The sequence below is a fragment of the Choloepus didactylus genome, chromosome 7 (genome assembly GCF_015220235.1).
Source record: "Choloepus didactylus isolate mChoDid1 chromosome 7, mChoDid1.pri, whole genome shotgun sequence".
Lineage (NCBI taxonomy): Eukaryota > Metazoa > Chordata > Mammalia > Pilosa > Megalonychidae > Choloepus > Choloepus didactylus.
Window position 1 is genome coordinate 42,856,761 of NC_051313.1, and position 139,215 is coordinate 42,995,975.

A 139,215-nucleotide genomic window follows, 5' to 3' on the forward strand; every position below is an offset into this window, starting at 1 on the left:
TTGAATAGTATGGCATAGTTGCCCATTTTGATAAGCTATCTCTACTGGGCTAAAATTGGTTTATCACCAGGTGTTGCTTATCTGCAGATCTGTAGGATGCATTCCATTGTTCCATTTTCTTGAAAAGTGCCTGCAGAGCAATTGTTTTTGTCTTCTGGAAAATTCTTTCTCAGAAACAGGTACCTCCTGGCAATGCTCAGGGCAGGTGCCCATTTTATTTTACTTAACACATTTGAACCCCTTCCAAAATTTGGAAATTTCCCATCTCATGAGGTGGTACGTCTATCCCACCGTAGAAGATAAAACTGCTAAATGTACACACTTCCCAACCTTCCCTGCTCCTAGGATGTGGCTCAGGATCCAGCCTCCACCAACTGAACACCTATCCCAGACTTCAACTTCCTCTCTATACAAATGCCAAACAGCCTACAACACTCTCTATTTCCTATCATCTGCACCTTCTGATGTTTTCTAGCACAAACCAGGAAGTTGGGGAGAGACAAGGGGAGAAAGAAAAGAGGGAAAAGAGCCAGTGAAACTTGTTTTAAATGGAGGATCCTGACCAGGCTTTTGCTCAAGTTTCAGCAGAAAATCCAGTTTCTGAGATTATGATAGTTAACAAGCATTGACTTAGTACCTGTAGTAAGGAGATAGAACATATGGAATGTGAACAAGTTTTAAAAAATTATAAAATGATATATCAGCAAGTTCAGTGTGATAGTATAAATTGAATATCACTCATTCAGCAAATAATATGCACCTACCATAAGCCACTCACTATTTTAGTTACTTAGGATGCAACAATGAACAAAACAAGATTCTAAATTTTATGAAGTTTACTTTCTAGATGGGGGAGATAGTCAATGAACAAATAAACAAATATAGAATATGTCACCCAGTGACAAATGCTCTGAAGAAAAAGAAAGAAAGCAGTTAGAAAATGAAAGAGTGCTCCTTTTTAAATAAGAAGCTCCCCTCCTGATAATACAAAGAACGTACAGGAAAAGCATGTCTAAAGAAGTAACATTTGAGCAGAGGCCTGAATGAAGAGACTAAGGGGGCCACGGGGATAGCTGGGGGAAGAATATTCCAGGCAGAGGGACTCACTATGTGCAAAGGCCCTGAGCAGGACTCTACCTGCTGTATTGATAGAACAACAAGTAACTCAATGTGGCTGGGGTGAAATTAAGTGAGAGGGCAGTTGTAGGAATTGAGCAAGACAGGTAAGGGGTGGAAAATAGATGTGAGGCAGGACAGGCATGGAAAGGCAGGAGTAGAAGTGAAATACAGGAGCCAGAAAAGTGAGGTGAGGTATGCCAAAGAAGTCTGTTGGGGGACGTAGCTTTTGTATGAGATCTTGATGTTAATGAATAGAAAGTATATTCTGGGTAAAAAGGAAAGAAGAGTGAAAATGGAGACCCTTTGTTTCCTCCAGGACTGTACTTAAACCATGCTACTTCACACCATTTCCTTTTTCTTTCTTTCTTTTCAAAGCATCCAGAGGAGAAAACAATGTTTCCCACTTATGTATTCCCTAAACGAAAGCTAATTTCAAAGGGAACATTGTTAATACTTAGCCTGTAACCTGCAATCTGGATTTAAGAGTGTTTTCCTATCTTTGTTACTCCCATTCACAGCCAGACTCATGCTATTCTTCACATGTGCTCTGGGTGGACTCCTGATGTCATTTTTCTTCAAATTTTATTTACGCTTCAAGGTCTAACTCAATTTCCACCTCTTCCTTGGAGCCTTCTAACTCCCTCTGCCAAAAGAAATGACTCTTTCCTATGAGCTTGCAAAAAACTTTATCTGTAGGTCTCTTATAGCATTTATACCTTGGGTTTTAGTTACTTATTGGAATGTATGTACTCCCCATTAGACTGTGGAAGTTTCCTGAGGTCAGTGATGCTGTCTTCAATATCCTTGTATTGCCCGTACCAGTTAGTAGAGTATCTGGGCCCAACAATGTTGGATGTTGGATGACTGAGTTTCTTCTTTATAATAATCCTTTCATTAGGGGGCTAGGAAGCACATTTAGTTTGGAGTTAGGGGAATATATTTAAGTGGTTTATAGCTACCTCTGTGTATAGTTTAGTTATTGCTGCCAGAAATACTCCTTCCACCCACTGGACAAACTCATGCAGCATTGTAGCATGAAAGAGTGATACACCTTGATAAATAATGTGATATTTCCCAGGGGCCTGGCACCTGAAGTATGGAGGTAGTGGAGGAGAAACACGATTTGAAATGTATGGAGTCAGAAACTACTCTCTGGAAAATTTCTCCCTCATCAGATGTTGCAATTCTAAGTAGATGATTCTTGAAGATGATTGTATAAACTATACAGCTTACATGGTATGACTGTGTGATTGTGAAAACCTTGTGACTGACACTCCCTTTATCCAGTGTATGGATGGATGAGTAGAAAAATGGGGACAAAAACTAAATGAATAATAGGGAGGGGATGGGGGGATGGGATATTTTGGGTGTTCTTTTTCACTTTTATTTTTATTCTTATTTTTTTTTTTAGTAATGAAAACACTCAAAAATTGATTGTGGTGATGAATGCACAACTAACTATATGTTGGTACTGTGAACTATTCATTGTACACTTTGGATGATTGTATGGTATGTGAATATATCTCAATAAAATTGAATAAAAAATTGTAAGTAGAGGATTTAATTCTCATTGAGCCTTGTCAGAAAGGGAAACCTCTCTTATTAGGAATATACTCAATGTGCAGTGTATGCAATTATAAATGTACCATATTTTAAAAATTCTGGTGTAAATCATGCAAAATAGTATTGATCAGAATTTTTGTGTTTGTAGGACACAAACCTATAGCAGTTATAATACATAATAAACCTATAGCAGTTATAATACATAATAAACATTAACTTGTCTACCTAATTTTATAATCATAATTTTATATTCTTTTTTTTTTGGCCTAAAAAATGGGAATTTATTGATTCATGGTTCTAAGGCTAGAAGTTCAAAATCAAGTCAATATTTGCTCTCCAAAGACTATGGTACTTCATGGCTGGCTGCCAGCAATCCATGAACCTTGTTTTTCTGTCACATGGAAGTGCACATAACAGCGTTGTCTCCTTTCTTTTCCAGATTCCATTGATTTCCAGCTACTTCTTTCTTCTCATGGCTTTCTTTGCCTATAAACCATATTGGATTAAGGCCCACCCTGATTCACTTTGGGCACACCTTAACTAATAACATCTTCAAAGGTCTTATTTACAAATGGGATCATACCCACAGGACCAGGGGTTGGATCCTGAACATGCCTTTGGTGGGAGACATGATTCAATCCCCAACACTAGATGAAGGTGTATTCATTGAATGGTTTTGAGAAACCTGGGCATAGAGTTAGAATAAAAACTCAGTGTACAGGGAAAAAAGATAAATGAGTTTTTAAAAATTCAGAGGATCATTGACAATGTTAATATTCCATAGAAATTAAATATTGAGATGAGAAGTTGAACAGTACTCGATGAAATTTTGTCACTGACTGAGAATGGTGGCATGGGGAAGATTGAAGAAGGGCATATTAGGGTGAGTGTATGAGCAGTAGGGTCTATAGTTGACACTGAAGACATGGAGAGTTACATGCATCTAGGAATTTAAAAAACTGGAGATGAGCAAAAAGAGATATTAAATAAAATGATAACCATTTTCAAGATAAGTTGACTAGTGTTCATTTGTTGAATGGGTTCCTGGGAACATAAAGTTCTCTTTCCTGCACTTTGGATACTTATTTATTTCTTTGGTCTTGTTATCAATTTCTTAAATGCTGTAGACCATGAATTATCAATGACAGGAAGTATTAATGATTCTTTTTTTTTCCTTTTTAATTTTTATTGGGATTGTTCAGATACCGTACAATTATCCAAAGATCCAAAATGTACAATCAGTTGTCCCTCGTACCCTCATACAGCTGTGCATCCATCACCACACTTAATTTTTGTTGAATTTTTAGAACATTTTTATTATTCCAGACAAGAAATAAAGTGAAAGATGAAAAAAAAAAAAAATAAAAAAAAGAAAAAGAAAAAGAAAAGGAAACTCGAATCTTCCCATATCCCTAAACAACTCCCCTCAATTATTGACTTGTAGTGTTGGTATAGTACATTTGTTACTGTTTATGAAAGAACGTTGAAATACTACTGACTGTAGTATACAGTTTGCAATAGGTGTATATTTCTTCCCTATATGCCCCTCTATTATTAACTTCTAATTGTATTGTCATACATTTGTTCTGGTTCATGGAAGAGATTTCTAATATTTGTACAGTTACTCATGGACATGCCCACCATAGGATTCAGTTTTATGCATTCCTATCTCTTGACCTCCAACTTTCCTTCTGGTGACATATATGACCCTGAGCTTCCCCTTTCCACCTCATTCACGCACCATTCAGCACTGTTAGTTATTCTCACATCTTGGTACTGACACCTCTGTTCATTTCCAAACATTTAAGTTCATACTAGTTGAACATTCTGCTCATACTAAGCAACCACTCCCCATTCTTAAGCCTCTTGGTACCTTATATTTCATGTCTATGAGTTTGCATATTATAATTAGTTCCTATCAGTGAGACCCTGCAATATTTGTCCTTGTGTGTCTGGCTCATTTCACTCAGTATATTGCCCTTGAGGTTTTGTCATCAACCCATTTTTTTTTTTTTTAAGGATGGTTTTGTTCACATACCATATATTCCATCCTAAGTAAACAATCAATGGTTCTCTGTATGGTCACATATTTATGTGTTCACTACCTTCACCACTACCTATATAAGGGCATCTACATTTCTTCCACAAGGCAGGAGGGAGAGTCAAAGAAGGTAGAGAAGCAAAAGAAAGATGAAAAAAAAAAATGACAGCTAGGAAGCAGCAAAAGGAAAAATAACCTTAAATCAAAGAAGAGTAAAGAGTAAGACACCACCAATGTCAAGTGTCTAACATGCCTCCCCTATCCCCCCCTCTTATCTGCATTTACCTTGGTATATCACCTTTGTTACATTAAAGGAAGCATAATACAATGATTCTGTTAGTTACAGTCTCTAGTTTACGTTGATTACATTCCTCCCCCAATGCCTCCCCATTTTTAACACCTTGCAAGGTTGACATTTGCTTGTTCTCCCTCATAAAAGAACATAGTTGTACATTTTATCACAATTGTTGAACACTCTAGATTTCATCAAGTTACACAGTCCCAGTCTTTATCTTTCCTCCTTTCTTCTGGTGTCTCACATGCTCCCACCTTCCTCTCTCAACCGTATTCATAATTATCTTTGTTCAGTGTACTTACATTGCTGGGCTACCATCTCCCAAAATTGTGTTCCAAACCACACACTCCTGTCTCCTCCTATCACTCTGTAGTGCTCCCTTTAGTATTTCCTGTAGGGTGGGTGTCTTATTCACCAAGTCTCTCATTGTCTGTTTGTCAGAAAATATTTTGAGGTTTCCATCATATTTGAAGGACAGCTTTGCTGGATATAGGATTCTTGGTTGGTGGTTTTTCTCTTTTCAGTATCTTAAAATATATCACACCACTTCCTTCTTGCCTCCATGGTTTCTGCTGAGAGATCCGCACATAGTCTTATTAAGCTTCCTTTGTATGTAATGGATTGCTTTTCCCTTGCTGCTTTCAGGATTCTCTCTTTGTCTTTGACATTTGATAATCTGATTATTAAGTGTCTTGGCGCAGGCCTATTCAGATCTATTCTGTTTGGAGTATGCAGCGCTTCTTGGATCTGTAATTTTATGTCTTTCATAAGAGATGGGAAATTTTCATTGATTATTTCCTGTATTATTGCTTCTGCCCCTTTTCCCTTCTCTTCTCCTTCTGGGACACCAATGATATGTACATTCTTGTACTTTGTTTCATCCTTAAGTTCCCAGAAACATTGCTCATATTTTTTCATTCTTTTCTCCATCTGCTCCTTTGCATGTGGGCTTTCAGGAGCTTTGTTCTCCAGTTCCTGAGTGTTTTCTTCTGCCTCTTGAGATCTGCTGTTGTATGTTTCCATTGTGTCTTTCATCTCTTGTGTTGTGCTTTTCATTTCCATAGATTCTACTAGTTGTTTTTTTGAACTTTCAATTTCTGCCTTATGTATGCCCAGTGTTTTCTTTACAGCCTCTATCTCTTTTGGGAAATCTTCTCTAAACTTTTTGAATTGATTTAGCATTAGTTGTTTAAATTCCTGTTTCTCAGTTGAAGTGTATGTCTGTCCCTTTGACTGGGCCATAACTTCATTTTTCTTAGTGTAGGTTGTAGTTTTCTGTTGTCTAGGCATCTGACCTCCTAGACCACCCCAATCAGGTTTTCCCAGACGAGAACAGGTTTAGGTCACAGAAGGAGGAAATATTCAGTATCCAGTTTCCCTGATGGTTTTTCTTAGAGGGCTGACACACCTGTGCTTTTCTGCCTGGCAGGTGCACCTGTTAGCCTGTCACTGGCTGGTGTAAGGGGGTGTGGCCTGTGGCTCTTCTCCCCCAGGCTTTGAGGTCTGGTTCCGGTAAGGCAGGTAGTAGAGCTGGGCCCCTCCCATTCCTCTTGGGAAGCTTTGCCCCCTCCAGAGAGGTCAGCTGCATATCAATAAGTTCTTTGTTTCTCTGACTCTGCTGATCAAAGTGTTTTGATTTGAAAATGGCTGAGGCTTTCTTTACTGCAAAGTGCTGTGGGCTGAAAATGGCTGAGGTTTTCTCCACAGAGAGAGAAAGGGACAGAAAGCTCCCAGGTTCACCCATCAGCCAGAGATAGCACCTGATCCTCTGGGCTCCCTGTCCTGAGACAGATATGTCCCCTGACTCTCCCAAGGTCAGTTGTCACCAAAAGCTTCTGTGTACTTGTTGGGGATTCGCTGTCTGTATTGAGCAGTTAATATTAAAACCCCAGCTGGAGCTGGGCTGAGAGAGTGCTGCTCTCTAGAACAGCGAGGCTTCCGTAAGGGAGGGGCTCTCGGCTCTCAGCTCTCAGTGTGGGTCCGCAGTTTTTACTTACAGATTTTATGCTGCGATCTTGGGCATTCCTTCCAATTCAGGTTGGTAGCTGATGAGTGGTCAGTCATGTTTGTTTCCCCGCAGTTATTCCAGGTTATTTACTAGTTTTTTGGTCATTTATGAATTGTTCCGGGGGGGACTAACAGTCTTTCACTCCTCTCTATGCTGCCATCTTATATTTTATTCTTAATAATTCTTTAGCGGTCAATAAAGGTTTAAAAAGTGAACATGCTGAAGTAGCATTCGGCTGATCTCTAATAATCTTTGAAGAATGCCTTCTCTGAAGAAAGACTGCTGGCATCCAGGATTCCTCTGTGGCTAGCAAGGCACATGGCTGGTGTCTGCTGGTCCTTCTCTCCTGGACTTCATTGCATTCAGCTCCTGACTTCAGTGGCTCTCTCAGCCCCTCCAGGGACTTCCTCTAAGCTTCTCTTCTATATTCTTTTTCTTAGTGAGGGTTTCCTAATTTTATAAGCATCAGGATTCACAAATATTTGCTTTTAACACAATGACTTATAATTTTTTTTCCTGAGGTTTAAGTTTTAATCTCAATTGAGAATATATATTTTTTCTTCCTACTCAAATATATATGCCTTTGAAACTGCCCATAGTGAACTGTTCTGTTTATTTATGGCTGCTTTCATAAGTTATATTTTGATTTGTGTGGGAAATTTCATTAGTGTTATTTTACGGTTTAATGTGTAATTTCAATAATTACTTTTCATTGTTGGTAATTCATAAAATTAATTCATAAAGGAATGACCTGAGTTTGTTGATGCATTCTTGAAAACTGGCTTCAGTACAATAAATCATCACTTTGTAATCACAAAAGTAGGGATAGAACATGAACAATATTAACCAAACCTAACAAGCTCATGAAAAGAGAGGAACCAAGATACAAACCCAATAATAAAGGCAAACCCTCAACCCTTCTTCTTTTTTTTTTCCCACATGCCCAGCAACTATGAACTAGGAGCATAAACTATGTTACAACTACACGGTGGAATATTATATAGCTATATAAAAGAATGAGACGCTCTGAAACCTGCACTGTTCAAAAGGACTTTCTACAATAATGGAAATATTGTACTCTGTCCAATATGGTAGCCAGTAGCTACATGTGGCTGTTGAGCACTTGAAATGTGGTGTGTGCAGCTGAGAAAATATTTTTAATTTAATTTAATTTTAATTAACTTAAATTTAAATAGCCATATGTGACTAGTGGCTATCACTTTGGACAGCATTGCTCTATATATTGATACAAAATGATCTCCAGGATAGATTGTTAAGTGAAAAAAAAACAAGATGCAGGAAATGCAGACCAGTGTACATATATGTATATTACTTTTTGTGACAGAAAGGAAGAGAAGTAAAAATATGTATTTAAATTTTCTTGGATTTGCATAGGAACCCTGAAAGAATAAAGAAATTAATGAAAGTGGTTATCTCTGGAACAAGGGAAAACAGTAGTTGAGGAACGCATGAGAATGAGACTTTTCAGTGTGTACTTTCATATTATTTAGATTCGTTTTTAAATTCAATTTTATTGAGATATATTCACATACCATACATACCATGCAGTCATACAAAGTGTACAATCAATTGTTCACAGTACCATTATATAGTTGTGCATTCATCACCAAAATTAATTTTTGAACATTTTCATTACCACACACACAAAAATAATAAGAATAAAAATTAAAGTGAAAAAGAACAATTAAAGTAAAAATGAACACTGGGTGCTTTTTTTTTTTGCCCCCATTTATCTATTCATCCATCCATACACTGGACAAAGGGGATTGTGGTCCATATGGTTTTCCCAATCACACTGTCACCCCTTGTCTTCAAGACGTCTTCAAGATTCATGGGTTCTGGGTTGTAGTTTGATAGTTTCAGGTATTTACTGCTAGCTATTCCAATTCATTAGAACCTAAAAAGGGTTGTCTATATTGTGCGAAAGAGTGCCCACCAGAGTGACCTCTTGGCTCCTTTTTGAATCTCTCTGCCACTGAAGCTTATTTCATTTCCTTTCACATCCCCCTTTTGGTCAAGAAGATGTTCTCCATCTGTTCTAGTTTGTTAATGCTGCGGAATGCAAAACACCGGAGATGGATTGGCTTTTATAAAAAGGGGGCTTATTTGGCTACACAGTTACAGTCTTAAGGCCATAAAGTGTCCAAGGTAACACATCAGTAATCAGGTACCTTCACTGGAGGATGGCCAATGGCATCCGGAAAGCCTCTGTTAGCTGGGAAGGCACGTGGCTGGCGTCTGCTCTAAAGTTCTGGTTTCAAAATGGCTTTCTCCCAGGACATTCCTCTCTAGGCTGCAGTTCCTCAAAAATGTCACTCTTAGTTGCACTTGGGATATTTGTCCTCTCTTAGCTTCTCTGGAGCAAGAGTCTGCTTTCAATGGCCGTCTTCAAACTGTCTCTCATTTGTTGCTCCTGTGCTTTCTTCAAAGTGTCCCTCTTGGCTGTAGCTTTTCTTCAAAATATCACTCACAGCTGCACTGAGTTCCTTCTCTTTGAGTCAGCTCATTTATATGGCTCCACTGATCAAGTCCCACCCTGAATGGGTGGGGCCATGCCTCCATGGGAATACCTCATCAGAGTCATCACCCACAGCTGGGTGGGGCACATTCCAAGCAAATCTAATCAGCACCAAAACGTCTGCCCCACAAGATTACATCAAAGATAATGGCGTTCGGGGGACACAATACATTCAAACTGGCACACCATCCCACGATGCCAGGTCTAGATTCCTCCCTAGGAGTCATATTCCACATTGACAGGGAGATTTACACCCCTGTCAAGCCTTCTTTTGAAGTTGTTTTCATGGATTCAGAGTTGAGCATGATCTAGTCCTACTCTCTTTCGGACCCACACCTCCCTTTACATCCTTTTTTTGTAGTTTTGTTGCGTCCTAAGGACCTTAGGGGTTTAAGGAATGAAAGAATTGCATGACTTAATACCTTCTACTGTGTCAAAGTTTCCACATGTCCTGTGATGATTTGAAAGGGTAACTTAAATAATGTGGAAGCTGTTTGTAAATCAAAAGTGTCGTGCTTTGTTGACAATACTGTTGTCATTAAGATGGGGCAACTTATGTCTATTAGGGATTAATAAAAAAGCATTGGTTAATTTGTATCAGGAAGAGATGTAGCCTCTTAATGGAAGAAAATCCTGTTTCTGAAACAAGGTCATATTAAAAATGATTTGCTAGGCTTTTGCAGTCGAAGGTTATGATCTATTATAGGCTGGAGGAAGGAGAAGACTGGAAATAATTACATATACCTACTTAATAATTCGGTCCATTTTAGTCTGCTTGCAGCTAATTCTTTTTTTTTTTTTTTTTTTTTGCTTACAATGTTTATTGAAGTTATACAAAAAGAATCCCCAAAAGTGAAAAAATACATTATATACAAAATCACTTTCCCTCAGAAGGAAGGCTCTGTCCCTCACTCAACAAGCAGTGCTTTCAACTGTAGCTCTGGCCTCCATTGTCCCCTCCACTGCTGCCCGGCTTTCAGCCTGATTCTCAGCCTCCTCCTCCATGTGTTCGGAAACTTCATTTCCACTGGGGACAGCATCCCCACTGCCTCCATTCACCTCCGGTTCTTGTTTGGCTTTCTTTGCATCATCTTTCCGGGGGCTCTCTTCCTCTGGTTTCCTCTTCTTTCTGACAAGATGAGAAATATCAGTCACACAGTTTGACGAGGAAGCACCATCTGTTGGCTTTCTACTGGCAATCATGGAGACTGAAGAGCTTCCTCCACTAGAAGTGAAACCCGAGGTAGAGCTTTCCACCAGAGTAGCTTTCAGAGCCAATTCAACTACATTGCCACTGCGCTGGGACTCCTTTGCATCTTCTATCTTCTCTTTAATTTAGGGTAGCAGTTCCTTCAGCTCCTCAATTTCTTTCTCATATTCAGTAGTTGATCCTTCAGCCTCCTTCATCTGCTCATTTTGTACAGCCATTCTCTTCTCAATGACTTCAATAGATTTGCTGAATTGTGTCACTGCCTCATCATACTGGGAGTTGTACCCATAGGCCAAGCCCAGCTGGTAGTGGGTCTCTGCAAGGAGACGGTCGTGGGCTTCTAGGTACTGCTCTTGCAGGTTTAAGCAAGCCTGGAACTCCTCCACAGCTTGGACGTAATTCTCTGATTCAACACTAACTTCTCCAAGTTTAAGATGTGCCTGTGCAGCATAAAGCTGAGCTTCTTTTTTCTTGCCTTTTAAAAATGATCTTCGCTAAATCCAGCATATCCCAGGCAAGCTCTAGGTTCCCAATTTCCTCCTCTTCATTTTCTTGAAGAGACTTATTTTCAACAACGGAATCATTTGGTATTTCTTCAGCCTTGTCATTTTCTTTATCCTCCTCTACTGAGCCTTCAGTTTCTTTACCCTCTTTCATCTGTTCTTCTTTCTCTTGTGTCTCTTCATTAGCAGCTATCTTAACTTTGTCTTCAGGTGGTTTCTCAGTAGCCTCCTTGACTACCTTGGTCTCAACCCCATCTCCAGCTGTCTCAGACTCTTCTATGAACAGCTGAGTCTCCTGGCTAGGAACCAGCTCTGCCCTGACCTTCTCCTCTACTCCAGAGCCATCTTTTGTTTCTGTCAGTCCTTCTGCAGAAGTTGTCTGTGGTTCAATAGGAGTCTGGTCTCCTGCAGTGGACAGTCCATTGACTGTGGCCTCCTGTCTGGGCTTCTCAGAGTCTCCTGATCCAGCCTCCACAGCCAATGCCTCTGCAGCCTCTGGTGTCACCTGTGGTGACTCTTCAGCAAGCGGCACTTCTTGCACTATCAGCTGCTCCTCAAGAAGAGCCTTCCCTGGTTCTTTATCAGAGGTAGCTACCTGCTCATTTGGTTCCTCCCCACCCACAGGCACCGGCTTGATCGTTGGGTCTATAGGTTCTGCTTCTACCTCCACTGCAGTGGCCTGCTCTTCTAGAGTCACAGCAGGCTGCTCTTCTGAAGCTTCTTTTGGTTCTTCCTCTATGCTCACAAATACCTCTCCCTGTTTCTCCTGACCTTTTTCTCTGCACTCTTCTTCTTGGATATCTATTCCAGATACTGCTTTTCCTTCCTCAGTATCTGGTACTTCCTGTTCTGGCTTCCCAGAATTGACTTCAGCTTCGTTCAGTCCTTCTGGTGCTGCTGCTCCTTTTGCCTCTTCAGCGGTTTCAATTAGCTGATCTGGTGGTGACTGAACTTTTTCCTGTTGCTCCTCTGTAAGCTCACTTATAACCATATCTTCTCTTCCACCCTTCTCCATTTCAAGCTCCTGTTCTTTATCAGTTTCAGGCTTTACAAGAGACTTGTCTTCTGTTTTTTGGGCTTCTTCTTTTTCTCCCATGGCGTCATAAACCTGTTCTCTCAACTCTTCCCTTGCTTCCTCATCTATATTATCATTATTTTCTGCCAGAGACTCGTCTTCTGTTTTTTCTCCTTCCTCCTCTTCCACATGCACACCTTCCAGGGCATTTCCCAACACACCATTCTCCATTCTTGCCAACTCCAGAAGCGATTTCCCATAGAAAAAGAAGGCTTCTCCACACTCATTAGCTGTTTCTCCATACTTCTTACCTAAAAGACTAGCTGCTTCCTGGAATGCATTGACAGCTGCTGGAATATCCCCCATCACGAGGTGTTTCTGTCCTAAACCCAATAGTTTCTTAGCTTCACTATCCACATCCAGACACATCAAGTATTGGCGAGGATGTAGAGCAACTGGAACTCTCATACACTCTCCACTTTATCTGCAGAGGTAGAAGGAGCAGGAGCATCTTCTTCAATTTTGTTGATGGGAACCAACTCCGCGGCGATGGCGGCAGTGGCTGTGGACTCTGTGGCCATCGTTACCCCGAGGCGGTGTGCCAACGGACGGAATAGAGCCTGTGATGAAACCACGGACTTGGGACGCAAGAGATTTACTCAGGAACAGAAAATGGCAGATTGGAGCAGCTAATTCTATTAAACAGAAAATTAAATAATGTTGATTATGGCTACACAAATGTACTTTGGTATGTATAAAAGTCAATAAAGTAGTGCAAGGATGACTTACAATGAAGGAAGGATTCACTGTAAAAAAAAAAGCAAATTATTAAGAGGAACCTATAAATAATCAGGCTTCCTACCCTTGAGAGGAAATATTTACCAGGCAATTAGAATAAAATTGATTAAAATATTCATTTATAGACACATACAGAAACAATATTAAATAGAAACATTACTAAACAATATAGAAACAATATTAAGGACAAGCATGTATTTGTAGCTCTGGTTCTATTGTGTCATTTACTATTATTAAAAATTTCTTTAAATCAATCACTTGAAAGAAACAAATATGTTAGTTTTAAAAAATCACTATGAATAAGAAATTGTGATAAATTAATGAAAAGTATAATTCAGATTTGCTTTGGAGAATATTTGGGTGGTCTGAATTTATCTTAGTTCAATAATGTTAAGTTGTGGGAGAAAAAATGCATTTATACCTTTGAAAAGAGTGGATACAATTTCAACTATTTAATTTGCATTTGTAAAAATAATTCATATTTTAGATTGGTCTAGGATTTGCAAATTAATGAAATTTGTTCAAATTGTTTTTTTTCATGGTTCAGCTCTGTTCAAGCCCTCTTATGCAGGGCCGCAAAGTTGTGAAAATTGCTCCTGAGAAAAACGTCGGGGGGGGGGTATTTCTCATCAATAATTTATATTGCCACAAGGTTATAAAACTGATGCATTATGTTTCTACAAATGCTGAGTAAACCATATAATTGGGGTAATAAAAAGTAAACAGGGCAGCATTACAAAACCTGTGAAAACTTAACAAATTCAACTGATAAACAAAAAGATCCTACCCACTTCAGCTGAGATGAGTTTATGACTAATTTGTTTCTGAAGCAAGGCAAATTGTTCATTCTGGGCATATCAGGATTGGGTGATCACAATGCTTTGTTGACTTCATGGTTCAATCTTCCCCTCTATGTTTTATTTTATTTTTTCCCTCCAATATAGCCTTTTAAAACAATCTGGAATAAAGTGTGGGTGTGTAGGTGGAAGGTGGGTGGATGCAGAGACAACGACTTTCTGAAATTTCCTTTCAAAATGGGTAAGTAATTTGAATGGGAAGAGAGAATACATGTGAACATTATTATGAAGGAAAGCATCATTGATTATAACTACTAATTTTGAAGACATGAAATAAAAGAGGACACGAGACCTGAATTTTCCTTCCAACAATTTAGTCCGAAGATGAGTTTTTAAAAGTGTAATTAATATTTAGTATTTGCCTATTACATAGTTTTTCCCTTTAAAAAGCATCTTCACAAGTATTCCCTTTGATCTTCACGACCACTCTGGGAGATGGGTCAGCGGGCCTTTTCAGCAGAACCACAGAGGGCGCTGGACACGCTGGGACAGGTCCCAGCCAGGGCCGCCAACTGACCGTGGGGTCGTTCCAAAGCTGGGGCCGGGGGGAGGGGGCACTAGTCCTCCGTGTCCTCAGGTTCTGCTGAACCAACCTCTGCAATCCCATAGCCAGGGAAGGGAGAGGCTCCCAACAGCGACTCCTTGCCCCAGCCGACTCCCCAAAGCGCAGATACTTGCCCACAGCCTGCAGAGAGAGTGACAGCTGCTCTCAGGGAAATATTAAGGCCCACGACGAGGTGGTGGTCAAAGTGCGTCAGCTTTGCGGCGTCAGAGTGATCTGGATTTGAAGCCCCAGATCTTCTCTTACAGTACGTGACCTTGGGCAAACTCGCTGAGTCTCAATTTCCTTATCTGTAGAGCGGTGTACTGACCATTAAATGATATAATGCCCTAAAGTCTTAGCTTATTGCCTGGGTGGTAGAAAGAGCTGGTAATCTGATGGCTATAAATAGTACCATCTCTGGGATGAGTGAGATCACGATCTCTACCAGCTTGAGGAATCTCCATCTGCAAAATGGGCGCAGCGTAGATCGCAGTCTTTCAGTAGGAAGCAATTACTTAGCAAACAACAACAAAAAAACTTCACTGTCCATCTCCTCTCCTCCGCCGCCCTTCCTGCATGACACTTGTTTCCACAAAGTGGGGGCCGCAGGCTCGAATCCGGAACCTAAGGAAACAATATTATCAAGAAGGAAACTTGAAAAGCGAGAGGGCAGGACACGGTGGAGTGGGAGAGAGGGGGAGGTGAGGAAACCTCAGTTCAGCTCCGAAAAGCTCCCACCCCTTCGCAGTCAGGTGAACCGTTTGCGTCCACAGCTCAGCCTGGAAGCCTTCCGGGATGCCCAATAGATTTGCGTGACCAGATGGAGGGCTCGGGGAAACGGAGCTGAGAAGGAAAGGGGAGGCACTCTGGAGTTAAAGGCGGAGCCTTAGGGGAGGGCCTACGGGACTTGGGGACTGGACTGTGGCATTGGGGGCGGGGCTGTGGGCGGGCTGTGGGCGGTGTCTCGCGGAGTTTCACGGCTGCGCGCGCGCCACGTCTCTCTTAGAGAGCGTTGGGGGTGAGGCGCGGGGAGGGAAAAACCGAGCGGGGCGGGAACCAGCTCCTCTCGCGAGATCTGGCAAAGGCAGCGGTGGTGGCGGCGGCGTGTCCGTGAGAGTAGCGTGGGGGTGGGGGGGAAAGGCGGTGGCGGCGGCGTCCGAGCTACGCCACACTGGGCCGGGGCGCTGGGAGCCGGAGTGCAGAGCGGGGTGGTGGCGGCGGCGGTGAGAAGAGGGAGGTGGAGGGGTGGGTGCCATGGCGGGGCAGCAGTTCCAGTACGATGACAGTGGGAACACCTTCTTCTACTTCCTCACCTCCTTCGTGGGGCTCATCGTAATCCCGGCCACATACTACCTCTGGCCCCGAGACCAGAATGCTGGTGAGTCCCGCTGGCGGCTGCCCGCGGACCGCGCAGGCCCCGCCGGCGGCTTCGGGCCCCGCCGATCCCTCCCGCCCCAGCCTAGCCCAGCCCGCTGCGTCCGGGGTGACGCCGCCCGCGCGGCCGGGCCTCGCGTCCAGGCGTCCGCCGCTGGCGGGGCCTGGGCTCGGCGGTGCTTCCCTCGGCGCCTCCCCGGTCTCCGTTCCGCCCCTCTTCATTGTCCTCCTCAGGAGTTTCGTTTCGCACCCTCTCTTCCATTGTTCTGGTCGATCCTTGCAGCTTCCTTCTCCCTCTTTGTCTTCTCTGCCTCTGGCTTTATCGGTTTTTTTTTTCTTTTTCTTTTTTCCTTTTTTCTTTTTTTTCTTTTTGGAGGGAGCGGGGTAAGATGGGGAGGATGGGAATTGGGAGGTGAGAGAAGAGTTGGCACAGGGGGAAGCTGAACGTGTAGGCATAACTGAGCCCCCAAGTCAAGGTCTCCCCCCCCACGCCCCTTTTCCCTGTTGCAGCTGTCGTTACAGATGTGTCGGGCACGCTCTGAGCTGAGTGGCATGTTTAGGACTCCCAATTGAGCTCACTAACCACCCCCTGCCCCTCCCCCCTGTTGTCTTTTCATTTGCTCACTCATACTGTGGGGGTTGAATGCAATGCCATTATTCCCCTTAGCAAAAAATAGGCTTTTATTTCCTTTCCTCTGGAGTTTCCTGTTTATGACGGAAAAAGTGCAAGTATGAAGGATTAAGGCTCTTTTAAATGATCTGCTGGTCCGTTTACTTTTAGTTCTAAATCTTTTCACCTGAAACACCATCGGATTAGGACACAGAACAATATAGGTTCTTTTCAAGGTATTTTATGTTTGAGTGATATTTGGATTCCATTTGTTGCACTCTTAAAGACACATGGCAGGTGATATAAATCTTAAAGCTGATGGAACTGCAAGGGTCTAATAGGTTATTTATGGGAGTATTAACAGTGACTTGAGAATTAACATTTAGGGAAAGCTTTCTATTCCACCAAGAGCTATGCTAATTGGTTAAACATATTCTCTTAGATTGGTGTGGTGGAGGTCCAGGTTATCCAGGTTATATATATACTGTACTTTGCAGAAATTAACAGTGAAGCATTTAATCAGCTCAGAATTTATGCTTTAAGACTAATTCGATACCCTGTAAAATCTTGAGTTACATAATGAATCTAAAATAAGTTGAATTTTGGATAAATAGTAACAAAGAATTCCATCTTTTGATACATTTGACAATAAGATTAAATATCCATTAGATGCAAGAATCTGCCCAAAGTTACCTTTCTTAATGGTTTTCTTATTCAGTGGATAGTTTATGAAAATTGGATTTTGGACTCTTGTGCCTTGTTTTCCTTAATCCATTTAAATTGTATAAGTGATGAAGTCTTGAAACTGTAATTATTTCTCTTATCTGCAAAACTTAGACCATTCTAGTAATTTTATTTTAGAATTGAAGAGTGCACTTTGCATTATGGTAGTTTAATTTTACTTGTCACACGTGCAATTGTTTTTGTAGGAGATGAGATATTGTGAGTGTGAGTAGGTTAGGTTAGAATATGGTTCAAGAAGCTGCCCTAATTTCAGAAATTAGTCGTCATTTTAATCTACACTGGATTTTCATGGTGAGTTTTGTATTGTTATAAAATTTGTCTGATAACTCATCTAAGAGGCAAATCATACTTGAGCCCTCTAGGGCCTATAGGTGGGCTTAGGAAAAGTGTTAGTTTAGGAGGAGGAAATTAATATTGATCATTTGTAAGTCATAGACTTTATGTTGCTTTATTTAATCCTTTTAAAAATGCAGTGAAGTAGGTACTATTATTATCCCCATTTTCCAAATGAAGAAACTTTCCCGTAGGTGAAACCTAGGTTGGCACATTGGTGTGCTTAGCTGCAGACCTCTGTTGTTTCCATACTGCTACAAGGAAAATTTGGTGAACTATGGGTGTTGATTTGCCCCTTCATTCCATCTAGCTTTCTGCTTCAGACTTCCTTAGTCAGTAAAAGTACTCATGTTGATTTAGTCTTGCCTGAAATTGCATTATGAAAATTAAGGGGAATACTTTAACGCTATTATAAATGTCACGAAAATTTTTGGATACCACTTGAACTTTTTTTGTTGGTCTGCTATAATACCTTGAGTTGTTTCTTTAGAATTCCCATGGTATTAGAAGAATGTTTTCATCATAGCGACTTTTTTCCACAGTCCGATTGCAGTATCGTGAATGTCAAAGGGAAATCTTGAATTACTTTTTCACCCAAAACTCTGAAAAATCAAAAGTTTTTCAGATCTTTGCAGCAAAATAATTTGTTCACTTGTACTGGCATGAGGCTACTTAGAATCTTCATTTGGCTCATTTAGAAAATAGTCATGTTTTGCTGGTGGAATATTAATATATTTGATTATTGGTGCTATTTAAAACCTTGCAGGGCATCTTAGGGTTTAAGCCCATTATCTTTCTAAAATCTGAAAAATTCTGAAACACATTTGTCCCCAAGGGTTTTTTGTTTTGTTTTGTTTTGTTTTGTTTTAAGCCATGAAGTTTTCAGGTTGTTTATTCCACAGCAACACAGTAATCAAATCATATAATTGATAAATAGGTTATATTATCCAGGCATTTAATTTCTGATTAGTACAAAGGAGCATCATGAAATGCTCTGGCAACCCACTGCTCTAATGACTTCCCGTACTCTTAAAAGAAACTTTGGCACCCTTTCCCATGGCCTTCAAGGCCCTGTGTGACCTAGCTGCTGCCATCCTGACCTTGCCAACCTCATCTCCTCCCATCTCTTTTACTCACTCTGCCCTAGCCACACCTTTTTTTTTTAAATTGAGATTGTTCACATACCATACAATTATCCAGAGATCCAAAGTGGTACAATCACTTGCCCATGGTACCGTCATACAGCTGTGCATCCATCACCACGGTTTTTTTTTTTTTTTTTTTTCTTCAATATTTAGAACATTTTCATTACTCCGGAAAAGAAATAAAGATACACAAAAAAAGGAAACTTAAATCCTCCCATACCCCTAACAACCCTGCCTCCATTATTGATTCATAGTTTTTGTATGGTACATTTGTTACTGTTGATGAAAGAATGTTAAAATACTACTAACTGTAGTATATAGTTTGCAATAGGTATATATTTTTTTTCCCTACATGCCTCTCTATTATTAACTTCTAGTTATAGTGTCATACATTTGTTCTAGTTCATGAGAGAGATTTATAATATTTGTACAGTTAATCACAGACATTGTCCACCACAAGATTCACTGTTTTATACATTCCCATCTTTTGACCTCCAACTTTCCTTCTGGTGACATACATGACTCTGAGCTTACCCTTTCCACTACCTTCACACACCTTTCAACACTGTTAGTTGTTCTCACAATGTGCTACCATCACCTCTGTCCATTTCCAAATGTTTAAGTTCACCCTTGTTGAACATTCTGCTCATAATAAGCAACTGCTCCCCATTCTTTAGCCTCGTTCTGTATCCTGGTAACTTATATTTCATGTCTATGAGTTTACATGTTATAATTAGTTCTTATCAGTGAGACCCTGCAGTATTTGTCCTTATGTGTCTGACTTATTTCACTCAATATAGTCCCCTCGAGGTTTCTTCATCAGCCCATTTTTTTTTTAAGATGGTTTTGTTCACCACCATACAGTCTGTCCTAAGTAAACAATCGATGGTTCCATTTATAGTCACATATTTATGTATTCACTGCCATCATCACTATGTATAAGGACATCTCCATTTCTTCCACAAAGGAGGAGGAAGAGTCAAAGAAGGTAGAAAGACAGGAGGAAAACAAAAAAGGAAGAGAGGAAAAAAAGAAAACAAAAAACAAAACATGACAGCTAGGAAGCAACAGAAGGAAAGAGAGCATTAAATTAAAGTAGAATAAAGAGTCAGACAACATCACCAGTGCCAAGAGTCCGATACCCTTCCCCTATGTCCCCCCGTATGCATTTAGCTTTAATATATTGCCTGTGTTATTTTCAAGGAAGCATAATACAATGTTTCTGTTAACTGTAGTCTCTAGTTTGCATTGATTGTATTTTCCCCCCAATCCCATCCCATTTTTAACACCTTGGAATGTTGACATTCATTTGTTCTACCTCATGTAAAAACATATTTGTACCTTTTATCACAATCGTTGAGCACCCTAGGTTTCACTGAGTTATCCAGTCCCAGTCTTTATCTTTCCTCTGTCTTTCTGGTGTCCCACATGCTCTTAACCTTCCTCTTTCAACCATACTCACAGTCATCTTTGTGTACTTACATTGCTATGCTACTATCTCCCAAAACTGTCTTCCAAACCTCTTACTCCTGTCTTCCTTTCTATCCGTAGTACTCCCTTTAGTGTTTCAAACTCTGTCATTGTCTATCTTGTTCACAAACTCTGTCATTGTCTGTTTGTCAGAGAATATTTTAAGCTCTCCCTCATCTTTGAAGGATAGTTTTGCTGGCTATAGGATTCTTGGTTGGTGGTTTTTCTCTTTCAGTATCTTAAATATATCACCCACTTCCTTCTTGCCTCCATGGTTTCTATTGAGAAATCTGCACATAAGTATTATCAAGCTTCCTTTGTATGTGATGGATCACTTTTCTCTTGCTGCTTTCAGGATTCTCTTTTTATCTTTGCTGTTTGATAATCTGATTATTAATTGTGCTGGTGTAGACCTATTCAGATCTGTTCTGTTTGGGGTACGCTGCGCTTCTTGGATCTGTAATTATATTTCTTTCATAAGAGATACAAAATTTTCATTGATTATTTCCTGTGTTATTGCTTCTGCCCCTTTCCCCTTCTCTTCTTCTGGGACACCAGTGAGACGTACATTCCTGCATTTCATTTTGTCCTTAAGTTCCCAGAAACATTGCTCATATTTTCCATTCTTTTCTCTATCTGTTCTTTTGTGTTTAGGCTTTCAGGTGCCTTGTTCTCCAGTTCCTGAGTGTTTTCCTCTGCCTTTTGAGATCTGCTGTTGTATGTCTCCATTGTGTCCTTCATCTTGTGTGTTGTGCCTTTCATTTCCATAGATTCTGTCAGTTGTTTTTTCGAATTTTTGATTTCTACCTTACGTATGCCCAGTGTTTTCATGATATACTTTCTCTATTGCCATATCTTCCCTAAACTTTCTGAATTGATCCAGCACTAGTTGTTTAAATTCCTGTATCTCAGTTGAAATGTAACTTTGTTCCTTTGGGCCATAACTTCACCCCTCCTAGGGTAGGTTGTAGTTTGCTGTTGTCTAGGCATCTGGCCTCCTTGGTTACCCCAATCAGGTTTTCCTAGACCAGAATGGGCTCGGGTCTTGGAAGGAGGCAATAGTTTCAGGTCTCCCTGAGGGTGTCTTAGAAGATTGATGCACCCTGTGAGGCCTGGAGTCACTGTGCTTTTCTGCACAGCAGATGGTGCCTGTCAGCCTGTAGCTCCAGACTTGTGTAAGGAGTTGTGACCCGTGGCTGTTTTCCCCCAGGCTCTGGGGCCTGGTTCTGAATGGAAGGCAGGTAGTAGAGCTTGGCACCATCTTTTTCCTCTTAGGGAAGATACACCTCCTGGGGAGAGGTCATTTGCATTTGAATTGTCTCTGACTCTGCTATCTCCACACTTGTCTGGGTCTGAGTGCTGGGAATTGAAAATGGCTGAAGCTTTCACCACTGAGCCGAAAAAGGATGGAAAGACCCCCTTCAGGGTCAGTCTGTGGTCCCCCTCAGTTTCACCCATAGGCTAGAGACAGCACCCGGTTCTCTGAGCTCCCCCTCCCTCACAGAGATGTCCTCCAACTCTCCAAGGTCAGTGGTCACCAAAAGCCTCTGCTTGTTGGGGATTTGTAGTTTTTATTGAGCAGCCCGTGTGTGCTAACTATAAACCCCAGTTGGAGCTCAGCTGAGCTACATTCGCTTGTTGAAGAATGCTGCTGTAGCACGGCAAGGCTTTACAGTTTGGGAGAGTGCTGCTCTCTAGCACCATGAGCTTTGCGGTTCGGGCCATGGGGGTAGGGGCTCCTGGCTCAGGTCCACAGTTTTTACTTACAGATTTATGCTGCGATCTCGGGCCATTCCTCCCAATTCAGGTTGGTGTATGATGAGTGGATGGTCATATGTGTCCCCCCACAGTTATTCCAGATAATTTTCTAGTTGTTCTGGCTGTTTTATTGGTTGTTCCAGGGGGACTAACTAACTTCCACTCCTCTCTATGCCACCATCTTCTGACCCTCCCCAAGGGTTTTGAATAAAGGATGTGGACTTTTGAATAGCACAACAGAATATTATGATATTTGGATCTGAAGCTTATTTAGTTTTCACTTAAAACTTGAAGAAGCCAAGTAGTCAAATACAAAAATGTAAGCAGATGAGTTTGAAATTCAGAGTTCCTCTGACGTTCTTGACTTTCCAGTCATATCCTCTGCAGGAAAGCATAAAAATATTTACTCTGCTGGCAGTTATACAGCCTTACAATTCAGTTTAAGTAATCCTTATTTAGGTTTTTTTTTTAATGACACATTTGCAGATATCAGTTTCAAGGTTGACAGTTGTTTCATTGCAGCTCTTTTGGAATTATTGGGCCCTTGAGTGCATCAGAAGGCATGGCCCCATTTCACAGATTGTAAAATCAAAGGTTAGAAAAATAGAAATAGCTTGGTTATTGGCACATTTGACATGTTAATTGAATTTACCCTGTTGTCCAAAATTTTATTAATGGACTCTTTACTGCCTTGATTTTTGTCTAATCTGTTAAAATTAATATCCCTTTTAGTAGTTGAAGGGTCCTATTTTTCTTACTTTCTTGGTTGTTTACAAATTGGTTGAATAAGATGACAGTACTTTTTCAGACAATTACAGGCAAAAGAATCAAGCTCTGTATGAAGTAATAAAATCCAAGGTTTACATTTTCTTAGAACAGTGCTTCTCAATCCTGGCTCCACGTTAGAATCTCTTGGGGAGATTTTTAAAATCCTAATGCCAGGGCCCCAGCCCCAGATACTCTGATTTAATTGGTCTGGGGTAGGTGCTGTGTATCGGTATTTTAAAAGGTCCCTAGATGATTATAAAGGGTAGCTAAAAGGGGGAGAAATTCTTTAGTAATGGTCATTTGCCAAGTTGTCAGTTTGAGAGGTAGTGTATTTATTTTGAAATATGATCTTTGGGGGGAAACAACCTAATGTTTTAGCCTTTTGTTTTAAAGAACTAAGAAATACTTCCTGTAAACACTGCTGTAAAGTTCTTGTAGTTGAAAGCCAAATATTGTCAAAACTGACCTTAAATAACATGGATTTACAACCAGTTTATTGTAGACATCTATTAATGTCTTCCGAAGGTTTTACCATTGTGCTGTGTTTGGAGCTTTATGTATTTTGGATATCCTTAACATTTCAATATCATTGCACATACTTAGCTTAGCACCCCCCAGCTTTGGCATTGCCCACATTGTACTGTGACCTTTCGTGTGCACTGCCCACTTTGTTCCTTCTTGATGACTGTGAATGTTTGTCTTGGCTGGTGCTTTTAAAACAACATGTATTCTTAATGTTTTTATGTGATGTAATAAATCTGATCATTATGCTTAGGTGCATAATTTTGATTGCTACTTTTATTTACAATAGAAGAGTCACATTATTTTAAACATTGTTTATCATTCGATTCTCAGGATATTTTAAAAGAGCAAATAATTATAGTAATTCAAAAGATCAAAACCATGTTTTTATTATAGTTTCCATAGGTTAAGGATTAGAGATCCTTTGAATTGCAATAAAATATATCATTAATTTTTCCAAGTTTTTTTGGTTGTTTTTTTGACATCCTTGACTTTACTTTGGGGCTCTTTGACCCGACTTTTTCAGAACTGCCTGGTTTTGAAACCTGGCTCTGCTGCTTACTAGTTGGGCGTGCGATCTGCAGGCAAGTTATTTAACTTATATGTATTTCAGTTTACTCATCTGTAATATAGATTGCATTAGATATTATATTAATACATTATATTATGTATTAGATTAATTCTATGAAACAGTAGTTCTGTGTTTCATAGAATTAAAATTAAATAAATGCATGCAAAGTGTTTAAAACAGTGTCTGGCACATAGTGAGACCTGTTAGCGCTTGCTGTTTTTGCAGGTGATGGAGGCTTTCTGAAACAGTTTTATTTTATACTTAACTGAAACTCAGATTTGTTTTTCCTTATTATTTGAAAGGATTAATGAAACTTTTTACGAAGTTACATTTATTTTTCTTTGCTCCTTCTCAAACAGTATAAAAATGATTCTACTCTTCTGACTTCGGAATGTGAGAAGGAGTCCATTTTAGGTGCTTAGTAGTGTGGTACGAAAAACCCTGAATTTGAAGTTAGGAGTTAAATTCCAGCCTAATTCCTCTTTAGTTACACCTGAACACTCTGCCTCATTTTCTAGGGGTAATAATAACCTGTCTTACCTACCCGAGAACTGTTTATGGAAAGCAAATAAAGAAATGCATATAAATATGCTTGCAAAACTAAACATACTGTAGAAATTCCTTCATTTAGCAAATATTTATAGAGCATCAACTTTGTGCTAGATGCTGCTCTTAAGTGATGAATTAGAGTTTTAAGTGCATGTAGCTTTTTTCTTATTACAAAAGTTGCATATACCCAATGCAGAAAAGCACATAAGAACAGAGCAAAAATTGCTTGTAATTTCTCCACCCAAAGGTGTGTGGCTTCCCTCTTACCCCGTTTTTTCCCCTTTGAGAATGATTTTAGACATAGTCTCTCTGCTTGTGGAGGAAGACCCTACCCCCTCCAGTCTGAGACTGGTAATGACAGTCCTCTGCATCCTTTCATCAGCTCAGCCACAGCTTATTGAATGTTTACTAGCCTCATGGTGGGTAGTGCTGAATGCACTCACAACAGAGCTTTGAGCTAGATTCATGTATTATTATTATTTTATTGATGACAAAACTGAGCTCTAGAGGAGGTGACCATTTTGCCAAAAGACATGTATAACTACTAGATAGAAGTTTGGGTGTTGGGCCCAAATCTGTCTGATGCCAAAACTTCTCTTTATAACCAATACGCTTTACTGCCTCCTGTAATTTAATAGAAATAACATATTACAATAAGTACAAAAATGCAAGTGGAATAATTCTGTCTCTGGATTTAGGGAAGTGTTGCATGCAGAGGAGGTAATTTGAGGTAAGTCTTAAAAGCCAAATGAGAGAAGGGCTTTCTAGATGATAGGGGAAAGCATATGCAAAAACATGGAGGTGGTCAGTAAATGGTAAGGATTTAGAAGTGATTGATGTGGAGCAGCGAGTTAGTCATTTTAAGAACTTTATACTTTATCCTCTAAGTCATTGGGTAAACACTGGAGGTTTTTGAGTAGGATAACGACAGGGTCAGATTTGCTTTTGTGGACTATTACGTGGAGAATAGTTTGGTGGCTCGGTGGGGAAAAGACTAGAAGATGAGGGAGCCCATTTCAGAGGCTGTTGCTGTAATCTATTGTAGGGTCAGGATGTAGAGGAAAGAGAATTCTAAGACAGCTTGGGTTAATTATGGGATATAAACACAGTGGAGAGAATAAGAGAGTTAATTAAACTCTTGATTTTTCACTCATTCTCATATTTTATTTCTCACCCTCTTGAAAGCTGTTTGTTGATTGGCCCAATTATAACCTATTAACCTTTATTAATTGTGAGATTGAGTGCAGGGGAAAGGAGGGGGATGAACATTTCTACTTAAAATGAAATATTGCCTTTATCAATTGATGTAATTTATCTAGATGATTTCTAATTACAGTAGGACTGGTTTTTTCAATCTCTTGTTCATGTGAATGCTTTTTTTTTCTTTAAAACATTTTTTATTGTGAAATATAACATATATACAGAAACGTGATAACTTTGAAAGTATGGTTTAACAGGTAGTTATAGAGCAAATTTCAAAGTATGTTATGGGTTACAGTTCCACAATTTCAGTTATTTCCTTCTAGCTGTTCTAATACACTAGAGACTAAAAGAATATGATGATTCAGTAGTCATAATCTTTTGTCAAATCCTATCTTGTCTGTTACTACTTTTCATTTGGTCACTGTCTCAATCTTCAGTGATATCTGGGCAGTGACCACTCTAACTTGTTCACATTGAAAAGGACTCTCAACATTATGGGGAAGGGGAAATGCAGCTGGTTGATGTTCTCGAAGAGGCTGTTGCCTCTGGGTTTTGGGACTTGTCTGGCGTAGGAACAATCTGGAAGTTTTAAGTTTCTGAAAAATAAACTTAGTGAAACTTTTATAAAGTCTCAGATAGGGACCTGGGTATTCTTTACAATTTTTGGGACTACTGTTGATTTGGACTTGGCATACTGTGGCCAAGTAAACGTCACAAGATTTGGAATATCTAGCTGAAGCTTGCATAAGAGTAACCTCCAGGATAGCCTGTCAACTCTATTTGAAATCTTTTGGCCACTGAAACCTTATTTTGTTACATTTCTTTTTTCCCTTTTGGTCAAGAAGGCATTCTCAATCCCACCATGCCAGGGCCAGGCTCATTCCTGGGAGTCATGTCCCATGTCACCTGGGAGACTCACTCCCCTGGGAGTCATGTCCCACGTAGAGGGGGAGGGTGATGAACTTATTTCAGAGTTGGGCTTGAGAGAGAAAGACCACATTCAAGCAACAAAAGAGGTTCTCTGAAGGTGACTCTTAGGCATAATATGTAGGTTTAGCCTCCCTTTTACAGCAGTAAGTTCCATAAGAGCAAGCCTCAAGACTGAGGGCTTGTCTTATTGAGTAAGGGGTTCCTAATTTCATATAGCATATATTCTGTCCAAAATATACAATCAGTGTCTTGTATTATTCTCACTTAGTTGTACAATCATCATCATTCTCAGTTTTAAACGATTATCATAACCCAGAACAGCCCATAGCTCTTATCTCCCCTCCAATTATTTATCCCTAGTATTAGTGTGGTACTAGTAAGGTATTCTTATTAAATATAGTCCATAGGGTGCAATAAGTAGTTTTTCCCATATACCACTCTTGTTAACTCTTTGTACAAAGTGTCATGCCTTAGAAGCAGATTGTGCAAGAACTTATTTTATAATGCTTATCTGTGAGATACATGACTTTAAACAACCCCTTTCAAACATGTTTGCCTTCAGTATGGCACTGATGCTTATAATCCCTTTAATGAACTATTGTCACCCCTATCCATTCCCATACCTTTAAGATCAACCTCTTTAACAAGTCTGTACATATTAGGCAATCATTCCCCCTTCTCTAGCTTCTTTCTATCTCTTAAGTCCCTGTATTCTACATTTTGAGACACTGATTTATCCAGGGGGTTCATATTAGTGATACCATGCAATATCTCTCCTTGTGTGTCTGACTTATTTCACTCAGCATTATGTCTTCAAGGTTCATCCATGTTGTCACATGCTTCAGGACATCATTCCTTCTTACTGCTGTATAGTAATTCATCGTACGTGTATACCACATTTTGTTTATTCACTCATCTGTTGAAGGACACTTGGATTGTTTCCAGCTTTTGGCAATTGTGAATAATGCTGCAGTGCTGGTTTGGATATATTATGTCCCCCAAGAAAAAGCCATGCTCTTTTAGTCCAATCTCGTGGGATATTGGGATTAGGTTGTTTCCATGGAGATGTGACCTACCCAACTATGAGTGACACCTTTGGTTAGGGTTTCCATGTTTCCATGGAGGTGGGGCCATGCCCATTCAGTCTGGATCTTGGTTAGTTTACCAGAGCCCTATAAAAGCTCAGACAGCATGAGCTTACTGCTTGCTGTAGCTAAGAGACACATTTTGAAGATGGCCATTGAAAGGTGACACTGATATTTTGGAGAACAGCATTTTGAAATGCAGCCTGGGAGCAAGCAGACGCCAGCCACATGCCTTCCCAGCTAACAGAGATTTTCTGAACACCATTGGCCTTCCTTTGGTGGAGGTATACTCATGTTGATACCTTAATTTGGACATTTTCATGGCCTTCAGACTGTAAATTTGTAACCAAATAAATCCCTTCTGTAAAAGCCAATCCATTTCTGGTACTTTGCTTAATGGCAGCATTAGCAAACTGGAACAGCTGCTATAAGTATCAGTGTGCAAATTTCTGTTTGTGTCACTGCTTTAAAATCTTCTGGTTATATACTGAATAGTGAAATTGCTGCGTCATAGGGTAATTTGAGGCCTAGTTTTCTAAGGAACCACCAAACTGTCTTCTACAGCGGCCGTAGCATTATAGAGTCCCACCAGCAGTGGACAAGAGTTCCAATTTATCCCCATCCTCTCCAGCTTTTGTAGTTTCCTGTTTGTTTAATGGCATCCATTCTTATGGTGTGAGATGTTATTTCATTGTGGTTTTGATTTACATTTCCTTAATAGCTAGTGAAGATGAACATTTTCTTTTCATGTGCTTTTTAGCCATTTGTATTTCCTCTTTGGAAAAATGTGTTTTGATATCTTTTGCCCATTTTATTATTGGGCTGTTTGTACTTTTATCATTGAGTTGTAGAATTTCTTTATATATACTGGATATCAGTCTCTTATCAGATATATGGTTTCCAAATATTTTCCCCCGTTGAGTTGGCTGCCTGTTCACCTTTGTTTGAGGTGCAGAAGCTTTTGATTTAGGAGTTCCTATTTATCTGTTTTTCTTTTTTTGCTTGTGCTTTGGGTGTAAGGTCTAAGAAGCTACCTCCTATCACTAGGTCTTGAAGATGTTTCCCTATATTATCTTCTAGGAGTTTTATGGTACTGTCTCTTATATTTAGGTCTTTGATCCACTTTGAGTTCATTTTTGTATAGGGTGTGAGGAGGAGGTCCTCTTTCATTCTTTTGGATGTGGATATCCAGTTCTCCTAGCCCCATTTATTGAAGAGACTTAATTTGTTCCAGTTCAGCAGATTTGGGGGCCTTATCAAAAATCAGTTGTCTGTAGATCTGGAGGTCTATTTCCTAACTCTCGATTCAATTCCATTGATCAATATGTCTATGTTTGTGCCAGTACCATGCTGTTTTGACCACTGTGGCTTTATAGTAGGCTTTAAACTCAGGAAGTGTAAGTTCTCCCACTTCATTCTTTTTTAGGATGTTTTTGGCAACTTGAGGCCCCATTCCCTTCCAAATACATTTGGTAACTAGTTTTTCCAAGTCTGCATAGTAGGTTGTTGGAATTTTGATTGCAATTGCATAGAATCTGTAGATCAATTTGGATAGAATTGACATCTGAATGATGTTTAGCCTTTTTTTTTTATCATTCCACTTACGTATTTAGAATAAGCAAATCACAGAGACAAAAAATAGATTAGAGGTTACTAGGTGCTGCGATAAGGGGGAAGGGTGTTATTTTTTCTTTAATCATGAAACAGGTCATAGAATATATTGTAGTTTTCAGATTTGCCATATTTGCTCTTTTTTTTTTTTTTACTATTTAGTACTTTATTTATTTTAATTCATTGTTATTGAGATATATTCACATACCATGCAGTCATATAAAACAAAGTATACGTTCAGTTGTTTACAGTACCATTATATAGTTGTGTGTTCATCACCAAAGTTAATTTTTTATCTTTTCGTTACCACACACACAAAAATAATAAGAGTAAAAATTAAAGTGAAAAAGTAAAGAACAACACTGGGTGCCTTTTTTTTTTTCTTCCCCCATTTTTCTACTCATCCATCCATAAACTAGACAAAGGGGAGTGGGGTCCTTATGGCTTTCCCAATAACATTGTCACCCCTCTAAAGCTACATTTTTATACAATCATCTTCAAGATTCAAGGATTCTGGGTTGTAGTTTGATAGTTTCAGGTATTTACTGCTAGCTATTCCAATTCATTAGAACCTAAAAAGGGTTGTCTATATTGTGCGTAAGAGTGCCCACCAGAGTGACCTCTTGGCTCCTTTTGGAATCTCTCTGCCATTGAAGCTTATTTCATTTCCTTTCACATCCCCCTTTTGGTCAAGAAGAAGTTCTCCGTCCCACGATGCCGGGTCTAGATTCCTCCCTGGGAGTCATATTCCACATTGCCAGGGAGATTCACTCCCCTGGGTGTCAGATCCCACGTAGGGGGGAGGGCAGTGATTTCACCTGCCAAGTTGGCTTAACTAGAGAGAGAGGGCCACATCTGAGCAACAAAGAGGCATTCGGGAGGAGGCTCTTAGGCACAATTACAGGGTGACATAGCCTCTCCTTTGCAGCAACAGTCTTCCCAAGGGCAAGTCCTATGGTAGAGGGCTCAGTCCTGTTTAGCCTTCTTATCCATGAACACGGAATATCTTTCCACCTATTTAGGTCCTCTTTGGTTTCTTTTATGAGAGTTTTGTAATTTTCTGTGTAGAGGTCTGTGCTGATTTGAATCTGTTATGTACCCCAGAAAAGCCATGTTCTTTTAATCCAGTCTTGTGGGGGCAGACCTCTTGTTGGGTGGGATCTTTTGGTTAGGTTGTTTCTGTGGAGATCTGGCCCACCCAATTGTGGGTGAGACTTTTGATTAGATTATTTCCATGGAGATGTGACCCTGCCCATTCAAGGTAGGTCTTAATCATCTTTACTGGTGTCCTCTATGAGAGAATAAAAGCAGAGACATTTTGAAGAGAGCTCAGAGATGCTTAGAGAGAAAATGCCCAGAGACATTTTGGAGACAGCTGTTGAAACCAGAACCAGGGGAGATGCTAAGAGATGAAATCCAGAGTTTGCCTTGGAGAAGCTAAGAGAGGACCCCAGATGTTTAGAGAGAAATGCCTTGGGAGAAGCAAGCAAGGGGCCACACAGGAGCTGAGAGAGAGAAGCTAAGACAGAGGCCCAGAGACATTTTGGCGAAAGCAACGGAAGCCTGAAGCTAACCGGGGGAAAGGCCCAGCAGACTCTGGCCATGTGCCTTCCCATGTAACGGAGGAACGCCAGATGCCATCGGTCTTTCTTCAGAGAAGGTGTTGATGGCTTAATTGGGATGTTTTCATGGCCTTAGAACTGTAGATTTGTGAACTAATAAACCCCCATTGTAAAAGCCAATCCATTTCTGGTACATTGCATTTCTGGCGGCTTTAACAAACCAAACAAGATCTTTTACATCCTTGGTTAACTTTCTCCTAGATACTTGACCCTTTTAGTTGCTGTTGTGAATGGAATTTTTTCCTTGATTGCCTCTTCAGTTAGGTCATTGCTAGTGTACAGAAATGTTACTGATTTTTGCGCAATCTTGTTTCCTGCCACTTTGCTGAATTTATTAGCTTAAGTAGCTTTGTCATCAATTTCCAAATTTGCCATCAATTTTCCAAATATAGAAGCGTATCATCAGCAAATAATGAAAGTGTTATTTCTTCCTTTCCAATTTGGCTTCCTTTTCTTTCTTTTTCTTGCCTAATTGCTCTGGCTAGAATTTCTAGCACAATACTGAATAATGTAGTGAGAGCTGGCATCCTTGTCTCATTCCCCGTCTTGGATGGGAGCCTTTCAGTCTCTCACCATTGAATACTGTGCTTGCTGTGGATTTTTCTTATGTGCCCTTTATCATTTTGAGGAAATTTCCTTTTAAAGTGTTTTTATCAAGAAAGGATGCTGAATTTTGTCGAATGCTTTTTCAGTGTCTGTTGAGATGATCATTTGATTATTCTCTTTCAACTTGTTAATGTGTTGTATTACATTGAATGATTTTCTTTTGTTTAACCATCCTTGCATGCCTGGAATGAACCCCATGTGGTCATGGTGTATAATTCTTTTAATGTGCCCTTGGATTCGATTTGCAAGTATTTTATTGAGAATTTTTGATTCTATATTAATTAGGGAGATTGGCCTGTAGTTTTCCTTTCTTGTAATATCTTTATCTGGCTTTGGTATTAGTGATAGCGTGATAAAATGAGTTAGGTAGTGTTCCTTTTTCTTCAGTTTTTTGAAAGAGTTTGAGCAGGAGTGGTTTAATAAATGTTTGGTAAAATTCCCCTGTGAAGCCATCTGGCCCTGGGCTTTTCTTTATAGGAAGAGTTTTGATGACTGAGTCAGTCTCTTTACTTGTGAATGGTCTGTTGAAGTCTTCTGTTTCTTCTCATGTCAGTCTAGGTTGTTCATATGTTTCCAGGAAATTGTCCATTTCCTTTAACTTCTCTAGTTTGTTGGTGTACAGTTGTTCATAGCATTCTCTTAAGATTTTAAAAATTTCTTCAGGATCCATAGTAATGACCCCCTTCTTATTTCTGATTTTGTTTATTTGGATCTTCTCTCTTTTTGACTTTGTCAATCTTGTTGATCTTCTCAGAGAACCAGCTTTTGGTTTTATTTATTTCTGTTTTTTTTGTTGTTGTTCTCCAGATCATTTATTTGTGCTTTAATCTTTATTTCTTTTCTTTTACTTGCTTTAGGGTTAGTTTGCTGGTCTTTCTCTAGCTTCTTCAGTTGTTCATTTAGGTCTTTGGTTTTAGCTCTTTCTTCCTTTTTAATAAATGCAGTTAGAGCTATAAATTTCCCTCTAAGCACTGCCTTTGCTGCATCCCATAGGTTTTGATGTTTTGTTTTGTTTTCATTTGTCTCCAGATATTTACCAGTTTGTCTTGCAATTTGTTTTTTGACCCACTGATTAAGAATATGTTGTTCAACTTCTATATATTTGTGAAAATTCTGGTTCTTTGGTGGTTATTGATTTCCAGCTGCATTCCATTATGGGAAGAGAAGGTGCTTTGAATAATTTTAATCTTTTTATATTTATTGAGACTTGTTTTCTGCCCCAGCATATGATCTATCCTGGAGAATGTTCACGAGTGCTAAAAAAGAATGTATATCCTGGTATTTGGGGATGTAATGATCTATACGTGTCTGTTAAATCTAATTCATTTGTCAAATTGTTTAGGTTCTCAGTTTCCTTATTGGTCCTCTGTCTAGTTCTTCTCTGTATAGAAGAGTGTGATGTATTGAGTTCTCCCACTGTTATTGTAGAAACATCTGTTGCTCCCTTTAGTTTTCCCAATGTTTGCCTCATATACTTTGGAGCACCTTGATTGGGTGCATAAAGATTTATGATTGTTATTTCTTCTTGATGAATTGTCCCTTTTATTAATATATGGGGTCCTTCTTTGTCTCTTATGACATTTTTGCATTTAAAGTCTGTTTTGTCTGATATTAATATAGTTACCCCTGTTTTCTTACAGCTTGTGTGGAGTATTTTTTCCATCCTTTCACTTTCAATTTCTTTGTGTTGCTGTATCTAACATGAGTCTCTTGTAAACAGCATATAGATGGATCATACTTTTTTAGTCCATTCTGCTAGTCTTATCTTTTAGTTGGGGAGTTTAATCCCTTCACATTCAAAGTTAGAACTATAAAGGCAGTTCACGAAGCAAGCATCTTATCAATTGTTTTTTGTCAGATCTATTTTTCCCCCCCTCTCTTTTTTTCTTTTATGTTACTCTTACTAATACTCTTCAGTTCTGTGCCCTTCTGCAGACCTCTCTTTCCGTTCCTTTATTCTTAGCTGGCAGAACTCACTTTAGTTTTTTTTCTTTCATTTTTTTAAAATTCAATTTTATTGAGATATATTCACATACCACAGTCATCCATGGTATGCAATCAGCTGTTCACAGTACCATCATATAGATGTGCATACATCACCCCAATGAATTTTTGAACATTTTCCTTACTCCAAAAATAATGAAAATGAGAATAAATAATGCAAGTAGAAAAGAATGCCCAGGTCATTCCATCCCCCCCTTCCCACCCTATTTTTCATTTAGTTTTTGTCCCCATTTTTCTACTCATCCATCCATACACTGCATAAAGGGAGTGTGAACCACAAGTTTTCACAATCACACCATCACACCATGTAAGCTATTTAGTTATACAATCGTCTTCAAGAATCACGTCTACTGGGTTGCAGTTCAACAGTTTCAGGTATTTCCTTCTAGCTATTCCAATACACTAAAACCTAAAAAGGGATATCTATATAGTGCATAAGAATGCCCTTCAGAGTGACCTCTCAACTCCATTTGAGATCTCTCAGACACTGAAACTTTATTTTGTTTAATTTCTCTTCCCCCTTTTGGTCAAGAAGATTTTCTCAGTCCCGTGATGCTGGGTTCAGGCTCATCCCCAGGCATCATGTCCCACATTGCCAGGGAGATTTACACCCCTAGGAGTCATGTCCCACATAGTGGGGGAGGGTAGTGAGTTTACCAGCCAAGTGGGCTTAGTGAGAGACAGGCCATATCCGAGCAACAAAAGAGGTTCTCTGGGCATGGCTCTTAGGCACCATTATAAGTAGACAGCCTCTCCTTTGTAGTAACAAGCTTCACATGGGCAAGCCCCAGGATCGAGGACTTGGCCTACTACAGTGGTAGTTCTCAGTGCTTGTGAGAATATCAGGTGTTCCCCAGGTGGGGAAGTTTAATGTTTCTACATTTTTCCCGAGGCCCTCAAAGGGGCTTTGCAAATACATTTTTATTCTCTGCCCAAATTACTCTGGGATGTATTAGGGTTTCATGCTAACCTGTACAAACCAACTAGCTATCACCCCCTAGTCAAGGTTCCATGTAATTATGGTCTTTGAATAAATTGGCCATGTAAGTTAAATTGTATAGTGTGCTACAGAAAGTATAGATTTTGCACCAAATAAACATCTCTTCCTTTGGCCTTGCACAGACGTTGAAGTTTTAAAACACCGTCAATATCGTCCTTTACCCTTTAGTCTGGTTTACCTTAGTTCTCATCCAGTCCATTTCGTTCATATCTCTACTTGAAGTCTGATCTCTTTTTCAGCTTTTTTAACATTTGCTGTATGGGATAATGCTGACATTCATAGCTGCTGAACTTGGGCTTTGAATCTCAGGTGTCACACGATACCTGAAATTACAGGGACCAACCAGGTTATACACAAACAGCTCAGCATCTCAGAATTTAGAGACAACCACTTCAACTCATGAATAGATGTGACTGCTGTAAGAGCTTACAATCTAGGAACCTTTACCTTAAGCCTTCCCTGGCCCAGCAGGTGGCACTTGTCAGCCCGCAGCTTTCCACTGGCGTAAAGAGATATGTTGTATTTAATTCTCAGTGGACCCTGTCCCGGCCAGGGACTAAGGGTGTACAAAGCCAAGCTTAAACTGTTTTTGTGGGTTTTTTTTTTTTTTTTCCCCTTCTCCCAGGCCCTGTGGTCTGAGTTCTCTGAGGGAGTGCCACCATTTGAGCTGGGCCCTGTCCTCCCCTTTTCTTAGGAAGATAAACCCTTTAAGGACTTGTCTCCTACACTGGAGTTTTTCCTTTGACTCTCTATCTTAACTCCACCCTTACCTGGGTGAGTTGTGACAATTGAAAATAACTGAGGCTTTCTCTAAAGAGCTACTTAGAATGAGAAGGGGGGGGAGGATAAAAGCAAGAAGTTCCCTTTTCAGAGCCAGTCCCCAGCCCTCCAGTTCACCAGACAAGAACCACAGTTGGTACCCGGTTCTTTGTGCCCCTTTTCTTGGGACACAGCCATTTTCCAGTATTCTGAGCTCAGTGGTCTCCAAAGCCTCTGTTTTTATTTATTTTTTATTTTTTTTTTTCCCATCAGTCCCACCTCCTCTCTGCTAGGACAAACCTCTGGGTTCCTTTCTTGCTTGCTCTGTTTTATCTGTGCTCATAGCATGTATTTAGTAATCTAACTTTGTTAATTAAAACCACAATTGGAGCTTGGTTGACCTACATTCCCTTGCTCCCAGCAGGGACTACTACTTTCTCCCACAGCGAAGGTTTGCAACTCAGCCTGCCATGCCAATGGAGGTATGGCACCAACTCTGCAGTTTGGGGAGCTTTACTTACAGTTCTATGCTGCCAATCTCAGCTGTTCCACCCATTCCTGACTGCTGTATCGATGTTGTCTGGTCATGGATGTCCCACTATCAGTTGTTACAAACTATTTTCTAGTTGTTCATGGTTATTTAATAGTTGCTCTAGGGGACTAATTAAATTCTGCAGCTCCCTATGCTGCCATGTTGCCCTGCCTCCATCTCAGTACCCTGCTTTTTTGACCACTGTAGCTTTGTAGTTTGTGTCAAAGTCAAGTAGTGTGAGACCTCCCACTTTGTTCCTCTTTCTCAAGATAATTTTGGCTATTTGGGGTACTTGGCCCTTCCAAGTAAATTTGGTTATTGGTTTTCTATTTCTACAGAGTAAGTTGTTGGGATTTTAATTGGTATTACATTGAACCTGTCTATCAGTTTAGGTAGAAATGACGTCTTAACTATATTTACTTTCCAATCAATAAACATGGTATATTCTTCCATTTTGTTAGGTCCTGTTTGATTTCTTTTAGCAGTTTCTTGTAGTTTTCTCTGTGTAGGTCTTTGGTGGTCTTCATTAAATTTATTCCTAAATACTTGATTCTTTTGGTTGCTATTGGAAATGAAATGTTTTTCTTGGTTTCCTCCTCCTGTTGCACGTTACTTGTGTAGGGGAACAGTACTGATGTTTGCATTTTGATCTTGTAGCCTGCCACTTTGCTGTAACCATTGATTAGCTCTAGTAGCTTTGCTGTAGGTTTTTCTGGATTTTTTACATATAGGATCATGTCATCTGCAAAGAGTGAAAGTTTTACTTCTTTCTCTCCAATTTGAATGCCTTTTATTTCTTTTTCTTGCTTTATTGCTCTAGCTAGAACTTCCAGCACAATATTCAATAACAGTGGTGACAGTGGGTATCCCTGTCTTGTTCCTGATCTTAGAGGGAAAGCGTTGTCTTTCCCCCATTGAGTGTTATGTTAGCTGTGGTTTTTCATATAATGCCTTTATCCCTAAAAAGGGATATCTACATAGCATATAAGAATGCCATCCAGAGTGACCTCTCGACTCCATTTGAAATCTCTCAGACATTGAAACTTCATTTCATTTTGCATCCCCCTTTTGGTCAAGAAGATGTTCTCAGTCCCACGATGTTGTGTCCAGATTCATCCCCAGGAGTCATATCCTGCATTGCCAGGGAGATTTACACTCCTGGGTGTCAGATCCCACATAGAGGGGAGGGCAGTGAGTTCACCTGCCGAGTTGACTTAGCTACAGAGAGAGGGCCACATCTGAACAACAAAGAGGCACTCAGGGGGAGACTCTTAGGCACAATTATAAGCAGGTTTAGCCTCTTCTTTGCAGTAACGAGCTTCGTAAGGGTAAGTCCTGTGAAAGAGGACTCAGCACATCAGACTGCTAGTCTTCAGTGTTTGTGAGAACATCAGCAGCAATCCAGATGAAGAAGCCCAACACCTCTGCATTTTCTCCCAGCTCCTTGGGGGGGCTCTGCATATATGTTTTTATTCTCTGTCCAGATTACTTTGGGATGCGTTTCTATTTTACATTAACCTGTGCAAACCTGCCAGGTCTCACTTCCTATTAAATGTTCCATGTAATTATGGTATTTGAACAAACTGTACGAGTTAATTTATTTAAGAAATATAGATCTTGCCCCAACTAAACATCTCTACCCTTGGTCTCACATGGAATTTGAAGTTTTAAAATGCAGTCAGTATTATCCTTTACCCTTTGGCCTGATTTTCCCTAGTCCTAACCACATCTGCTTCATTCATATCTCTAGTTGAAGTTTGGACTCTTTTTTAGCTTTTTTAACAGTTGCTATATGTGCTAATACTGACATTCATACCTGCCAAGTTCTAGCTCTGAAATTCAGGTGTCAGACAGATACCCAAAGTTCTAGGGATCAATTAGGTTATACACAAAGGGATCAGCATCTCGGAATCTGGAGATAGCCAATGCAATTCAGGAATAGATGTGACTTGCTGTAAGAGCTTACAATCTAGGGACCGTTACAGTAAGTGATTCCCTGATAAGCTGTGCTCTAAGGTTAAATTCTGAATTGACACATTGTAGTTAGTCCATATTGGTGAGGCATTATAGTGTTTGCCTTTGTTTCTGGTGTAGTTCACTCAAACGCTGTCTGCAGGTTCCATTCACCTTGTTGCAGGTCTCATAACTTCACTCCTTCTCTCAGTTGCTCAGTATTCCATTGTATGCACACGCACACACAGTTCACCATTCTGTTCCTCAGTCGATGTACCCTAGGCCACCTCCATCCATTGCAAATCGTTCGTAAATAGGTGGATTTTGACTAGACTTTAAAGATTGAGGAAGATTTCAGTGGATGGAATCGGGGGATGGTGCAAAGAAATAATAGAATGAAGGGGGAAAGCATGGGACCTGTTCAAAGTACATATCAAGTCAGTTGGAGCTAGGGCTTATAGAGTGACAAAAAGTATGAGAAAAGGCCAGAAAAGTAGATTTAAGTTATATGGAGAACATTGTTTATGCACAGCAGTACAGTTTGTATGTGATTTGATTGGCAGAATGTCATTTGTGGACATTTTATAGAATAATTTTGCAAATGAGATGTAGCAAGTTAATTTAATAGTGTCTTATAGGATGAGAAAGAATAGGAGAATAAAAAGCAGATAGCGAATAATGTGGGCCTGTACAGTGGGCATTGTGGGTAATAGCAATGGAAGGGGCATACTTGAGGTATTACTGAGGTAGAATCTGTTTTTATGGTGTAACTTATTGAACATAGTTTAGCAGTGAGGATTTCTTAATATCAGAATACCCCAAAGTTGGTTGTTTTTTTTTTGTTGTTGTTTTTTTTGTTTTTCATCTACACTCATTCCTGTGGTGATCCCATCCAGTTTTATGGTTTTAAATATCATCTTATTTGAGAAGACTCCAGAATTTATATTTCTGGCCTAGACTTCTTTTCTTGTGCTCCAGACTTGTGTCGATATACCTGCCCAAGTCACATTTCCACTCAGCTTTCTAATAGACCTCTTAATCTTAATATGCACAAAATTGATATGATTTATCTCCCCTTTGCCCATTCTTCTTGATCCATGGTCTTCTCCCTCTCAGTTAATCATTCTTTTCAACTATTCAGGCAAAAGTCTCAGAGTTATTCCGGACTCATCTCTTTGTTTCATTTTCCATTTCCAAACTGTTAGCTTGTTCTGTTGGCTCTACCTTTAAAATATATCCAGTCTGACCGTTTTTCATTACTCTAACATCACTGTCCTGGGTTATTGCCTATAATATCATTAGTCTCTTAACAAGCCTCCTTGTTTCTGCCTAACTCCTGAAAATAGTAGCTGAGTGATCCTTTTAGAACAGAAGTCAGCTCAGGACACTCAGAACCCTTCAAGGCCCTCCCTCGCAATCAGAATAAAAGTTAAAGTTTTGTCCTTTATGACTTCTTTGACTTCATTTCTTATTACTCTGCCCCTTGCCCTTTCCATTCCAGCCATACTAGCCTCCTTGCCTGTTCTTGGAGCATGTGTGTCACACTTATATCTTTGGGCCTTTACAGTGACTGCTCACTTTGCCTGGAATGCTTTTCCTCTAGATATCCACATTACTTCCTTCCTCATCTCCTTTACATCTTTGTCAAATGACATTTTCTCAATGATGCCTTCCTTGAGCATCCTATTTAAAATTGTGATGTTTCTTTCTACCCACCACACTATCTTCCTTTTCTCTGCTTTGTTTTACTCTATAACACTTACCATCTTCTATCTATGTAATTTACTTGTTCTGTTTATTGCTATTTTTGTTTTGTTTTCTCCTGTATCCTTAGTGTCCAGAAAAGTTCTGGTACACAATAGGTACTGTTCTAATTTGCTAATGCTACCGGAATGCAAAACACCAGAGATGGATTGGCTTTTATAAAAGGGGGTTTATTTGGTTACACAGTTGCAGTCTTAAGGCCATAAAGTGTCCAAGGTAACACATCAGTAATCGGGTACCTTCACTGGAGGATGGCCAGTGGTGTCCAGAAAACTTCCTTTAGCTGAGAAGACACGTGGCTGGCGTCTGCTCCAAAGTTCTGGTTTCAAAATGGCTTTCTCCCAGGACATTCCTCTCTAGGCTGCAGTTCCTCAAAAATGTCACTCTTAGTTACTCTTGGGGTGTTTGTCCTCTCTTAGCTTCTCTGGAGCAAGAGTCTGCTTTCAACATCCGTCTTCAAAATGTCTCTGTAAGCTGAAGCTCCTCTCTCAGTTCCAGTGCGTTCTTCAGTGTCCCTCCTTGGCTGTAACTCCTCTTCAAAATGTCACTCTCAGCTGCACTGAGTTCCTTCTGTTTGTCAGCTCATTTATATGGCTCCAGTGATTTAATTCAGACCCACCCTGAATGGCGGGCCAACACCTCCATGGAAATTGTCCAATCAGAGTTATCACCCACAGTTGGGTGGGGCACATCTCCATGGAAATACTCAGAGAATTACAATCTAACTAACACTGATAGGTCTGCCCACACAAGATTACATCAAAGATAATGGTGTTTGGAGGACATAATGCATTCAAACTGGCACGGGTACTCACCAAATATTTGTTAAATAATAAAATTCATCATTCTCTACAGATATTTAGTACCTCCTATATTCTAGGCAACTGGAAAGGGGAGGGGAAATCATTTATCTATAAGATACAGTCTCTCCCCTCAAAGAATTTTTTTCACAGAAGAATCAAAATTGGCTTTATACTGGCTGCTGAAGCATGGTGGTACCCTGAGATTCTGTTCCGAGGATGTAGTTCTAAATACTTCTAGGACAAAAGATGTCCATAGTACTGAAAAATTAGAAACAATTTATATGTCTAATTGTAATGTGGTGGATAAATTATGGTGTCTTTATTCACTTGTTTATTAGTAGTCGTTAAGTGATGTTTACAATGAAATTTCTAAGCATGGGAGATGTTTAAGAATTAAAAATTTAAAAGTTACAGTTAATGTGATTCTAATATAAACTTTGGCTTCTATGTGCTTGTCTCTCAATTTGTACACTTACACATTATACAGTCCTCTTAAATTGAGTTTTGTATGCTCTATTTGTTCTGCTCTCTGAGAAAGTGTCACTTGGCCAGCTGCTGCATCAGGGAGAGGTACCAGGCATCATCATTACTGTGGAAGGGCCCTTGAGGGCCTTGACTGAGGCAGCCCCATGGCCAACCCTTTACTGAGGAAAGTTTATTGTCCCAGGAAGTCAGTTGCTGGAGCTTCCATATTCAGAGATGTCCCTGTCCTGATTGTGTGCCCTCAACATTGCCAACTCCCATTCTCGTTTCCCATCTTCCCAGATCTAAAGAAAGAGGTCTAAAAAGAAAACATACTAAAATGCTGTTTATATCTGAGTGTTGGAACTGTGGATTTTTTCTTCCTTTTGCTTTTGTGTATATGCCAAACCTTCTATATGAATAATATAATAAGTGTTTTAAGTGGTCTTCTCTTCTTAGCTAGTACTGCTTTACTTTCTTTTTTTTTTTTTAATCTTCATTTTATTGAGATATATTCATATACCACGCAGTCATACAAAACAAATCGTACTTTCGATTGTTCACAGTACCATTACATAGTTGTACATTCATCACCCAAATCAATCCCTGACACCTTCATTAGCACACACACAAGAATAACAAGAATAATAATTAGAGTGAAAAAGAGCAATTGAAGTAAAAAAGAACACTGGGTACCTTTGTCTGTTTGTTTCCTTCCCCTATTTTTCTACTCATCCATCCATAAACTAGACAAAGTGGAGTGTGGTCCTTATGGCTTTCCCAATCCCATTGTCACCCCTCATAAGCTACATTTTTATACAACTGTCTTCGAGATTCATGGGTTCTGGGTTGTAGTTTGATAGTTTCAGGTATCCACCACCAGCTAGCCCAATTCTTTAGAACCTAAAAAGGGTTGTCTAAAGTGTGCGTAAGAGTGCCCACCAGAGTGACCTCTCGGCTCCTTTTGGAATCTCTCTGCCACTGAAGCTTATTTCATTTCCTTTCACATCCCCCTTTTGGTCAAGAAGATGTTCTCCGTCCCACGATGCCAGGTCTACATTCCTCCCCGGGAGTCATATTCCACGTTGCCAGGGAGATTCACTCCCCTGGGTGTCTGATCCCACGTAGGGGGGAGTAGGGGGGAGGGCAGTGATTTCACCTTTCAAGTTGGCTTAGCTAGAGAGACAGGGCCACATCTGAGCAACAAAGAGGCATTCGGGAGGAGGCTCTTAGGCACAACCATAGGGAGGCCTAGCCTCTCCTTTGCAGCAACCGTCTTCCCAAGGGTAAAACCTGTGGTAGAGGGCTCAACCCATCAAACCACCAGTCCCCTATGTCTGTGGTCATGTTAGCAACCATGGAGGTGGGGTAGGCGAATACCCTTGCATTCTCCACAGGCTCCTCAAGGGGGCACTACATCTTGGATTTTATTTTAGATGCAATAGGAAGCTGTTGAAGGGTTTTAAGCAGGTAAATGATTAGATATGATTTAGCACTCTCCTATTTCTTAATGAGATGAAAAAAGTTTTTGGCCAGTTTGAATATACATTCTTTTAGAGATGAAATCATGCCTATTTAAAAAGTTTGATTTATAACTTTAGTTGTCTATTTAAAATTCACATTATAAAATACGTTACTTAAAAATACAATTTATCCCTTTACATTCTAGGAAACAATTATTCTTAAATTCCTCATGTAGATATTCAACTTCAGTGTCTTTGTCATCAGCAGAGATGCTTTTTGAGTCATCTAAACAGTTTTTTCAAAATATGTAATTTACATTTACATTTGTTTGGGAAACAGTACTTTTAGGTTATGGAATATGATACTGTCACTGGAGATTTTGTTCCAAGCCACGAAGTATTTTGATCATCTTATAGGTAATTATTTTTGTCTTCATAATGTAACCACTTATTGTATTTTTAAAGTGATCTTTACAAAGCTTGCTTACAGCCAACTCTAATAACTGTGAGCCCGTACCCCCAGGGATAATTATTAAATATCTGTTAATTTCCTTTGCCTTCAAGATGACCTCTGGATTAAGGAAAATGTTCAGAAAATTGATTGTGGTGATGAATGCACAACTATACGATAGTACTGTGAACAATTGATTGTATACTTTGGATGACTTATGGTATGTGAATATATCTCAATAAAATTGAATAGAAAAAAAATGGAAACATGGGGAATATAAACAGATTCGCCCATCTGGGGAATTTCTGATATTCTCGCAAGCACTAGGGACTCCCAGTTATAAAGTCAAGCCCTCGATCTTGGGGCTTGCTCTTATGAAACTTATTCCTGCAAAGAAGCAGCTAAGCCTACTTATAATTATGCCTAAGAGTCACCCCCAGAGAACCTCTTTTGTTGCTCAGATATGGCTTTCTCTCTCTAGGCCAACTCTGCAAATAAACTCACTGCCCTCCCTACTACTACGTGGGACATGACTCCCAGGGGTGTACATCTCCCTGGCATTGTGGGACATGACACCAAGGAATGAACCTGGCCCTGGCATTGTGGGATTGAGAATGCCTTCTTGACCAAAAGGGGAAAAATAAATGAAACAAAATAAAGTTTCAGTGGCTAAGAGATTTCCAGTAGAACCGAGAAATCATTCTGGAGGTTCTTTGTATGCATTATATAGATATTCCTTTTTAGTTCCTAGTATATTAGAATAGCTAGAAAGTAATTCCTGAATCTGTTGAACTGTAATCCAGTAGACTTGATTCTTAATGATGATTATATAACTATATAGCTTTTATTGTGGACTGTTATTGTGAAAACCTTGTGACTGACACTCCTTTTGTCCAGTGTGTGGACAGATGAGTAATAAAATACATACAAAAAATAAATAAATAATAGGGGAGGATAAGGGGCATGGGATGTTTTGGTGTTCTTTTTTTATTTTTTTCATTTTGGAGTAATGAAAATGTTCTGAAATTGATTGTAGCAATGAGTGCACAGCTCCATCATGATACTTTGAGCCTCTGATTATATACTTTGGATGGATTATATCGTGTTTGGCTATATCACAATAAAATTGCATTAAAAAAAAAAAGCAAATTCAGTGATGTGGCTTACAGATGGTCACTGAGAAAAGTCAGATAGGAAAGGTTGGGTGAATAAACAGAGGTGAAAAGACAACAGGTACCTTTTTTCATTCCCCCCCAAAAAAGAGAATCATGTATATTTGAGTACTTATAGACCCCCGCCATATTGGGGGGGGGAGTTAGTGAATTTGATTATTTAAAAAGACAAAAAAAAAAAAATGCTTGAGGAACACAGCCTGAAACAATCCCAATCAATGCTAGTTTGAGATAGAGGTCATCTGAAAGCAAAGGAAATTAACAGGTATTTAATAATTATCCCTGGGTGTATAGGCTCACAATTATTAGAGTTGGCTGTAAACAAGCTTTGTAAAGACCACTTAAAAAATACAGGAAGTGGTTACATTATGAAGATAATACATATCTATAGGATGATCTGCAGATCTGTTTTTATTGTCTCTGCTGGGGAGGTGCTATGGCATATAGTGAGTAGAGACTGCCAAGAAGCCTATAAGGTACAGGATAGCCCTCCACAACAGGGTATTACCCCATCCAAAATGTCAGGTGCTAAAGTTGAGAAACCCAGCTCCTTAGTACTTGTTTCAGTTCTATAGAAGAGAAAGAAAATTGAGGTAGGTGATCATGTGGAATAGCTGTATGCTACTGGTTAGCCAAGTACCAGATTTGAGAAGACTGAATAGCTCTTGGGATTCAGTTTAGCCATTTGGTTTATATTAATTTGCAATTATATTGTTCAGGCATTCCTGATGATGGTGGTGGTGGCGAGGGGAGATACTGCTCTGATCTGATTCTTTGTTTCCTTAGTTCAAGAATATTTTCAGTTGCCTTCTGGGTTCTTTCTCCATTACCAGGGTATGCATAAGGGGTAGGCAGCAGATGAGCCCAAATTTCTATGATCCTTCCTATTTAGATAACCTGTGATTGTGTGCTTTTGGATGGTGATGGTGAGGAGTGTTTAGTTCAGTCAAGCCTCTGTCCCAAATCCAAATGGTTCTGAACTGGCCTTGAGGATGGCAGGCATATCATAGTTTAAGTAGCATAATAAAAGTTTTAGCTTCTCCTGAAGCTGTGATTTTTGGTGTTTTAGAACAGTGATTCCCAAGTATTCCCTTCTTAATTATCATTCTCATGCTTTTTCTATTTTTAAACATTGTGGGAACCAAGCTGCATTATTAAGGTAAAACTTGTTTTCCTATATATTTTTTAATTAATAGAAGATCACAAATTTCCAAACTGAGTAACAGTGAGTGAACTGGCATCACTATAGTAAGTCACTATATTTTTTCCAGATGCAGAAAGAGTTTGGGTAGCTAAAAAACTGGTGTGTGAGGTCTTTTAGACTTTTGAAAAAGTGACCATAACCTTCTGTTTTTTGTTACTATTTTCCTGGACACCTTAGGGACTTAGGAATAGTTTTAGGATTCACTAAATTTTGAAAAGAAGAGTGATACATCTTACTTTAATAGTTTATAATGAAACAATCTGGTACTTCTATATAACTTTATTAATTTTTATATTGCAAAATGTGTTCTAAAATTGATTTCTTAGCAACTTTTTATAATACTTCTCAAAATATCAAGATATGTATTGTATTTTATTTGAATTGATAAATGAAACACTTGATAGAAAGTTTGGTTTAACTGTGAAGACTGCTCTGCCAATTACATTAAACAAATATTTTCCATAAATTAAGCTATCTGCAACTTCAGGCTTTGACAAAATATATTTGAAGAAGAAGATAAAGTCATTTTATCAAAATTGTACCTTATTGGCAAAACTGTACTTTGTATTTTAAAAATAAGTTTTAGTATTTAGAATTTTTTAACTCTTTGAATGTATGGGGTAATTACAAGTTGCTTATAAATGAAAGCATAACATATTTTATTCTTTATGTTTAATAGTTTATGAATTTGTAGTATTTATATTGCCTTGTTAACTGTGTACAAAAAACATTGTAATGTCAGAAGTTTTCACATGTAAAGTTTATGGATGTTAAATTTCTTGAGAATGATAAACTTGATGTTCTCATTCTTTGGTGATATGTGCTAAAGCATTTAGGGGTAAAGGGTCTAGATGTCTGCAGTTTACCTGAAAAAAGTTCAGGAAAAAATGGGGAGAGAGTGATAGTGAGAAGGAAGTAGAGATTAAGCCAAGAGTGGCACAAAATGTTAACAACTGGTGAATTTAGGTGAAGGGTATTGTTCGTTATAGTATTCTTTTGACTTTTCTGAAGGCTTGAAAATTTAAAAATTAAAAGTTGGAAAACTTTACAGTCACAGGGTGTTCTGGTTTGCTAATGCTGACGTTTTGCAAAACAGAAATGGATTGGTTTTTTACAAAGTTACAGTCTTAAGGCTGTAAAGTGTCCAAGGTAAGGCGTCAACAAAAGAGTACCTTTACTGGAGAAAGGCCACTGGCATCCAGAAAACCTCTTAGCTGGGAAGGCATGTGGCTTGCGTCAGCTTCCAGATGATTGTCTTCAAAATGTTTCTCCAAGCTGCATTCAACATCAGGGGTCCACGACTCCAAGCATATCTGAGCTAAGCCAGCTGCTCTGAGGTCCTTCTGTTTGTGAGCTTTTATAGGGCTCTGGTGATTAAATCAAGACCCAGCCTGAATGGGTGGGGCCACACCTCCATGGAAACAATCAAAATGTTCCAACCTAATCAACGCTAATACGTGTACCCCCACAAGATTGCATCAAAGAACATGGCGTTTTGGGGGACATAACATATTCAAACCAGCACACAGGGAATAGAAAAATTAATTTCAAGAAGTATGTTTCAGTATTAGAAGAAATGACTTCGGATAAAAATTTATTACCTTAGGATAAAATTATGTGGGATAAATAGAATGAAGGCCTTGTTCATGAAATTTTGTAAATGGATGTGGATATGAAATGGCTTTGGTTTATTAGATTATCATTGGATAAATTTAAAAGCAATGAACTATTTTATTTTTTAAGCAGTTTTATTGAGATATATCACACACTCTACAGTCTATCCAAAGTATACAATCAGTGGCTCATGGCATCATCACATAGTTGTGTATTCATCATGACAATCAGTTTTAAAATGTTTTCATTACTCCAAAAAGAAAAAAATGTGTATATATAATAAAAGGAACAAAAAACGTCCCATAGCTGTATCTGCCCCCCCCCATTATTGATTCCTAGCATTGGTGTAGTACATTTGATACTATTGATGAAAGAATATTAAAATATTACTGTTAATTATAATCCATAGTTTGCCAGTAGGTTTTCCCATGTACCCCTCTATTATTAACTCCTTGTAATAGTGACGGACATTTGTTCTAATTCATGAAAGAACATTCCTATATTTGTACTGTTAATTAAAGTCATTGTCCACCACAGGTTTCACTGTGGTATGCAGTCCCATGTTTTATCCTGTAGCTGTCCTTCTAGTAGCATACATGACTGTAGACTTCCCTTTTCAACCACAATCACACTCATAATTCAGTACTGTTAGCTACACTTAACATAATGTGCTACCATCACTTCTCTTCATTTCCAAACATTTAAATTCAACCTAGTTAAAAATTCTGGACACATTAGGCATCCACTCCCCATTCTTTATATTCATTCTATCTCCTGGTAACCTGTATTCTATATTTTAACTCTATGAGTTTACATATTACAATTGGTTCATATTAGTGAGATCCTGTATAATATTTGTCCTTTTGTGTCTAACTTGTTTCACTCAGCATAATGTCCTTAAGGTTTATCCATGTTGTCGCATACTTGAGGACTTCATTCTTTCTTACTGCTGAATAACGTTCCATCTTATGTGTATACCACATTTTGTTTATCCGTTCATCAGTTGATAGACACTTGGGCTATGTCCATCTTTTTGAATAGTGCCACTATGTACATTGGTGTACAAATGTCTGTTCATATCCCTGCTTTCAGTTCTTCTGGGTATATACCTATTAATGGGATTGCTGGATCATATGGCAGTTCTAGTCTTAGCTTCCTGAGAAACCAAACTTTCTTCCACAGCAGCTGTACCATTTTATATTCCCACCAGCATGAATTAAATGTTCCTATTTCTTCATATCCTTTCCAACGCTTGTAGTTTCCTGTTTGTTAAATAGTGGCCATTCTAGTAGGTGTGAAATATTTCATTGTGGTTTTGATTTGCATTTCCCTGATAGCTACTGAAGTTGAGAATCTTTTCATGTTTCTTAGCCTTTGTATTTCCTCTATGCAAAAATGTCTTTCAAGTCTTTTGCCCACTTTTTAGATTGAGTTGTTTGTCTCTTTATTGTTGAATTGTGGTATTTTATTATATATTCTGGATATCAAACCCTTATGAGATATGTGGTTTCCACATATTTTCTCCCAAATACTTTCTCGCATTGAATAGGCTGCCTTTTCACCTTTTTGACAAAGTCCTTTGAGGCACAAAAGCATTTAAATTTGAGGAGATCCCATTTATTTTTTCTTTCATTGTGCTTTGGTTATAAAGACTAAGAAATCACTTTCTACCACTAGCTCTTGAAGATGCTTCCTTACGTTTTCTTCTAGGAATTTTATGGTACTGGCTCTTGTATTTAGGTCTTTGATCCATTACAAGTTAATTTTTGTATAGGGTGTGAGATAGGAGTCCTCTTTAATTATTTTGAATATGGATATCCAGTTCTTCCAGCACCATTTATTGAAGAGATGTCTATCCCAGTTAAATGTCTTGGGAGCCTTGTGAAAAGTCAATTAACCATGGATCTGAGTGTCTTATTTCTGACCTTTTGATTCAATTCCTTTGATCAATATGTCTGTCTTTATGCCAGTACCGTGATGTTTTGATCACTGTAGCTTTGTAATATGCTTTAAGGTCAGGAAGTGTGAGTTCCCCAACTTCAGTTTTCTTTTTGAAGACATATTAGGCTATTTGAGGCCCCTTACCCTTCCAAATAAATGTGATAATTGGCCTTTCCATTTCTACAAAGTGAGTTGTTAGAATTTTGATTGGTATTGCATTGAATCTGTAGATTGATTTGAGTAGAATTGACATCTTGATGACATTTAGCCTTTCCAATCCATGAACATAGAATGTACTTTCAGTTATTTAGGTCTTTGTTTTCTTTTAGCAGTGTTTTGTAGTTTGCTGAATATATGGGTCCTTTACATCCTTGGTTAAGTTTGTTCCGAGACATTTGATTCCTCTGGTTGCTATTGTAAATAGAATTTTTGTCTTGATTACCTCCTCGGTTAGCTCATTATTAGTGTAGAGAAACACCACTGATTTTTTTTTTTATTGAGATTGTTCACATATCATACAATTATCCAGTGATCCAAAGTATACAATCAGTTGCCCATGGTACCATCCATCACCACAATTAATTTTTTCCCAATTTTTAGATCATTTTCATTACTCCAGAAAAGAAATAAAGACAAAAAAAGGAAACTCAAAGCCTCCCATACCTCTAACCACCCCCCTCCATTATTGATTCATAGTTTTGGTATAGTACATTTGTTACTGTTGATGAAAGAATGTTACAGTACTACTAAGTATAGTATATAGTTTGCAATAGGTATATATTTTTTCCTATATGCCCTTCTATTACTAACTTGCGGTTATAGTGTCATACATACATAGTTCATGAGAGCGATTTCTAATATTTGTACAGTTAATTACAGACACTGTCCACCACAACATTACTGTTTTATACATTCCCATCTTTTAACTTCCAACTTTCCTTCTGGTGACCTACGTGACTCTTAGCTTACCCTTTCCACCACCTTCACACACCATTCAGCACTGTTAGTTATTCTCACAATGTGCTACCATCACATCCGTCCATTTCCAAACGTTTACGTTCACCCTAGTTGAACATTCTGCTCATAATAAGCAACTGCTTCCCATTCTTTAGCTTTGTTCTATATCCTGGTAACTTATATTTCAAGTCTATGAGTTTACATGTTATAAATTAGTTCATATCAGTGAGACCCTGCAATATTTGTCCTTATGTGTCTTGTCTTATTTCACTCAATATAGTACCCTCAGGTTTTCTTCATCAACCCATTTTTTTTAAGACTGTTTTGTTCACACCCCATACATTCCATCCAAAGTAAACAATTGTTGGTTCCCTGTATAGTCATATATTTATGTATTTTGCACCATCACCACTATTTATATAAGGACATCTCCATTTCTTCCACAAAAATGGATGAAAAGTCAAAGAAGGTAGAGGGACAAAAGAAAAAAGAAGAAAGAGAGAGAGAGAGAAAAACATGATGGCTAGAAAGCAGCAAAAGGAAAGATAGCATTCAACTAAAGTAGAATAAAGAGTCAGACAACATCACCAGTGCCAGAAGTCCCATACCCTTCCCCTATGTCCCTCCGCCCCACCCCCTTATGCATTTGGCTTTGGTATATTGCCTTTGTTATATTAAAGGACTGTACAATGTTTCTGTTAACTGTTGTCTCTAGTTTGCATTGATTGTATCTTCCCCCCAATCCCACCCTGTATTTAACACCTTGCCATGTTGACATTCATTTGTTCTACTTCATATAAAAACATTTGTACCTTTTATTACAGTCGTTGAGCACCCTAGGTTTCATTGAGTTATACAATCCTAGTCTTTATCTTTCGTCGTTCTTTCTGGTGTCCCACATGGTCTTAACCTTCCTCTTTCAGTCATGCTCACGGTCATCTTTGTTCTGTGTACTTACATTGCTGTGCTGCTATCTCCCCAAATTGTCTTCCATACCTCTCACTCTGTCTTTTCCTTTCTGTCTTCAGTGCTTCCTTTAGTGTTTTCTGTAGAGCAGGTATCTTGTTCACAAACTCTGTCATTGTCTGTTTGTCAGAGAATATTTTAAGCTCTCCCTCATATTTGAAGGACAGTTTTGCTGGATATAGGATTCTTGGTTGGTGGTTTTTCTCTTTCAGTATCTTAAAGATATCACCCACTTCCTTCTTGCCTCCATGGTTTCTGCTTAGAAATCTGCACATAGTCTTATCAAGCTTCTTCTGTATGTGGTGGATCACTATTCTCTTGCTGCTTTTAGGATTCTCTCTTTATCTTTGACATTTGATAATCTGATGTATCTTGGCGTAGGTCTATTCAGATCTGTTCTGTTTGGGGTATGCTGCATTTCTTGGATCTGTAATTTTATGTCTTTCGTAAGAGATGGGAAATTTTCATTGTTTATTTTCTATATTATTGCTTCTGTCCCTTTTCCCTTCTCTTCTCCTTCTGGGACACCAATGACATGTACATTCCTGCATTTCATTTTGTCCTTAAGTTCCCGGAGATGTTGCTCATATTTTTCCATTCTTTTGTCTATCTGTTCTTTTGTGTTTAGGCTTTTAGGTGCCTTGTTCTCCAGTTCCTGAGTGTTTTCTTCTGCCTCTTGAGATCTGCTGTTGTATGTTTCCATTGTGTCTTTCATCTCTTGCATTGTGCCTTTCATTTCCATAGATTCTGCCAGTTTTTTCAAACTTTCGATTTCTACCTTATGTCCACCCAGTGTTTTCATTATATGCTTCATTTCTTTTGTCATATCATCCCTAAATTTTTTGAATTGGTTTAGTATTAGTTGTTTAAATTCCTGTATTTCAGTTGAAGTGTAACTTTTTTCCTTTGGGCCATAACTTCATTTTTCTTAGTGTAGGTTGTAGTTTTCTGTTGTCTAGGCGTGGTTTCCTTGGTTACCCCAAACAGGTTTTCCCAGACCAGAAAGTCTCAGGTCTTGGAAGGAGGGAATCGTACCTGGTTTCCCTGAGGGTGTGTCTTAGAAGATTGGTACATCCTATGAGGCCTCAATTCACTGTGCTTTTCTGTTCAGCAGGTAGCACCTGTCAGCCTGTAGCTCCAGACCTGTGTAAGGAAGTGTGGCCCATGGCTGTTCCCCCCAAGCTCTGGGGTCTGGTTCTGAATTGAAGCCGGTAGTAGAGCTTGGCACCACCTTCTTCCTCTTAGAGAAGATACAGCCCCTAGGGAGATGTCATTTACATTTGAATAGTCTCTCTGCCTGAGCTATCTCCACCCTTGTCTGGGTCACAGTGCTGGGAACTGAAAATGGCTGAGGATTTCTCCACTGAGCCGAAAAAGGGACAGAAAGCCCTCTTCAGGGCCACCAAAAGTCTCTGTCTGCTTGTTGGGGATTTGTATCTTGTATTGAGCAGTCCACTCTTGTTAATTAAAACCCCAGTTGGAGTTCAGCTGAGCTATATTCACTTGCTGGGAGAGTGCTGCTGTCTAGCACTGCAAGGCTTTGCAGTTTGGGCTGTGAGGGATTGGGTTTCCTGACTTGGATCCACAGTTTTTACTTACAGCTTTTATGGTGCGATCTCGGGCATTCCTCCCACTTCAGGTTGTTGTATGATGAGTGGACAGTCACATTTGTGCCCCGGCAGTTAGTCCAGATTATTTACTAGTTGTTCCTGGTTGTTCATTGGTTGTTCCAGGGAGACAAACTAGCTTCCACTCCTCTCTATGCTGCCATCTTCTTCTCTGTCCAACACCACTGATTTTTGCATGTTGATCTTGTATCCCACCGCTTTGCTGAACTCGTGTATTAGCTTTAGTAGCTTTATTGTAGACTTTCTGGGACTTTCTAAATATAACATCATGTTGTCTGCAAATAGGGAAAATTTTGCTTCTTTCTTTCTGCTTTGGATGCCTTTTATTTTTATTTTACATTATTTTATTTTTGCCTGATTGCTCTAGCTAGAGCTTGACAGTGTGCATCCTTGTCTTGTTCCCAATCTTAGAGGGAAAGCTTTCAGTCTCTCATCATTGAATACAATGTCAGTTGTGGGCTTTTCATATATGCCCTTTATTATGGTGAGGGATGTTTCCTTCAATTTCTACCTTTCAAAGTGTTTTTTTCAAGAAAGGATGCTGGATTTTGTCAAATGCCTCTTCTGTGTCGGTTGAAATGATTATGTGGGTTTTTGTTTTGATTCTTTGATGTGGTATGTTACATTAATTGAGTTTCTTGTTTTGAAACACCTTTGCATACCTGGAATAAAACCCACTTGCTCTTGATGTATAATTATTTTAATGTGCTATTTAATTCGATTTGTCAGTATTTTGTTTAGGATTTTTGCATCTATATTAATGAGAGTATTGGTCTGTAATTTTCTTTTCTTGTAGTATCTTATCAGCCTTTGGTATTTTGGTGATGTTGACTCCATAGAATGAGTTAAGGGTGTTCCCTTTTCAATTTTTTGGAAGAGTTTGAGCAGGATTGCTGTTAATTCTTGGAATGATTGGTAGAATTCACCTGTGAAGCCATGTGGACCTGGGCTTTTCTTTATTGGGAGGTTTTTGATGACTGATTCAGTCTCTTTTCTTGTGATTGGTTTGTTGAGGTTTTGTATTTCTTCTGAAGTCAGTGTAGGATGTTCATGTGTTTCTAGGAAATTGTCCATTTTATCTAAGTTGTCTAGTTTGTTGGCATACAGTTGTTAATAGTGTCCTCTTATGTTCTTTTTTATTTCTTTGGGGTCTGTGGTAATGACCCTCTCTCATTTTTAATCTTTTTGCATCTTTTCTCTTTTTGTCTTTCTCAGTCTGGCTAAGGGTTTGACAATTTTATCGATCTTCTTGAACCATCGTATGGTTTTGTTGATTCTCTTTTTTTTTTTTGTTCTCAATTTCATTTATTTCCACTTTAATGTTTGTTATTTCTTTCCCTCTGCTTGCTTTGAGATTAGTTTGCTGTTTTTTCTCTACTTTCTCCAGATGTTCAGTTAGGTCTTTGATTTTTAGCTTTTTCTTCTTTTTAAAAGTAGATGCTTAGGACTATAAATTTCCCTCAGCACTGCCTTCACTGCATTCCATAAATTTTGATATGTTGTGTACTCATTTTCATTCATGAGATATTTACTGATTTTTTTGCAGTTTCTTCTTTGATCTACATGTTATTTAACCACCATAAATTTGTGAATTTTCCAGTTCTCTGGCTGTTACAGATTTCCAGCTTCATTCCATTATGTTTAGAGAAAGTGCTTTGTATAATTTCAGTCTTTTTAAATTTATTGAGACTTGTTTTCTGACCCAACATGTGATCTATCCTGGAGAATGATCTCCAGGATATAGAGATCATATAGAGATCTCCAGGATATAGAGATCAATAGAACATTGCTTTGGGGTGCAATGTTCTGTTTATGTCCGTTACATCTAATTCATTCATCATATTATTTTGGTTCTTTGTTTCCTTATTGATCCTCTGTTTAGATGCTGTATCTATTGATGAGACTGATGTGTTGATTTCTCCCACTATTGTTGTAGAGACATTTATTAATCCCTTCAGTTTTGCCAATGTTTTCTTCATGTACTTTGGGTCACCTTTGTTAAGTGCAATCATATGTTTGATTGTTATTGCTTGTTATTGCTTCTTGGTGAATTTCCCCTTTTAAAATATATATATATATATATATATATATATATATATATATATATATATATATAAATAATGTCCTTCTTTGTCTCTTATACCCCATTTCTCTTTTGCTTACTTGGATATCTTTTTCCAGTCTTTTCGCTTTCAACCTATTTGTGTCTTTTGGTCTAAAATGAGTCTCTTGTAAACAGCATAGAAATAGATCATATTTTTTTTTTTATGCATTCTGCCAATGTTCATCTTTAAATTGGGGAGTTTAATCTCTTAACATTCAGTGTTATTACTGTAAAAGCACTGCATTACTTCAATCATTTTATCCTTTGGCTTTTATCTGTTTTATTTATTTTTTTTCTTTGATGACCTCAGATCTTGCACTTAAGGTTTCTTTCAACTCTTGGGGTTCTTTGAATGTGGTAATAAGAGTTCACTCAGTTTCATTATAAATTTCTCATCCTGGCATGGACAGATAGATGCAACTATTTTTGAAATGGCACTCTGTAGCTTATGAAATGTTAGCTGCCCCACACCTGAAGTACCTCTGCAGACATACTAGCTTTGTGTTCAGCTGCTGACAGTGATCATGATACATTATGTTGTATTTTAAATCCCAGAATTGTTTTTTGACCTTGAAATTTCCCTTTTTTATAAACAGAGAATTTCTTAAAATAGTCTTTTATAAATTAACAATATTCCTAATATAATTTTAGTAGCCATGTCACTAGTAATTTTATCAACTATAAGCTTATAAGTGAACTTCTTTGTATTCTTGTGTTTTATAGGAAGACCAGAAGAACTTTCTTTGCTTGTGATAGCTACTTTTTTTTGTAATGCAATTTTATTGAGATATATTCTCATACTGTGTAATCCATCCAAAGAATATAATCAGTGGCTCACAGTATCATCATATAGTTGTGCGTTCATCACCAACCTACTTTGACTTAAAGTCATTCATACAGAGTTGGAATCTGTACCATGAGTATTTAATTGTTTTGAAAATCTAATTTCCACTATGTTGCTGTGTAAACCACACCCTATAGTACTTACTGATTAAGTATTCTCCTAGGTTAAGAATTAATTTTTAGGTTGGAAGAGTGGGGCATGTGAGGTGTATGCATACACTGTGCAAGAATAAGGGAACTGAAAACCGTGTATACTCTCTTTGCTAAAGATTATCATTCTTTTGACTAGATTAAGCAGTTTGGTTCCTAAAGAGACCTGAGCATTGTTCTTATAACCTTATCAAACATTTTCTTGGTCTTATACTTGAAAATGGGAGACTAATTTTAAGGATTTGTTTCATTGACTTGATAAGGTGTAGATAAAAATACCAGTGATGTTGTCAAAAGTATATATATGATTTAATGATAGCAGTGAGAAAATTAATATTACTGCCATCTCATTCTCAGATCCCACTCAAGTTTTGGCACTTGTCTCCAGGATGGCCTTTATAGCAAATGATCCAGTTCAGAATCACACATCACATTTAGTTGAGTTGTTTCTTTAATCTCCTTCAGCCTTGAAGAGTTCCTCAGTCTTCCTTTGACTTTAAAGACCACAGACCAGTTATTTTGTAGAATGATTATCAATTTGGGTTGTCTTACGTTTCCTCATTAGAATCAGCTCATGTATCTCCGGGTAGGAATTTCACAAAGCTGATTTTTTGTACTTTGCATTCTATCAAGTGGTATATGATTTCAGTTTTCTGTTGCTGATGATTTCACTGATCACTTGGTTAAGGTTAGTGTCTGCGTACATTCCTGTATTAGTTTTCCATTGCTTCTGTAACAAATTACCACAAATTTAGTGGCTTAAGACAACAGATTTATTCTTTTACAGGTCTGGAGACCAGAAGTACGAAATCAGTTTGACTAGCTACAGTCAAGGTGTTGGCAGAGTTGGTTCCTTCTGGTGGTTCTAGGGGAGAATCCATTTCCTTGCATTTTCCAGCTTCTGTAGACAGCCCACATTCCTTGACTTGTAGCCCCTTCCTCCATCTTTAAAGCACATCAACTCAGCATCTTTTCCTGTCATTACATTGCTTTCTCTGCCTTTGATTCTTCTACCTCCCTCTTAAAAGGACACTTTTGATTATATTGGGCTCAATCAGATAATCTCTTATTTCTGGATCCTTAATTTAGTCACATTTGCAAAGTCCCTTTGTCTATGTAAGGTAACATATTCACTGATTCTGGGTATTAGGATGTGGACATCTTTGGTGGGGCAATTAGCCTACCTCATTTCCCCACTGTAAAGTCATCCTTTTTTACTTTGTACTTAATATTTTGTGGGGAGGTACTTGGAAACTATGTAAATATCCTGATCATTATCAAACCATTAAATATAAATATAAAGTATTTCTATTTAATGGTTTCTTACATTATTCAATGGATTATAATTTTTCATTATCATTTATTATGATATTTGGATTGTCCTCAATTTGGCCAATGGAGCCACTTTTAATATCCTTCATTCTTTGAGCACTTTCTTGCTTTGTGGCACAACAAGAATTTTGAATTCATCTTGTACTTTTCCTAAGCGGTTGAACCAGTTATTTTTCCAAGGATCCCTGGTTCTTGCTAAACCGGAATGGTACTTCTGGGCACTAGGAAGCCAAAATCTGGGCTCTGGGTGTGCTCATTGCTCTTGGACCCACCTGGTAGACAGAGCTAGGGTGTGTGTGTGTGTGCATGTGTTTGTGTATGTGTATGTTTGTGTGTGTGTGCATACATTTAGATTTATATTTGTATACTAAAGGATGTTAGTTCATGTTGCTTCCTTCACTTCCAATCCGATATCACAGGGTTCATTCTTGTTTTCTGTTTTTTCATATTGGTACTGTATTAACAGGGTTCTCTAGGGAGGCAGAACCAATAGGAGATATCTGTAAATACGAGATTTTATAAAAGTGTCTCATGCAACTGTGGGGATGCATGAGTCCAAATTCCATAGGACAGGCTGCAAGTTGGCAACTCCAGTGAAGGTTTTCAGTGAATTCCCCAGGAGGTGCTGGCTGTGTGAAGTAGAGATGAAAATTCTCTCTTGTGACTGCTGAAGTCATCACTTCTCTTTTTAAAGCCTTCAGCTGATTGGATTAAATGTCTCTCATTGCTGAAGACACTCCCCTTAGTTGACTGTAGATGTAATCATTCATAGATGCAATCAACTTACTGATGATTTAAGTCCACAAAATGTCCTCACAGTAGCAGTTAGACCAGTTTTTGCTTGACCAAATAATTGCATGAACCTAACCATCACAGGTACTCCTTTCTCCGGCAGTGGAGAATTGACTCAAGTACTCTTAATATATTAACGTATTTTGGTCCTCTGTATATAACCAGTCTTCTTTTCTGCTACTTCTCCCTCCTGCACTCAATCCTTTACCATATGTGATACTGATACCTCCTGTAGGTAGCTCTCCCATGTGGATGCCTTCTTCAAAGCATTGTGGTTTCAGGGTTGTTGGACTTCTTTCATGGTGTTTTTGGAACACTCTTGTTATATGCAGAGTTCTTTATCTATCTGGTATTTCTTTTAAGGTCTGTAGTTTTGTAGAATCTTATTTTAAAACTTAATTTTTTTTTTTTTAACTTGGGAGAGTTATTCAAACCAGTGGTTGTGGTGAGTTTAAAAATGCTTGATATTTTGGCTTTAATTTAATTCCCTTTTTAATTGAATTGCATTTTTTTTCCTGGGGACTAAAGTAATACCTTTTGTCACAACTCTTAATTAAATAAACCTATCTTAATAAGTTCTTATGAATTTGGGTGACTTTTCCAATTTAATGTAAATAATTAGAATTTGTGATATTGAATTTTACTCATCACGTTGGTTTTGACTGAAAGTTGATTTTATGTTAAAACTCCAAGTCCTATTGATTTTATATTTTAAATAGATGAAATCTAAACTTTGATTAGGGGGTATTTTGGTAAGTAATTATTTTCATGTTTAAAGAGGATAATTTCTGCTCAGCTTCCTTAAGCCACATGTTGGGTATTTTACACATTTTGTCCTTCTAAAGCGAAAGAGAAAGGAGGAGAAAATTTTCTTAGAAATTACTGACTTCATGACTAAATATTTTGGCGTCAAGTCACTTTTTGTGTTTTTCAACTAGAAGTTACTTATTTAAGTCTCACATGAAAAATGTTGGTTTGGTATTTGAATGACGTTTTCCAGATAGATCATTTGTTCTAAATGGCTGAAAATTTAACCTATGTTGTGAATTTATTAAAGGTTATTTAAATTAGCAGTACTTTCATGTTCCAATAAAAGATTAGCATGGTAATAAAGACAAAGGTGGTATAAATTCTGGTTTTTCCTTCACTGTGAAAAATGGTTTCACTCACCTTATTTTTCTTTCTTGACAGAGCAAATTCGATTAAAGAATATCAGAAAAGTCTATGGAAGATGTATGTGGTATCGTTTACGGTTATTAAAACCCCAGCCAAATATTATTCCTACTGTAAAGTAAGTAATGGATTTTAATAAAAATTATATTTAGTTATTACTTTTTGCTAGGTAGTGTAAATAGGGGTGTAATGATAAATATAATATTGTATCTGAAGATAACTTGTAGCCTTAAAATTGTAAATTTGATTAGTAAATTTGAGAGCTCTCTGAACAAAGTAGTTTAGAAGTTCAAAGGTGAGAGTATACTTCTCACTTGGGGGAGAGGGTGAGAGAGAGAAATCAAATCTTGCACCTTGTGTCAGGATTTACATTTTACTGTAAAGACTATGGAGGAATCTTTAAAAGATTTCAAAAGCAGGGATGTGACATGGTCAAGCTTGCATTTCATGGTGTGAGAATTAAAGTTTATTGAGCACATACTCTGCCAGATGTTGTGGCAGGGCTTTCTGTGTAACCCCATTTAAGTCTATATTAACTTCAGAGTAGATGGTTTTGCTGCTTTTTCTCAGATAAAGAAACTGAGACTAATCAAGATGAGGTAACTTCACCAAGCTCATGTAGCTAGAAGGGTGGAGTGGGGGACCAAGTCATCCTCTATATTGGCAGGTTCATCTGCATAAATGGCCATTAGCATGAGTAATTAGGGCCAGCCTACTTGATTCTGTGAGGCTGTGGGGCATGCTGGTTAAGAGCCTAGGCTTTTGATTTTCATCCTAAATCGTCAGTTTAGAAGTAATAGGTGAAAGTATGACAGGAGGTGGAAGAATTGCCATTGCAGGGCTGTATTTTGAATTACCTCCATCTCTGTCTATCTAGTAGATAGGAGGGGAAGATCTAGTGGAGAAAATTTAGTAAGAGTAGAATCAGTTGTTTTGTAATCTTGGTTTACATGAAAATAGTTTTCAACATATCTTTGTAATTTCAGGGGGTTTAAATAGTCTCCCTTACTCTTTGTAAGGCTTTGACTTTGCTACTTCAGGCCCCTTTGTTCTAGGGGCAGGGAAATCTTAACTTTGTTGTTCAGTTTTCAATGACATGAAAGTAAGGGGGAAATTAGTCTTTACAGGAGTAGCTTTTATATTTACTGTTTGTTTTTTCTTTGCTATTGGCTCTCATTTAAGCTTTTATGAGATAGCAAGGTAGACATTTTTTGTCCTCCCATTTTCTTCTCTTTTCCAGTTTTGGCCAATACTTTGTTGAATGTCTGAACCTTATTTTCTAAGAAAATAAAACTCTGAAGTTCTCTTCAGCGATTAGCAGACTGATTTACTTAAATGAAAATATAGAATAAGGAATTCTTAGGTCAGGAAGAATTAAGTAGATACCAGTAACACTTTAGAAACCATCGAAACCTTCAAAAAATACTTTTTTGAAATATTCTTTGAAAATTAAGCAGTCATTGATAATGCTCTTATGACAGCATCTCTGAAACTAAGGCATATAATTTCTGAAAGTTGCTTCCAAAATCACATTTAAAGTATGCTTCAAGAAAAAGTGTGAGACCTCACAAGTAATTACTGAAGCTATGTGCAGGGAAAATGCCTATCTTTTTTGGGGAAACGAAATATATTTTTTGATAATTGGGCGTAGACACCCACACTGTTATATTTCCACCTTTGCTTTGGCTCTCAGGAAGCTAGAGCACGGTTTTATTAGTTGTGGTAACTTTCATCAGCTTGGGAGGTTGTGTCATAACCCTGTCCTTCTCCCTTCATTCCTTAGCTCAGAGAGCCAGAAACCACATGGAAAGAATCTAACATAGAATCTGGCATATCCTAGAAGTTTGTTCCCTGTTTTGGTTTGCTAATGCTGCCGTTATGCAAATACCAGAAATGGATTGGCTTTTATAAAGGGGGTTTATTTGATTACAAAATCACAGTCCTAAGGCCATAAAAGGGTTCAAGGGTTCCTCTCTTAGCTTCTCTGGAGCAAACTCTGGGTTAGCATCTCCAAAGTGTTAGCAAAAGCCTGCTTTCAACAGCTGTTTCCAAAATGTTGCCCTTGGGGCGTTTTGTCCTCTCTTAGCTTCTTCAGTTCCTGTGCATCTAAGCATCTGAGTTCCTCTCTTAGCTTCACCAGCAGACCTTTTCTCTCCAAAATGTCCCTCTCAGCTGCTCTGAGGTCTTTCTGTGTGTGAGCAGTCTCCAGTGATTAAATCAAGAATCCACCCTGAAGGGGTGGGGTCCATATCCCCATGGAAATAATTTACTCAAATGTTTCACCCACAGTTGATTGAGTCACATCTCCATGGAAACACTCAATCAAAAGATTTCAACCTAGTCAACACTAATACATCTGCCCCCACAAGACTGCATCAAAGAACACAGCGTTTTGGGGGACATAATACTTCCAAACCGGCACTTTCCCTTTCCTTTCGTTCTTTGTTTCCTTTTAAATTTTGCTTTAGTGGTTTAGTTTCATTTTATCTTTGTTTTGTGAGCTTTGTTAAATAAAGCCTTTTGGAACAGTTGGCAAAGCAAAATGTGGAGTTATTAATTTGTGGGAGAATAAGGTATATTTTCAAGTATTCTTTAGTATATTGAAGGCATTAGCAAACTTTGGGTTGAGTTAAAAATTTGCTATCTTTAATTATCTTCATTATTCATTCAACAAGTAGTGATTGCGTGCCTGGTATGTGTTAGGTGTTGTACTAGGTTCTGGATATACTGTGATTGAACAGATAGAGATGGTTCAACAACTTAAAGTCCTGGGAAAGACTGGCAAGTAAGTAGGTAATGATAATAGAATTTATTAAGGGTTGGGGGAAGGACAGGTGCCATGAAAGAGCAGAGGAAGGGTTCCTACCTGGCTCCAGGTAGAAAAGGCATCCCTGAGTTAGGCCCAAGTTGAGATATGAGATGTGGCTAAGAATTACTAAAGCAGCCAATAGCTAACATGAATTGATTGTTTACTACCTACCTGTGAGGCACTTTTTAGGTATTGTACGTACCTAAATTCATTTAATTCTCACAACTACCCTAAAAGTTGGAAGCTAGGCATAAAAGGGTAAGTAATTTGCCAAGGCTACTCAGTTAATAAGTGGTGAAGCTGGGAGTTCCACCCACATAGTTTTGTTCCAGAGTCTGTGTTCTTAACTATCTCTCCCTAGCTAGCCAGATAAAAGTTGGGGAGTGGTTCAGGTAGGGTTCCCTCTCCTCTTTGGGCATGTGTAGATGGTATAGAAAGCAGCTTGCAGTTATACGCTTGAAATGAATTTAAAGTTGTATTTTGGCCAAATGGAAAGAAATTTTCATCTGAGTGCCAAATTGTGTTTGAGCTCCTCTGGGATTAATCAAAACTGAGTAAGATCCTGTTCATGCTCTCAGGAAGCTTACAGTGAGTCAGAGGGAAATAGTTATGGGTTGTGCTTCTTTGTGGCTGTAACAATCTCCCTGGTGGTCATCTTGACAAGGGGTAAGGATGCTTCTTGGAGGATAAATCATTTGAGTCGTATCTTGAAGGTTGAATAGAGTTTGAACAGGCAGAGATGGGGCAGGAGAATTCTAGGTGGAGAGATCCATGAGAGAAAAAAAAAAAAAAAGCATGGTGGTGTGAAAAGGGAGAAGGGGAGTTGTTTTGCTTGAAAAATTGGAGCAATAAAGGTAAGCAGGTAGGTTGGAACTGGATCCCTAGAGGCTTATTCCAAATGAGCTAATTTAAGCTACATTAGATTGTTACCAAAAGAGCTCAGACACATGGAAAGTTTTCTTTGTCTTTGAAAATAGGTCACTCCAATTTTGTTTGATTAGGCCTACTATGATTCATTTTATGTCTCTAACAATTCCTGCTCAGTGTAACAAATTTTGGTTATACCAAGGATATAAAAAAGTAAAAATCATTCAGTTTCAGTACCTAAAGACAACTATTATTAAGATGATTACCTTCCAAACTTTTCTTTATAGTATACTTTTATATTTATAAAAGTAGAATTGTAATATACATATAGCTTTGAAAATGTTCTTTTTTCATTTAACGATACAAAGCAATCATCTACAGCAAATATTACTTTTAGTAAGTATGTATTATTTCACTGTATGGATGCACTGTTAAATTTATTTGTGGTCGTTTATTGATGGATATTTAAGATGTTTGTTTGAATTCGTTCATTCGTTTATTTGTGTTTTGCTATAATTTACAACTGTAACCTTCCTTTTACACTTTATACACTTTATTCTAGCTTATTTCCTTCTAAATTTCTTGAAGTGGGGTGGATTGAGAGATAAAAGGGTATGTACTTCTTTAGAGGTCTTGATACTTCATTGCCAGATACTCCTTCAGAGTGTAGAGTGTATGGGAGTTATTTTTTTTTCTTTAGCTCTCCAACACCTGTTAAAATTACTCTTTTAAATATTTTTACGGTAAAAACAGCATATTGGAGGGGGGGGGAATTAGTTTTTAAAAATTGTATGTTGATTTTATGCTTTTTTAACCTGATCACATCTTTTCTGTGCCTATATTGATTATAGAGTTCCATTGTGTGGCTGTGTCATGGGTTTATTTAATTAGTCCCCTGTAATTTGTTGTTTCCAAAGTTTTATAGGTGCAGCTATTTATTCATCTTTGCATAATTGACCAATTATTTTTCTAAGGGTTTCTACTAAAAGTGGAATTGCTAGGTCAAGAGCAATTCTTTTTTTACATAAAATGGTTTACTGAATACTTAGTATTTATATATTTTAGCTAATTTAATGGGTCCAATAGGTTAATAAGTTGATTTAACCTCTAAACTTAAAACCATGCAAATAGTTAACTGAGAGAATCTATTACATGAAAGGTGTTGTACTAGATTCTGGAGAATTCAGAAGTGAAAAAGATACTGTCCTTGCTGTAAGAGGCATTTATAACCCAGTGACTATAGAATATGAGTTTGTAAATGAGTAGCATAGTGATATGGAACTACTTTAGATTGTTTTATGCCTTGATCTTGCCATAATGTCTTTATACTCTTAAAGGAACATCATATACATGTCTTTATTTATACGTCATTTATCTTTTTCTTAAACAGGAAGATAGTTCTGCTTGCAGGATGGGCATTGTTTTTATTCCTTGCGTACAAAGTTTCCAAAACAGACCGAGAATATCAAGAATACAATCCTTATGAAGTATTAAATTTGGATCCTGTGAGTAGTATTTCTATTTAATACACGTTAATTTAGTGATCCCATGAAAATACTATAGGTCTACATCCAAAAAGAAATTGGATCATGCCTTAAGAAATCAGACTGTGCTCATTAACATTTTTTATTACAGTAAGATGTCTAATTCATTTTTCTTTGTTTGTGTGTGTGTGTGTGTGTGTGTCAAGATAGAGATGTTGATTGCTATCCTATTAGGGTATTAAAGATTAGTTTGTACTTGCTTAAATGTAAGAATATTTGGAAATGAGATAAGTTAGTGAGCAAATTTTTAAAAAAGCCACCTCCAAGACTGCTTTAATGCAAAGTTAAAAATACAATGGGGAGGGGAGGGCAGGGGGTTCATTTATATTAGTTGTATGGTAAAAAATCTTATGATCTTGTGTTGGTTTATACTTGGGCAGTGTGTTAAGTCTTTCTTGGGTCTTCTGAAGAACTGGTGTGGAGGTCGGTGGCATACAAGTTCAGGTTAACCCCAAATGTATACCCCTTAAGTGATCTCTTGATTTAGCTTGATTGATGGGTCCTAATAGAAAATTAGTCTTTTATGTATATGAGTAGAGTGTTATAAAAAATGAAAGGAAGATGAAACTATCAAACTACAACCCAGAACCCTTGAATCTTGAAGACGATTGTATAAAAATGTAGCTTATGAGGGGTGACAGTGTGATTGGGAAAGCCATAGGGACCACTCTCCCTTTGACCAGTATTGGATGAGTAGAAAAATGGGGGCAAAAAAAAAAGGCACCCACCCAGTGTTCTTTTTTACTTTGATTGTTCTTTTCCACTTTAAGTTTTATTCTTATTATTTTTGTGTGTGTGGTAATGAAAATGTTCAAAAATTAATTTTGGTGATGAACGCACAACTATATAATGGTACTGTGAACAACTGAATGTATGCTTTGTATGACTGCATGGTATGTGAATATTTCTCAATAAAATTGAATTAAAAAAAAAAAAAGAAAGGTAGAGATCATCTAGTCTTTTTTTAAGATAGTGAAAATGAGGCCTGGAAACTTTTTGACTTGTCTGGGGTCCCATAACTTCTAAGAAGTGGCTAAGCTGAATCAGTGTGCTTTCCATTTTTTTCTTTTTCCCAAACCCTCTAATCTTTTACTTCTAGTCTCTGTTCAGTAGGTGCTTGATCCAGAGAGTCATATAATACATAGTAAGGAGTGTGTTTGTTTTGTAGTTTCTGCTTTGTAGAAGAGAGGTTTGTATATCGTCTAATTTTTCTTATTGGGATGACCTTGGTCATCAAGAGAAATTTTCTAAAATTGAAACCTTGGAAATTAAATGCAATTAAAAGATAAAATCTTAGCAATTTAATTTCATAAAAATCAATATGAAAACTTTATTAATAGAGATTAAGTCTAGTTAGGAAACAATTATTAAGGTAAAATTATTCAGTGTTTACTTAATAATGACAAGCAGATGAAACCAGGTATTCCTCAGATTATTCCTTATAAAGGAAGTTGACCTTTGGTTGGAAGGCTTTATCAAGCAGACTTAATTTATTTTGATCATTCTTTAATATTTAAATTTCAGCATTTTGTTTTATGTAAATGTGCCATTATGTGGTTTCACTGTCAAATCCTCAGTAAGTGGTTCTTGGCACATAGTAGGTGGTCAATAAAATAAATATGTGGGATAAAATATATTTTTATTTAAAAACATAGGATGAAATTTATGGGACAAAATGTATGGGAAGAAAACTTCTCATTTCTTCTTTTTTAAAATAATAGTTCATATTTTAAGTTCAAAATAAAATGAATTATTTTGTTACAGCATTGTGCTTATTTTTACTAAGGCAAAGTTTTCCTTTTAGGGGGCAACTGTTGCAGAAATTAAGAAACAGTATCGTTTGCTGTCACTTAAGTACCATCCAGATAAAGGAGGTGATGAAGTTATGTTCATGAGGATAGCAAAAGCTTATGCAGCGTAAGTATTATAGGACTTATTACACATATTTAGGAGTGGTAAAGATAGTTTTCTATTTTAATAAAATAGTAAAATTGTTGTTACACATTTTCATCAAATGCTGATCTCATATGTTGAGCCTGTCATTTATGGAACTACCTGGGAGCCCTAAAGTGGCAGTTTAATAAAAACTTAATTTAAAGTAACTTAGAGTTGGCATTTACGGAAGTGCTTTTGATATGTGAACTCAGTTAAATTAAACAGTTACATGATATGTTAATTGAGTTATAGTCTCAATTGAGCCATATTCTAAGCATCCTGATTAGAAGAGAGTTAACCTTGTTTTCATTTCTAGGCTTTTTATTAAGGTATCTCTATTTCTCCTGTTTTAGCAGTATAGCCTGTCTCATTTAAACTATTTAAAGACAAGTTTAATTTTTGCTTTTCTCGCTTTTCAGAATTTCTTTATGCTAGGTTATTCCTAGTTACTTTGTTGTTAATTGCTGTACTTGTTGAAATATTGTGGATTTTTAAGTTCTCCATTTTTTTAATGCTTAGAAACTTTCTTCAACAATCTTTTCAGAACTCACAAACCTTTTTTTCCTTTGTTGGCTTAGAATGTAGACATACTTGTATTTTTATTGTCAAAATACAGATCTTAGTCACACACATATTATATGCATATACATATGTGTGCAATTATAAACTTTGGGGAACATTTTATGCACACTTTTTCAGAAATAGAATACAGTATATAAAATAGTAGATATTTCTTGGGTTTAGTATTAGAAGAGATAAAAATTAGCTGCATTCTCAGGACTCATGATATCCCCACACAGCGTGGATGCTGAAGTAAAGAGAAAAGTACATAAAGTTGTTTCTGATTACTTAATGATGTGTATTTTGTGTGCTAATTTAAAAAATACTAAGTAAATAATAGGATACTCGGATATAATAGCAAACTGTGAAAGTGGCATGTGAATGAGAAGTTTGGGAAATACTGTCTTGCTCATTTTTGTGCTTAATAAAGCATATTGACTGTATCCCTTCTACACTCCCCCCTCCTTTTTCTGGACTGCTGGTTATCTATATGAATGATAAATATACTTTATCATTCTGTAAAGTAATGCCCTCAGGAACTTCTGAAGAGTGTACTACATTTTCTGCACAACAAATGTCTTCCAGATTGCTGTCTTTCGGTTGGTGTCTTCCCTCTTTTGTCAGTGTGTCTGCTTCAAGGATTTATTCTCTTTATACAAGTATTACTGTGCTTTACTTGCTGTCTTCAGGTAATTTAAGAAGACCTGAAGATTTACAGATGAAGTCAGACAGCCAAGATTATTTAATTGGTAGCTTTAATTTTTGTGCCTTGGGTATAGGGTTTTTTCCCCCTCAGTCTTCAGGTATTATAACATTTTCTGATTCATGGTTTTGTTCTCAGATTGTAGGAAATAAGACTCTTGATGATGTATGGTCACTCACTGTTTTCAAAAATGCAGAAGAATAAGGCCTTTGGTTTTAATTCTGTTACATGATCAAGTTATAGAATATTTTGTATTTAAATGTCTTAAGTTAATTGATGGTCTATCAGTCAAACAAAGAAGTAAAATGATTATGGGACTTAGAACTTGAGATCTTGTATTCTGTACAAGTATAGTTAGAGTTGTATCTTTTACTAATTATAAGCTCTGAATAATTGAATTGACATTGCTATCATATATATAAATAGCAGCCTTAAGTATTACTCAGAGCAATTTTTTTAAATTAAATTCAGTTTTATTGAGATATATTCACATACCATGCAGTCATCCATGGTGTACAATCAACTGTTCACAGTACCATCTTATATATTCATCTCCCCAATCTATTTTTTTACATTTTCCTTACACCAGAAAGAATCAGAATAAGAATAAAAAAAAAAGTAAAAAAGAACACCCAAATCATCCCCCCCATCCCACCCTATTTTTCATTTAGTTTTTGTCCCCATTTTTCTACTAATCCATCCATACACTGGATCAAGGGAATGCGATCCACAAAGTTTTCACAATCACACTGTCACCCCCTTGTACGCTACATTGTTACACACTCGTCTTCAAGAGTCAAGGCTACTGGGTTGCAGTTTGATAGTTTCAGGTATTTACTTCTAGCTATTCTAATACATTAAAACCTAAAAACAATTGTCTATATAGTGAATAAGAAAGCCTATCAGAGTGACCTCTCGACTCCATTTGGAATCTCTCGGCCACCAAAGTTTCACTTTGTTTCATCTCACATCCCTCTTTTGGTCAAGAAGGTGTTCTCAATCCCTCGATGCTGGGTTCAGACTCATCCCTGGGAGTTATTTCCTGTGTTGCCAGGGAGATTTCTACCCCTGGGAGTCAGGTCCCACGTAGGGGGGAGGGCAGTGAGCTCACCTGCTGAGGTGGCTCAGCTAGAGAGAGAGGGACACATCTGAGCAACAAAGATGCACTCAGGGGGAGACTCTGAGACACAATTATAAGCAGGTTTAGCCTCTTCTTTTCAGTAATGAGCTTAATATGGGCAGGCCCCAAGATAGAGGGCTCGGCATACCAAGCTGTCAGTCCTCAGTGTTTGTGAGGACATCAGCAACAGTCCAGGTGAGGAAGTCCAATGCTTCCGCATTTTCCCCCGGCTCCTCAGGGGGGCCCTGCGTATATATTTTTATTCTCCACCCAAATTACTTTGGGATTTGTTGTCAAGCAATTTTTGAAATGCAGTTATAGGCTTTGATCTGCAAAGTGTTTATTAGGATCTTTGTTATTCAGGAAATTTTCTCTTCCCTTATTTGCCCATATAATAAACCAACTGGGGAATTCCTATTTCTTCATACCAGATTCTAACTTAAGGCAAACGAGGTTTAGTTATTTATGAGCAGTTGGACTAACTGTTCAATCTCTGGGTTATTCTTCTGGATACAGTCGGAATCTGGTTTTTAGGTGTGAAACTTAGCTTAAGCTACGTTATTCGAAGTGGGTAGCATAGGTGTTTTCGTCAACATAGTTTAATTTAAGAAGTGTGTTTTATTGTGTTCCTGTGCATGAGTATGTAACTTAACTCTATGCGGCCAATTCAGAATTACACACTTAAAATTTAATGAAAGCATTCTCTTGGATCAGGATTTGTAATCTGGAGTCCTTGAAATTGTATGCAGAGTTTATGTGTATATGTAAATGTTTATTTTTTCCAGGGCAGAGGGGCCATAGATTTCAGTATATTCTTAATAGGATCTATGACTACCATCTCCCTCCTCCCAAAGCTAAGAGGTGTAATCACGTTCAGGCAACTTCTCAGTAATTCCACTTTAAAAAAATTATGTTAGTATCATTGGTCTTGTTCAAGCTTGTTATGTATGTATTATACTAAAATCGCATAGTTCTTAAGTACTGAAGTCTCAGGAATGATATACTGAAGCAACAATAGGTAGCAAATAATCATTTGCTTTCTTATATTTTAGAAAAACTTGATTTTTTTGATTAGGCTGAGAATCCAACATGGTGTCTGTCACACAGCATTTTTACGAGTAGGCTTAATACAATTGTAACTAGGTATGTGCATGCACACTGCAAATCAAAACTGCTTCTTTGATATGAGCTGTGTTTTATTTTGCAAAGTCTGAAGGCATTGTGTAGAAAACAGCAGTTTGTTGTGCTGTCATCAATGGAAAGGCAGAAGGGCACAGATAATTATTTTTGGGGAAAAGGATCTGATTAGAAAACGGAATATTGAGAAAAACAATAGAAGTTTGGGTTGGGTAGACAATTGAACAGTGAGATCTAGTAAAAATTTTTTGAGAAACATCCCTCCCTTAGCAGAAAAGAAATCTTAGCATCACTTCTTAGTAACTTGCAACCTTGCTGGTAAAGCTTTTCATTGGCTCCTGTATTTCACTGTGGTCTTGGGTCAGGTAGTTTAAGTGGAGATATAGTTAGTAAGGACTAAAGATGTCAAGGCACTTGTTCTTATAAATGACCAAATACTTAAAAGTATTTTCAAATCACTAAAACTAATTTGGGTACTTTTTCCTGTTTAATCAAGTTGGTATTTCTGCCTTGCCTCTCTCAACTTGGAGCTTTGTTGAATAGAAAATGTGTTGCATCTTAAGTGCATAAGTTCTGGGAAATAGAAATAATGGCTAAAATTAGATTTGAAAATAAGCATAATCTTTTGCCAATTGGCCTGCAAGAATGTCTTTATTAGTGGTCATTTTTTGTGTGTGTTTTCGTTTCTCCTGAGCTACATTGTAAAGTTAAGAGGAAGGAATTGAATTTTTTTTATAATGCTTTTTAACATCTACACTGGTACCTGGAATAAAACCACTCTGACTCTGTGCCTTGAGCCGTTGCTCAGGTCAGCAGTTACATTTACATTTAAGTATTTAAAAATCACTACGCATTTCATATTGCCTGGATTAGGAAGCTGTCACTTTAGCATGTATTTTCCTAGTCCTCCTGGCAGTTGTCTTAAGAGAAAATTATGATCCAAGTCTGCTACAAATGACCCGTTCCACAGCAGTGGTGTTTTACTGGTGATACATTGATTTGTTTCTTTGCAATGTAGTGCCAGTGTTTTGGAGAGCGCTACTATTATATATTCGGTTTATATTTTGAAAAACATGTATTTTTAAAGTGTTATACTTGCCAATTGAAGAAAATCTGGAAAATACACAAGAGAATAAAGAAAAAAATAAAAATCCTAGAGACTCCCTACCCTTCCCCCTCCTACTCAGAAAATATAGTGGTCTTTAAAATTTCATCTTACAGCTTAAACTGTCTAAATTTGAGAACCCATTGGCCAATCAGGAATTTGTGTCAAGGCTCAATAGTCAACATTTTCTGTTAATGAAGATTCCTTGCTTTCCTCCCCCTTTTGTCTGATTTCAAAGAGGCTTTTCTTGGTCTCCTAAAATTAATATGTTTTAACACATGAGTTAGTTGGTTAGTTTGTATATATGAGTACATATTTTTCATATTTATCATTCTAATTTTGAAACTTTGTTCTTTTGATGCTAGTTTAACTGATGAAGAGTCTCGGAAAAATTGGGAAGAATTTGGAAATCCAGATGGTCCTCAAGGTGTGATAAATGATGATTAAAAAAAATACTGGTGGTGTGGTATACGTTATGAAAATGTTAATTAGATTGAAAGGAATATTTTGATTTTCTTAGTTTATGAATTGGAAAGTTACAACCATGAGGAGGTAAACAGATACATAAATTGAGTTCCCTTTAAATTTTACTTTTTTTGTAGAGATTGGTTTGAAAGTTAGAACTAAGATTGAGATTGATTCATAGAGAAGAGTAATCATTATTCATCCTTTTCAGTAGATAATAATTTGGTGAGAAAATCTGTTTTTCTTCAATGACTTAAAATTTTTTCTCATATATTCAGTGTTACATAAATTCAGGACACATAAAAGAATTTCAGGTTTTCTAGGAAAGAAGGAATTAGTATACTTAAATAGCTAAGGTTTTTTTCCCTTCTTAAAAAGTTTGAGATATTAACCATATCCCTTAACTTTTGTGCAATTGGCGTCATAATAAGGTAATCTTTCTTGAATCTTTCTTGAGGGGGTGCGAGTATCAAAAGTTTTGGATATAGATAGGTAAAACTGAAAGTGGAAACTCCTCAAAAACTATGATATTCTTTCTGTTTCAGCCACAAGCTTTGGAATTGCCTTGCCAGCTTGGATAGTTGACCAGAAAAATTCAATTTTGGTGAGTGCATTTAAATAAGACACGTTGCAATGTGTTTGACACAGTATTTTTTTTTTTTTTAATATACTTTGTGTCTTGGTAATGTAAGGATAGCTATTATCACAAAAATACTGGTATGTTGTTTTAATTTAATTATGTATTGTGAAAACTGTTTTTGTGAAAACAGATGGGAATTGGTTCCTATTATTAGGCTGCTGGTTTCAGGCAATGTTTTCTAAAAGTAGCTTTAAAATCTTAAAGTGATGGTGGTTTCTTCTATTTTGGAAGTAGTTTCAGATTGGGTCCTAACCTTGGTTTGGGAAATTACTGTTTTTTATTGTATCTGCATTTTTCCTAAGGAGTATCAAAATTCAAATTATCCTACCATACACCTTTATCTAGACTAAATTAATATACTGTATGCTAGATTAAATAGTATATATTCCATATGGTACTTCAGGATGCAGAAGGATATCAGAGTTCTGTTGGCTGCTTTAAAACATCAGGAATTATCTTCACCTATTTTTCAGGAATAGATGATTTCCTTATTTCAGTTTGGCTTGAAAGTGACAACCTAGGAACTATCGTTGAAGCATATAAAAAAAAAGATCCACATGCTTTGACTATAATTTGTTTTGGAAAATGGCTATTAAATGTTATTTTTTATAGGAGATTAAAATTGGTTATTTTCAGAGGTAGATAGTTGCTGCATATTTATCATCTTAAGGGTTACTCTGTAGGAATAAGAGAGAAGTTGGAAGTTAGTTAGCTACCAGATTTGGGGTCAAGTTGTAGGAGAAAAGTCTGAGGTCAGTTGAAAAAAAGTACTAGCAAACAGAACATTATGAAGTGGCCCCTTGATCTTTAAGAGAGGAACCAGTTTAGCCAGCAGTTTCTTATGTCATTTATTTCTAAGGCACTAACTCCTTGCAGGGTATGGATATATAAGTACCTGACTGGAAGGGAAATATAATTTATAAAACTGTGTTTTTCTGGTGTTATCTACAGAGTGTCAGTATTAGCAAATAAAAAGTAATTTATTATAGTGAAAAAGAGCTTGACTCTAAAGCTAGAATGCCTGGTTTCAAATCCTGGCCCCGCTGCTTATTAGCTGTATGACTAGCACAAGCTATGTAACCTACATGTGTTATAGGTTTCCTGTCTTCAAAAGTAGAATAATGATAGTTCCTTCCTCAGAGTTTGAGATTAAAGATTAAATGAGATAATACACGAACAGGGCTTTTAACAGTGCCTCCTGCATTGTAAGCCTCAAAATAAGTGTTCAAAGTAAGTGTTATAATTTACCTGATGAAAGCCATAATTTTTTTCTCTTTTCAATTATAGGTTTTACTTGTATATGGGTTGGCATTTATGGTTATCCTTCCAGTTGTCGTGGTAGGTTCTAGCTCTTATTAACGTTTTTGGGAGAGAGAATTGTTGACTGTTTTAGAGTCTCCCTTTAAAATTATAGTTTGTACTAGAATTTAATCTATTGATCCTCAGATTTAAGATCTTAAATTCAGCTATACTTTAAAGGTCTTCTAAAAGTGACATGACTTGTATGTCAAAGTATATCTTCTTAATCCAAAAGCTATACACTATTGAGATAATACAGATGATATATTAAAGTCTAAAATGAAAGTCTTTTAACACCTCCCTCAGTTCCATTTCTCTCAGAGATAATCACTGCTAAATTTGGTGTTTTCTCTTTTAAATCTTTTTTGTATTTATGTATATCCCTAATTTTTAAAAACTTTAATATGATCAAGCTATACATATTGTTCTGTGGCTTATTTTGCTTAATATGCTAAGGACACAATATACAGAGCAACCTCATTTTTTTACAACAGCTGTCTGGTACCATGATATGGAGATATCATCGAGTTTATCTCTTGATTTTTACCATTTGTTCTATTTTTGAATTGTGGTGTCTCTTCTGATGCCATAATTCCTCTGAGTTGCATAGTGAGGCTAATAATTAACCTGTCTTGCCTTCTTCATTGAGTTGTTGTTTGAGGACCTAATCATGTGAAATAATGTGAATGAAAGCATTCTGTCAACTGTAAAATTTGCTCTTATACTTCTTCATCAAATATTTGTTGATATTTGTCAGGAACCAGTTTATTGCTTATAACAATTAATTGTTTTATTTCTAGATTGTCTTCTAATTATTTCTAGCTGAAACTTAAATGTGTTAATGATTTTTGTGTAATGATTTAGGTGGGTGTTTAGGCTTCAGTCAGTAAAAATATTTGCTAAAAAATTGTTCAAAATATGTAACAAAGTGTCATTTGTTCTTAAAGCGCAGGTATTTTTATTTGTTTAAGAATATTGGGAAAATTTGATTGTAAAAATGTTCTGAATCAAATTTAACATTTTTAATGTTTTCATGCTTCATTCTTGTTTAATTTTATTTTGTGCTTTAGGGCTCTTGGTGGTATCGCTCAATACGCTATAGTGGAGACCAGATTCTAATACGCACAACACAGATTTATACATACTTTGTATATAAAACTCGAAATATGGATATGAAACGTAAGTAAACGCAAGTAGCTATGACTACTGTAAGATTATTTTCTGAAAACTTTGTATGGAGTTTATATCTATTCCTTAACTCTGTATTGGAGAAATTCCATTTTACTGTTTTGTAGATACTCAGTTCTTATAACTAAAGAAGCTGAAAGAAAATGCTAATATCCCTTTATCACATTTCTTGACCTGTATTTCTGCTATTACCATTTACTCAATTGTATGTATATATTATCAGAAATTTTATGGTAAAGCTTCATGTGTGCTAATTTTGCAATAATGCTAGCTAACATTTCTTGAAATATTTGTTGTGTGCCAAGCACTGCTAGGGACTATGCATATATTAAATTATTTAATCTTCACAGTGCCCCCATGAGTAAGTGTTTTAAAGCACATTTTTTTGAGGAGGCATAGAAAAGTTACTGACCTGCCCCAGGATACACAGTTGCAGAGCCATGATTAAACCCAAGCAATCTGGTTCCTGAGCACTAAGCCACTACATTAAACTGTCTTAATTGTGGTATGTCTTGAGTATGTTGAAAGAAAATTGCCAGAATATTTCATTCTGAAAGCCTTAGTTCAGAATGTCATTTTAAAAATACCATCATTAATACCTTCTTTGATCCCATAAAGCTAACTTTGTAAAATTTAATCCTGGGATATATATTGTTGCTTTTCAGAGTGACTGCTCTGCAGAAAGAGTGGACACACCCTCCTTTCCTTCCTTACAAAAAAAAAGATGAAAGTTTATATTATGCCTCACTGGAGAATGAATTTTTGTTCCAAACCTGAATAGAATTTTCTGTATTTTGAATTTGCCATTGTTGTTGTAATAGTGTTTTGTTTTGTTTTGTTTTTACCAATTTTATTAATTTTCTTGAAAATGAAAGAGAACTGTTAAGAATAATATGACTATATGTGAACAGATCTTTTATTTCTGAGGAATGAGGGACTGTTACTCTCTCTTATGTACACATCATCTTGAGATGGTGCTGGATTGAAATATTAACATAGGAATTTCTTATGAAAATGGTTCATGTTTATAATGTTTTATTTTTTGCATCATACTTGATTTCTGATTCATTTCTGAGAATGGTACATAGTCTTATAAAATTAATTCTGTCAGAAAAGCATCTTTAGCTGGTGGATTTGGTTACATATCCTTGGTTACTTTAACTTTGGCACTTTATATTGCTATCTTAGGGACAATTGTAGTAGCTCACATACATACTGTGCTTACTTGTATGTCAGTAATTCTTTTAAGGTTTTTACATATATTAGCTAGTTTAATCCTCACAATAGCCCTGTCAGGTAGGTACTTAGGAGGAGACTGAGGCACAGAGAGAGGTGAAGAATATTGCCCAAGGTCATTTAGCTAGGAAGTGAAAAAGCTTGAGTATATTATATGTATTTCCTGTGGTAAAGTGAGATTGATGACTATAGTGCCAGGTCTTAAATAGCTTATATAGACTAACAAGAGTAAAGTTGATACATGTAGATGTGAATCACATGTATTTCGTGGGACACTATTCCCACAAACCATTTGGGGTTCCGAGATAAAATTTTCTGGAAATCACAATGTATTTTAGTTATTGGAGGCTTTGAGAAGACATGCAGCAAAGAACCTGCAACTCGTTTTAACCCTAACCTTATTTACCCTTAGTGCCCCCCTTTGTCATATAACAGTTAACATTACACAGTATACTAATGCTCTATAGAAAGTTTCTGTGGAACATATACTTAGGTCTAGAAACAGATGCTATTTTAAGTGATAGTAATACATTGAGTTGTAGTAATGTATAAATATTGCCTTACTGTATTTCTGTTCAGTTGAGATAGGTAATGTGTACATTTTAAACAGTGAGCCATTTCTTCTTCTATGGGAGAAATTAATACTTGTCAGTAATAGAGTTTAAATGATTTTTAGCATTGCACATGATTGGAAAGGGCCCCACTTTGGGATTAATGAGGTATCGTTGGAGGGGAAATTAGTAAATGAGTACATTTATTTATTTACCTTCATATTTCTTTTATTTTCTTAGGTCTCATCATGGTTTTGGCTGGAGCCTCTGAATTTGATCCTCAGTATAATAAAGATGCTACAAGCAGACCAACAGATAATATTCTAATACCACAGGTTAGGCCTGTCTCCCGAATTCCTTGATGAACATTTAAGTACTAAAGCCTAATGACTTGCTAAAGTATATTATTTTGATAATTATTTTATTTATTTTAGCTAATCAGAGAAATTGGCAGCATTAATTTAAAGAAGAATGAGCCTCCACTTACTTGCCCATACAGCTTGAAGGCCAGAGTTCTTTTACTGTCTCATCTTGCCAGAATGAAGATTCCTGAGACACTTGAAGAAGGTATTTGTGATTCTAATATGTACACAGTTTTAATGGGGCCAAAGCAGCAGATTTAATTAGACCTCATGGCACAGAGTTTTTTTTTCCCATGCATGTCTTTATTTTATTACTCATCTACGCATACACTGAACAAAGGGAGTGTCAGTCACAGGGTTTTTACAATCACATGGTCACATGATAAAAGCTATATAGTTATACAATCATTATCAAAGATCAAGTCTACTGGATTACAGTTCAGCAATTTCAAGTATTTCCTTCTAGCTATTCTGATACACTAGAAACTAAAAAGAAATATCTGTATAATGAGTCAGTGGTCATAATCATTTGTCAAATCCTAATTTCTCAGTTACACCTCTTCCCTCTCATTTGGTCATTCGCTCAATCTTCAGGGATATCTGGACAGTGATCATTTTGGGTTTTTTGTGTTGGAAAGGGGTGTCTGTCTTATAGGATAGAACTGGTTGATGTTCTTGGAGAGACTGGTACCTAGGTTTCAGGGCTTATCAGGCATAGAAACAATCTGGAAGGCCTTAAGTTTCTGATAAAAATAAACTTACTAAGTTATAAATTTATAGAGTCTTAGATAGCATCTAGGGTATTCTTCAGGGTTTTTAGGAATACTGTGGTTTTCCTATGTGGGGCTTGGCATACTGTGGCAATTTTTGTACCTGGTTGAAGCTTTCATTGGAGTAACCTCCAGAATGACCTCTTGACTCTATTTGAAATCTCTTAGCCACTGAATCTTTATTTTGTTTCATTTATTTTCCCCCTTTTGGTCAAGAAGGCATTCTCAATCCCACAATGCCAGGGCCATGCTCATCCCTAGGAGTCATGTCCCACATTGCCAGGGAGACTTATACCCCTGGGAGTCATGTCTCATGTAACGGGAGGGTAGGGAGTTTATTTGCAGAGTTGGTTTAGAGAGAGAGAGGCCACATCTGAGCAACAGAAGAGGTTCTCTGGGGATGACTCTTAGGCATAATTATAAGTAGGCTTAGCTTCGCCATTGCAGAAATAAATTTCATAAAGGCAAGCCTCAGGATCGAGGGCTTGGCTTATTAAATTGGGAATTCCTAGTGCTTGAGAGAATATCAGGAATTCCGCAAGTGGGGAAGTTTAATAGTTCCACGTTTTTTACTCTAGTCCCTCAAGGGGACTTCGCAAATACTTTTTTATTTTCTGCCCAAAATACTTAGAAATATATCAGGGTGTTACATTAACCTGTATAGAGTAACATCATCTCCTTCCCTATTCTAGGTTTCATGTAATTAGGTTGTTTCAATACACTGACCAGAGAGGTTAATTAGATAGTATACTACAGAAAATTAAAATTTTGGTCAAAATAAACATTTCTTCCTTTCGTCTCATATAGAAGTTGGAATTTTAGAATCCAGTATCATCCTTTATCCTGAATTCTGATTATCTTAGTCCTAACCAGGTCTTCTTCATTCATATCTCTAGTTAAAGTCTCATCTCTTTTTCAGCTTCTTTAATAGTTGCTATATGGAGTAGTGCTGACTTTCAGAGCTGCAGAACTCGTTAACTCTGAGCCTCAGGTGTCACACAGATACCTAAAGTTCTAGAGAACTACCAGGTTCTGGAAGAGCACAGCATCTCAGAATTTAGAAATAACAGTTAAAACTCAGGAATAAATGTGACTGCTGTGAGAGCTTACAATCTAGAAACCTTTACAGTGAGCCTCTATTGGATATTCTGTATTCCTTAATCATTGATTGCCCAATCGCTGCCCACTTTCTGTCTTCTGTTAACCTATGCTCTCAAATTCGGTTCTCAAATTTTGTTCATTATAGTTAGTTTATGTTAGTGATACCATACAATATTTGTCCTTTTGCTTCTGGCTTATTTCACTCAACATAATGTCTTCAAGGTTCATTCACCTAGTTGCATGTCTCATGACTTCATTCCTTTCTGCAGCCACACAGCACAGTATTCTGTCATATGTATACACCACAGTTTTACCCTTCTTTTCATCACTTGATGTCTCCTTAGGTCCACATCAATGGGGAATAATGCTGCCATAAACACCAGTGTGCAAATCTCTGTCTATTCGTGTCCCTACTTTCAGTTCTTCCAAGTATATACCTAATAATGGGGTTGCAGGATCCTATGGCAACCCCTATACTTAGCCTCCTGTGGGACCATCCCACTGCCCTAAGAGGGGCTGCATGGTGCACTGTTTTTGTCCTCTATCCTTAATTATAATTATAGAAACTTAACTGCACAGGAAGAAAAGTCATAAAGTTCTCAAATACAGCAAAATTAAGACTTTAAGGCAGGATGTTGAACTACTAAGTCCAACACCATAATACTAAAAATTTGTCTTTGAAACATCAAATCCAAGCTAGAGTTTTCTGACTGCTATTTGACATGATGCTGAGAAGAAACTCTTTCTTATAATCTGTAAAACTTTGAGAGCATGTGAAATATTTGTGGGACAACTTAAATTAATCTTAAAGATGCTTTAACTATAAAAGCAGGATGATTTGTTTCAGATTTTTTATTTTGCAGATCAGCAATTTATGCTAAAAAAGTGCCCTGCCCTACTTCAAGAAATGGTTAACGTAATCTGCCAACTGATAATAATGGCCCGGAGTCGTGAAGGTGAGGAGGGAACGTAATTAAATATGTTCTTTTTCTTGCAGGCATATGCAGGTTAGACTTCATAGTTCCAAGATTTATGGATACTCTCTGTACTTGCAACTGTCAGTTCTATCAGCTTTCCCAATTTGCTTATGTTTCTTTGATTTCTTTCCTGTATTTTCTGTTATGTAAGGTCTTTGTCACAGTTCACAGTGGTTTTGAATTTTGTTTTTTTTCTTTTTGGTCGTTTGCTTTGCAAAGCCTTAAAACAATACGTTTCCTTCCTCTGAATATTTTTGGAGTTAGATTATTCTGTATTTTAACAGTGAGTTTTAATTCTTTAACTGATATAATGATGATTTACCTAACAATATGGTGCTTTTTATCCAAAAGGAAAATAGTGAGAGGATTTGTGGTCAGTAATGGAAAGGGATACATACCCTTAGTAAAGAAGGTGGTAGTTGTGGTTTGTTGTTATGAATAATGTCAGTTCTTGACAAGGTTTGAGTATAGTCTCAGTACTGATAATATCTAATATTTTACTGTTATCTGAAGTGATAACAAAGAATTTTTCTATTAAATCAATAGATGTTGCTGGATAATGTGTATTTGACCATGTTTGTATATTTTTAGTATCATATCTAGTTCAAATGAGTACTGGGATTTTGAAATCTGAGGTTGGTAAGGCTGTTAGCATGAATCTTATTTTTGTGACGAATCATGTACTCCTGAACATGTAAAAAGTCCACCCTTGTTTTTTCTTTTTTCCCTCTTCTTTCTAAGAAAGGGAGTTTCGTGCTCCAACTTTGGCATCCCTAGAAAACTGCATGAAGCTTTCCCAGATGGCTGTTCAAGGCCTTCAGCAGTTTAAATCTCCCCTTCTGCAGCTCCCTCATATTGAAGAGGACAATCTTAGACGGGTTTCTAATCATAAAAAGGTATCTCTTTGCTCCTATGATGTCAATTTTCAGCAGTTTGTCATGTTACTTAAAGGTAACATGAATGAAAACTTTTCTACAAATGGTTCCTATGAGTTTCTTAGATTTGGAATGTCTTAAACATTCTAAAACATTCTCTCAGTTATTTCTCTTAACATTTTCTTGATTAGGTAGCTCTTTTGTAATATTTTACCACTCTACGCAATTTGACTGTTTGGGGAGTTAATGCATGTTAGCAAATATTTTAGCAAATATTTGTTATTTGTATAATGTAGCCGAGAATAAATGTGCTGAGTAAAAATGCACTGTGTACTTTCCAGTCATTTCATTCTTGGCTTAAAGGTTGAACAAAGGTCACTTGGTTGAGTATGAAGAAAAAAATTTAAGCCTTCAGTAAACAGATATAATTTTTATTTAAAAAATGCTAGTAATAGTGAAGACATGATAGTGGACCTTCAGGTATGGCAGAAATACATATAAATGAAAAACTTGAGGAAATACAAGAAGAAATTGAATGAAATTACAATCCTGGTAGGAGATTTTAAACATTAGTTTGTGTATAATGGACCAAGTGGGCGGGAGATAGACATTGGATTTTTGGAATTTTACATGCTTCATTATCTAATCTCTGTCTGTGAAAGAGTTAAATAACTAACACTGAACATCTGGAAGTTAATTAAGAGTCCTAAATAACCATTCAGTTAAGTTGGAGATTTCTGCAATAACAGCTATATTTAGGAAATAACAAAAATGAGAATGTTGCGTAGTAGGACTTTGAAGATGCAACTGTACTTGGAGATAAATTCATACTCTCTTAAACATTTTTTTTATTAAAATTGAAAATAAGGTAAACAGTATTCAACTTTAATGTCTTATAAAGGCAAAAGAGTACTAAGGAAATCTTGACAATAGTATAAAGGATAAACAGCAGAAAAATTGAATTAGAAAATAGAAGGATTAGTTTAAGAGATGGTTTTAAAAATCTGAATTCAGTAAACTTCTAGTAAATGGAATCAAGAAAAAATGCAATTAGAAAGTTACAACAAAACTAGATTTTTTATAAATGTGATCACTGTGTACAATTGTAATAATGGAGAACTCAGTGACTTGGGCCAGGGGAAAAAAAACAGTATCAAAATTGGTACAATGTGACATAGAAATATTACAGAATTTCTAATTGAAGATTTTGAAAAAGTTAAGAACCAGATTTTCCAGATGACTGTCTTATGCTACATAAATTGCTCCAGAACACAGAAAAAAAAAATAAAAAGCTCCTCACTTTTTAGTAAAGGAATTCTCAACTTTGGGGTTTACTTCAGCAATGCAAAGATGGTTTAGTGCTTTAAGAAAGCTATTAATGAAGAGTGTTATGGGTGAAATAAGGGAAACCATATGAATGTTATTAGTTGTCAAACAAGCATTTGATTAAAATTTAACCATTGTTCCAAATAAAACCCCTTAAAAAACATACAAGCAAAAAATAAAAAAAAGGAGAGCAAAAAGTCAGGAATGGTAGAACACTATCTAACTCAGTCTTCGTAGAATGGTAGGTAGTACTTAATTAAGTTTTGAAGTAGGAAATAGTGGCATGAAGAACAAAGAAGATGTGCCTTCTTGACACATAGAAGCAGCCTCTACTAATTATTGGAGAGAAGAGACTGTAGCCTATTTGGGAAACTAAGTAGTCTCATGTGGCTGTAGCATAAAGCAGCAGAATAGGTCAGGGTTGGGGGCAACTAGGCAGTGGCCAGGCAGTGACTAAAAATGTTTTCACAGAGCAATACAGCAAACAATAAGTGGGAAAAGCAGTATAAAAATTGCATATGTAGTAAAATAAGTTTGCCAGGATGCTATGACAGATCTCACAGAATGGTTGGCTTAAACAACATTTATTGGCTCACAGTTTGGAAGGCTAGAAGTTCAAAAATCAAGACATTGGCAAGTCCATGATTTCTCCCAGAAGCCTGGAGCATTTTATGCTGGCTTTCTGAAGTCCTTGGATTTCCTTGGGTTGTACCCTGCCTCCCGTCACATGGTGATTGTCTTTGGTTTCCTTCTGTGGCTTTGTCTGATTGTGTCTGAATTTCATCTCTTTTAAGACTTGCAGTGATATGGATTAAGACCCACCTGATTTAATTTGGCCACCCCTTCTTTATTAACATCTTCAAAAAACCTCTGTCTCCCCACAGAAACACAGATTAAGATTGACATGTCTTTTCTTGGGGTACCTGATTCAGTTTACCACAAGAAGTATATAAAGGAAATCTATGTATGATTAAAAAATATTTGAAATTCCAAATGGCAGTAGTTCTTTGGTTGATTCAGGATTCTATACAAATGTCATTTTTTTTCTTTAACTTTAGGTTTTTTCTAATTAAAAAAAAAGTCTGTATTAACTTTATAATTAAAAAATAATTCTTAATTTAAACTTCCTTGGAGAAAAAGGCCATGAGATGCTATATAATTGTATTTTCTGCTTTGAAATGTATATAATGTTAACGTTTTTCTCAGAGGGTTGCTGAATTTTGTTTTAGTCAACATGCTAAGAATTTTCCTTTTCTGAAAAGATTTATTTTCTCTTTTTTATTCAGTATAAAATTAAAACCATCCAGGATTTGGTGAGTTTGAAAGAATCAGATCGTCACAATTTACTGCACTTCCTTGAAGATGAAAAATACGAAGAAGTTATGGCTGTCCTTGGGAGTTTTCCATATGTAACTATGGACATAAAATCACAGGGTAAGCGAGAGGTTTCTCTTTTGATTATTGCTTCCCTTTTGAAACACTGATTCACATTTATTTGGCTCAAGATTGTCAAAACACTTTACTTAATAACTAACTTGCATTAGACTTCGCAAAACTATAGGTTTATACCTGTCAGATTTACTATGCTGGAAAATACGTCTTGAGAACACTAATATAGGTCTACTTTTATTATACTCATAATGGGCTTATGTTTGAAGGCTTTCTATTTTGTCATTCAGCTTTCAGGAATTTCTTAACTTTTCAGAAAAATGAAAAGGTTTTCCAGATGTAATGAAAGAATGAGAGATGTTTGAAATATATGTATTATTAATGTGAAAGAAATAGTGGTGTAGTTCTAAAATCAAATTTGGAGAAACCCAACTTTGTTAACTGAGCCTTGAAAATTACCCTCTTTTCTGCTACATATCATGTGTTTTTCTCATCTCATCCTGTATTTTTATGCCTTCTTTGAGGGGTAAAAAAAGAGATTTCTTTTTATATATATTTACCCTTTGAGCTCTCATTTTAATAGCTAAATGATTGTATTTTAGAATGGTGACAGAATTAGAGATGATCTGTTCCATTCCTTTATTTTTGGCATTGTCCAGAGCTACTAACATTCAATAAATTACTGTTGTGAGAACATCCTTGTGGGTACCAAGAATAGAAAAATACCTTAGGAATGCTTTCTGTCTTTAAAAGCTTATAGTCTAGTTGAGGAAATAGGACATAACCATAGGATTAAAAAATAAGGAAACATATGCTAAGCCTCACGTGAATGGCATAGACATTGTACCATTTGGTCATTCAAAGAGTATTGATTGAATGCCCGGCACTGTTCTGGGGAAGCAGTGGTGAGTAAAACAAAGCCTCTGCCTTACTGAGTTTGCATTCCAATGAAGATTGAGAGGGGGTAAATGACACCCAAAGACAGGGGTATTTGGGAAAGGAAGGCAAACAGTGCATTCTGTTTTCAATTTGTAGGATACATGTAGTAAAGAGTTGAACAGTTTGGGTAGGGAGATGGTTGAGGTTTCCTGTGGGTCCATGAGTTTTCAAACTTTATAAACATTAATATAAAAGTATTTAGGATCATACTGGTTTAATCAGATGCTCCCTCTTCAAATAAAAGTCTAGTATGAGATGTAGAGATATCCTTTGATATAATCAAGGGTTGTGAAACATGCATCTTAGAAAAACGAATGTCAAGAGATTTTCTTAAAAGAAGTAAATGGTAAGAGCATTTATTCTCACTAGAAAACCTTGCCATCTGTTGTATTCCATAGCATCTAATTCAGAGCAGTTTATTTTATATTTTTACAGTGCTGACTAAATGTGTAATATGAATGATACAGCTAATGGAGGAGGAGGAGAAGAATTAGAGAAGCAGGAAAGGGGCATCTGCATGATACAGTGCTGGAGATCTCTTTCCCCACATTGCTAAAGGCTATAGAGAATCTACTGTAGACTTTTTCTTCATTTTAAAGGGTCAAATGGTGGGAAGACATTGATAGAGCTGTTATTTCACATGCAGTGCATATGCCCATACATACTTTGCAGTGCTAATGAATACGTAGCATAGATTTGATTTGAGATAATGGGGGCTTCCAGGGTAAAGAAGTGATAATACATCCTTTGTTGGTGCTCAGCTGCTGCACCTTAAGCCAGGAACAAGAGATGGTAGTTAAAGATTGTCAGAAGCCATTCTCTTGCAAATGGTGGAGTGTTAATAAAGGCTAGAACAAACTGTGCTAATCTAAATCTGTGTTAAAAATCAAAAAGACAAACAACAACAGCAAAAAAACATAAACTTAGAAAAGCCTGTGAGCAAAATACATACTGAAGAAAAACTCTTACAGATAGAAAAAATCTTGAGAAAAAAATTACTACATTTGAATAGGAAATACATTTGAAAGTTTATTAATTTTATTAGACCTTTTTGAAGGGTGTATGTGGCAAATGTTTAAAAAATTTTAAATAATTGCAAAAACATTTGTTGTATTTGGTATAATATATTGCAAAAACTATGCTTTTTAGGTGTGTTTAAAGATAATATATTGAAGTTCTTGCTTTTAAAGAATAGTCTCTTTGATGAGGGTTACAATACCAGATATTATAATTTTATTCTGACAATGAGGCATTGATCATATAGGTAAAACCTTGTGAATATAAGCTTTGTGCAATTTGAAGAGTAGCAGAACCTTATTTTTATGTCTCGATGAGAGAGCGCAGCAGTATGGTGGGCCTCACGTTATTCTTTGTTTTAAAAGACCTGGGTTTGAAACTTGGCAGTGCCAAAGTAATTATTATGTGACCTTGGGCATTTTACTTTATTTTCAGACCTCAGTATCTTTACTTTTGTAAACTGGAAATAATAATAATACTTCCTAAATGAAATAAGCTTCAGTGGCAGAGAGATTCCAAAACAAGCCGAGAGATCACTCTGGTGGGCACTCTTATGCACACTTTAGACAACCTTTTTTAGGTTCTAAAGAATTGGGGTAGCTGGTGGTGGATACCTGAAACTATTAAACTACAACCCAGAACCCATGAATCTCGTAGACAGTTGTATAAAAATGTAGCTTATGAGGGGTGACTATGGGATTGGGAAAGCCATAAGGACCAAACTCCACTTTGTCTAGTTTATGGATGGATGTGTAGAAAAGTAGGGGAAGGAAACAAACAGACAAAGGTACCCAGTGTTCTTTTTTACTTCAATTGCTCTTTTTCACTCTAATTATTATTCTTGTTATTTTTGTGTGTGTGCTAATGAAGGTGTCAGGGATTGATTTAGGTGATGAATGTACAACTATGTAATGGTACTGTAAACAATCGAAAGTACAATTTGTTTTGTATGAGTGCGTGGTATGTGAATATATCTCAATAAAATGATGTTAAAAAAAAAAATACTTCCTAGAGTTTATTTTAAAAGGATTAAATAAATCAATTTGTTGTAGGCCTCTACTGGAGAGCCTTATACAGAGTAGTACAGTCAATTAATTATTTTCTATTGAGTAAGTTTAAAATATAGGATGCTTGAGCTACTGAATTACCAAACTTATTTGGGTAGATTGAGTTTTGCTATTTGCATTGACTTAAAATTTGATTTTTATTTTTTAATTCTATTTTTTCTTTCATCTTTAGTATTGGATGATGAAGATAGCAACAATATCACAGTAGGATCCCTAGTTACAGTACTGGTTAAATTGACAAGGCAAACAATGGCAGTAAGTAGTCCATTTGTGTTCTTATGCTTTAAAAGTTATGTGTCAAGGCTTTTGTATTTTCTGCTTTTAAGTAGTACTTTCTCAAAGTCAAAACTGTTGTAGGAGCAAAATGTCTAATTTTTGCTTTTTGGTAAGTTCGGTTGTTTAGCTGTTTTGAAATTTTAAGATAATTTTCACAAGACATAGTTTTCCCAGAAATAAACCTGGAGAATAGATGGTTCCTCAATTCCCTATAAAAGTTATAATAATAATAAGGTAGTGTGGGTATAGTTCTTAATCTATAAAGTGCTGTGCAGAGCTTAATTACTGATTATTATTATTGAGAATTTATTACCTATTCCTTTTTTGTTAACTCTTTAGACAATTTACCCCCTGTTCTGGTTTGTTAATGCTGCCGGAATGCAAAACACCAGAAATAGATTGGCTTTTATAAAAGGGGGTTTATTTGGTTACACAGTTACAGTCTTAAGGCCATAAAGTGTCCATCAACAAAGGGTACCTCCACTGGAGAAAGGCCATTGGCACGCAGAAAACCTCTGTTGGCTGGGAAGGCACGTGGCTGGCATCTACTTGCTCCCAGGTTGCGTTTCAAAATGGCGTTCTCCAAAATGTCTGCATCAGCTTCCAACGGCCGTCCTCAAAATGTCTGTCACCTACTGCCATGGGTTCCTTATGTCTGAGCTTGTATATGGCTCTAGTAAACTAATCAAGGCCCACGCTGAATGGAGTGGCCACACCTCCATGGAAATACTGAACCAATAGATTTCAACTTAAGCCACACTAATACGACTGCCTTCACAAGATTGCATTAAAGAATATGGCTTTTTCTGGGGGACGTAATATATACAAACTAGCACACCCCCTTTTATTTTTTATTTTTAAAAATTAAAAATTGCAACAAAACTTTTTTCTGGTTATGTGAAAAGTTTGTACTGTCTGGAAAAAAATTCAAGCAATACAAAAAAGTATAGGAAGAAATTAAAATCACCAAAAATTCTACCACTCTGAGGTAATATTTTGAAGCTCACTTCATTATATATCTTAATGACTATATATCCATAGAGTTACATGATTTTATCATGCACCTCTTACCATCTCCCTCTTATCAGCCCCAAATGACCATTCGTAGTCTTGTGTGTATCCTTTTATGTCTTTTTCCATGCTCATGTTTACTATTTGGAACCCTTACAGTGCATATACATCTATGTATATATATTTCTTATTCTTTTTCTTTATATCCAATCATATTACATATTTGTATTATCTTCCAAGTCTACTCATATAGTTGTAACTCATTGTTTTTAATCAACTCTGTAGTATTTCAACTTACTTTATTCAACTAGTGATAGATTTTAGCCTATTCTGCTTTGGGGGGAGTGTCTCTGAGCACCTGCAGGAAATACATGCAGCATTTAAATCCCATGTCTAAGTCTGTGGTAGGAAAAGCATATTTTGTAGTAGGATATGCCAAATTAAAGATATTGATTTTATGGTAGCAAGTGGTAAGGAAGCATTTGTGTCATGGGCTGAAGGAGAGGTGCCTCAGAGAAGAAGAAACTCCAAGTCAGTGCCAGGATTGGATTTAGAATGCAAATTTTTCCTACCCATGTGCTGTGGGAATTCCAAGGCTGAGAAATGAGCATAAAAATTGGACTTGGGCTGTTGACACTTCTGAGGTGTCCGGCAGAAGAAAAGCAAAACCAGCCTGGAGGAATAGAATCGAGTATTTATCCTGCCATTCTTGTATGAGCAGTATCTCAGAGTAATCAAATTTTAGAACATTTTAATAGAAGCTTTCCCAGCTAGTACATGAAGAAAGAGTGATAGAATTAGAACAGAGGCTGACAAACCTTTTCTGTAGAGGCCCAGATAATATATATTTTATGTTTCATGGGCCATGTGGTCTTCCCTAGCAACTTATTCAACTTACCAATAGGTGTGGCTATGTTCCAGTAGACTTTGTTTAAAAAGCAGGAGTTGGACGTTAGTTTGCTGACCCCTGAATTAGACCTTTTGCACTGTTCAGAACCTGACAATCCTAATTATTTTTACTTGTTAGCTTTAATAATTTCAGAAGTTCACTAAATACAGCCCACATCACTTGTCTTCCAGTATAGATCTTAAGGGTTCTTAATGGAATTTAAATCCTAAATGTACAGCTTCTGTACTGATTTTAAATGGATTATATGATGGGTGGATATGTCTTTAGGATACTTGGATTTTCTTCTGGATCCACTTCTTAGTCATAAATCCAATGAATAGTACCACTGACAATAATGAATTAACTCTTAAAGTTAGTCTTGTGGACATATTAATGTTAAAAAGTAATGTAGTTTATTTTAATTTTTATAACATTAAAATATTTGTGTCTCATTACTATCAGAATAAAAGTGAAATTTTAACTATGAAGTATTTTTTTTACTTTATAATGAATTTACATATTTTAAGGCATTGCATTTGTAAATTTAAGTAGACTGTGCTTTGTAAAATATACTCAAGACAGATGTGAGGTACATCAGGAGGTAACTACCTGCATTTGTACATGTTCAGGCAGCTGAAAAAACTTACTGATAATAAGTTTTGAAAGATTGTTTTGTTATATGTTTCTTCTTGCTACCTATAGGAGGTATTTGAAAAGGAACAGTCCATATGTGCTGCAGAGGAACAGCCAGCAGAAGATGGGGTAAAAACTTGAGTTTTCTTACCTGTGTTTCTTGGTGAAAGAAATGTATTCATTTAGTTTTCTGATTGACTTCTATTGCCATGGGAGAGTAATTCAGTTTATGAAAACATTCAGTTTAGCCCTTTCCCTCTAAAAATTACTCATGACTTCCAAATTAACTTTTGCTATAATTTCTGAGTGTATATGTGTTTTGTGATTACAGCAGGGTGATACTAACAAGAACAGGACAAAAGGAGGATGGCAACAGAAGAGTAAAGGACCCAAGAAAACTGCTAAATCAAAAAAAAAGAAACCTTTAAAAAAAAAGCCTACACCTGTGCCATTTTCACAGTCAAAACAGAAACAAAAGCAGGCAAATGGAGTCATTGGGAATGTGAGTTTACCATCATCATTTTTTTTTTTAATTGAGGAGTAACATACATAAACTGAAATGTTCAAATCTTAAATGTACAGCTCCTGAAGTTGTACCAATGTATGCTCCCATAATACCCAGGTTAAAGTATTACCAGCACCCTGGAAAGCTCCGTCGTGCCCTTTAGCATTCAATAACTCCTCCACGCAGCTCCTCAGTTGCTACCCATCTCTTCTGGCTAATCATCATTAGTCAGTTTTTTTACTATTCTTAAGCTTTGTATAAATGAATCGTTTTAAATGTCTGACTGCTTTTGCTCGATATTATGTCTGTAACATTCTTCTGTATTGTGTGTAGGAGTAGTCCATTCTTTTTGTGTGTGTGCATGTGTAGTATTTCATTGTACGAATATACCATAATTTGTCTTTGTGGTTGGTGGACATTTGAGTTGTTTCTAGTTGTTGCCTATTGTGAATACAAGTGCTAATATTATTGTACATGTCATTTTGTGGACATATGCATTTATTTTTCTTGGGTATGTACCTAGCAGTGTAATGAAGTTCATTTTTTCAATCTTTTCTTTTATGGTTAGTGATTTTTGTGTGTCCTGACAGACATCTCTGCCTACTCCAAGGATGTGAAAATGTTTCTCTTTTCTTTTAGAAGCGCTGTTTACTTATATTTTTTTTAGTTCTTTGATCCATCTTGAGTTAGTTTTTGTGAATAGTGTGAGGTAGGGTATATGGACCATTTATTCCATCACCATCTATTGAAAAGATCATCCTTTTCTCACTGAATTGCAATGGTGCCTTTTATTGTAAATCAAGTGACCATGACTGTATATGAGCTAGTCTGTTTTTGGACTCGAGTCCATTCCGATTTGTGTCTTGGTCTATTCTTGTGCCAATACCACACGGTCTTAATTATTATAGCTTTATATTAAGTCTTGAAATATGGTAGTGTAAGTCCTTTAACTCATATTTTACTTCTTCAAAATGGCTTTGACTGTTTTAGGTCCTTTGTGTTGCCAAATAAATTTTAGAATTAGCTTGGCAATTTTCATCAAAAAAAAAAAAGGCTGCTAGAATTTTGGGTGGTATTGCATTGGGTCTGTGGTTTGTGATGAGGAGAACTGAATTAACATGTTAACAATATTGAGTCTTTATTCGTAATTCTGGTTTATCTTCATTAATTAGATCTTTTTAATTTCTTTCAGCAGTGTTTGATAATTTTCAATAGTAGAGATATGTCACACCTTTTATTAGGTTTACTCCTAGGAATTGATGCTTTCTGGTGCTATCGTAAATGGCATTAAAAACAATTCACTCTTCATTGTTTACTAATGTATAGAAATACAGTTGCTTTCTAAGTATTGATTGGCCTTGTATCAAGGAGTCGTGGTAAATTGACAATAATTCTTAATCATTTGTATGTTTGTAGTTTTTTTTTTTTAAAGATTTTTTGTATGTATAATCATGCCGTTGTTGGTAAAAACAATTTGATTTTTTTTCTTGTCCATCTTTATACTCCTTCTTTTCTTCCTTTCTGCATTTCTGTACTGGCTAGAACCTCTGGTGTTATGTTAATTAGAAGTGATACTGCTGGGGCATCCTTGTCTTCTTAATCTCAGGAAAAAAGCAAACATTCTACCACTAAGTATGATGTTAGCTATAGGGTTTTTGTAGACCCTCTTTATCAGGTTAAGGAAATTTCCTTTTCTATTCCTAGTTTCCTAAGATTTTTATCATGAGCAGGTATTGAATTTTATTAAATGCTTTTTCCTGCATCAATTGAGATGACCATATGATTTTTCCTCCTTTCTGCTAAAGTTATGGATTATGTTGATGAATTTAAAATTTTTAAACTAGTCTTGAATTTCTTGAACAAATTTCCTTTGACGTAATATAGCATTTATTTTATATTTATCTGGGTTTGATAATATTTTGTTTGGAATCCCGTGTCTATTTTTATGAAAGAATATTGGCTTGTCATTTTCCTTTTCTTAATATCCTTCTCAGGTTTTGTATCAGGTTTTTGCTGGCCTTAATAAACAAGTTAGGAAGTGTTCCTCTGTTTTTTTTCTTTCTCAGAAGAGTTTGTATAAGCTTGCATTTGCTTCTTTCTTATTCGGAAGAATTCTTGGGGGAAGTCATCTGGGCCTGGAATTTTTTAAAAGGGATTCAATTATGGATTCTTCACATTTCCTACTTTTCACATTTCCTACTTTTTCCTTGTATCAGTTTTGGTAAATATGTTTTACGGGAATTTTCTTTGAGGTTCTTTAAATTTATTGGCATGAAGTTATTTGTAATATCCTCTTATTTTTTAATGTCTGTTGGATATTTAGTGGCTCCTTTTTTATTCCTAATATTGATAATTTGTATTCTTTATCTCTTTTTTTTTCCTTAAGCAGTATTGCCCAGAGGTTTATCAACTTTACTAATCTTTTCAAACATCAACTTTTTTTTTTATTAAATTCAGTTTTATTGAAATACATTCACACACCATACAGTCATCCATGATATACAATCCACTGTCCACAGTATGATAACATAGTTATGCATTCATCACCACAATCTATTTCTGAACATTTTCCTTACATCAGAAGAAACCAGAACAAGAATAAAAAAAGTGAAAAAAGAACACCCAAATCATCCCCCATCCCACCCCATTTGTCCTTTAGTTTTTATCCCCATTCCTCCACTCATCCATACACTAGATAAAGGGGGTGTGATCCACAAGGTCTTCACTATCACACTGTCACCCCTTGTAATCTACATTATTATATAACTGTCTTCAGGAGTCCAGACTGCTGGGTTGGAGTTTGGTAGTTTCAGGTATTTACTTCTAGCTATTCCAATACATTAAAGCCTAAGAGGTGTTATCTATATAGTGCATAAGAATGTCCACCAGAGTGACCTCTCGACTCCATTTGGAATCTCTCAGCCACTGAAATTATTTCGTCTCATTTTGCATCCCCCTTTTGGTCAAGAAGATACTCTCAGTCCCACGATGCCGGGTCCACATTCATCCCCGGGAGTCATACTCTGCGTTGCCAGGGAGGTTTACACTCCTGGGAGTCGGGTCCCACGTAGGGGGGAGGGCAGCGAGTTCACCTGTCGAGATGGCTCAGTTAGAGAGAGGGCCACATCTGAGCAACAAAGAGGTACTCAGGGGGAGACTCTTAGGCACCATTACCTACAACTTTAGACTCTCCTTTGTGGTAATGAGCTTCATAAGGGCAAGTCCCATGCTCGAGGGCTCAGCACATTGAAACATCGACTTTTGATTTTGAATTTCCCTTTCGTTTATCTGCTTTCTCTTTCATTGATTTCTACTCTTTTCTTCTCTTTTTGCATTTAATTTGCTGCTCTTTTTTTCTTGAGATCAACTAGTAAGTATTTTGCCTGGCATGTATTGGCTTTCCTTATTGCATTATACCCTATCTGTTTCAGAAATGATATTAAACTCCCAAAGCAGTACTTTTCTATAAACTTACCATTTCCTCCCCCCTCAAATAAAATATATTGTGTAATTGATGTTTTTGAATGATGAGCCATCTATTGTGGTAGAGTACTTTGCAATAGAAATTGTTACCTTGAGCCAATTAGTTGTAATGGCCGTAAGTTAGCTTCAGGGACTCAGAATGATATATACTTTCCTTTTAGGAAGCTGCAGTAAAGGAAGATGAAGAAGATGTGTCTGACAAAGGCAGTGATTCTGAAGAAGAAGAAACCAACAGAGAGTCTCAAAGTGAAAAAGATGATGGTAGTGAGAGAGACTCTGATAGAGAGCAAGATGAAAAACAAAACAAAGATGATGAAGCAGTAAGACTTATGTTATGAGTTTGAGTAATTAAGTTATACGTCTGATGATTTGGGTTTTGTTGTTTGTTTGCTTGTCTTAAACAATAACAGTATATTTTTATACTAGTTCTTAATATATTACTTTGTAAAGAATGTTTTTGAGGGATGCGTTCCAGATTGTAAAGAAAAATAGTTTCTAACAAGGATAGGAAATCCTGATTTTCTTAAATCATAAATTGCTAGATAGTGCAGGACCTGGATCTGAGGTGAAGTCAGTTTGGTCTGTTACGGGATTTTTCAGTGTTCAGGATGTCTCTGGAAATCAGAGTAAGGAGAAAGGTGGGTTGTGAAATAAGTAGCAGTTATTTAAAAGACTCTCTCACAGGTTCCAGTTAATGAAATGTTACTGTTGGTCCTAATGTCAAGAGGTTGGTTAAGGGAAAAGCTAATACTTACAGAATTTCACCTTGTTTCAAGGAATACATATGACATTAAGGACAGGAAGAGTGACTTGAGGAATAATTTATTAAGATAGGGTATAGAGTATGGCATGGCATTAAGTAGAGAAGAATATATTTGGTGGACAAATAATGGTCCTTAGTGGCTCCATTGCAAGTTAACTGTAAACTGATCCGCTATTTCCTTTGTGTTTGTTAGTGTTCTTTTTTGGCTGGATCAGTGATGTAAAAGTAACCCTTGTGATTTGAGAGAGAAAGAGAAATCCCCTGAATAGCCTCTGAGGCAAAAGGGAAGACCAAAAGAGGAAAAGGTAAAGGCAAAGGATCAGAGAGACAAAGTATGAGGAAGTAATACATCATCCTTAAGATGGAAATTGATGGCAGGTTTTACACAGGAGTTCATACTCTAGGCTTTAGCTTGTCCTGAAAGAGTGAGTAGAAATTTTCTAGGCAGAGAAAGGAAAAAACAAAAATCCAAACAGGGTTTAGGGGTGGTGAGACAGCTTGGTGAATTCAAAGAAGTGTAGGTAGTTTAAAGTGACTAGAATAAAAGGTGCAAGGAGGAAAGCATCAACAGGAGATTGAAAAGGTAGGCCAGTGTCAGATCCTGAACAGCTGTGTAGTGCATGCTGAAGGGGTTAGAATTAATTTATAAAAAGAGTCATTGTAAGTTTTGAACAGGGAAGTGATCAGATTTGTTGGACTGAACTCATTCTAACCTTAATTAGTACTAGTTAGTTATCATTGTCAGGAATAATAGCTGAAAGAAGAGGGAAACTCCTCCCAAACCTTTGAAAACATAGTTGATTTCAAATGTTTTAATTTTTTCTTTACTAGGAATGGCAAGAATTACAGCAAAGTATACAGCGAAAGGAGAGAGCTCTATTGGAAACTAAATCAAAGATAACACATCCTGTTTATAGTCTTTTCTTTCCTGAGGTGAGTATTACGTGGCCTAATGTTTTCCTTATTCCATTCACTTCCCCTCGGATGTTTTTCAGTTGCCTTTCAGCCCTCTGTAGTGGGTACTAGCTTAGATGTTCTAACTGTGGTCTATTCTTTACGGGCCACATTTTAAAAGTATGTATTACAGTATGAATTACATAATGAATGTATTGTTTAACGAGGAGATGAACTTCTTAAGTTCTGTGGTTTCCTTTGTTTCTCTTTTTTCTGTATCCAGATTACTGAGTTGCATTTAATAATGTTTTATTAGCAGTTTGACAATCTTCATTAAACGAATGTGTTCTTTTGCCTTCACTTCTCGGCTATTGTGAATGTCTCACCCCTACCAATTTTTAAATAGGATGAAAAATTTCTTAAGATTTTCTCATGGGTTTTCTCCAAGGGTCTTATATTAGCTGCTGGAGCCACTAGGCTTGCTCTGGCCCTGATAATTGCCCATAGTTGTGGAACCAGCTGCATTCTTGGCCCTGAACAAAGTTGAGTAAGAGCTAAGAGTATGACTGGGCCCTGAGTTCAGGACAGTTCATTACAATGCTGTTTACTCTCTTGTCTTTGTTTACTTAGTGGTCATGGTCTGCTAAACTTTTATCTCCTTGATAGGTTATGTTGTTTGTCTTTCAAACTAATTTGGGCTTTCCTTGACATTTTGCTTTTGAGGTAAGTCTGTGGAGCACAGGTCAAGAACTGGTTGCCCCTTAGTTCAGGAAATCTGTTCTGCAGTCTACCTTGCAGCTTTGCCACAGAACCTTCTGTTCATCACTCATGTTTGGCAGGTGATTTCATATATAAAGTTGCTTTTTACTCTGGAATGTCTATCCAGAATTTCTGGGGGCTACTTAAGGCAAATTCCTAAGTAATTTCACTCTCCTAACAATAAATCAGTGACTAACTGCCTAGACTATTGTTTTGACTTGGAGAGAAGTCTGCACAGCATTCCAACTTATTGCACAAAGCTGATCTTTTGGCATGTCCTGGCTTTAGCCCAACTGTTAAGGGGCACTTTGTCCATTGCATAGGTAGTCGGTTACTAGCAAGCATCCTGACATCAGGTGAATAAATTCCACTCAATGATAGGTTTATAAAGATTTATGGGATGCCATAACTGTATAATTTGTACTCATATAACAGACAGTTACATTTTGGAACATGCCTTGTTAATAAGCAAAGCTTTCATTTATTCCCTTAGGACATTTTAACAGTGAAAATGCCTTTTCTAATTTAATTTGCATCAGGATGGTTTGGTAAATATTTCAAAGTACCAATTCTCAGAGAAACTTTACTTACAATCTTCCTAACAGCTACCTGTCTGCCTTCCCAAGTACCTACCTAACTTCTGAACTACCCATCTGAATTAAAGTTTTACATTAATAATTGACTTATATATTATTGAAAATCATTTATTATATCTAGTACGCTAAGAATGCTCGGGAGTCTCATACAACAGAACAACAATATTGTTTAAAGTGCAAATACCTCATGATAGAACACCTGTTCCCTTCTTAACTTGTTTATCAAAGAGTCTAGGCACAGGTGCTATGCCATTAGTTGATTTTCACTAGCATCTTAAATATTCTTGAATGAAATCTCATTTTAATTAAACAGCCTGGGAGAGGGAAGGGAAAGTCATTCTCCAAGTGGAGAGGTAAAGAAGAAATGCATGGGGGGTGGGAGAGTATAAGGTATATGGGATGTTTTGGGTTTTCTTGTTTGTTTTTTTCCTTTTTCTTTCCCTTGAGTAATGAAAATATTCTAAAATTGATTGTGATGAATACACAACTATGTGATTCTATGAGCCATTGATTGAATACTTTGAAATATACAATCTCAGTAAAATTGGATTTAAAAAAGAAGAAATGTACATTCTTGAACATATCCCTGTGCTTCTCATTTTACTACGTACATGTTCTGTAATGAAGTCTGACAATGAGATGTCAGAATCTCTTTTTTGAGATACGGTACCTTTTTTCACTAATAATCATAACTTTCATTTGTTATACTCTTGTATGCTAGGCATATTCACAACATGGCCTGTGAATGAGCACAAATCATTTTTTCCCCTAAGAAATGGAACATACTGCATTTTTTCATTTGCTGTAAGAACAAATTGAAAATGAGGACTACTTAAAAGAAATGCCCAACTCTAAAAAGGGTGGTGGCAACAACTTTCCATTACAGATTAGCTTCTTCCATGATACATACTCATGTGGAAAAACTTGTCAGGAGCTTTTGCCAGGGCCAGGAGATGAAAAATAGACCATGTCCTAGTAAGCTAATTGTAAGGTTGGTTAACGTCTTTGTGATAGACCCATAAAATCTGGCCATACTTCTGTTAAACATCTGTGAACTGCAGAATCCTTAGCCCTTAGCCATAGTTTCTGCCCAGTGTCTTAAAGCTCAGCTCAGTCCCACCCGCGATTCTTCCTCTGCTCTGAGTTGGGTGCTAGTCATCAAAGTCTGGAGTGTCATTGTAGGAGAAACCCCGGTAGCCTTTGGATGCATAGTAGGCAATGCGCAGGTAGTCAAATCCCGGCAGGAACACCAGGCTGCCTGTAATGAGGAGGGAAATGGTCCTGCCTGCCCCCTTTTTGCTGATGTAACCTGCTAGCAGGAGGAAGCCTGTGATAGTGAGAAAGGCACCAATCAGAAACAACACAGTGGTCTTTTTAGGAATCTTAGGAGGGCTTTTCTTAAACTGAAGGTCAGTGTAGCTGTTGTCTGTGCTGGAGTATTTCACTTTACCAGGGATTGCAGTAGCCAGGTTGGTTCAAGACCATATCATAGCAGGTGGACACAGCTAGAGTCAGAGTGCTGTGCCAGGTCGCCTATGGCAGAGCTTTACCCATGGATGGCAGCTGAGGTGTCCAAATCCACATGGCACACTCCATCTGTTGCCCTGCCTACCCCAAACCCAGACCAGCATGGAACCAGAAGTTGGCTCCTAACGTTTAACAGAAAAGGGAACTGAAGTTGAAATAGTCCAGGTCTGTGGGCTCCAAAACAGGTGTCTTCCAGGTACAGCCTGCAGGCCAAATCTGGCCTACTGCTTATTTTTGTAAATAAAGTTTTATTGGATAACAAGTCACTCATTCATTTCTTTTCGAGCTACAATGGGAGAGTTGAATAGTTGCAACAGAGATGTATGGGCCACAAAACCTAAAATATTTCCTGTGACCCTTTACGGAAAATGTTCAACCGCTGCTCTAAAGCCGTATGGTTTTTTGTTTGTGTTTTTGCCTGCATTTAAAAAAATATAATAGATTTTATGTTTTAGAGCAGTTTTAGGATTACAGAAAAACTGTGCAGAAAGTACAAAGGATTCCCTACACATACACACACACAGTGTTTCTTATTATTGGCATCTTTCATCAGTGTTATAACATTTGTTACAATTGATGAACCATTAATGATTCATTAATATTAACTAACGTTCATAGTTTATATTAGGGTTCACTCTTTGTGTTGAACAGTTCTTTGAATTTTAACAAATGCATAATGTCATGGTATCCACCATTACAGTATCACATAGAATAGTTTAACTGCCCTAAAAATGCCCTGTGCTCCACCTTTTCATCCCTTTGCTTGAGTCCATTATGTTTTTACACACGTGTGTGTGCATAAATACATGATAGACAAATATATATATACACAGATCAACCCACTGTGGTAGTCCTAACCACTTGGATTAATTTAAGATTTAAACTTAAGCAGATTTAATTTTCTATGCTTCTCACATCTTCATGTGCTTGAGATTTATTTATTAGTTTTATTATCCATGTTGCAGTGCTTGATAGTCTTAAGATATTTAAACAAAAGAGCTTTTGGTTGAACTTAGCTTAGCATTATTAGAAAGATAATAGACCAAAATTTCACTTTTTATGGTTAAAATAAAGTAGAAAGGTCAGTGATTTGGTTTAAAGGACACAAACATTTTCCCTATGAAACTTTTCAGTAAAAAGTGTTTTTTTAATCTTTTTTTTAAACCTCATTTTGGATAATTGAGAATTTAGAATATTCTGATATCGTTTTGTTAAATGAATGTTTAGAATTTTCTGGAATTTATTTTACTTTTAGCCCCAAACATTTTTCTTTAAACCATTTCAGAAAGGTATCTTCCCTACCTAATTTTTAAACAGGAGATACTAAGCAGATAACTAAATAGTTATTGATGTATGCTATAATACACTGATGGCCTGTGCTATCACACATCTGAGTCTTTTAAATGGGTTTTTTGTTTTTAAATTTTTACAGTTTTCTGTCTCTTGTCTGTCATTTTTCCCTGTTGTCCTTATGCATTCTGGTGGCAAGGCAGGTCCTTACCTTGCTCTTTTTCTGTTCCTAATCTTTTGAGAAGTGACATGAGAAATACCAACCTTATTAAAATCACATGCAGTGAAAAGTATAAATAGGCCGTTAGAATCCAAGATACTCTCTTATGAGTAGTGTTTTAATGTATGGATTTCTGATCTTGCTGCTGAAATCCCTTCTAATCCTACTTTCTGGCTTTTGCTTTATTATTAGGTAAGATTACTAAGATTATTTGCCAGATATTTTTATAGTTTATACTGTTTTCTTTTTCAGAATGTCTTTGTCATTTAATTAAGGTAAATCAGGAGATTTTACTATGGAGGTCCATCAGTAGGCTTTAAGGGGCCATTGACGTCCTCAAAATTGCATACAAAATTCTTTTGAGGGAGCGGACCTACAGGAGGTTGAGAACAATTTATTTATTAATTCAGTAAATATTTTTTGAACACCTGTTTTGTACTAGGCACTGTGTCAGAGCTGGTGATATAACAGTGAACAACAGTTTATTTATTTATCCAGTAAATATTTATTGAACACCTATTTTGTACTAGGCACTGTGTCAGTGCTGGCGATGTAACAGTGAACAAACAGGGGCAGTATTCTAAGGTAAGATAAGCCAATATGTGTTTCGCTACTTCTTTTTGATTATTTGTATTTTTCTTTTCAGGAAAAACAAGAATGGTGGTGGCTTTATATTGCAGATAGGAAGGAACAAACATTAATATCAATGCCATACCATGTGTGCACACTAAAAGATACAGAAGAGGTAATTATCCAGCAATATTATTTCAGTTTTTAAGATGTGCAGCATCTCACCATCATGCTGCTTCATAAAACCTTTTTAAAAATCAATTTACCGTATTTGGGTTATTGTACTTTATTTGTCAAGACACGTTTTATAACTTTTCTGATTTTTTTCCTTTGGTGGTAGTGGGTGCTCACTGGAACTTTATAAGGTATTGAATTGTCAAAGGTAGACGACTTTTTAAAAACTCATTCTCAACTTATTTTTAGGAATTTTCATTGTTAGTGTCTAAGAATATATGCCTTTCCTCCTCTTCTCCAGAATTTAATGCTATTTTGCAAAAAATTAATGATTTTTTTTCTTCATTGTATTAATGCTAAGTATTATGCCTTTGTCTTAAAAAAAATTTAAGAACTGGTGATGTAGAGTTTTAGAGTAGAGTTTTTGGTTATGCGGCATTGTCTACTGTTAAACACATCATTAATGTAGCATTGTGATGAGCATACTTTTCCCTTGGGATTTGCTTTCTCCTTTTTTGTCTGTTCTTCTTGATTTTTTATGTGTAACCTTTCCCAGGAAGAAAAGTTCTGTCTGCCCAGACTTGGTGGACAAGAGCAAGGCTTTTGGATTTCAATAGTTCTGTGATGTTAATTTTCGATATAACAATTTTTTCCTCTGTATAACCAAGTAGTAATTGTGTGAAGTAGTTCAGTCTTGTTTGACACTTAAAGGTAACGCCAATTTAAGAGTATTTCTTTGACAGCGATTTAATTTTATTTTTTAAATTTCAAGTTTATATTTTTTGAAGAGGTAACACATTCACCTACCTTAAAATGTCAAAAGATACAGAAGTACATATAGTGAAATATTTTGCACCCTTATCTCCCAGTCACACTTTCTGCTTCCTGGAGACTCAGTGTATCAGATTTTTGTGTATTCTTCATGTTATATTGTATTCAAATTACAAGCAAATACTTGTGTTTATTTTCCCCACTTTTACACAAAAGGTAGCATACACCCTATTCTTCACCTTACCTTTTTTCCCTCAATAATATAATTTTGAATTTGTTCCATGTTAGTTTAAAAAATTTTCTCAATGATTTTTCCAGCTGCACAATCCTTTCTTATGTGATTGTGCTATTATTTATTTAGCATTCCCCTAGTTAGTGAACTTATAAGGTGTTTCTAGTTTTTTGCTGCAATAAAAAACCTTATATGTCATCTTGCATATGTGAACATATCTGTAGAATAAATCCATAGAAGTAGAATTTGGTGGGTCACAGACCATGTACATTTGCAATTTCGATTGATATTGCTAGATATTTCTCCATAAAGGAAATGAATGTCTTAAGTATGTCTGTTGCCTCTTAGTGTGTTATCGGGCAATTTGAATGTTGTTGCTGATCAGAAAGGTGAAAAATGATATTTCAGTGTATTTTTTTCTTTATCTTCTATTAAAATTTTTTTAAACCTATAGAAAAGTTGCAAGCACAGTACGATGAACCTCCATAGACCCTTCACCTAGATTCACCGATTTTAACATTTTGCTATATTTATTTTGTCTCTTTCTCTGTGTGTATGTACACACACAAAACATACACATGTGCATAGACACACACACATATGCCTGCCCCCCCCAACTATTTTAGGAACCTGCAGGCGCCATGATATTATACCCCTAAATACTTGAACATGTACCTCCTAAGATAAAAGGCCTTCTCCTACATAAGCATAATATAATTATTATATTAACGTATTTAATATTGCTATGATATTGTCTTATATGCAGTCTGTATTCAGATTTCCCCAAAATTCCACTCATGTCTGTTATAGCTTCATTTTTTTTTTAATTGAGCTTGTTCACATACCGTGCAATAATCCAAAGGTTCAAAGTATGCAATCAGTTGCCCCCAGTACATAATACAGCTATGCATCCATCATCATAATTTATTTGTTTTTCAATTTTTAGAACATTTTCGTTACTCCAGAAAAGAAATAAAGACAATAAAAGAAAACTCAAATCCTCCCATACCCCTAACCACCACCCCTCTATTATTGACTCATAGTATTGGTATATAGTACATTTGTTACTGTTGATGAAAAAATGTTAAAATACTACTAACTGTAGTATATAGTTTGCAATAGATATATATTTTTTCCCTATTTGCCCCTCTATTATTAACTTCTAGTTGTAGTGTCATACATTTGTTCTGGTTCATGAAAGAGATTTCTAATATTTGTCCAGTTAATCACGGACATTGTCAACCACAAGATTCAGTGTTTTATACATTCTCATCTTTTAAACTCCAACTTTCCTTCTGGTGACATACGTGATTATGAGCTTCCCCTTTCCATAACATTCATGCACCATTCAGCACTGTTAGTGATTCTCACAATGTGCTACCATCATCTCTGTCCATTTCCAAACATTTAAATTCACCCTAGTTGAATGTTCTGCTCATAATAAGCAACCACTCTCCATTCTTTAGCCTCGTTCTATATCCTGGTAGCTTATATTTCATGTCTATGAGTTTACATATTATGATTAGTTCAAAACAGTGAGACCATGCAATATTTGTCCTTATGTGTCTGACTTATTTCACTCAATGTAGTGCCCTCAAGGTTCTGGCATCTGGTTCTGAATGGGAGACCGGTAGTAGGGCTGGGCACTACCTCCTTCCTCTTAAGGAAGGTACACCCCTTAGGGAGTGATCATCAGCATTTAAATAGGTTCTTTGTCTCTCTGACTCTGCTGTCTCCATCCTTGTCTGGATCAGAGTGCTGTGAACTGAAAATGGCTGTGGCTTTCTCCACTGAGCCGCCCAGTTTGAGAGAGAGAAAAAGGGACAGAAAGCCCCTTTTCAGGGCCAGCCCATGGCCCCCAGTTTCACCCGTCGACCGGAGATAGCACCCAGTCCTCTGGGCTCCCCTTCCCGGGACAGAGAAGTCCCCTGGCTCTTCAAGGTCAGTTGTCACTAAAAGCCTCTGTCTGCTTATTGGGGATTCGTAGCTTGCATTGAGCAGTCCACATTTGCCAGTTAAAACTCTCGTTGGAGCTGGACTCACGTATATTCGCTTGTTCAGAGAGTGCTGCTGTCTATCATAGCAAGGCTTTGGAGTTCAGGCTGCCGGGGGGTAGGGGGCTCCCAGCTCAGATCTCTACGTTGCGATCCCAGGCATTCCTCCCAATCCAGGTTGGTGCACGATGTGTGGACAGTCACAGTTGTCCCCCAGCAGTTATTCCAGATCATTTACTAGTTGTTCCTTGTTGTTTATTAGTTTCTCCAAGGGGGCTAACTAACTTCTATTACTCTCTATGCCGCCATCTTCTTCCGTCTCCCCTATAGCTTCATTTTTAAAATTTAGGATCCACTAAGGATCACACATTGCATGCTGTTGTCACACCCCTTTATCTAGACCACTTCCTCAGCCTAAGAGTCTAGCCAAGGTGTTTCAATTTTAATTTGTCTCCTTGGTTACTCGTTCTGTTTATCTTAAATATTTTTGGCAAGAATACTACTACATAGGTGATGTATGGTCCTTAGTGTTACATAATGGGTACATGATAGCAGTTTGTTCCCATGTTGCTGTTCTTATGGTTGATCACTTAATTAAGGCTGTTCTCAATTGTGAAGTTATTTGCCACTGCTCTCCTAATTTGTGGAGTGATACTTGGGCACTGTGTGAATATCCTGTTCTCCAACAGTCTTTTACCCAAACATTTTAGCATGCACTGGTCAGTTTTTACCATGCTAGTTTATTCAGTGTAGTTTTAATTGCGTATTTCTCTTAAGAGTGAAACTAAACATCTTTCTGCTCATGACCATTGTTGATTTTTGTTGGGTTATTGGTCTTCTAAATTGATTTGGGGAATTTTTTATATTATAAAATCATCCCTTTCTGATTCATGTTGCAAATATTTCTCCCCAGTTTTGTTTTACTATCATTCTGGCTGTTTTTACCAAGCAGAAATAACATATAAATACTTAGCTATGTATCTACTTATTTGTTTTGTTTTGTTTTTTTATTTTTTATTGAGATTGTTCACATACCATACAATTATCCAAAGATTCAAAGTGTACAGTCGGTTGTCCCTGGTACCCTCATACAGTTGTGCATCCATCACCACACTTAATTTTTATTCAATTTTTAGAACCTTTTCATTACTCTAGACAAGAAATAAAGCAAAAGACAAAAAAAGAAAAAAAAAGGAAACTCAAATCCTCCCATATCCCTAACCAACCCCCCTCAATTGTTGACTTGTAGTATTGGTATAGTACATTTGTTACTGTTTATGAAAGAACGTTGAAATACTACTAACTGTAGTATATAGTTTGCAATAGGTCTGTATTTTTTCCCTATATGCCCCTCTATTATTAACTTCTAATTGTATTGTCATACATTTGTTCTGGTTCATGGAAGAGATTTCTAATATTTGTACAGTTAATCATGGACATTGCCCACCATAGGATTCAGTTTTATACATTCCCATCTTTTGACCTCCAACTTTCCTTCTGGTGACATATATGACTCTGAGCTTCCCCTTTCCACCTCATTCACGCACCATTCGGCACTGTTACTTATTCTCTCGTCTTGCTCCCAACACCTCTGTTCGTTTCCAAACATTTAAGTTCATCCTGGTTGAACATTCTGCTCATACTAAGCAACCACTCCCCATTCTTTAGCCTCATCCTGTATCTTGGTACCTTATATTTCATGCCTGAGTTTACATATTATAATTAGTTCCTATCAGTGAGACCCTGCAGTATTTGTCCTTATGTGTCTGGCTTATTTCACTCAGTATATTGCCCTTGAGATTTCTTCATCAACCCATTTTTTTTTTTCAGATGGTTTTCTTCACATGTCATACATTCCATCCTAAGTAAACAATCAGTGGTTCTCTGAATGGTCACATATTTATGTGTTCTCCACCTTCACCACTATCTATATAAGGGCATCTACATTTCTTCCACAAGGCAGGAGGGAGAGTCAAAGAAGGTAGAGAGGCAAAAGAAAAAGAAAGGAGAAAGAGAGAATAACAAACAAACAAACAAAACTTGATAGTGCTCTTTCCTTTTGTCACTTTCTAGCTAACTTAAAGTAGAATAAAGAGTCAGACAACATCACCAGTGCCAGGAGTCCCATACCCTTCCCCTATTCCCCACCCCCCCATATGCATTTAGCTTTGGTATATTGCCTTTGTTACATTAAAGGAAGCATAATACAATGTTTCTGTTAATTCTAGCCTCTAGTTTGCATTGATTGTCTTTTCCCCCCAATCCATTGCACCCTTTTTTTAACACCTTGCAATGTTGACATTCATTTGTTCTACCTCATGTAAAAACATATTTGTATCTTTTATTACAATCGTTGAGCACCCTAGGTTTCCCTGAGTTACACAGTCCCAGTTTTTATCGTTCGTCTTTTGTTCTGGTGTCCCACATGGTCCCAGCCTTCCTCTTTCAACCACATTCACAGTCATCTTTGTTCAGTGTACTTACATTGCTGTGCTACTATCTCCCAATATTGCTTTCCAAACCTCTCACTCCTGTCTTTTCCTTTCTGTCTGCAGTGCTTCCTTTAGTGTTTCCTGTAGAGCAGGTATCTTGTTCACAAACTCTGCCATTGTCTGTTTGTCAGAGAATATTTTAAACTCTCCCTCATATCTGAAGGATAGTTTTGCCAGATATAGGATTCTTGGTTGGTGGTTTTTCTCTTTCAGTATCTTAAGTATATCACCCACTTCCTTCTTGCCTCCATGGTTTCTATTGAGAAATCCACACATAGTCTTATCAAGCTTCCTTTGTATGTGATAGATTGCTTTTCTCTTGCTGGTTTCAGGATTCTCTCCTTATCTTTGACGTTTGATAATGTGATTATTAAGTGTCTTGGTGGAGACCTATTCAGATCTGTTGTGTTTGGGGTACACTGCGCTTCTTGGATCTGTAATTTTATGTCTTTCATAAGAGATGAGAAATTTTCATTGATTATTTCCTCTATTATTGCTTCTGCCCCTCTTCCCTTCTCTTCTCCTTCTAGGGACACCAGTGACACGTAAATTCTTGCTTTTCGTTTTAAGTTCCCAGAGATGTTGCTTGTATTTTTCCATTCTTTTCTCTATCTGTTCTTTTGTGTGTAGGCTTTCAGGTGCCTTGTTCTCCAGTTCCTGAGTGTTTTCTTCTGCCTCTTGAGATCTGCTGTTTTATGTTTCCATTGTGTCTTTCATCTCTTGTATTGTGCCTTTCATTTCCATAGTTTCTGCTGGTTGTTTTTTCGAACTTTCAATTTATACCTTATGTACATCCTGTGTTTTTGTTAAAAGGTTCAGCTCTTCTGTCATATCTTCCCTAACCTTTTTTAATTGACTTACTGTTTCAATTCCTGTATCACAGTTGAAGTGTAAGTTTGTTCCTTTGACTTGCCCATAACTTCATTTTTCTTAGTGTAGGTTGTAGTTTTCTGTTGTCTAGGCATGGTTTCTTTGGTTTTCCCAGACCAGAACAAGCTCAGGTCCCAGAAGGAAGAAATATTCAGTATCTGGTTTCCCTGAGGGTGTGTCTTAGAAAATTGGTACACCCTGTGATGCCTCAGGTCACTGTGCTTTTCTGCCTAGCAGGTGGCACGTGTTAGCCTGTAATTCTTGACTGGTGTGAGGAGGTGTGACTGTTTTCTCCCAGCTCTGGGGTCTAGTTTTGAATGGAAGGCAGGTAGTAGAGCTGGGCCCCGCCCCTTTCCTCTTAGAAAAGATAGACCCCCTAGGGGGAGGTCATTAGCATTTCAATGGTCTCTCTCTGCCTGTGCTATCTCCACCCTTGTCTGGGTCGTAGCACTGGGAACTGAAAATGGCTGAGGCTTTGTCCACTGAGCCAAAAAAGGAACAGATAGTCCCCTTCAGAGCTAGTCCAAGGCGACCCTCCGGCTCTCCAAGGTCAGTTGTCACCCAAAGCCTCTGTCTGCTTTTGGGGATTCGTACCTTGTAGTGAGCAGTTCACACTTGCTAGTTAAAACCCCAGTTGGAGCTCAGCTGAGCTATATTCTTTGCTGGGAGAGAGCTTCTCTCTAGCAACACTAGGCTTTGCAGCTCGGGCTGTGGGGGGAGGGGTCTCCCGATTGGATCTGCAGTTTTTACTTACAGATTTTATGCTATGATCTGGGGCATTCCTCCCAATTTGGGTTGGTGTATGATGAGTGGACGGTCTCGTTTGTCCCCTTGCAGTTATTCTGGATTATTTACTAGTTGTCTCTGGTTTTTTTTAGTTGTTCCAGGGGGACTACTTAGCTTCCACTCCTCTCTATGCCGCCATCTTAGATCCTCCTCCTGGACATCATTTAAATAGCATTTTAAAATATATACTCTTTGCTGCCACATTTAAATTTTGGAGGCAGGTCAGCATCTCCAAACCATTCAAATATCATTTAAGAGAATTTATTTTTCCTTTTTCCTAGTGGGATTATATCAAGAGGAAATTCATAAGTGTTCATTGCTCTTTGTATATGAAATCTATGATTTGATGGGAAATAAAATGTCTTCTTGACCTTTTAAGGCATTGGGTTTATCTTAGGCATTTGGCAAGAATTATTTCTTGTCTAGTGAAGTCTATTTTATTAATCCCAGCATTTCATTTATTTATACCTTATATACTCTACTCTTTTCTTCAAGTTGTCAAGGTGATAGTCACTATAGAACTGATTATATTTCTTGAAGTGTTATGGGGATACAAATTAACTCCATCAATTTTGCCTAATTTGGTTCCTTTTTTGTAGAAAAAATTATTTATTTATTTATTTATTTATTTATTTAGGGGTTAGGTGGGGGTAGGAGTTTTGTAACATTTGTTAGGACTTTCTGTATCATCTGAGTAAAACACCTATTAAAATAATCTGGTCTAGGAATGTTAGAAGTGAGCTGCTATTTCTTCCTTTTCTTAAAACACAGATTTCAAGTGCCAACTTTTATCTTCCAGGTAGAACTGAAGTTTCCTGCACCAGGCAAGCCCGGAAATTATCAGTATACAGTGTTTCTGAGATCAGACTCCTATATGGGTCTGGATCAGATTAAACCATTGAAGGTAATAAATAAATACGGTTGTTTATGTGAAGAGGTGCTGAAAATATACTAGGAAAGCATCTGTAGCTTTGAAATGTAGAATAATAGAAGGAAAATAGAAGGAAAAAGAGATCATCTTATACTTTATATATGCTTGATGGACTACTCTTTTAATAGTAAATTTAAGCTGAAACTCAAAAGTTTCAGTGTAACAGTTTAGAGCCTTGAGTGTAAATTACTTAAGTGATACATTTTAGTGTACTGTAATATGCTGTAATTTTACAGGGCCTCAACAAATGGATTTTGTTTTCTTTAGAAAGGTACATATATATTTCCCGTAGATTCTGTTGGACTGTTTGTTAATTTCTGAAACTAACTTGCTTTTTGTCATCTGAGAGCATATACTTTCTGTAAGTGTCATTTGGGATACAGTCCCATCAGTTTTTACCATTGCGCTTGAGCTTTTTATAAAAGGCACTCTAATGTGCAGTAGAGATCATGCTAAAGTACTTTTGTACCATGTACTGGAGCCCCGGAGTAAAGGGAGCCAGTAGAAGCGAACCTCTTTATATCCATGAGGATACCACATTTCCGTTCATTGCTGTACAGTTTTACTTCATGAGTCTAGAGGCTGCCTAATATCTCTTTGAAAGTCACACTTGGGATTTTTTTCCTTTGGCAGAAAATTTTATTAAGACATAACAGTGTTCTTTCTCAGAGATCACAGTTTATTAACACTTTTGTGCCATAGAGTAAATGTTCACAAATAGTATAACTCCAATGAAATCAAACTATGAAACCGTATTAAAAATTTAACTACATTTATTTTTTAGTAGATTTACCTGTTTTATTTCTGGGGTGAAGTATCTATTCTAAATGGATGTGTTAAATTTAGGGTTACATCCATAAAACCTATTTCTTTGTAATTGCTGTGGTCAAAGAACACCTTTTCTTTACAGATATTTCTTCCATTATTCCTCCATAAACTTCTGATGTCTACATTTAATCTTTCTTTATAGTTGGAAGTTCATGAGGCTAAGCCTGTGCCAGAAAATCACCCACAGTGGGATACAGCAATAGAGGGGGATGAAGACCAGGAGGACAGCGAGGGCTTTGAAGATAGCTTTGAGGAAGAAGAGGAGGAAGAGGAAGATGATGACTAAGCAGTACAATGAACGGACCACAGTATTTGCACATATTTGCAAATTTTTGCTGTTTTGGAAGTGTAAAATAAACCAGAAACAGTATAGAACTGATGTTGAGGAGGGTATTAGTTTCTTTACTAGAAATGGTGTATAATGTAAATAGGCAGTGGTGGTGCCTTGGTACAACCTGAAAAATGCTTAAGGCTTGTTAAAGCCTTTCAAGTATGGGATGGTGCATTTCTTTCATTTGCAAATGATAATAAATCCTTTGTTATTATTACTGTCTGGAAGTGTGTGCTACGTTTTATCTGATCAATTTATGGTCCCAGAGAAAGTAAAGGTACATGAAAAACAGTCTCTAAATGAGCAACTTTTCTTTGTTCAAGTTTAGTTTTACCAAACATTAAAATATGATAAATATCACAAATACGTTTTAAGTAACATCTGCTCAAGTTTTTAATCTCTTGATAAGCTCTGTTATTCATTTTATTGACATTTTGCAGTGATATGAGAATATTTATAATGGCTCCATTCATAGTTTTAAACTTTTTATTTTTACCTATCTTGTTCATAAGTTCACACTCTGTCACATTCCACAAAATAGAGAGGACTACATTTTTGGATTTTCCTTTTCTTAATTGCCCAGAGTTATCACACAGATTATAAAAATGGCTTTTAATGGCTTAAACTATTTATAAGCCTCTATTTTAGCAGATCAATGCAGGATCTAATTCTTTTGATAGAATTTAGTTTTAAAAATGACTGTGGGACCATATGTTCTCTAATGTTGGTAGCTTACATTATTAAGCCTTTTTTTTTTAAAGGTTCACTATAAAAGCTGAAATATATTTTTAGCTTTTAATCTACCTATCAGAAGCCTTTTAAGGAAAAAACAACATGAAAAAGAGGCACTTTTTGTATTCATTTTGGAGTCCTGTTAATAAAATAGAAGTTTGACTTGTTTTACATTTGTAACCATGTGTCTTTTTACTCCCAGAGAAAGGATATAATAGGATAACTCATTCTTTTATTTTTCAACTAAAATTTAATAACATATTGTACATTACTGCTGATGTGACTGCTATTGCTATATATTATAGAAAAACCCATGAGTGGGGGTGATTGCCCCTCACCACAGTGCATCCCAGAAGATAGTGCTTATAAAGAATAGAAATGTGTACATGATGAATCATTGAGGTAAGGTAAATATTTTTATTACTAGATATCGAGGAAGCATAAATCTGTAATACAGGCCTGATTGTGATAATCCTCTCCTATCAAAATTGCCAAAGGCCAAAATACTGTTGAATACTAATTTGTGACCTTGTTTACTTAAAAGGTTGCCACTTTACATGCAAAATTACCATTGGTATTTTGTTACTGTTGGAAATAAAATTTTAAAATTACCAAAACATGAATGGTTTTTTTGGTCCTAAATTCAGGATGTAGTATTTCCTATCATGTGGTCAAAGCAGTTTTTTCATTGGAACCTCAGTCACCTGTTTTTCTTTGTAAAGCTGTTAGTGATACCTTTCTTTGGCAGGCAGGAGGCTGTGCTATGAGAATTTGTTTCTTTTGCTTCATTTACAAGTAGAAGGTGGGTTTAATTTTAGAGTCCAGTTTTTGCTGGGAAGCTAAACTTCAAGTGAGTGGCTGGTCATATACGTTTAGTGAAGAAAGTTAGCCAGTCTCTTTGCATCCAGTGAATTGAGAGGTAAGAGAAAACACATCTGTGATTTAAAGTTAAAGGAATCAGGTTTCACTTAAAAATAAGGCAATGTATAGTAAGTGTGCACATTTCCTAGTTTTCTTGACAATACCTTTCAAGAAAAATGTTTCATTTCTCAGTAGGTATTTTGTTTTAAAGAGGCTTTACAAGTTCATTCAAGCTACTGGTTTTTTGTTTTGAGACTCTGGAAAGGATGATTTCACAACTTAATAACTCACCACAATGCTTAAAAAAAAAATCACCGTGACATTAGGAAATTTTTACTTCCACCAGTCCTGTTTTTATTTGCCCTCTGCATGATGTGTGTACACTTCCCAACCAAATAAATTTTCCTCAAATGATTGCAATAGTGAAATGACTGAGCCTTCAGTTTATGGTCCTCATCTCTCCAGCAAGTTGCTGAACTCTGCATCCCTTCTTTCTTCCTCTGGAATGAGATTTAAATGACAACTCTTATTGAGTGAAGTTTCAGTTTTGTTCCCATCTAGAAACAGTGAAATTTTGTCTGTGGAACAGATGACCATATGGTTGAAAGCATTCAGTATGTGTATACAAAGTGAAACTAGTTATTTGTGAAATTACTACTTAAATTGTGTAATATTTTTATCCCTTTAAATTGGTGAAGTACCTCTTAAAATAATTGTCTTCCATGAAGAGGCTTAGTTTATCACAATTGAAAGTAGGAGTTTTAAATGTTAGCGTTATAAAACTTGATGATTGAGGCTCTAAGCTGTTTTCCATATGCTTATTCAGTCTGAGTTAATCAGATGTCCATGTATTGTCTTAGAAAAATTTAATTTTTGTAATTCTTAAAAAAAAAAGCACAACACACTGAGTAAGGTTCTCTGCACCCTGCTCACCTTCTTCCAGCTTGACTGAGGGCTGAAGTGGGAGCCCTGTCGACAGCAGAGGCCATACTGTTCCATTGTGTGGCAGGAAGCTCTGTGGGGAGGAAGGGAGATGGATGCCAATCAGCTGATGTGGTAATGGGAGGGAGGTGTTTGAGGAATGTAATGAGTTTCTTTGAGCACATTATGTTATTCTTGACCACAACATTTATCCGATTACTTGCTTCAGCCAATCAAAACCTGGTACTGGAGTTTGCTCTACTAAAAATTACTTCAAATATAATTCAGCAAATTCAGCATCTTACCTATTTTTTGAAGGGTTGTTCATCATTCATCACATACTTTCAGTGTGCCTGGTCTGTGTTTGGATACAAGATCTATAAAAATCAGAGTTAGTGTTCTTTAAGACTCACTGTGGTATTAGGGCAGACAGACGTGTGGCAATCCATTTTAATCCATTTCTCTTGGCTAATGGCCGTTGTTTGCAATAATTTTGTTTGTTTGTTTTTATGCTATAGGCGGAGGAATTATCTTTATTTCTTTTAGGTGCTAACTAATTTGTCAGCCTTTTTTTTTTATTAGGCAAAAAATATTTTTGAATGTTTCTTTATAACATTTCTTTCCCAAATAGGCTGACACCAAGAAGTCTTCTATTTAGGCTGCCTTAAAGTGAAACCACTCTTGGTGAACCGTTACGTGACATTTTACCAGCTGGATAGTGATTAGTCCAAATATGTCTCAAGAAGTTAACATCAAGCATCTTCTCTTCACACATTTAAACTGGATGCTAGGGCTGGTTTGCAAAACTTTAAAAAAAAAAACAAAAAAACTGTGACCGTGTACATTTTTCTGTAAACTGAGCTAAAAATCCAAATACAGGAATCATTGGCATGCTTTAAGGCTGTGGTTTCAGGTGGAGTTGTGTATCTTAGGGGTATGCAGATGAGCAATACATTGAGGAAATGTTAAAAAGGTTATTTGTATTTAATCTCATCCTTTTAAATTTCTATTTTTGTGTGTTTTATAATGTACATAATATATTGTACAGTTGTGCACATAATTTATAAATAAATAATACATTTATTGGTGCAATATATATTCTTTGATTTAGGCGTGTGATTAAAAACTTTTGGACACCACTGTTCTGTGGTATTGATAGGGTGACATTTAAGCTAAAATGAAGATTTTAGTACCTTTGGCATTAAACCATTTAAGTCACAGAGTGATGTACTCTGCTAGCATCAGAATGGCTGGTGCCCACTGTGGCCAGCCCTACTGTAGCCCCAGGAACCAAGTGATACTTTCTGAGATGGTTCTCTGGGTTTGACGGTGGGGTTAGTAGACAAGGTGAGGGTTCTAAGCAGCTGTTGTACATGGAATGGAAGGGGGGCAGGTGAGGGCAGAAGTGCTGGGGGGACTTACTGGGGCTTGGAGGGAAGGTTCCACTTTGTTAGTGGCCCCAGCAGTCGGTGCTGCTGTAAATTAAAGGTGAGTGTAGGAAGGCTGTCTAGTCTTTTCAACGTTCATATAAAGGAAGCACTGCCCTGTGTTCAGCATTAGCCTGTCAGGCTAGGTATACTGCGGGTGTTGTGTTCCTCTGACCTTTCTGAACACCTGAAGTTTACACTTTAAAAAAATCTCGGTTATGGCAGCAACGGGCACCACATAAGATGTGAGCAGTTTCCATAAAAAGCAACTTAAAACTATTTCCCTGTAGTTTCCAGTTTGGTTCCACTAGAGGGTGATAGGGCTATGCTTTTCTTTAGCAAAAGAATGGTTTAGCATGAAGGTACAATACCTGTGAACTAATAAATATATGTGCCCTTCTGTGGGACTAGGAACCAAGATTAAACAAATGCTTTACAATTGTCTCCATCTTCTCAGATTACCTCTTCTTTAATCTTTTGTATTCTTTTCTAACCTTTTTCTTTTTTACAAGTGTCCTTTAAGACATTAAATTTACTTCTAGGTTTTTGGCTGAAAACAGCCCCTTTGCAAAAACTTAGAAGACAATCCATATTTATTCATTTGTGCTAGGATTATATTAGATTATTTGCTTGAGAGAGGCAGGCATGTAGGGTATAGAAATCTTTTTAGTCTACATAATTTAAATTTTGTGGGTGGTTGCTGTCAAGAACTGTAAAGGGTCTGGGATTTTATTCTACATGCAAGCTTACAAATTAACCTCCCACAGTGTCAGGTCAGAGGCACAGCAGGTGCAAGAGTTTCATGTTCACATCTGCTCCCCTTCTCCCCCAAGTTCCACAGTGGGTGCTGCTTATGCTGACACATGGATTGTGTCACGGAGGTGCAACGTCAAGTTTAGGGAAACTTTATCCTCTAAAGGTTCTGCTGGCAAATCTGTCCAATCTGTATTATCCTGGACAGCAAACAAGTTGCTCTCTGCCTGGAAGGGAGACACTACATCTTCCAAGGTTGTTTGCTATACAAACATCCTTTAAAAGCTGTTCTAGAACAAAAGCTTGTGGGCCTCTGCTTACAAGGTGTGCAGAAACATTAGAGACCCATGGAAAATTGTCTCCCAACAGTTGGAATTCAACATACATAGTACCCCTATTTACAAAGAGGTATTGAACACTTGTTTTCAAAGGGAATGGAGTTCTGTTTAGTGAACTTTAGTACCAGTGAGGCCATCTTCCTTGAGGATAATGTGCCATTTAAACAAATCACATATGCTTTACCTTATTGTCAAAGACAGTTTCATGTTATAACTGAAGATAGGTCTCTTACCTGTAAGTAAACTAAAAAGTGTCCAGAATTTTCCAAGTTGAATCCAGCCCATTCAGTGTGACCATAGAAAAGGGGTGTCTTGAAAAAAATGAACACTATACCTATTACATTCTGTAACCATAAAAGATTTTGATTATTGACCCTCTGCACCCAACCCAACACTACCCTTCCTCCCCCTATCCCCCCCACCCCGGCCCCACACACAAAAAACACACCCCTCCCGACAAACTTAACGTTTGCCTCCAAGCGAGTCTGGTTCCTCATAGAAGAGTTGCCATGCATTTAGTGGTGCCCTTTTTCCAAAGATGCTGCCTAAGCCCAGGGAGTCATTGGCCTTCTGTGGTTGAAATAATTGAGGAACCTCAGAAAGATTCTTCTGAACCGTCTCACTGCCATTCAGTCATCCTTTAAAGGAAAATTTTTGTTTTTAACTGAAAAGTCATTTTGAGATGATGCAGGTGGATAGAGTGGGTGATCAAATTTGCAGAAAGGTATTTTGATCAAAACTAAGGCATGTGATTAAAATTCAACGAAAGACTTTTTTTAAAAAAATGATCTTTAAGCCAGGTCTGAGGATCCCCAAGGAGACAGTCCAACGATATTACTGGGATAACTCTAGTCTCTCATTGATGGGCATTTGTCTGAAGCTATACTGCTTCAAATCAGTCTGCTTACTTTCTAATCACATCCAGAGTTTCTCCAACTTGTCAATTTCTTGATTCTCTGCCACATTCTTAGGACTCCAGTCATTGGCTACATTATGTGTCACTTTCCAGATTCTTCCAAAAGCGTACAATTCCTCTTCCTGCCATGACAACATGAGAGAGAGCGAGACGGAGAGAGAGAGAGAGAAGGGGAAGCACCCAAGAAGGAGCTGGGCTGAGAGGACAGAAGGTACCGTTTTCCTGTACTTTGAAGTTGCTGCCCTCTCCACAGCCAACTCCTGGTTCAGAATTCTGCATTTGCTCTTTCCCACAATCCCAAGGAGATCTTTACCCACCCACCAGACCCCTACCCACAAACCTGATTTGGTTCTATTATCATGGAAATGAATGTGGATTAATGTTATTATCAGCACGGTGCTTTTGAGAATGGGGGACGAAACTGCAGTGTTATGATCCACCGCATTATTTCTTTATACACTGAAAACCCCCACATCTTTCAAGTCTGCTGACTTAATGACAGGGTATCTCACTAACTGTCAGGAGTGACATGTCAGGGGCAGCATGGGAGTTTAGGTTTGGTATTATTAAAACTGAATTTTGAGTAGAATTGTGAATATTGCAATGTGTTAAAAGGAATCATTTTTTGAGTGAGAAAAAAAAATCTGAAAAAAAAAAGAAAGACTTCCTCCACCCCAATTTGATTGTATGGTTTCTTTGCATTTGGTACTAGGGTATTATAATCTACTTTTTCCCTTCCCCCTACTTTCTCCCTTTCCTCTCTCCTCCCTCACTACCTAATATAAATAGAGCTGGAATTTAGGGACGGAAACAAAATCCCCAGGATTTTAGTCTTGGGGCTCCCCCCATGGGATGACATTATAGTGGGAAGTTAATGAAAGTGCGTGTGTAAGTGCTGAGTACTTGTGACGCACCCACTCTGCAGCTCTGCTTTGGAGTCAGTTGCACTCCCTGTCACACCCACAGATGGGTTGGACATTGACTTCAGGGAGGAATATAGAAACAAGGATCTAGGAAGAGAAGTGACTTTCACAGCTAGGATTGGGACCCAGACATCCTCCCTGACAGGGGCTGCCTCGAATTCCCCAACCCTTGTTCTCCTGCAAGTCCCTGCACATGTGCACACACATATGCGCACATGCACACACCACAACCCTCATAAAAATGGTAGCTGGCAGGACCTGGTCTGGCAGGACCATCTTCTGTCTGGGGACCTGCCATAGTCACCATTGTTCTCAATCAGTGAGCACGCAGTGGGCCCATGGTTATACCCAAGTTGACCACCACCCCCCCCCCCCACCACACTGACCCAACAATGTTGTGGCTATTCCTCCAGTGATAAAGTGAGATCCTATTGTGCTCAGATGTGTGGGGTTTCAGGGTCTGGACAAATCCATATCAGCAAAAAGAATGAAGGGATCTTGAAGGGAAAATTCAAAAGTTTTACCATTCTGGATAATTATCTTGAGGGAAGAAATCACTTTGAGCTGGAGCAGGGCTTGAACCCCCTGGGTGTCCAATCCTGGATGCCAAGATGGTGGCATGGGCTGCCCAATGGAGCTTCCTTGGTCTCTATTCATTCATCCCTTTTTCTACTGAGTGGGGCCATAACCTTCCCTTCACCCTCTTAGAAGGATCTAAGATCTAAAGGATCTGCTTGAGGTTCTAATTTTAAACCTTAGCAGCCGTCTTCCTAACCCAAGTATCTGTTTCTTAGAGAATTTCTTTGATTAACACCTAAGTAATAACTTTTTGCTTTAAGGTAAGGGCTGAAGCTAAAGGAAAAAAGGAAGGTAACTGTTCTGTGAAGAATGGAGTTCTAGAAATGACTGTTTGGCTTAAGTTCAAGCAGCACTACAATTCCTCTTACAGATCCTTTTTGCTCCCATCCAGTTACTAAAACATTCCAGCCACACACCAACATAAAATAAGCTGAAACACTTTGGAACTCTCCAGGGCACTGGTTACAGGCTGTCTGAGTTTCTTGCATTTGCCTCTTTTCCCCACTAGCGCACGGAAGCGCTGAAGGCTGCCGAAGTCCAGCTCACAGCTTGATAATGTGTTTTATTGAATTGAAATTTGAGCAGGTATTTTGAATTAGCAGAATAAGTGTTTTGAAGGTTAGATTCCTCATCTTGCTGCAAATAAGCCTTTCCCATTGAGTCTGAGCATCTAATATTTGTTAACATGTACATCTGTTGTGGAAGAATTGGTGGGCAAGGACCCGCTCCCAATCAATTCTTGGGTTTCACCTCTAGAGAGAGAAGCTTGCTGGGAAGTGCTTCCTCCTTTCAGAGCAGGGAGGGTCCCTGCTTCAAAGAGCAAAGGGATCTTTGCCCAGAAGCCTGGGAGTAACCTGGTACTTTCTGCGTTGGAGGCAACAGAGGCCAGTGGCCCCGCTGGCGTTGTGGGAATTTCCGCAGCTGAAAGCCCTAACCCCCTGGAACCTGGTCGTGCTGCGGCTGAGCAGTTGAGGATGAGGCTTAGGGCATAGGAGGGGAGAGCCTGTGGTGCCGGTGAACATCTCTGTCCACTTCAGCTTATAAATCATGGCAAATTTCAAGTTGTTTCATGACAGAATTCTCTGATTTTCTTTAATCCCAGAGATACTTCTGCCCATTTTGGCCGAGGTTGGTGGATGACCGCATTCTCCTAACTGAAGTTTCTTACCTACACTGTTAGGACAAATCACAGCTGCACCTTTTGATGGAGGTTGCTTTCCTCCTGCAGTTGAGGGCATAAGCAGGATCACCCTGAGAATGGGTCTGAAGAGAATGTCTTGGTGGAAGACATGACTGAGCTCTAGGGAAATTCACACTTGGGGCAGTTATGTTTGAAGATGCAGGAAGAAGCCTTCTGGCCAATTTTAATATAAGTCAAGTGAGAGTGTCTGCCTCCTTTACGGCAATTTGTGGTACTTTTTATTCCAAGCTGGATGACACTTAGGGAAAGCAAAAAGCAAAAGAAACAGATTTTACCTTTGGAAATCAAGTTTTGCATAGGAATTGTCATCACAATGGATATAAATTTTTTTCTACAAGAATATTTCCTAGGATCCATGTTAATAAATTCCATAGCCATGGTGCATGAGATGACTGGAATGCAGAATGGATGGGAGAATTTAGAGATGTGAAAATGTTTGCTTCCATTCAGACATAGAAGGAACTTCCTTCAATAAAAGGGCTGTGGGATAAGACAATATATTTTGAGAGCCTAAATGCTCTTTGAAAAAGTAATTACGCTTTAAACAACTATCCTATGTAAATCATCAGAAATGTGGATAAAGAATTATGTACAAAGAAATGTATTGCAGTCTTTCAGTAAAAAATTGGAGCAATATTAGTTGTCCAATAACAGGAAAAACTAAAGAGATGATGTTGTATCCATTTAACAGTCCAACAGTGAAGTTCATGTTTTTAAAAACTTTTGTGAAGAGCTGATAGCAATATAGCAAAATACTAGTTGCAACATACAACCTAAAAGGAGATATATATGTAGACTTTTGGTCAACTGTATTAAAAAAAATTCTTTGAAAAACAACTGGAACAAAAATTTGCCATAATATTAATATAGGATATCTTAGTCTTTGATATGATTTTTAATGATTTCCAAATTGTCCACAACGGATATGTGCTCTACATTATTAGAAATAATTATAAGTAATATAATATTAGTACAAATAATAAGAAAAGGGTTTGGGAATTAGGTGCATGGAATGGAGCACTGGTTTGTGGAGAGTAACTTTCTGCTGCTTAAGGAGCACCCTCGAGAGGGAGCCTGGGAACAGCCTTTGAGAAGGTGAAGCTTCATGTAGGACACAAAGATCTGTGAGAAGCAGCCAGCTGAGCAGAGGAGGACAAGGGCATTCCCAGACTTCCATCAGAAAATCTGTTACAAAACCAGGACATTCAGGACAAGTGGAGCAGAGATCCTTCTAAATGCAGAGCTTAACCTGAAAGAAAATATGGTAATTCTTAGGGGTCAACAATAAATAAGAACCGGAAGCCCAAGTGAAGAGTGGGTTGACTAGCTGCCGCTGGGATGGTGAGCGATGAAGTCTGGGCTTGGCTAAAGGCCCCTGCAGAAGAGAGGGGACCTTGGGTTTCCTCAGAAGAGAACTGAAACTTCCACATAGGGTGTTTGTGAGAAGGTGGTCTCCAAACCTTCTGCCCACCAGGTGATGGCAAGCACCAGGAAGTTCATCTTAGCCTGGGATTTGGATGGAGGGAGAAATTCTGCTCTGATGTTTCCTAACCACATATCTGGAGTATGCTGGGGGTGATGGAGCTGGTAGGTAAGCTAGAAGGGTGGGCAGAGGCCCCATTGCCTGGTGCTAGGCTAAGTCAGTGGGACCCACTCTAGCCTGACCCTGGATGCCCACTTATTGCAGCTCCAGGTCCTGGGGCCTGAGAACAGAAGGCGGTGCAGAGGACAGCACCAACTCTACACATTGACTCGGAGCCCACAGCAGCATCTCCTCCAACCTTAGGGTTTCACTGTCATAATAGCTGGAGGAGTTTCTTATTATCAAAGAGCACCTTGGGCACTGGGGAGCTGAGGGAAGGAGTGAAGAGGGCACGAAAGCGTGGTTCTCAGCTCCCCAGTCCTTCTCCCCCACCAGCCTGCAGCAGGGATCCAGATAATGATGAAAAGGAGGACTTCATAGCAGAGCTAGGCAGAACAACTGTCAGGCTGAGCTGGGCACACATGGGCCCTCATGGTTCCTAATCAGGAAGGACACAGCCAGGGAGTGGGGGGCACTCGTGCCTCGGTGCCCTTACCTGGGCTCGCCAGGGCCTCCTTCCCCAGCAGTGCAGAGAGAGTGGCCCAGGGCCCAGCTGCGGAGGCAGGGTTGCCAGGCCAACGTAGCCAGTGGCCCCCCTGGAATGCCTGTCTTCCAAGGCGCTCACCTGCTCCCCCTTTTCTCATTTGAAAAGAATAAGAAATGCTCTTATTGGCAATTTATTACCTGAGGAGAAGAAGAAAGAAACTTGGGGAGTGCTATTAAGCTTTCACAATTAATGAGCCAGGGGGAATGAAACACTCCTCTTCCTGATTTCCCTGAACCTGGCATCAGTTGTGATGGAAACTGTGTGGAATATTCAAGTTTGGCTGCAGCTGAGCACTAATCCTTTCAGCAGCTAATACTTTGTGTGTGTGTGTGTGCCTCTCCCTTGTCACTGATGGCTCCTGTGACCTCTTTGTAATGATTCTCCTGGCAAAGACACCTCATTTGACCTTTAAGAAACCCAGCAACAAGCCGTTGATTGGGACCAAAGCTAGAAAAGTAAGTGTATTGAAGAACCATTAACTTTCTGACGTTTAAGATAAGATCATTTGGAATGGGAATAATATGGCAGAGAGAGAATGATTAACATGGAATTCTTAAGGAAAGGTAAGCTCACACTAAGTGGTCTAATGAATTGAATACTTGTCATTTCTTACTTGTGTGTATGTTGTTTGTTATGAAACAGTTAAACCTCCACAAGCTGGTGAGGGACTGAGGGGAACACTAGTAAGCCGGCTTTGGGGCTCTGGGTGCCCTGGGGGGTGGGGAAACTGTGCATTAGGTGGGAGAGGCCTGAGAGGGGATGCATTTTCTCCTCTGTCTTTCTGAGGTCCGCTTTCAACCCTGCTGGCTCTGTGTTATTTTCTGATCTGTCTTCAAAATCCCATCATGGTTCGGTCATGTCCCGACACCTGGGGTGAGGGCCAGTTGCAGACAGCGCTCTGTCCGTCCTTATTGGGATGCTGCTCCGGCTCAGCTATGCGGAAGTCCATTCAGGCAAGGCTGGAAGACGCTGTCGTGTTACCTCCAGGTCATTTGTTCCCGGTGATGTAGACATTTATGCTTTTCGGTCATTTTGAACGGCCAGTAAAGTGCTTAATTCTTTTCATTGTGCAGGTTTGGTTTCTTCTAAGTGAATACTTCTGTTGCCCTAACAGAGCACCCAGTTAAAGGCTCCTTCAGAGAGCCTCAAAGAGAGCTTTCCCAATCTGGCAGACCCCAGTGTCGACTGAGCCAAGACTCCGGAGTCCAGAGTGGGGCTTATGAAGAGAGTGTTCTAGGTGGCCCAGCTGTGGTCAATTGCTCTTTAGGGAGGGAAACCGGGTATCTTCTTGGAGTCCTCTTTATCCCCTGAAAACTCACCAAAATACACATCCAGTTCAGGTGGTTGAAGATTAGGATGCAAAGAAGACTTAGGTCTCCCAGGGTTCTGTGAGGGAGGAAAGAGGGCATGCGTAGGATGGAGAGAGGCCAGGTTGGGGGGGGCAGGAAGGGGTGCTGGCTGCCAGGGGAGGTGATGGCTCTTCTCCCGGTGGGAGCTCTTCTTCCGTCTCAGAACCTCATACCTTATACACCACATAGAGCAATGCCGACCCCAAAGCCCGCTTCAAAGAAAGTAGGAGTTTGTGGCGCTCTGAGAATCCCCAGAGGACAATATCAGTTGAACCCATTTTGGAACAATTGTGCAGAGATCTACGGAGCATCTGATTCAACTCAGTTCAATTTAACGAATATTTATTGAGCCAGACACTGTTCCAGGGGCTTGGGGTATAAAAAAAAACAAAGCAGAGGAAAAGCAGATAAAGATACCTGCTATACATTCTAGAAGGGGGAAATGAAGAATAAACATAACAGATAAGTAATTTAAATAGTATATTTGAAGGTGATGACCACTTTGGAGAGAAGAAAAAGCAGAGTGAGCTAAGGAAAGGGGAGGTGAAGGCTTCAGTTTTAAGGGTCCCAGCAGGCCTCACTGGGAAGCCTGTTAGGTTTTTTGACTGGGAAGAAAAGAGACCAAAGCTCAATAGGAGAAAGTTTCATTTATGCACAGACAGCCTGAAGCTAAAAAATGGCGACAGCCCCAAACAAAGGGGGAGCACAGTTTTATAGCTTTTGGGAGGGGATTTGAGGTAAGATAGAGAATAAGGAGTTGACATCAGGGGATCAGTTTGCTCAGGGTAAGATAAGGAGTTGATGTCAGGTAAGATAAGGAGTTGACATTAGTGAGGTTATTACATTTTGGAAAATTTTTGTTTTTGTTCTTGGTCAGACTGCTACGTTAGCTAAGAGTGGGTCTTTAAACAGTCACGTAAGTTGTGGGTAGGGGGAGCTTCCTGGAATATTTGCTAAGGGTGGGTCATGTGTGGTGTTGGGGATGAAGCGTTTTGCTTAACAAAGATGATATCTGAATCAAGGCTTTAAATGAAGAAGTTAATCATGTGGCTATTTGGGGAAAGCACGTTCCTGATATCTGGGGGGAGAGAGCGGGTAAAGCTAACATAAAGACTCTAAGACAGGAGTGGCCTGGTGTGTGTGACGATAGCAAGAGGCCCGTGGCTGGAGCAGAGTGAGTGAGAGGTGAGCAGTAGGAGATGAGGTCAGAGAGACACATCATGGAGGGCCTCGTGGGTCATTGCAAGGACTTTGGCTTCTACTAGGACTGAGATGGGAGCCACCAAAGGGTTTTTGTTTTGTTTTGTTTTGTTTTTATAATTTTTTAAATTCAGTTTTATTTAGATATATTCACATACCATACAATCATCCATGGTGTACAATCAGCTGTTCCGAGTACCATCATATAGTTGTGCATTCATCACCCCAATCTATTTTTTTGAATATTTTCTTTATACCAGAAAAAGTAAAAATAAGAATAAAAAATAAAGTAAAAAAGAACACCCAAGTTGTCCCCCCATCCCACCCTATTTTTCATTTAGTTTTTGTCCCCATTTTTCTAGTCATCCATCCATACACTGGATAAAGGGAGAGTGATCGATAAGGTTTTCACAATCACACTGTCACCCCTTGTAAGCTACATTGTTATATAATCGTCTTGAAGAGTCAAGGCTACTGGGTTGGAGTTTGAAAGTTTCAGGTATTTACTTCTAGCTATTCTAGTACATTAAAACCTAAAAAGGGTTATTTATATAGTACATAAGAATGCCCACCCAAGTGACCTCTCAACTCCATTTGGAATCTCTCAGCCACTGTAACTTTATTTTGTTTCATTTCACATCCCCCTTTTGGTCAAGAAGATGTTCTCAATCCCACAATGTCAGGTCCAGATTCATCCCCAGGAGTCATATTCTCTGTTGCCAGGGAGATTTATACCCCTGGGAGTCAGGTCCCATGTAGGAGGGAAGGCAGTGAGTTCACCTGCTGAGTAGGCTTAGCTAGAGAGAGAGGGCCACATCTGAGCAACAAAGAGGTACTCAGGGGAGACTCTTAGGCACAATTATAAGCAGGTTTAGCTTCTCCTTTGCAGTAATGAGGCTCATAAGGGCAAGCCCCAAGATAGAGGGCTCAGTACACCAAACTGCTAGTCCTCAATGTTTGTGAAAACATCAGCAACAATCCAGGTGAGGAAGTCCAACACTTATGCATTTTCCCTTTACTCCTCGGGGAGGGGGGGGGGGGCCCTGCATATATATTTTTATTCTCTGCCAAAACTACTTTGGGATGTGTCACTATTTCACACTAACTTGTACAAACCTACCAGGTCTCACTTCCTATTCAAAGTTCCATGTAATTATGGTATTTGACCAAACTGTATGAGTTAAATTGTTTAGGAAATATAGATCCTGCACCAAATAAACATCTCTTCCCTTGGTCTCACATGGAAGTTGAAGTTTTAAAACACAGTCAGTATCGTCATCTACCCTTTGGCCTGATTTGCCCTAGTCCTAACCACATCTGCTTCATTCACATCTCCAATTGAATGGACTCTTTTTCAGCTTTTTTAACAGTTGCCGTATGCACTAATACTGACGTTTATATCTGCCGAGCTCTAGTTCTGAGCTTCAGGTATCACACAGATACCCAAAGTTCCAGGGATCAATCAGGTTATACACAAAGGGATCAGCATCTCGGAATCTGGAGATAGCTGTTTCAGGAATAGATGTGACTACTTTAAGAGCTTACCATCTAGGAACCATTACAATAAGTGTTCCCCTAATAAGCTGTGCTCTAAGATTCAATTATGAGTTTACATATTGTGGTTAGTCCATATTGGTGAGGCATTATAGTGTTTGCCTTTGTTTCTGGTGTAGTTCACTCAAAATGCTGTCTAAAGGATCCATTCACCTCATTGCATATCTCACAGCTTCACTCCTCCTTGCAGTTGCTCAATATTACATTGTGTGCACACACCACCGTTCACCATTCTGTTCCTCAGTTGATGTACCCTTAGGCCACCTCCACCCATTGCAAATCATGTATACTGCCTCCATAAACACCAGTGTGCAAATGTCCATTCATGTCCCTGCTCTCAGATCTTCCAAGTATATGCCCCCTAATGAGGTTGCAGGACCTTATGGCCCCCACATACTTAGCTTCTTGTGGAACTACCATACTGTCCTCCAGAAAGGCTACACCATTCTGCCTCCTCATCAACAGTAAATATGTACATCCTTCTCTCCATGCCTTCTCCAACACTTTTGTCCCCATTTATATTTATTCCTTTAATTTTATAGAGCTATATTCACATACCATACAGTTATCCACAATTATACAATCAGTTGTTCACGGTATCATCATATATCTATGCATTTATCACCACAGTTAGCACCCAAACATATTGATTACTATGAAAAAAACATTTTTGTGTTTTTTTTTTAAAAACAAATAATAAAAAAGATAATAAAAAGAAAAATAAAATATCATACAATGCAGTATAATAGTAGGGTCAGGCAACAACGCCACTACCAAGAATCACGTATCCCTCCTTTATATCCCCCTCTCATACATACTTAGCTTTGGTATATTGCCTTTGTTACATTTAATGGAAGCATATTACAGTGTTACTGTTGACCATGGACTCCAGTTTGCTTTTATTATATTTTTCCCCTTTTCAACACTCTGCATGGTTGACATTCATTTGTTCTCCCACATGTGAGAACATTTTTATATTTGTACATTTAGTCACAATTGTTGACCACTCCAGTTTTTGCTGTTAAACAGTCCCAGTCTTTATCTTCTATCTTTACTTCAGGTATCATACATGCCCCTAGCCCACCTCTTTCAGCTTTACTCACGGACATCTTTGTTCAGTGCACTTACAATATTGTGCTACCATCACACAGTATTATGCTATCTATTTCTGGATCTATACAATCAATCCTGATGAACATTCTATAGTCTTTCAGCATCAAATGCCTGATCTCTTCCTTCTTTTTATCTCCTGATAGCCTGGGTTATCAGCTTTTTACTCTCAAAGTTTGCCCATTAATGTTAGTTCATATTAGCGAGACCATACAGTATTTGTCCTTTTGTTTCGGCTAACTTCGCGCAACATAATGTCCTCAAGGTTCATCCACGTTATTATATGTTCCATGTCTTTGTTCTGTCTTACAGCTGTGTAATATTCCATCCTGTGTATGTACCATGGTTTGTTTATCCATTTGTATGTTGGTGGAAATTTGGGCTGTTTCCATCTCTTGGCTATCATGAATAATGTCACAGTAAACATTGGTTTACAAAGGTCCATTGTGTCTTAACTTTCAGTTCCTCTGAGTATATGCCTAGTAAAGGAATAGCTGGATCATATGGCAAATCTATACTTAGCTTCCTGAGGAACTGCCACACTGTCTTCCAGAATGGTTACACTATTCTGCATTCCTACCAACCGTGAAAAAGTGTGCCTCTTTCTCCACATTCTCTCCAGCACTTGTAATTTTCTGTTTTTTTTTTTGATAATGGTCATTCCGGTAGGTGTGAGATGATATCTCATTGTGGTTTTGATTTGCATTTCCCAAATAGCCAGTGAAGTTGAGCATTTTTTCATATGTTTTGAGCCATTCATACTTCCTCTTCAGAAAAGTGTCTGTCCATGTCTTTTGTCTATTTTTTAATTGGGTTGTCTTTCTGTTGTTGAGTTGTAGGGTTGCTTTATATATTCAGGATATCAAACTCTTATCTGATGTGTGGTTTCCAAATATTGTCTCCCATTGCATAGGCTGCCTTTTTACCTTTCTTTGATGTACAAAAGTGTTTAATTTTGAGGAGATCCCATTTGTCTATTTGTTCTTTGTTTGCTTGTGCTTTGGGTGTAAGGTCTAGGAAAACACCTGCTATCACAAGATCTTTAAGATATTTCCCTACATTTTCTTCTAAGAGTCTTATGGTCTTAGCACTAATGTTTAGATCTTTGACCCGTTTTGAGTTAATTGTATAAGGTGTGTGGTGGTTAGGTTCATGTGTCATCTTGGCCAGGTGATGGTGTCCAGCTATCTGGTCAAGCAAGCACTGGCCTAACTGTTACTGCAAGGACATTTGTGGCTGGTTAATAAACCAGAAGTCTGGTTTATTAAATCATCAGTCAGTTGGCTGCAGCTGTGACTGATTACATCAACGAAGGGCATGTCTTCCATAATGAGAGAAATCAGTCAGCTGGATTTAATCCAATCAGCTGAAGACTTTTAAGTGAGACAGATAGAGGACCTTCACTTCTTTGGCTAACCAGCAAAGCATTTCCTGAGGAGTTCATCGAAGTTGCCAGTTCGTTTCCTGAGGAGTTCATCGAACACGTGCATCGAAGTAGCCAGTTTGCTGCCTGAGGAGTTCATCGAACATCTTCACTGGAGTTGCCAGTTTGCTGCCTGCCCTACGGAACTTGGATTCATGCATACCCACAGTTGTGTGAGACATTTTTATAAACTCATATTAATAGATATCTCTTGTTGATTCTGTTTCCCTAGAGAATCCTAACTAATACAAGGTGTGAGATAGGAGTCCTCTTTCATTCTTTTGGAAATGGATATCCAGTTCTCCAAACACCATTTATTGAAGAGGCTGCTCTGTCCCAGTTGCTTTGGCTTGACGGCCTTATCAAAGATCAGTTGTCCATAGATGCGAGAGTCTATTTGTGAACACTCATTTCGATTCCATTGGTCGATATATCTGTCCTTAAGCTAGTACCATGCTGTTTTGAGCACATTAGCTTTGTAATATGCTTCAAAGTCAGGTGGTGTGAGAACTCCCACTTTGTTCCTCTTTCTCAAGATATTTTTGGCTGTTCAGGCCACCTTACCCTTCCAAATAAATTTCGTTATTGGTTTTTCTGTTTCTGCAAAGTAAGTTTTTGGGATTTTAACTGATATTGCATTGAATCTATAAATCAGTTTAGGTAGAATTGACAGCTTAATTATATTTAGTTTTCCAGTCCATGAACATGGTGTGTTCTTCCATTTTTTTAGGTCCTGTTCAATTTCTTTTAGCAGTTTCTTGTAGTTTTCTCTGTGTAGGTCTTTGACGGTCTTCATTCAGTTTATTCCTAAATACTTGATTCTTTTGGTTGCTATTGTAAATGGAATTTTTTTCTTGATTTCTTCCTTTTGTTGCACATTACTTGTGTATAAGAACACTACAGATTTTTGCGTGTTGATCTGGTAGCCTGCCACTTTGCTATATTCGTTGACTAGTTCTAGTAGCTTTGATGTAGATTTTTCTGGATTTTCTACATATAGAATCATGTCATCTGCAAAGAGTGAAAGTTTTACTTCTTCCTCTCCAGTGTGGATGCCTTTTATTTCTTTTTCTCGCCTAATTGCTCTAGCTAGAACTTCCAGCACAATGTTGAATAACAATGGTAACAGTGGGCATTCCTGTCTTGTTCCTGATCTTAGAGGGAAAGCTTTCAGTCTTTCCCCATTGAGTATGATGTTAGCTGTGCGTTTTTCATATATTGCCTTTATCATATTGAGAAAGTTCCCTTCTATTCCTAGCCTTTGAAGTGTTTTCATCAAGAAAGGATGTTGAATTTTGTCAAATGCCTTTTCTGCATTGATTGAGATGATCATGTGATTCTTCTGCTTTGATTTATGGATGTGGTGAATTATATTAGTTGATTTTCTTGGGTTGAACCAGCCTTGCATACCTGGAATAAACCCCACCTGGTCATGGTGTATAATTCTTTTAATGTGTTGCTGGATTCAATTTGCAAGTATTTTTTTGAGGATTTTTGCATCTATATTCATTAAAGAGGTTGGTCTATAATTTTCCTTTTTTGTAGTACCTTTGTCTGATTTTGGCATTAGGGTGATGTTGTCTTCATAGAATAAATTGGGTAGCTTTCCCTCCTCTTCAATTTTTTTGAAGAGTTTGAGCAGGATTGATACTAATTCTTTCTTGAATGTTTGGTAGATTTCACATTGAAGCCATCTGGTCCTAGGCTTTTTTTGAGGGGGGAGCTTTTTGATGACTGACTCAATCTCTTGTGATTTGTTAAGGTCATCTATTTCTTCCTGAGTCAATGTTGGTTGCTTATGCTTTTCTAGGAAGTTGTCCATTTCATCTAAGTTGTCTAGTTATTAGCATATAGTTGCTTGTAGTATCTTCTCATTGCCTCCTTCATTTCTGCAGGGTCAGTAGTTATGTCCCCTTTCCCATTTCTGATTGTATTTATTTGCATCTTCTTCCTTCCTTCCTTCCTTCCTTCCTCCCTCCCTCCCTCCCTCCCTTCCTTCCTTCCTTCCTTCTTTTGTTAGCCTAGCTAGGGGTCCATCAATTTTATTGATTTTCTCAAAGAATCAACTTCTGGTTTTGTTGATTCTCTCTATTGTTTTCCTCTTCTCAATTTCAATTATTTCTGCTCTAATCTTTGTTATTTCTTTCTTTCTGTTTGTTTTGGGGTTAGTTTGCTGTTCTTTCTCTAGTTCCTCCAGGTGAACAGTTAATTCCTCAATTTTTACTCTCTCTTCTCTTTTAGTGTAGGTATTTAGGGCAATAAATTTCCCTCTCAGCACCACCTTTGCAGCATCTCATAAGTTTTGATATGTTGTGTTTTCATTGTTATTTGCCTCACAGTATTTACTAATTTCTCACACCACAGGATTTTGAATGGAGGAGTTATAGGATCTGATTATGTTCAAAAGATCCCTCTTGTGCAGGTTTGGATATGTTATGTCCCCCAAAAAGCCATGTTATGTAATGCAATCTTGTGGGGGCAGATGTATTAGTCTTTTGATATTAGGGTGGAAACTTTTGGTTGAGTGTTTCCATAGAGATATGACTCACGCAACTGTGGGTGATACTTTTGATTAGACTATTTCCATTGAGGTGTGGCCCCACCCATTTAGGCTGGGTCTTGATTAGTTCACTGGAGTGTTTAAGAGCGAAGCTAAGAGACAGAGATGCTTGCTGACACTTGGAGATGCTTGGAGATGCAGACAGAAGGATGTTTGGAGATGATAAGCTAAGAGATGAAGCCCAGAGACATTTTGGAGAAAGCCATTTTGAAACACAACCTGAGAGCAAACGATCAGCAGATGCCAGCCATGTGTCTTCCCAGCTGACAGAGGTGTTCTGGATGCCGTTGGCCATTCTTCAGTGAAGGTATTCTCTTGTTGATGCCTTAGTTTGGAGACTTTCATGGCCTTAGAACTCTAAATTTGTAACCAAATAAAACCCCTTTATAAAAGTCGATCCATTTCTGGTATTTTGCCTAATGGCAGGATTAGCAAACCAGAATACCTCTGTAAGGAGAGAGGGGTGGAAGCAGGAAGAATAGTTAGAAGGTTATTGCAGTAGTCCTCCTGGAATTTCACATATGCTGTAAGGCAGGTGCTCATCTTTTCCATTTCATCCACATGGAAGCTTTGACTGGGGTGTGGAGGTGGCGTGTGTTGTTTGGATTTGGAATGTGCATACTTTGAAGGCATAGCCAATAGAATTTTCTAAAGAACTAGATATATGATATGAGAGAAAGAGAGGAGTAAGGATGCTTCTATACTTTTTTGGCCTAAGGAACTAGAAGGATGGAGTTACCATCAGCTGAGAAGGTAAAGGCAAGATGTAGAACAGGTTTGAGGGAAAGCATTAGAAGTACTGTCTTGGACATGTTGACTTTGAGGTTCTTCAAATGGAGAAGAAGTTAGGTAGGAGCTAGATACATGTCTAGAATTTGAGATCAAGTCGTCCTTGAAATATAAATTTGGAGTCAATGGCATTTATACACTGAATGAAATCGCCAAGGAAATGCATGTAGAGAGGATTAAGTCGTGGGTAGAGTGAGTTATAAGGTTGAAGAGGAAACAGTAAAGGAATTTGAAAAGGAGGAAACATTGAGGTAGGAGGAAAATCAAGAGGGTATGGTATTCTAGAAGCCAAGTGAAGAAATTGCATCAGGAGAAAGGAGTGTCCATGGTGTCAATTGCTTCTGAGAGGTCAAATAAGATGAGAACTGAGAACTGGCCATTGAATTCATCCAGGAGGAGGTGTGGCTGATATTTATAAGAGAAGTTTTAATGTAACAATTTGGAACAAAAACCCCACTCCAAGTGGTTTTGAAAAGGAATGGAAATTATGACAGAGTGCTACTGGGCAAGAGTAGAATGGGCCAATGATACAGAATGAGAATCCAGAAACAATGCTACATATGGGACAGACTCACACCCTTGATATATGTGGCAAGTTGACACTGCAGAACTGTTGGGAGAGGAAGACATTTTCAAAATACAGTGCTGGGACAATGGATATACATTTGGAAAAAAATGATTACATAGTCCCCTGTCTCATCTCTTATACAACAATTAATTTCAGGTGGTTTATAAATCTAAATTTGAAAGACAAAATAATAAGAACCTTTGAACTATAATATAGAAGAATATATTCATGAACTTAGGGTAGGAAAAGGCTTCTTAAATATGATATTAAAAAAAGCCCTCTATAAAAGGAAAAAAATGATAAGTTGAATCATATCCAAATGAAGACTTTCTATTCTTCAAACATACAATAAAGAAAGTAAAAAGGCAAGCAAGCCACAGAGTGGAAGAAGATATTTGCCAAAAGGTATTTGTCACACATATAATTGACAAGGGACTTGTATCCATGTAAATCAAAGACCTCCTATAAATTGGTAAGAAGGAAGAAAAAGAAAATACAATAGGAAATTTTCAATAGAATAAAAAGCCACTTCATGTCACAGATTGAATTCTTGAGAAGCAGACCCTGAGATTGTGTGATGCTAGATGCTTATTAGGAATCAAGGTGTTTATTGTGAACGAAAGGGGGAGGAAGCAGGATTGGGCAGAGTAATAAGCTGACCTGTGATGTAGTCCTAGTGGAGCCCCAGCCAATGTATCAGGGAGGTCAGGAGGGAATATTGCCCATTAGAGAGCCCCATGCCAGGCTGAAAATGGTCTTGCCTTGCCTCAGTGTGCTTCCTCAGAGTGTGGCCTTGGACGAGGTGCTTCTTTGCTGTTGAGGTAGATCTCAAGGAGCTGAGAGCTGGAGGCTGCTGACTACACTCGCTACAGCTGGGAGCAATCCTTCCTTGAAGGGGGATCTGGGTGCCATATCTGCATGTCTACCACACTCAAAAAACCAGAATAACCTAATGGCCAATAAATGCATGAAAAAGTGTATGATCTCATTATCTGTCAGGGAAACACAAATTAAAACCGCAATGAGATATCACTACATGTTTACCAGAACAGCTGAAGTTAGAGACTGACAATGTCATGTGTGATGGTTAGGTTCATGTGTCAACTTGGCCAGGTGATGGTGTCCAGGTGTCTGGTCAAGCAAGCACTGGCCTAACCATTACTGCAAGGAAATTTGTGACTGGTTAATAAACCAGAAGTCTGGTTTGTTAAATCATCAGTCAATTGACCTGCATCTGTGACTGATTACATCAACAAAGGCATGTCTTCCTCAATGAGAGAATTCAGTCAGCTGGATTTAATCCAATCAGCTGAATACTTTAAAGGGAAAGGGAGAGAGGACCTTCACTTCTTTGGCTAGCCAGTGAAGCGTTTCCTGAGGAGTTCATTGAACACCTTCATCGTAGTTGCCAATTTGCTGCCTGCCCTATGGAATTTGGACTTGTGCATCCCGACAGTTGCATGAGACACTTTATAAAATCTTATATTTACAGATATCTCTTGTTGGTTCTGTTTCCCTAGAGAACCCTAATTAATACACCATGGGAACATGTCACAGCTGGAAATCTCAAATATTCCTTGTAGGAGTGTAAACTTGTAGATCTTGTAAAACAATTTGACATTAGTTACTGAAGTTGAAGTTATACATAGGTAGTGTTGGGATTGAATCATGTCCTCCACAAAAGACATGTTCAAGTCTTAATCCACATTCCTGTGGAATGTGAACGCATTTGTAAACAGGACCTTTCAAGATGTTATTATTAGTTAAGGTGTGGACTTATTTGTGACTAGGATCTTCAGAGATGCTACTTAGATGAGGCCAAATTGAATCAGGAAGGAACTTAATAGGTATGACTGGAGGCCTTATAAAGAGAGGAAATTTGGACAGAGTCAGAGAAAGCCACATGTGGTGACCAAGGAGACAGCCTTGTGATGGAGGCAGAGATGCAAGTAATGAAATTCCAAGAATTGTGGCAAGCCAGCATGAGAACGCTACAGACTCCAGGAGAAAGCATGGCTTGTCAAGACATTAATTTTGGACTTCTAACCTTCATAACTCCTTATTTTTGTTAAGCCAACCTGTGTGTGATATTTGTCATAGCAGCACTGGAAAGCTAAGACAGGCAGTGACCCAGCATTTACACTCCTAGGTATTTACCCAACAGAAACACATGCACACATGCACCAATAATGTATAAGAATGTTCATAGATGCTCTATTCCTAACAGCCCTGAGCTAGAAATAACCCAAATGGTCAATAATAGAATGGATAAATGCATTTTTCTGTGTTCATGCAAATGTTGTGGTGACCAACCTCCAAGGTGTTCCCCAATGATCCCTGCCTCCTGGTAGTCATATCCTTGTGCAGTCCCCTCCCATGTTGGATCAAGATTGATCTGTGTGATCCATAGTGCATGGTAGAAGTGATGGTACACCACTTTTTTTTAAATTCAATTTTATTGAGATATATTCACATACCATACAGTCATCCACGGTACACAGTACCATTATATAGTTGGGCATTCATCACCACAATCAATATTTGAACATTTTCATTACCACACAAAAAAGAATAAGAATTAAAGTAAAAAAGAAAACCCAAAACATCCCACATCCCCCATCGCTCCCTATAATTCATTTACTTTTTGTCCTCATTTTACTTTCATCTGTACATACACTGAATAAAGGGAGTGGGAGCCACAAATTTTTCATAATCACACAGTCACACAGTGTAAGCTACATAGTTATACAATTGTCTTCAATAATAAAGGCTACTGGATTACAGTTCAGCAGTTTCAGGTATTTCCCTCCAGTTATTCCAATACACTAAAAACTGCCAAGGGATATCTATATCATGCACAAGAATAACTTCCAGAGTGACCTCTTGACTCTCTTTGAGATCTCTCAGCCACTGAAACTATTTTATTTCATTTGTCTTCCCCCTTTTGCTCCAAGAAGGCTTTCTCAATCCCACAATGTCAAGGCCAATCTCATCCCCATGAGTCATATCCCTTGTTGCCAGAGAGACCTATACACCTGGGAGTCATGTCCCATGTAGGAGGGAATGCAGTGATTTTACCTGCCAAGTTGGTTTAGAGAGAGAGGCCACATCTGAGCAACAAAAGAGGTTCTCTGGGGGTGATGCTTAGGCACAATTATAAGCAGGTTAAGCCCCTCCTCTGTAGCAACAAACTTCTTAAGGGCAAGCCACAAAATGGAGGGCTCAGCCTTCCAAATTGGTAGCACCCAATGCTTGTGAAAATATCATTAATCCCCAGGTGGGGAAATTTAATATTTCTACGTTTTCCTCCCAGTCCCTCAAGGGGGTTTTGCAAATACATTTTTATTCTCTGCCCAAATTACTCTGGGATGTATTGGGGCTTTGGTGTGTCACTTTTGAGATTAGGTTATAAAAGACATTGCAGCTTCTGGCTTGGGTAATTTCTCAGTCACGCTCTCACTCTCACTCTCTCTCTCTCTTTCTCTCTCTCTCTCTCTCTCTCTCTCTCTCAGGTTATTGCTTTGGGGAAAACTATGTCATGAGCAGCCCTTTGGAGAAGTCCATGTGGAGAGGAGATAAAGACCCCATCAACAGAGTGAGTTTGGAAGTGGATCCTCCAGCCCTTGCCAGAGATTACAGCCTCAGGCCACAGCTTGACTGCAACTACCTGAAAGGCTCTGAGTCCGAACACCCAGCTCAGCTACTCCCAGACTCCTGTTTCAGCCCTCAACTTGTTTAGGGTGGGGCATTAGGAACACTAGTTAAGACACCTCTTGCCCTTGGTTTTCACCCAGGACACCTGCTTCTCAACTTCTGATTCTAGTTTCTTAGAAACTAAGTTGAGTGGTAATTTCTTACACAGCAATAGATAACTAATCCAATGGAATTCTATAAAACAATGAAAATAAATTAATCACAGATGTACTTGTCAACAAGGAGGAATCTTACAAACACAATATTTAGTGAAAGTAGGTAACTACAGAAGACATGCTGGATTATTCTATTTCTAAATCTCAAAAAACAGGTGAAACTAAAGTACAGTGTTTAGGGATTCATGCCTAGATGGTAACAATAAAAAGTAAATTAAGGAAGTGATTAGGATAAAAGTCAGGATCATGGTTTCCCTTGGGGGAAGGGAAGGTAAGAATTGGGAGGGAGAATGAGGAAGGCTTCTGACCTCTTGCCAATACACAATGTCTTAACCTCAGTGGTAGTAGCAAGGATAATTGTTTTGGATATATCATTAAGCTGTATGTTTCTGTTTTTACACTTTTCCTGTATGTGCATTATATTTCATTATAAAAAGGTTAACCAAAGAGAATGGGCAGAGAAAACTTGGAAATAGCACAGACAACTCTTTAGAGGAATTTTGCTGCAACAAGGAGCAAAGCAATAGGGTAGTAGCTAGAGAAGTGACATGGAGATTCCTTTTAAGATAGGAGAAACAGCAGTATATGTTATGCAGAAGGGAATCATCACTGCAGAGGAAACACTGAGGAGACAGGAGAGGGGGGTGGCTGGAACTGCATTCTGGAGTAGGTGAAGAGATGGGGTGCGGGCTGAGCTGACGCCAGGCCAGGCATACAGTGAGGGCTTAGACAGTCTCGGCGCTTAGCTTGCTTAGTGTGGGGCATTAGGAACATAAGTAAGACACCTCTTGCCCTTGACTTTCACCCAGGACAATTGCTTCTCAACTCTTGATTCTAGAGAACCTTCCTACAGCATTGTGGGAATGGGAAAGAGGGTGATATTTTTGTCTGAGTAATGTAAACCATGACCTAAGACCTTGATCTTTTTATCTTGAATAAGCAGCAAGAAACTTCGAATATTATTATTGCTGAGTAAGGAAGATGTTTATATGTTTTTTTTTTGTTTTTTTTTTTTCTTAAAATTGTCTTGTCTTTGAAACGATGAGATTACCCTACTCTACGTGGTCAAACTGGTGGAACCAGTAAAGCATTAAGCTACCTCACGCCTGCAGAAGAGAGTTGGAAAGATGCTCTCAGGAGCAGTGGGGATATTCCCTGTGGACATTCACCCAGGGGCTCAACTCTGCCACCAATCTGGGTGACCAGATGGATGCTTTGGAGGAATCACAGCTGTGATTATCTTGTCCATGAAGACACTGCAAAGTGAGGCCTTCAGTGGAAACGCTCACTTTCTTCTTCTTTACCCCAGGGAGCAATAGCTCCCCCAGGATCCTGTCACTTCCAGGTCCAGGTTCCTGGTGTCTGATAGCGGATTCGAGGGGAAAAGCTAGAAATGAGTGAGTGGCATCTCCAGCAGGAACCGCTAGGGGGCGCGAGACGGCCAAGGAGGGCGGGTCCAGGTCGGCCAGGAAACCGCGGTGATCCTCCCTTTCTGGAGTCCCAAGGAACGAACCCGTGTGGCTGGGCAGCTGCTGCTGTCCCCTCACCCCGCCGGCTTCCTGAGAGCCACGTTCCAGGCCCCAGCCACTCCGGAGCTCAGGGTGGTCTCAGGCATCCGCCGGTTTACTCACTCAAGAGTCTCGACCTTCTCCCCTTTGCCCTCCTCAAGGTCAGAGCTGCCTCTCCTTGGAACCCTGGACACAAAAACAAAAGGAGGTCACCGCCCCTTCTCCTTTTAGGTTTTCTGAGGATCTACACAGTTAGCGCCCTGCTCCCTGAGGGGGCTTCCCCGTGGTCTCCTGATCCTCCACCCGGCTGGGGGAGAACGGTAGCTACCTTCATTTCCTCTCGGAGCGATCAAGTTAACCTTCAAAACCTCCTTCTAGAGCAGAGGTGAAAACACAACTTATTACCAAATGAATTTAATCCTTATTAGGATGTTCCACCACACACATCGCACTTGAGATCAGTCCGGGGAAATACTTTGGGGCCAGGAAAAGGGTTGCCAGATTTAGCAAAACAAATCAAAACAAACCAGAACAACAACAAAATGGGATGCCCACTCAAATCTGAATTTCAAATTAACAATGAATGATTTTTTTTTTCAAGTGTAAGTATATCCCAAATATTGCTTGGGACATACTTATACTAAAAAGTGTTTTGTTGTTTATTTGAAATTTGTATTTAACTGGGTGTCCAGCATTTTATTTGCCGACACTAGCTTGGAATGAATTTATGTGGGAGGGAGGAAGGGAGAGGTGTGGGGAAAATAAAAGAATGCATGAAGCCCACACTATGAAAGATACTCATTTCTGTTTGGTCTTTTGAATGCACACACATACACACTTACACCTATACATATTTACACTGACACACACCTATACATATACAAATATATATATATATATATTTCTTTTTTTAAAAGCTAGTGCTTAGAAGTTTTTTCTTTCTTTTTTTTTCATTTCAGTTAAACTCAAGTACAACCATACCTATTATTTTTTTCATTTGTATTCTTTAACTGGAGAAGTTGTAGGTTTACAGAAAAAATAATGCAGAAAATACAGAGTTTCCATATACCACCCCCCTCACACCCACAGTTTTTACTATTAACACTTTGCATTAGTGTGGTAACTTTTTTAAATCAATAAAACAATATTATTATAACTATACCATTAACTATAGACCATGGTTTACACTAGAGTTCACTGTGTTAATCTTATGGTTATTTAAAATTATATTTTAGTAACATATATACAACCTGAAATTTCTCCTTTTAACCTCATTCACATACGTAATTCAGTGGAGTTAATTACAGTCACAATGTTGTGCTACCATCGCCACTAACCATTACCCAAACTCTTCCATCACCTCTTAGAGAAACTCTGTACCATTTCTAGTTCCTGACTCTATGAATTTGATTATTCTAATTATTTCACATTGGTGAGATCACGCCGTACTTGAACTTTTGTGTCTGGCTTATTTCATTCAATATGATGTCTTCAAGGTTCATCAATGTTGCCACATGTATCAGAACTTCATTTCTTTTTACAGCCGAATAATATTCCATTGCATTTCTAAAACACATTTTGTTTTATCGATTCATCTGTTGATATACACTTGAATTGATTTAATCTTTTGGCAATTATGAATAATGACACTATGAACATTGATGTGCAAATATCTATTCAAGGCTCTGCCTTCAGTTCTTTGGGACATATACTTAGAAGCGGGATTGCCAGGTCAAATGGTAATTCTGAACTTAACTTTCTGATAAACCACTAAACTGTTTTCCACACCAGCTGTACCATTTTACATTCCTACCACCAATCGATGAGTGTTCGTCTTTCTCTACATCCTCTCCAACTTTTTTTTTTACATTTTTTAAATAGTAGCCATTCTGGTGGGTGTGAAATGGTATCTCGTGGTTTCAACATGCATTTCTCTAATAGCTAAATAGAGCATCTTTTAATGTGCACATTGGGCATTTGTATATCTTTGAAGAAATATCTATTCAAGTCCTTTGCTCATTTTTAAATTGGGTTGTTTGCACTTTTGTTGCTGATTTGTAGGATTTCTTCATATTTTCTAGAAATTAAACCCTTATTGGATGTGTGTTTTCTAAATATCTTCTCCCATTCTGTAGGTTGTCTTTTTACTTTCATGGTGAAGTCCTTTGATGTGCAAAAGATTTTAAATTTAATGAAGACCTGTTTATCTATTTTTTCTCTTGTTGTTTATGCTTTTGGTATCTAAGGAACTATTGCCTAACACAAGGTCCTGAAGAGGCATCCCTATGTTTTCTTCCAGAAGCTTTACAGTTGGTTCTTATATTTAGGTATTTGATCCATTTTGAATTAATTTATGTATATGATGTGAGGTAGGGATCCACCTTCATTCTTTTGCATATGGAGATCCAGTTTTCCCAGCACCAGTTGTTGGAGAGGCTATTCTTTCTCCATTGAGTGGACTTGGCACCTTTGTCAAAAATCAATTGATCACAGATGTGAGAGTTCATTCTGAACTCTCTATTTGATTCCACTGGTCTATATGTCTGTCCTTGTGCCAGTACCTTGCTGTTTTGATTATTGTGGCTTTGTAATAAGTTTTAAGATTAGGAAGTTTGATCCTATGTATAGGATCATATCATCTGCAAATAGGGAAACCTTTACTTCTTTCTTTCCAATTTGGATGCCTTTTCTTTTTCTTGCCTAATTGGTATGGCTGGAACTTCTGGTACAATGTTACTAACAGTGTGGACAGTGGGCATCCTTGTCTTGTTCTTGTTCTTAGAGGGAAAGTTTTCAGTCTTTCACCATTGAGTATGATTTTAGCTGTATGTTTTTCATATATTCCCTTTATCATATTGGGAAGAGTTTCCTTCTATTCCAAGATTTCTGAGTGTTTTTATCAAGAAGCATTGTTGGATTTCATCAAATGCCTTTTCTGCACCAACTGAAATGATCATATGGGTTTTTTCTTTCTTTTTTCTATTTAAATGGTCTATTGAATTAATTGATTTCCTTATGTTGAACCACTCTTGCATACTTGGGATAAATCCCACTTGGTCATGGTGTAAAATTCTTTTAATGTAATGTTGCATATGGCTTGATAGTATTTTTTTGAGTTTTTTTGCGTCTATATTCATAAGGGATATTGGTCGGTAATTTCCTTTTCTTGTGGTATCTTTATTTGGCTTTGGTATTAGGGTGATGTTGGCTTCATTGAATGAGTTAGGAAGTTTTCACTACTCTTCAAATTTTTTTGGAAGAATTTGAGCAGGATTGATGTTAATTCTTGAAACATTTGCTAAAATTCACCTATGAAGCCATCTGTTCTGGGCTTTTCTTGGTTGGGAGGTTTTTTTATTACTCTTTACTAGTTACTGGTCTGTTGAGATCTCCTATATCTTCTAAAGTAAGGGTAGGAAGTTTGTGTGTTTCTAGGAACTTGTCCATTTCATCTAGGTTATCTAATTTGTTAGTGTACAGTTGTTCATAATATCCTCTTACAGTCCTTTTTATTTATATGGGGTCAAAGTAATGTTTCCCCTTTCATATCTGACTTCAGTTATTTGTGTCCTCTTTTTTTCTTTGTCAGTCTAATTAAGGTCTGTTAATTTTGATCTTTTCAAATAACAAATTTTGGCTTTGTTGATTCTCTATTTTTAAAAATTCTCTATTTCATTTATCATTCTCTAATCTTTGTTATTTCCTTCTCCTGCTCACTTTGGATTTAGTTTGATCTTTTTTCTAGGCTCTCCAGTTGCAAGGTTATGTCTCTGATTTGAGATCTTTCCTCTTTTTTTGTGTGTAAGCATTTAGAGCTATAAATTTCCCATAGTACTGGCTTTGCTGCATTCCATAGGTTTTGGTATATTGTGTTTTGTTTTCGTTCACCTCAAGATACTTACTAATTACCCTTGTGATTTCTTCTTTGATACCATTGGTTGTTTAAAAGTGTGTGATGGTTAGGTTCATGTGTCAGTTTGGCCAGGTGATGGTGCCCAGGTGTCTGGCCTAACCATTACTGTAAGGATATTTGTGTCTGGTTAATAAACCAGAAGACTGGTTTATTAAATCATCAGTCAGTTGATTGCATCTGTGGCTCATTATATCAATGAAGGGAGTGTCTTCTGCAATGAGAGACTTCGATCGGCTATATTTAATCCAATCAGTTGAAGACTTTTTAAGGGAGAAGAGAGAGAACCTTCACTTCTTCAGTCAGCCAGCCTCTCCTGGGGAGTTC

General features: G+C 37.8%; 2 protein-coding genes and 1 pseudogene across 2 annotated transcripts; 1 reads left to right on the plus strand and 2 right to left on the minus strand.

The window, feature by feature from the left end:
* Positions 1 to 10,353: 10,353 nt before the first annotated feature.
* Positions 10,354 to 13,243, minus strand: LOC119539695 (nuclear autoantigenic sperm protein-like). The gene is given in 3 exon segments (XM_037843403.1): positions 10,354 to 11,243; positions 11,245 to 12,718; positions 12,766 to 13,243. Coding segments are annotated over 3 exon segments (2,349 nt in total). The 5' UTR covers positions 12,875 to 13,243; the 3' UTR covers positions 10,354 to 10,477.
* A 2,503-nt stretch (positions 13,244 to 15,746) lies between these two features.
* SEC63 (SEC63 homolog, protein translocation regulator) lies at positions 15,747 to 111,874 on the plus strand. Its single transcript, XM_037842746.1, has 21 exons — positions 15,747 to 15,870; positions 58,479 to 58,578; positions 63,527 to 63,641; positions 65,485 to 65,597; positions 70,607 to 70,668; positions 71,252 to 71,310; positions 72,634 to 72,684; positions 73,716 to 73,824; positions 75,861 to 75,955; positions 76,055 to 76,187; positions 78,717 to 78,809; positions 79,572 to 79,726; positions 82,318 to 82,465; positions 85,616 to 85,698; positions 88,322 to 88,381; positions 88,584 to 88,754; positions 92,402 to 92,560; positions 93,835 to 93,936; positions 98,936 to 99,034; positions 106,978 to 107,082; positions 108,080 to 111,874. Exons 1-21 carry the CDS (start codon positions 15,747 to 15,749, stop codon positions 108,221 to 108,223), a joined length of 2,280 nt encoding a protein of 759 aa, XP_037698674.1. The 3' UTR covers positions 108,224 to 111,874.
* Positions 96,404 to 96,742, minus strand: LOC119539311 (annotated as a pseudogene).
* Positions 111,875 to 139,215: the final 27,341 nt, after the last annotated feature.

Bases quoted from the DNA above. Each gene is read 5' to 3' on its own strand.
- SEC63 (XM_037842746.1), top strand. From the start codon at position 15,747: ATGGCGGGGCAGCAGTTCCAGTACGATGACAGTGGGAACACCTTCTTC. The intron at 15,871-58,478 runs GTGAGTCCCGCT...CTTTCTTGACAG, and splicing joins GCCCCGAGACCAGAATGCTG to AGCAAATTCGATTAAAGAAT. The intron at 76,188-78,716 runs GTATTTGTGATT...TTTATTTTGCAG, and splicing joins TCCTGAGACACTTGAAGAAG to ATCAGCAATTTATGCTAAAA.